This window comes from Lagopus leucura, unplaced genomic scaffold, assembly GCF_019238085.1.
Source record: "Lagopus leucura isolate 7727_CA_CO unplaced genomic scaffold, USGS_WTPT01 Super-Scaffold_100001, whole genome shotgun sequence".
NCBI lineage: Eukaryota > Metazoa > Chordata > Aves > Galliformes > Phasianidae > Lagopus > Lagopus leucura.
Window position 1 is genome coordinate 15062118 of NW_024962262.1, and position 144179 is coordinate 15206296.

The 144179-nt window shown below is 41.5% G+C and overlaps 3 protein-coding genes across 15 annotated transcripts; 1 reads left to right on the plus strand and 2 right to left on the minus strand.

The window, feature by feature from the left end:
* Positions 1 to 600: 600 nt before the first annotated feature.
* Positions 601 to 64480, minus strand: NAA16 (N-alpha-acetyltransferase 16, NatA auxiliary subunit). Of its 5 annotated transcripts, XM_042868551.1 has the most exons (20): positions 64252 to 64480; positions 52465 to 52549; positions 49656 to 49760; positions 45184 to 45341; positions 43759 to 43893; positions 36898 to 37051; positions 35716 to 35835; positions 33260 to 33355; positions 29830 to 29936; positions 12668 to 12740; positions 12251 to 12420; positions 11684 to 11836; positions 9658 to 9786; positions 8907 to 9120; positions 6737 to 6930; positions 5934 to 6042; positions 5295 to 5393; positions 3760 to 3903; positions 2586 to 2683; positions 601 to 2360 (listed from the first exon to the last, which is right to left on the minus strand). In XM_042868551.1, the coding sequence occupies exons 1-20, from the start codon at positions 64303 to 64305 to the stop codon at positions 2160 to 2162; spliced, it is 2598 nt and encodes an 865-aa protein (XP_042724485.1). In that variant the 5' UTR covers positions 64306 to 64480; the 3' UTR covers positions 601 to 2159. The 5 variants fall into 5 exon arrangements, with proteins under 5 accessions (XP_042724485.1, XP_042724486.1, XP_042724488.1 ...); XM_042868552.1 differs by lacking the exons at positions 49656 to 49760; positions 52465 to 52549; positions 64252 to 64480 and adding an exon at positions 45838 to 45926 and having other exon boundaries at positions 45184 to 45315; XM_042868553.1 differs by lacking the exons at positions 601 to 2360; positions 2586 to 2683; positions 3760 to 3903; ... (1 more) ...; positions 5934 to 6042; positions 8907 to 9120 and having other exon boundaries at positions 6826 to 6930.
* Positions 64184 to 81415, plus strand: MTRF1 (mitochondrial translation release factor 1). Of its 4 annotated transcripts, XM_042868557.1 has the most exons (11): positions 69232 to 69421; positions 70310 to 70353; positions 71498 to 71995; positions 75323 to 75414; positions 76270 to 76351; positions 76594 to 76701; positions 76793 to 76965; positions 78384 to 78501; positions 79581 to 79717; positions 80749 to 80847; positions 81193 to 81415. In XM_042868557.1, exons 3-11 carry the CDS (start codon positions 71560 to 71562, stop codon positions 81313 to 81315), a joined length of 1368 nt encoding a protein of 455 aa, XP_042724491.1. In that variant the 5' UTR covers positions 69232 to 69421; positions 70310 to 70353; positions 71498 to 71559; the 3' UTR covers positions 81316 to 81415. The 4 variants fall into 4 exon arrangements, with proteins under 4 accessions (XP_042724492.1, XP_042724493.1, XP_042724491.1 ...); XM_042868558.1 differs by lacking the exons at positions 69232 to 69421; positions 70310 to 70353 and adding an exon at positions 64184 to 64269; XM_042868556.1 differs by lacking the exon at positions 70310 to 70353.
* Positions 81416 to 86270: 4855 nt separating this feature from the next.
* Positions 86271 to 108476, minus strand: WBP4 (WW domain binding protein 4). Of its 6 annotated transcripts, none has more exons than XM_042867128.1 (10): positions 108392 to 108476; positions 102781 to 102853; positions 101245 to 101307; positions 101028 to 101151; positions 100024 to 100236; positions 99118 to 99173; positions 96364 to 96430; positions 94139 to 94296; positions 92717 to 92946; positions 86271 to 90415 (listed from the first exon to the last, which is right to left on the minus strand). In XM_042867128.1, coding segments are annotated over exons 1-10 (1194 nt in total). In that variant the 5' UTR covers positions 108394 to 108476; the 3' UTR covers positions 86271 to 90207. The 6 variants fall into 6 exon arrangements, with proteins under 6 accessions (XP_042723062.1, XP_042723061.1, XP_042723063.1 ...); XM_042867127.1 differs by having other exon boundaries at positions 92717 to 92949; XM_042867129.1 differs by lacking the exon at positions 101245 to 101307 and having other exon boundaries at positions 92717 to 92949.
* Positions 108477 to 144179: the final 35703 nt, after the last annotated feature.

Genomic DNA, 144179 nt, shown 5'->3' on the forward strand with positions numbered 1-144179 from the left:
TCAGGATTCTCAGAACAGGACCCACAATTCTGGAAGTCCAGAAGTCAAGACTATCAGTTTTCTCATGCAATAAACTGATAAAAGAGAAGCCAAGTATTTTTGAGTTTGATCTGCAAAAAATGCAAGCTTAACAGATGCTGGAGGACTGGAATAGCAGCCTTACCTTCCCATCCATACTGCTGCAGCTTTCTTTTGAAGATCTGAATTACATTTCTAGCACCGTGTCATCATGCTAAGACAGGAAGGACTGCACCAACGTCTCCACTGTATGCAGGCTCATAGATGGTGCCAGGGGTCAGCTGAGCCAAAACAACTCCATCATGGTTAGTTACCATTCCCTGCCTGAAACACAAGCTGCTCAACAGCAAACAGCATGGGGAATACATAACATAAAGATGTCCTGCTGCATTTCTAAGGGTAGCATATTGCCATATATGAATTATACACCAATATGATAAATACAGCCATTACTTTTCAACTATTTCGAGAGTTTGGGTTAAACCAGTGAATATGCAACTGAAAAGAAAACAAATTAACAAATGTGTGATGGGCTGATGTTTGATGTCCATAAATACACAAGAATTCCAAAGCAAAGGCAAGTGTGTACAAAATAATTTATTACAGCATAACATATGTTGGCAATATTTTACAGTGAGTCTTCCATTCAACAGTTTTGAATCTAAATAGATGACACACAAAAGAGAATTTTAATTAGAACAGTTTATTTGTCTTAATAAAATCCCCTCTTCGTGAATTCATATTTGCCTTAGAGGGGCTAGTTAATATTACTGAAATTATTTACACTGCAGTGGAATAAAAACAAAACTGACTGAATGATTCCATTACAGTTTCCAGAAAATGAATTTTCTGTACAAGCCACAGTATAGTTATATTTTGATAGCAGTTCTTTATAGAATGTAAAGCTGTCATATGTAGCCATTTTGTCCAGCATTATGCTTTAAATAGGTATATGAGATTCAAACTTCCATTTTCATGTCGTGTATTTAATAGTTAATGCACCAGAATAAAGAAAAAGATTCATTGTGATTTGTAGTCATCCTCTTCGTGCTCCCTTGAACAGCTTTTAAATATAAAACACACTCCTCACATACTGCTTGCTTTGCAGCACCTACAGCAATAGTGTTTAGGCAGGAGAAGTGCTGATATATTGGCCATAAATTCACAACTAAGACTTTTAATGGAGGTAATACAGTAAACTTAGCAGTGAATTTGTAGGATGTAGAGGGGAACTGCATCCCCCTTTACTGTACCTTATGCATTTACCCAATATTGGAGCAGCTTTTTTAACTTAAGTGTCAGTAAGTGAACAGATGGGGAGAAATCAGAAGCGAGAGAAAGAAGGGGAAGATGGAACAACAACAATAAAAAACCAAAACAGACAACAGTATTAAATTCATTGCATTTTCAGGGAGTTGCTTGAGAATACTCAAACAGAAAACGTTAAACTGATCATAAACTTAAGAAATAATAGTTATGGAACACAAGGCAGATAGAATACAGTTTTCAAAAACCCTTAGTTTTCATACAAACCTAATCTTCATATCCATCAACACCGGTTCCATGAGACACACACCTTACAAAAACATGCAAACCGCCAACGTCCACTGTGCTTCAAAAGAAACCAAACTGAGCAAAGGTTAAAAAATAAAACGTAAAAAAAAATAAAATCCCAAGAATAAGAGTAGAAGATGAAGAGGGTCATTCAAGCAGCACTTCTGCCTTAATCTGCTAAAGATGCTCAAAAGATCATTTCTTAACAGGATATGATCACATTCATATGTATATGCAATGACACTCGTGAAAGCAGTCTAACATCCATCATTTTCCTTTTTGTGAGGGAGGGCTGATGGATTATTAAAAGACTTAAAACTGTACAAGTATAAACATGAAAAATGCTGATTAAAGATCATGTTTACATAAATATTGGCAGTTTTTGTTGGGAGGAAAAAAAAGTAACTAACAGGATACTCCATTTCATTAAGCTAACCAAATATTTCATTTTAGACCTGTTAAAGATATTAAAATGCAACCTGGAAAAGTAACCCTGATCCGTATCCAGCCAGCATGTAATGACAGTCAGAGTTTTGTATGTGTGTGTGGGTATGTAGGCACACACACACGGGCTTGCATATGCTACTTCATATTTCATTAGACAGTAAGTCGTGGTTAATGGCTGTATGATTCACAGATGCAATGCTGCTATCATCTTCGTTTGTGGCAGGCATAAAGGCAGATGTAAAAGGAAACAGTTTATGACAGGCTGCTTGATATTCTTCACATTGAGTGTGGCAACTTCCAAAACTGCCGTCAAGCAGTGCCTCAAAAACCTTGGTTAATGTCTACAGAAAGAAAAGGAACAGTTAATAACTGTTAATGCCTTTACATTTTACTAATCTGAACAAACACAGGTATTGCGTTGGTATTTAGATATAATTAACTTTTTCCAAAGTTCAAAAACCTCACTCCTCTGAACGTTAATTTATCGTGACAAATAAAGCATGTATATTATCATTCAGTTAAGTACACATTATTTTACACACTTCTCTCAATACTGCATTTTTTACCTTCACATTTTTGTCTCTCATGTTTTTATCCAATCTAGTAGCCACAGCAATTGCTTTTTCTTGCCTCGATTTGTCCAGAAAATACATCATTTTTGCACCTTATCAGAAAAAAAAAAAAAAAAAAGAAAGCACAACATTGAGATAATAGCATTAGTAAATGCAATGCTGCATATACAGACACACTCAATCCTGTAGAATTACTGGGACAAAATAAACATATTTCCATAATAACACGCAAAGAGAAAGTAGAACCTGGAAAACATCCAGTAAGATGCCTAACAAGATGAAAAGATTAGAACACCACATCTGAAAGAATCAGGAGCAAACATCTGCTGAGATACCTGTACCTGACTTCCCAACACCTGAACCTGCTCAAAGGGAAAAGGGTGCTAGTATTTCTCTCAAGATGCTGTTCTGAAACAGAGCTCTTCTAAGTTTGGGATGACTTACACCCAAACTCCTCCTCTAAGCCAGGCCATTGGTTCTCTGGAGCTAACTTTCTCCAGTGAACCCTGGCAGAACTTGGATAACTTTTGCAAACTAAATGAGATCAGTACTGGAAACTGAAGAAAAAAAAAAATAATAAGTTTTCTCAAATCCAGCAGCTGTTCATAACTTTTCTACAGAAGTAATATGAATTTGTCATATTTGCATGTTTTCACTGTTGCCTAGTGAGCAGAAAAAGAAGTTTGTCCTTCTATTTTGATTCACGCTATTGCTACTTGACAAAGTTGTGACAATATCCCGAGACATTCCAGTTGAATAGAAAAGAGGAGGAAAAGCACTGCTTTTGCCATGTAAGATTTTTATGATTACATTTGCTAGACGTTCTTCTTTTGCTTTATATTTTCTAATTATTTCAACATTAAAAGCTGAAACAGAAGAGATGACGTTGCTTCCATGCTTAAGCTATCAAATCCACTACAGGTGTTCTGCTATTAGACTTCAGAGAGGTAAGCAGCAGGTTCCTTATGCATCTAATGCACAAAGTGAGTAAGTTGTGTGGGTTTTGTTTTTTTTTTTTATTTCCTTTAAGAGGTACAAGCAGGCAGAGAAAAAAAGTAAACAGGCAAGTTTCTGTCTCTTTCCAACCGATGTATAATGAAGAAACTGACTGGTAACATGAATCACTGAAATCAACATGTTTGCAAAAGCACTGGAAAGTTAAACAAACCTGAAAGTTGGTGCTGAATGGAGGTAGCATTGTGTTTGAGAAACTCCTCATTAAAACTTTCCAAATTTTTATTGACAAAGATTTTCTGCATTTCTTGAGTTAGGACCTTGCTCACAATTTCTGGGAGGTTACTGTGGTCAGATACTGGAAAGGGGCAGGGTAAGAGGGAGAGGTGGGAAAAAAAAACACTTTCAGACAACTGTAGAAAACAATGTGAAACAACAAACATCACTGCAAAACTTTCTTTTCTAATTCACAAATTTGTGCCCAGAAACAAATCTCAGATCAACAGTATTGTAAGTCAGCACTTCAGTATACAGAAAACAAATCTGTCAGAATGATTACATTTTGAAACATGTTTGTTGCAAACACATACATGTTCTGATGAAAACATATGCTACTAGTCAGAGTGACTTTCAATCACCTATCTGTGAATGAAGTCAGCAAGAAATATTCAACCAGTTTGTCTTTACAGTCTTATGTACAGTTTATCATCCTAGAACATTTAAGACTTCACATTAAAGTCTGATAAGCTGATATATATGACAAAAGAAAACACTTGGTTTGTCAGTGCTTCTTCTGGGGAGATCTCATTGTGGCCTTCCAATATTTGAAGGGAGTGTATGAACAGGAGGATGAAAGACTGTTTACAAGGGTGGATAGTGATGGGACGAAGGGGAATGGCTTTAAACAGAGACAGGGGAGGTTTAGGTTGGATATTAGGAGGAAGTTTTTCACCCAGAGGGTGGTGATGCACTGGGATAGACTGCCCAAGGAGGTTGTGGATGCCCCATCCCTGCAGGCATTCAAGGCCAGGCTGGATGTGGCTCTGGGCAGCCTGGTCTGCTGGTTGGCGACCCTGCACATAGCAGGGGGTTCAAACCAGATGATCATTGTGGTCCTTTTCAACCCAGGCCATTCTATGATTCTGTGATTTAAGAAATTTATAAACTCTATAGTGCTTGTTCAGTTTCTATTCTTCATAATTTTTTTTTTACATTATTTATTAATAGGCTTCTAAAAATCAAAGTAGTTGCACGTAAAAAGAAAAACATGCATTTGCACAATTTCATTTTAGCTCTATAAATGCATTACAGATGCATTTATATATGAATTACTCATACAAGCTCTCTGCTACGTGTATTTTCTGCTACCTAACACACAAAGCTCACAGCACATACTTCAGTAAGAATCTCTCTCTCATATTTGATACTTGCTTTGTTAAAACATTTAGGAATTTCAAGGGACTCTGGAACACCTACTTCTCTGTGAAATCTAACCAGTGACTTACTGGGTCCACCTGCTGGATTAATGCAGGAAGAAGTACATAAAATTCATGTATATTTTACCCTGCATAGCACAACCTGTGCTTTCTTAGGTATTGCCTAGAAAAACAAACCATTCATTTTTGTCTTGACTTCAGTTTGTGTTTCAAGAGTATATTTACACATGACAAAAACATGTATTTATGTATTCATTCACATTACCTCCTATATCCTTATACATACATATGTACGTACTTCCTATACACATACCAGCTTTAGAGAATTTAATCAAGCACTCATGAAGCCATGGATTATTACTGTTGATAGCAAAAGCTCTTTTGACAGACTGTAACATTAACAGAAACTTTCCTGTGGGAAGGGAAGAAAAACAAAACCACGTTGAGATTAAAATCATGCAACTTCTTCTAGTTCTCTGTGTTAGCTACTGTTTTATTTAGTAAATCTGGTAAAAACATTAGAAATATCAAGGTCTACAGAGAAATCAGAAAGATTTACTTTTTACACTTAACCTTCTTAAGGATACAGAAATTCCTAAAGATCAAACTGACAAAACTGATAATGCTTCTGTTTGGTTTTGTGTTCCCCTAAAGATTACACTACAGATATATTCCTATAGCATTCATCAGGGTATGCTAACACTTATTTTCCTCTTAGCATTTTGCATTGTATATGCCCCACGATTTCTGGATATCACATATCCCTGCTTCAGTCAGTTAAGGAATTATCTGTTTCGGGATATTTTAGACAACAGTCAACAGGGGAATTGGACCAGATGGCCCTCAGAGGTTCCATCCAACTCTAAGGATTCTGTGATTCTGTAACAGTCAAATAACACAGGTCACAGTGAAGAATTAAAAATCTGTAGAGCAAAAATAAGTGATACTTTACCTTTTCTAAAGTATATTTCAAATGCTAATAAATGGGTGTCTATGTTATCTCCAATAAGATTCTTAAGTGGAATAAGGAATTTAATGGCTTCTTCTAATGGATTTTCTGCCTGTTAACAAACACACAATGAGAGTAAAGAATACAAATAAAGGTCTGACACAATCTACCAATAATAGTTTGTTCTTCAGAGCATTTAAACAATCAGAGGCCAAAGGTGAAGTGTTCAAGCACTATTCAAACAAAATTCAGAAAGCTAAGATTTCAAAGTGTGTACTCATGACTTCATACTGACAAAGGCAACAGCAGTGCTAACTCTGGCACCACTCATGTAGTGCAATAGGTTATGGTCTAAGTTAGCAGTTAAAAAGAAAATATGACCACCTCAGGCAAAAAGTTTAAGCTTCTGAAGTTACTTTGATAAAGGGAAATTCTTCGTGCTTAAGGAAATACTGGCTTTGTTTTCATACTCTGTGGACTGCAATCATTTCTGTTAACTTCTTTATTTTCGCTGTATGAAAACTAACAGGGCTTTGGGCAAGAATCATCTTTTTGTTCAGAATCTTATGGAAGATGGCTTACTTTTGGAAGAATCAAGATTTAAAGCCATAATATAAACATAGAACTTCAATTTATCAGAAAAAAATTATCATTCTTCAGTATAAGTAGCCTATAAATAAAAGGTATCTTTGCACACAGAAATTGATGGACTAATTTAGGAAAACTGTATCAATCTGTATCAATCAATCTGTATTATAGGTTTGTTAAGGTAATAACCCAAAGGTAACAAAGGACACCATGCTAACCCTTTCCAGTTTTTCAGGAACTAGTTCTTCCCTAGGTCCACTAGTTTCCTCTTCCTCTTCATCTCGCTTTTTCTTTTGATTCTTTTGCTGTCTCTCTCTTTCTGCATGCTTTCTTTCCTCTTCAAGTTTTGCTTTCTTCTGTGCTCTTCTTTGCTTGCTAAGCATCTTCTTCAGTTCTTTGGCTGAGAGATTTTCTACAGATTAAGTAACAAACACAGTAATTGTTTCATTAAGATGTGTGTCTCAATCAGCCCTCAGGAATGCCACTATGCTCTTCCATCCATTTCGATGTACTTTTATTTGCCAGGGTATCATATCACTGCAGCATCCAACTTTACTACTGGGTTACAACACAACACTTGATCTTGTTTATTTACCCTATGAAAATTGTTAAAAAAAAGCCTCAGCTACTTGAAAGATTAACTACAGGAAGTTGTTAAATCCACGTGACAGATTTTGTCATAGAAAATGAATAATGACTTTGAAAGGTAATACTGAGCTCACGTGTTGACTCTGGCTCAGCTTCTTTCCAACTTTCTGACTAAAGCATCCTGACTGATTTGCATTTCAACTTAAAACAAGCCTGCTACCTTTCATTAACATGCCTGATCCATATACAGCCTTGATAACAGCCTTCGTTTTCTACATATCATCATTATAGCTAAATGGATGCAAGCAACCAGTGTAGTTTCGAGGTAAAATTTCTGGTATGTGTTAAATACTGCCATTATAGGAGACTTCATGCTGTTTGATGGGTTCAGATTTATAAATGAAGAATACACAAAAAGCATGATTTCCTACAGGCTCATACAGAAGTGAGAAGCCTTCACTCTTCCCCACTCCCACTTCAGCTGGAATTACACTCATTTCCACTTGGCCTTCTGTCATATTTCACAGACAACATGATTTGCACAAATAATGTGGCAAGGAAAGAAGAACAAGCTACTGAGGGACATGCATGTTTTTTGTGGCAATGGCATCACATCTACTGGGCCCATCCTGGGGCCAGCCACCATTAAGATGGTGGAGCAAGGAGAAAAATGTTTTATCCCTTCTTTTCTTCCCCTGTGGATAAGTCTACTAAATTGCAACACGAATATTAACTACATGACTTCACAATCTTCCTCACTTTAATTTTCATTAAATACTGCTATATTATATACAGAATCAAAATTAAAGGCAGAATGGAAAATGATGCAAGTTGAACTGTGCTGTGAGGTGTGACTCTTTCTGTGTGTGCTTCATACATATAAATAAAGAGGGAAAGAACTCATTCACCTCAGTAAAAGGTAAGACTCAATAAAAGGCAACATGAAAGGCTTTTGGGTTTAACTCAACATTGTTTGTTTTTTTTTTTTTTTTAATTTCCATGCCAAATATCCTCCCCTTTGCAAAAAGCTAAGTATTAATTAAATCTCTTCTGTCTACTACTGCAGAGTTGACACTTATAAAGACTTCACAGAAGAACAAGCAACTATTTTCTTAAGATAAAAAAAAAATCCTCATAAATCACTTGTCATTGAATACTCATGCCATATTCAATATTCATGCCATGCACAACTGATTTCCGAAGGGAATCTGCATTCTCTTTACAGACTAGTTTCAAATGAATTCACAAGTGTATTGCTTGTGCTAATACACACTTGTCCATGTATTTTTTGGCCCCAAAATTACATGAAAAATGATACATGTAACGCAATGCTAACTAGTATCACTATAATGTAATACTACCAAATCTATAAAGATTAAATACATGTTAAAATATAATTCTTACAGCAAGTCAGACTGCTTTCCCACCATATCTACCCATTATGTTTCATAATTCACCAGTTATTGGCACTTATCTTTTGTTTAAATGTATAAATGGCTGAATTCAATTTGATTTTCCTCTTATGGTTCTGAAATACTACTCCTCTCTCAAATACTCTAGCTGCAGCTAGGTTCATTCACACACTGGTTTTACAATATGATGTGGGGAGAATAGAGGGGGAAAAAAAAAGCTGTACTATGTTATCTATGATTTCTTTCCAGTTACTGATCAAATAATAAGCAACAGAAATGGAACAAGGCATTTATGTAACAACTCACTGATTCTATAGCACATAACTTATATAGCTTAAAAAGCTTTTACTTTTCATACACATATGAGCCTCCGTTATAGTCTAGATACCTGAATTCACTTCTTGTTCTTTGCTTTCATTGGTAAGAGGATTATCATGAAGCTTCAAGTAGATTTCAATTGCTGATCGAGCAGCTTTGAAGTAGAAGGCATGTTTCCTGAGCACATCTTCTAATCTCAAAAGGTCTACATAGGCACGAAGAGTCATCTTTCTCATGCAGTATGTGTGGAAGTCAAATTGATCATCCGTTATCTCAAAAAAATGCTTCAAGGAGGGGAAAAAAAGGAAACCAAGTCTAAGGCATTTCCCTGGCTTACTCTATTTTTAATATAAATGGAGATAAAATTATAACTGATACTACAGGCATTATTTAACAAGCATAGAACTATTCTTATAATACTGACCATCCAAGAGAATCTGTCAGTAGGAAGAATAAACCCAGGAAAATCTCATTTTGTTTGCAAAAACTATAATGATAATGTTCAAAGGCTTAGGCACTCTTTAAAAGCCAATTGAAATATGATTGCTCTTATTAAAAAACAATTAGCAAAAAGACAGCGTGAAGTTAGTGCAGAAGTAGTAGGTAAGAGACAACATACAATACTGAATCCTTTTCACTATTCCACAATAGTTTTACACATAACAGATAACAGATGCCATCCTTAGCTATTACAATAAATCACCAAGAATTAACCTGCTTTAGAAACTTTTAGAAAACTTGTATGCAAAGAAAATTGTGCTGTTTACAGCTGCAAATATCTTTATTAACAGGAATAAAATAAAGTGTTTTTACCTACTTACCCTTTCTACTTCGTGACACTTTTTCAAGGCTTCACCGTACTTCCCTAGCCTTTGATAAGCTGCAGCACATTCAGTCTGGAACCACATACACTGCATCTCATTTAGGTTTTCCATAGCAGAAGTCCCTTCCTGAAATAGGTGCTATTATCACTTTTTGCCATTAGAGTTTACCATCTTTTTTCAAACATGACTAGAACTTGTTTGTTAGCCCGACAAAACCTATTTGGATTCATACTTCATGCTTTTTCATGGGAAGCATTCTTTATATATTTAATATTCAAGATCGAGAACAAACTGGAAGCACAATCCAAATATCAAGAATTCCAGTCACTGAAATCAAAACATTCTACGACAACACAAAGAAAATCCCATTCAATTCATTATGTTTAAATATTTAGGAACAGATCTATCCTATCTTACTACTGGTATCTACTCACTTCTTGCCCTTGCCTTCACACAATCATATACAGTGACTTCACAGAATGCCAGAATGGCTTGGGTTGAAGGGTCCTGTAAGACCTAGTTTAAATCCTCTTGCTGTGGACAGGGTTGCATCCCATTATATCTAGCTAACCAGGGCTTTATCCAACCTAGTTTTGAATGCATCCAAGGATGGGGAATCCACAACTTCTCTAGGCAACTCGTCCCAGTTCTTCATCCCATTCTCAGTGAAAAATTTCATCCTAATATAACATTTAATCTAAATCTCCCTTTTTTTCTTTTTTTTTCTAAATTTTAGAACTACTCCCCATTGTCCTACTGGTATCAGACCATGTAAGAAGTCAGTCTCCTCCCTGTTCATAAGCTCCCTTTCAATTCTAGGAGGCTGCAACTGAGTCTGTCTTCATAGGAGAGGTGCTCTGATCCTCTCAATCACCTCTGTGGCTCTCCTCTGGAACTGCTCCAACATCTCCATATCTTTCTTGTGCTGGGGACCCCAGGCCTGAATGCAGTACTCCAGGGGGTTCCTCACAAAGGCAGACTGGAGGGAGACAACTCGTCCCATCATCCTGCTGGCCACCCCTCTTTTGATGCAGTTCAGGATACAGTTGGCTTTTTGGGCTGCAAGTGCACAATGTTTGTATCAAGTTTATCACCATAAGAACTCCCAAGTCCTTGAGAGCACCTTTGCAGGGAAGGAATTCTCTCAGTCTGTACACAACTGGGATTACTGCGACTCACGTGCAACACCTTGCTCATGGCCTTGTTGAACCTCATTAGGTTCACGTGGGCCCACTTTTCAAGCTTGGATCTCATCCCTTATATCAAGAGCATCACTCAGCTTAGTGTTGTCAAGCTTGCAGAGAGTGTACTCAATCCCACTGAGCTTTAGCAGTCGAATTTCAAATGGCTCCCAAAAACACCGAGGAAGCTTGGATTCACATTCAGGTTTTTTCACACTTAAGAAGAATTAAAGAGCCTAACTTACATACGTGTTTTAGGAAACCCCACCAAGTAGCTGTCTTTCACAGTCAGTTACACAAATAATATGGAAACCCAGACTTGATGAACCTGAATTTTATATAAATATAAAAAACTATTACCACATTTAAACTGTTTGCCCTGCTTTTTATAAATGGAACTGCCTTATAAAACTGTAGTCTGTAGCACTAGTTTCAATGAAATGTTCAAGTCCAAATTACATCTATGTAATATAATTGAGCCATAATGAATGTAGTAGCTTGCACATTCCTGTGCAGTTAGCTCAAATTATATTATTGGCAAATGGCAGATTTTGCAAACAAGGTATTCACTGGGGGCATTTTCAGAGAGGTACTTCAGAAGTATGTCACTACAGAAGTACTTCTGGACAAGTACCTCTGAATAACCGTTCTCTCAAAATTTACTGGCTCTTGACAGTTATTTATCACTAAGTGCAAGCTATGACACGCATTATTTTAAAAATGGACACTTGAAAAAAGATAACTTCCTGATCTTAGTAAAAAATTAAGACTTACATTAGCAAAGTTAAACAAGAACTGCCAAAACCAAACAAAACCTCCCTTCATTACAACAGGAAACTTACCCTAGTGAATTTAGAACACATCTCTTCTGCATCCTTCACCATATTGGCTCGCAGCATGTATTTAGCACATTTAGAATTGATAAATCTGTCAGCAGTATCCAAAGATTGTGCTTCATCCATCCATTTGGCAGCTTCCTTCAGGTTACCTACATGCTGTTGCAAGAAAGTAGTTATGGAGAAATTAAATAACTAAATTTCAAGATAAACTTTATATTGACCAACTCTTGAAATCTACAATTACTGGCATCTCTCTTTCAGAAGTAACAGAGACAATATTCCTCTGCTTGTCCCCCCTCATTCTCAACCACATTTATAAATATTTTTTAAGAACATCAACGATTTGCTTTAAGCTGCGACTCACTTCCGCAAATCTAAGCAGAGAAGAGGGGTTTTCATTTTCTGACTGACTGCACAGTGCACAAGGAGAAACCTACATGAAAGTCAATACTCACTGTGCTATCCACACACTCACACCAGTTTCATGGGACTTCTTTGCTTTTCTTTTTTTCTTTCTTTTTTTTTTAATTTAAAAGCTGTATACTCAACATGTCCAAATTCACTTTTTACCTTGTAAATTTTTGCTTTTAAGTAGAATAGTTCTATTAATGTTGGAGTGCTTGCAATTGCAGCATTAATGTAATCCAAGGCCAAAGAACACTGGCCAAGTTTGTCAAAGTGCTGTGCCAGGAAATACCGAACCCAGAGCAGCGTCGTTGGGGGCTCTCTCTCTCCATTTTCTGGAACAAAACAGAAAAGGTTTCATTAACCAATTAAGACTGAACACAGCATGTGAAAAACATACAAAAAAAAAACAAATCGTAGCAAATTTATCAAGTATTTCCTATAATGCTTTCATTTAATAAACATTAATTTATTACATCCTTCTCTTGCAAAATAAGTTTCAGCGTTACAACAATTCTTCTTAGCTGCCGTAAACAGTAATTACATCATCATTAAGACAAGAATCAATACATAGAAACTTACCACATGGACCAAAAAGGTCACATGTTCTCAAAGAGGCTTCGTAACCAGTAACAAGTTCTTGGATTGTAGAGACCTGCATATAAAAATAGCAACTTAACTTCAGCTTTACTGTTGTTTATATGTACATTAACACACTGAAAAAACACCTGGGCAAAATTTGAGAAGCTATTCTAAAATAATTTCTCAACTAAAAAAAAAAAATACTGTAGATATCATCACATAACTTAATTTCACTTTCAGAAAGTATCTTTGATCACGTTTTAACTGGGGATATTGCAGAAAGCAGGTGTAATCTTTGGCAGCATATTTACAGGGGTAGTGTATGTGATCAGTATCCTTCACAAGTTACACTTTAAAAATTGTATTTATTAAGAGCCAACTGAAACAAGGTGCTTTGGAAAAGGATGGGCACAATAATGAAGATAAGGGCCAGGCTGTTTTAGTTTTCTAGCAAATGATAGGTACTACTGAAGAACTATTATTTTATTAATAAGAAGGCATTGCTGCTTGGAATACTGAGGGCATCCCTTTATCTGTACCCTCTAAAGATTGATTAAGGCAAACACCTTCTGAAACCATACCTTGTTCACAGTATCATTACTCATTCCAGAGCTAAAGACTCAAAGTTCAGTTTTAGTTTTAGTCTCGCACTACTAAACATTGAAATGTACAAGTGTCAGTATCTATCTTATTTATATTATCTTTTCATGACAAACAACTATTCCAGAAGCAAATCCATGGCTTACAAGTGTCACTTTGGATTTTTAAGCTTTTTATCATTCAGCCTGTTTTGTTGCAACATCTGAGACGTGCCTGCCACACTTAGTGAGCAGATAAAGCCTCTTAATGAAACAAGAACAGTACTAACAAAGGAAGAACTATTACCCATGTTTGTATACCCAAAATGCTGAAGGGAAAATGAGATCTTGAAAAATGAGATCTGGCTGTAAACATAATAGGATAACAGCTACATTAACCAATCAAGTCAAACTTACAGGTTGTAAAAACCAAAATCAAGAGGTAAAAAAGACGAAAAATAAGACGATCCTACATTAAAAATATGTGGTTACAAGAGTAAAATGTGGAGAGAGCAGAATTACAGAAGTAGGATTTGTCAAAGCACCACTTCATGATGCAGTTGGGGAGGAGCAGGAAGGGGAGAGAAATCAACTTTGTTCCAGAAGACCAAAGCAGCACCATAAGCAAGAAATGGTGTTTGAAAGAGCAGAGGTGTCAGGCTCAAGTCACATGCAGCCAATGTAAATGTCTCAAAAAACATAATAAAATGTATAAGCAGATCTAAGTTCTAGAAAACTCCGGGCAAACCTCATGAGAGTTTTCTGGTAACAAAATCTCATAAAATACAATAAAACATTACATTTGGCCAGCCATTAAGTGGAAATCTGTGCCATGCATTATATAATTTTCCTTTAGGCAGAGCAAGAGAGGACTATCACACACAGGAACAACGATATGGGGATGAAAAATGCAATGTTAGGGCTACAGTAGCTTAAATTTTATTTTCTTATTATTTTTTCTTCACATTAAGTTGAATGAAATGACAAATAGAAGTAAAGAGGAACACGTTAAGGAAAGATTTTTAAGAGGCAAACATATAGAACAAAGGTGAGGTGATGTATGCAATGGGAGATGATAAAACAACCCACTACAAATAGCAAATACTTAAATTACTAATGCAAAACATTAGTTTTTCAAATAAAACTAAACCGTTTTCTACGGTTCATTACTAAAAAAGTCAGATTACTAAATTAATTGCATATCCTCTTATTGCAGCAGCCAGGTAAGACAGTTTAATAGACTTCTGTTTCAACAAAAATCTTCAAAAGATTAACTCTATTTCATTCTTCAATGAAGTAACTGTAAGAAAAGGAACTGAATGTAATTACCAGTACAAATAACACAGTTTCAGTTACTGCCACTGTAAGTCAGTACAAACTTATTAGCACTTCTAGTGCACAGATCAGAAGCTGCTTCAGGCAGTTTCAGAAGCAACCCAGACATTTCACATTTGGCACTGGCTTGCATCCCTGTCATTTGAATTCCTTAGAACATGCTTTACTCTACTGTTCTCAAGAGATTTTCTCCTTTTGTATTTCTAGAATTATACATCTTTTTTGCTTCTACAAAAGTTTTGTTACTTGATAAATGTTACTTAGCTGTGAGTTAGCATGCTTATGTAGGAGATTCCTCAAGCACACACTCTCAGGTATATTACAAGAGAGAGAACTGGGAAATGCCTTCTGCATGCTTAGGTCGAAGATTGAATTATTCAGTGATTTTAATGAGGTTAACTTTGTCTTCTCCTTCAAGCAGCTGCACACTCCACTGCAATCAAGTAGCAAGTAGCAGCTTTAAGAAGATGCTGCCTTCCTAGAGACAAGTCCAATCTTGCCTCTGTGTCAAATGCACAAGCATCTGAAATTTCAGTGTTTCAAATAGAATGTGATGGATGCTACAATTCTGAGACCCCACAACAGGGCCAGAAATTTCTACACATGGGAAGGCTCTGGCTAGACCATTCAAATATTGTCATGAAGTGCTAAAGAAGGAAAAATTAACCAACAATTCTTCAGCTTCCAGTCGTTGATCCAGCATGGCTTAAGAATTTGCTCTATTTTTCCACCTCAGCAGTTACAGCAGAAAGGCTTGCTTAAAAAAGCTTCACGAGAATCTCTCCTACTCTTGGACTCACCTGCCTCAAGAAACTCAAATTACGCTGTAAGAAAAAGACGAGTTTCTCTATTCAAATAGAATTCTGTAGCAGTACTTCACATTGAAGAAGAGCCAGAAGTGTGGGCGCTTCTCATTCCTTATCTACAAGAACAAACATGCACCCACTGCCTTCAAGGCACTCAACTCAGATGAATTGCATAAAACCTTAAGTAGCAAGAAAAACAGTAGGAATTTCCAGGAATCAGAATTGTCTTAGCATTACCAAGCATTTTTCAAATAGTTAGCAGCCCGAAAGGTCAAACACTGCATTCTGGCACAAGTATTGTATTTCCAAGCAGAAATTCCTTTCACGTCAGAGGCAGGCGTTACACAGATTAGGGTTTCTGAACACTGGTACAGAGACAATTTAAGTCAACTGTAAGCCCTCACGAGGAAGGGGATAGGCTGCTGCCTATCAAAATGAGGGAGTAACTTAAAGAATAATCTTCCCCAATACTGACAAAGCACTCTGCTTTAGCAAGAAGATTTCCACTGCAGAAGGACCTGCGAAAGAGGGAAAAGGGGAGGTAGAAACGGATAGAGAAACAAATTGTGGAATTGTTCATCATCATCATAGGATGAAGACAGTCTTCTTTGCTTGAAATGAACTAGGACGTTTCCCAAGACAGAACCTCACAATTTGGCTCGTATGTCAAACTGTGACAACTCCTTATGACTTAAGATGTCAACATGAGTGGTTTTCATCACCAGAAAGGTTGTTTTTCACAGCTCATTCTGAAGACCCACAGAGGGAGGACTGCATAATCAACTAACAAGAACCACATTCTTGTATCTTGCATTTTGTTTTAATGTGAAAGATATATATAAGAAAGAAACATGCATCATATTCAAAGACTATGTTATCTGTGAACTTGGAGTTCTGGAAATCTGTCCTGTAAACTTGGAATTGATCGACTTTTCCTCTTACAAAGGTCTCCATAGCAGTTTCTACTTCCTAAAACAAACAAACAAAAAAATGCAAGCAACCCTTGTTGCTTTTGTTGTTGTTGTTTGGGTTTTTTTAGTCAGCAATAGAAACAGATCCTGAACAGCCACAGGACCTTGCCATCTAAAAAGAAAACTTCTCTTCAATCATAGGGCTACTTAAAACCAGCTCCAAGAAATGTGGAAACTCCGTCTTACTAGCAGAAGTATACCCCAAAGCTGAATAAAGTAAACTCCTTGTTGTCACCTCCAAATGAAGCTGAATTTTCAAGGTATTTCCCATTACCAACACTGCATATGGTAGCACTTGAAAAAAAGTGTTGAAAAAAGGCTGTGAGTAAAATATGTCAGAGTATAACTGGGTTTGATGCTACTTTTCCAACACAGCAGAAGAGGTATGCACTCAACTTGCTAAGTATACTGATGCCTATGTGAAAAACCAAAAAAGTTGCATCTTTCAAAGTATGTAAAACCATCTGCAAGTTGTTCAGCTACAGAGTACTCAAAGGTTGAAACCACTGTAGTGCAAAACTTCAAAACAGACCTCACCATCTACAAAAGCTGGGATAACTAAAGACCAAAGGGCAAGCTAGCTTTGCAACAGTAGCACTGGCATTTTCCTTGGGCCAAAGGAAAGTTATGTTGGCATTAACAAATACCTGCAGCCAAATTTATGGGAGTACTTTCATACATACTTTAATCTTCCACAAGACAGAAAGTATCCGCTGTGTAGCCTGAAGCAATACTCTAAATTCTCGTGGGAAATGGAGGAACAATAGAGAGAAACTACATCAAAACTTCCAAGTCTTTCTACAATGAGATAAAGTGTTTATAGCATGCAGAAACAGTATCAGTGTACCTTGAAAAATATTTCAGAAATTAGTACCTATGAAGTTTAGGCAAAAACAGAAAGCAGCTGCTAACAAGGCTTTGGATGACTGCTTTTTGAACAGGCCTTGTGGCTGGTCTGTGGTGTACAAATAAAAGCTGAGCTAAACCACCTCGTTCTTGAGTTGTCGCTTTTATCAGTCCATCTTTGAGATGGTGGTGATTATTTACACATGTAAACAAAAACCAGTCAAAACTATGGAACTGAAAACTGAGGAGTTTAACCACAAAATAATGAAAGGGAATACAGTGAAGCGTGGTTTGTAGCTTTTATTTTGACGCTATGTACCATTCTGAACAGCTTTCTTTAGATACAACTTGCACTAAAAAAAAGCTCTGATACGAAGAAGAACATCTTCTAAAGTGACATTTCTTGAAAATTCATTTCTAAACTCCATTTGCTCACAGCAGCATATTCATGGCCTGAATGAAAATCGTTACTTGATTTGTGATGGACAGAAGAGACATACAGATTGGAAGGAGCATGCATCCTCTCCTGTAAGTTCCTAAAGGTAATTGAAAGGAGAATCCTGGGTTTAAAGCCAGCCAGACTGTACCCAAAAGGTAAATTCCCAACCCAGAGTCTCCCCTCTACAGATACATAGTCATAGATCTGAACATTCAGGCCTCCAAAATATTGAAGAATGAAAATATTTCAAAGCAGCAGATGATACCCAGCACAGATACATCATGTGAGTAATAGTATTTCAGTCCAAGGGATGCTGAACATACCTTACTGGAGAGATATACTGGAGAGTGAATACTGTGATTCTGTGATACTGGAGTGATACACAGAGATTAAAGAAGCTTCAAATAAAGAAGCTACTATTAAACTGAGAAAACAACAAAGAACTCAATTAACAAAACAGAACAGGTCCACAGACAAAAAACCAAAGGTTTTGGTAAAGCTAACAAAGACAAGAAGCATCTTCATCTATAGCCAAGAAGTGGTTGGCATGAACTGAAATGTGCTTTTCATCAGGGCAGCAAAGAACAGAGCATGCCAAATATGAGCCAGCTGGCACACAGGCACTGTACAAAAGGTCTGAGTTCAGGCTCTTATGGTGTATCCATACAGAAAGATGTACATAGGCAGCTACTTGAATAAGAAATTCCATTTCCTGTGGCTTACTACTATAAATTCGTCTAAAGGAATATCCAAGATGAGAGCATGTATAAGTTCACAGAGAAACCAAAAAATGATTTCAGCAAGAGCCACAGCGCTTGATTTTTTTTTAATACCTTCTATAAAAGCAGTAAAGAATCCACATTTACCAGTGCAAAAAGGAAAGGTATGGGGTATGCACATAAATGAGCATCTCCAGTTATATCCAAGGCAGCTACACACTGACTGCACTACTCGCAACCAACTTGCTTTGACTCTCTTGAAAAGTTTCTGTTCCATACCTTGTTACATATAAAATTGACAAGCTCCTTTGAAGCTGAGGAACAGTAACTGGTATAAGATCAGTTTCACATTAAACAAAAACTTGAAGATGACTATACGAGGGTGAGCCATGAATTTAAAGTGCCTCAAATCTAAGAGAATAAAAATTAAAACTAAATGTAAGGATTTGTTTTAAAGCAACACTCTTTGAATACCTTTCTTACACTGTCACGGCATCTGAATAACAGTGCTGCTGTTAAGGTACCTTTTGGAATGGAAAAATGCAGGACTCAGCAGCACTTGAAAATGAACTCATAAATTCCATATTGCTGGGAAAATTCTGTAACAACTGAGTCTTTTTCATTAAAACTTCTATTTGTTAACAAAATCAAACATGAGGTGGGGTGGCCAGCAGGGACGGGGAAATGATTGTGCCCCTCTACTCTGCTCTTGTGAGGCCCCATCTGGAATACTGCGTCCAGGTCTGGAACCCCCAGTACAAGAAAGAGCTATTGGAGAGGGTCCAGAGGAGAGCCACAAAGATGATCAGGGGGCTGGAGCACCTCCCCTACAAAGACAGGCTGAGGGAGCTGGGCTTGTTCAGCCTGGAGAAAAGAAGGCTGTGGGGTGACCTCATTGCAGCCTTTCAGTACTTAAAGGGAGCCTACAAACAGGAAGGGAATCAACTCTTTGGAAGGGTAGATAACAGCAGGGCAAGGGGAAATGGTTTTAAGTTGAGGGAGGGAAGATTTAGGTTGGATGACAGGGGGAAATTCTTTACAGAGAGAGTGGTGAGGTGCTGGAACAGGCTGCCCAGAGAGGTTGTGGATGCCCTGTCCCTGGAGGTGTTCAAGGCCAGGTTGGATGGGGCCCTGGGCAGCCTGGTCTGGTATTAAATGTGGAGGTTGGTGGCCCTGCATGTGGCAAGGGGGGTTGGAGACTCACGATCCTTGAGGTCCCTTCCAACCCTGGCCATTCTGTGATTCTGTGATGACTAGGTTATTTACATTGTTTCAAATTCAACTGCACATCTAGCTATTATTATTTATAGTTTAACTTGCCTCAAAAACCTCGTACTAACTTCAAAGAAAATTATCCAACATGAACAGGTTTAAGAGTACTCATGCTCACTAAAATGGGAGCATCCTATTCTGGCACTACCTGAAACAGTTTATTTCCTCTCCTCTCCATTTATTTTAAAATTTCCCTTATTTAGCATATACTGATACTGCAGAAGTAATGTCTTCCACTATGAACGTACCAGATATTAACCAGATTCTGAGCGAGTCCACATACCAGATTTCGACTCCTATAATTTTAACTCAGCCATCTTACTTTTCTATCTACAGTTAAACTGGCAGTCAGCAGAAACATGGAAGCATTCCTTGGTTGACTGGACCTTCATCTCAGAGTTACTTCATCTTAAAATGTAGAGAGATTCAGAGCAAAACTAACATTTTTCTTACACAAACCACCAATAGTTCAGAGGGCAACTACAAAAATGGTTGCAACTCGTTTAACTCCTTTAGCTCGCTATATCAAGGAGGGAAGGTGCTGTCTTTCTTGTAAGAGGTAAAGAAAAATCTTTAGATTTTTCTAAAGACTGTTGTTTCTGATTTCTGACTGTCCTGTTTCTTCCAGCCACACATTCTCTCATCCAGTATTTCCTCACAGTCTCCATGTTTTAAGCTGCCCTGAAAAAGGGCACATGTGCTCTAATGTCGAGCTTCAGTGGAATCAACGCACCTGCAACACAATCGAAGCAAACCTTGATGTTGACTAATTGAAGACCTTTACTCTTGGGATTTTTATCTCGTGGATATAGAAATCAATGTGTGTGGAGAACTAAGGAGCACTTCTGAATAAAGCTCAAGTACAAAGAGAATGACTGTTGTGGGAAGGGGGGTGTCAGTACTTCAAAATCTCCTGTGAGGAACAGTAAGGAATAAGGCTGTTTGTAGTCATTTGTGATACAGACAGTAGTTTACAGAGTATGAAAGCAGCTACATCTCATGTCTTCTCACACTCTTAAGGTAATTAGCTTCCAGCAGAACAATTCTGTCAAGGGCCACAGCTACAATAGCCACGAATAGTAGCTTAGCATGAAAAACAGAACTCAATCTGTTGTGGGCACTCCTAAACACAAATTTTTGTTTCTTGACTATGCAAGAGACTACAGCTTCATCTCAATACAGCACACACTGTGTCAACTGTGTAAGTTGACAGGCACTCAAATCAGCATATGTAGTTTAAATTATTTAAAAACTAAAAGCCTGACAGATAAAAGTTTAATAAGACTCCATAGTATATAGCAGGCTTTTGAAAATGAAGTCTAGGGTAATAGAAAACTTGAGAATTGACCACTTAGCTTAAACTTTTCTTTTAAAACTTCAGAAACTGAAGCACCAGACAGAGTAAAAAACTGTAAAAGTGCTTACAGTATAAAACAGCCTTGCAACTGAGCAGCAGGTCTGCTACACCAGCAAAAAGAATAAGACATCCATATCAAAATACTTAACATACATGCTGTATCATACTGAAACGTTCTTCTTGTAAACGTTCCTTGGTTCCTTCAAATTTCTCACTCGCATATCAGTTCTTCAAAAGGTTATTGCAAAAAACCTTACAAATACTGAAAACACAACTCAATACTACTCCAAAAATATCAGCCATCCACAAAAATCCCATCTTATTCACATTTATAGACGTGCTTTATTTGTATATTCCAAAGTTCTAGTGGAAAACAGAGTACCCTGGTTAGAGGGGGGAAAAAACCCACAAAGGCACAAGTTTGTTTATGCAGAATGGTGCTGCCCTTTCATTATAGTCTTCTGTCTGCCATGCCTATAACTGACTCTTTTTATTCAGTTATCTACAGTTCCCATCATTTTTAACCATTGACTAAGTAATAGAGACAACAAATTCACTTTGATATGCAAGTTACCTTTATGGTGTACTTATCAATCAGTGATACAGAAATTCAGTATTTTGTGGCAAGATCAAGAAAATCAAATGAATAAATAATTTCCAGAAGCAGCACAAGTATGTTTTAAATGATATTCTTCTGAAGTAAAATGAACTATCTTTTCTAGAAATAAGTACAGTTCCTCAAAGCTTGCTATCAACAACAGCCCTGCTATACAGAAACATCTCCCTCAAAGCACGTGAACTTCATTTATTTTAACCATGCAGTAGGATCTTTCTAATGGGAATAGTTAATTTTCACATCTTTGATCCAACCATCCTAGAGAGATTGACACTGCAGAAATGGTTTGATTGCTTAGAAACATAAAGCTAAACAGTAAAAACAAAGAAAAACAAACATGAGAACAAATTGAAATAAACTGCTGCTTCCACAAACACCTGAGCAGTTCCTTCAACAAAAACAAACAAACAAACAAACAAAACACAATTAAAGGACCTGGGCAGCATGAACAAGTGGGAATAGGAACCACTCTGTTCACAAGTCTGGGTCCTTACATGAATCAAATCCCTCAGCAGCAGTACCTGCTGGAGTCACAAAAACTCTGTGCTTGTTACTCTCTCTATCAGCATACAGAACATGCAGTGATCACAGTATTTTCTAGGATAGAGCTCACATTAATTAAAAAACCAAGATGAAGATGACAAAGTTTGGGAGTTGTGTTACCATCTTCTCAAAGAACAGGTTGGTTTAGGGTAAAAGACAGTTTTCTCTTTAACTACATGTCACTGCATACTGTACTACAAAGTACTGCATAACTTCTGTAAGTAAATGCCATTGCCACTGTAGAAAGCAAAAGTTACTTAGCATAGTGAGTATGAGTTAGAGATAAAAGTCAAAGGCACTGGACACCCAAGTCCACTCATCTCCATAACACAGAATCTAATTTAATTGCTGAAAACCTAGGATATGGTATTTGTCAAGCCTTGCAGAGAACTGCTCCGCTGAGCATCCCAACAGCTGTTGTGTATTAACACAATTAACACACCACACAATGATCCATTGCAATACTGTACCAATCATTCCTGCTGTATACATTACAAACACCAGCAGGTTTGCCCAAGCAAATTGTCTTCATCTGCAGGCAACTCACAGTAAGCATGAGCTATTTGACCTGGGGAACAATTCCTGGGATAGTTATGACTCAGGGCCAAAAAGATGATCAAAGAGCTGGAGTACCACTCCTATGAAGAAAGGTTGAGGCACTTAGGCCCGTTTAGCTTGGAGAAAAGAAAGCTACGAGGAGACCTCACTGTGGTCTTCCAGTACTTGAAAGGCACAAGCAGGAAGAGACCAATTTTTTTTACACACTCTCATAGTGACTGAACAAGGAGGGGATGGCTTTAAACTGAAACAGATGAGATTTTGGTTAGATGTGAGGAAGAAAGGATCAGGTTGCCCAGAGAAGCTATGGAAGTGTACAAAGCCAGGTTGGATGGGACCTTGAGCTGGCTGATCTAGTGGGGGTCAATCCTACCCATGGCAGAGGGGTTGGAGCTAGATATCTTTAATCTAAACCATTATATGATATGATTTTAATGAGATCACTGGAATTTTACTGGCATCTCTCCTCCACTTTTCCTTCAATACAATGAAAGCAAATTCAGCATCGGTGAACAACTCCATCAACAAAGCGGCTAATTGACTGATTTCTAACAAGTGCAGAACATCTTTATACAGCTCCTTACCTAAAAGAACAGGAAGATAATAACTGATAAAACATCAAATGCACAATTATTACACTGTCTGTTAGAATGTGCACTGTGGAAAATCACAGAAATAAAATGGGATGCTATATATGCCATTTTGAGGATTCCAAAATCCAGAATGATGAATGGAGGACTGTACTGAAACAACGAGGAGGTTCCTTTCTATCAATAGCACCCTCAGCCTAACCAGATCACACACTTGAATAAGCAACCTACTCTTCTGTAAAGTGCCTACCCTGCAGCAGTAGTTACAGATGCTTCACTTGCCATGTGGCAAACCATGCATGTTCTCACATTTAACCTAACACTAATGCAAATCTGCAGCTATTCACCTGTATTTGAAGTGAACCCATTTCTAAAAAAGCAGGTTCTGTGGAAAATGCTTATTTAACTCTTCATGAATGATCTGAGAACGGAGAAGCAAGAAACATTAGGAACTGACTGGGAGCTTTGCTGACAAACAGATATAAAACCACTAAGATTCCAAATCACAACATGCCAATTGGTTACCTCAATGCTCCTGCCTACATGCATTCAAGGCACGCCCATCTTTCTTTTACACTTTTGCACTGTTTACTCTAAGATCTTAATGTTGCCAGGCTTGTGTAAAAAGCATTAACCCCAGTACTGAAGTACAGTTCATGGAGTAGCTTGCACTCCAGCAAGTCAAAAGCTACAAGCTGATCTTAAACTTGAAGGTAAGACTCTGTACAGAAGTACTTACACAGAACTATTAAGGCTAGAGAGGACCTCTGCAGACCACCCAGTCCATCTCCTCCCTTTACAGAACAGGGCCAGCTGAAGTCAGTTACTCAGGGCTAGGTCCAGTCACATTCTGACTGTCACCAGGGACAAGGGACTCTCTCACTCTGTTCATTGACAGTTGTCATGAACCGGTGAGCTCAGAGCTACACCCAGCACTCCAGATGCATCTCATGAAGGGACTGAGCAGGATTGGCCTCCCTCAACATCGTGGTGCTTTTCCCCAGGCAGCTCAAGGTGCTGTTGGCCTTCTTTGTCACAGGGGCATGCCACTGGGTTACATTCAGTTTGCTATCTGAACCTCTATGTCCTTTCCTGCAAAGCTGCTTTCCAGGGTGAATAACCACTTCAGTAATTTCTACTGAAACACGTGTATAGGTGAACTACACTATTTTGATTAAACCAAATACTTGTGAAAAGATTAACTGAGTGAAATAATGTAAAGAAACGTGTTGTATCCTTTACTATAAACTATGTAAAGAATTCTGTGTATAGTTTTAGTATTCCTGGAAATATCAGAGTAGCAAAAAACACTCTCTGCCTTTAACATCCTTTGTTTAGACATCGCATCCAGTGATGCATCAGGCAAAAGGATTTGAAACAACAGTTCAAACAAAAAAATTCAATTAAGGATTTGAACAAGGCATTATTCTGCCCAAGGTGTACATAAGATGTAAGCACTATATCCTTAACTATATCCTTTCTTATTGCCTCATCATGATTGCATGCTTTAGAAATGTTTGCACTGACTCCAACGCATTAAAAAATATTTCATTAATCTCCACAGAGATTGTCAACAGATGTTCAGTGAGAAGCCAGAAACTAAATGCAAAAACACCTTTAGACCTGTTACAATCCAGGTAAGAAAAACGCTGTTTCTAAATCTCAGCATGCAAATTAAAGCATCTTCTTGACTTACAATATCTGAAGCATGATCCTAAGATGCACTTAATGTACATACTTAACCTAGTGACTTATTCCTTTCTGTACTGAGTCATGTAGTAAAGATTCCAGTGTCATAACAAACAGGTTTCAAAGCGCCAGAGTTGGATGTCAAAAATCCAAGGCAACAACTTACCATCTCCTGAGATATAAAAAAATAAATAAATCTCAGCCTAACACAGGTTTTGCATATTTCTATACTAGATTTGAGAAACAATGGTGCAATGGCTACGGATACAGGCACGCAATTGACAGCAACATGAACTGCTTCCTATGCTTCCTGGTCAGATGAGTTCTAAGTGGTAATGTGGATGTCTTAGCTGGGCTTAGATGACAAAGCCACCATGCCTTTGTGCAATTTGAAGTCTGTGCTGCTGTGATCCCTGTCTTGATTCAACAACTCTGGCACGCTGTTTGTGTATTCACCTGTAATATTTACTGTCCTTCACAAACCTAGCGAGAACACGCAGAAAAGTGATCACACTAATGCAAAGGATTTGTTTGCAGATGGATTGACCCTGAAGCAGCTCAGTGAGCTGTGTACTGATGTGAAGAGAAAGAAAATTGCATGACCAAAGGGGCAGTTGAGCAAGCAGCTGTAAAATGATGTTCTGTTACTTAGACAAGGTGGGTAACAATTATGAAGGTATACAAGGTATAGTTATTGACTTAAAGAAAACACAGCTTGACTGAATTTCTTCCATCTTCAATAACTTACAGTATTATTACTGTAAATAAGGTGACTAGCAGATAAAAACAAAAACCATCTACTGCACACTGAGACATCAAGATTTTACACTTCTGAAGCATATGAACTTATCTGAGGTGTGCCAAAATTGATGCAAGTTCCTACACTACAACAGTGTCATCACAGCCCACCCCCACCTTGATCCCTTAAAAAGTAAAACAATGATAACAAAATAAACAAACCCAGAAAAAACACTTTTTTCCCCTTCCTTTAAAGAAAAAAAAAAAAAAGCTTTGTAAACAGTTGAATGGATGAAGTCTGGCTTCCTATGTTTTAACCTGCATACTCCAGGCTGTTCCTTAAAATTGTTACAGCCTGAAAAGACAGCAGCATTTAGTACTTGCTTTGAGCAGCCTGCTGAGTGCTAACTCATGACTTACTTTAGGAATTCATACTTACTGCCCTTCTAACAGAATAAGCATCCTTGAATCACACTTCTGGTCTCTCTAGAGCAACTCAAAGAGTACAGCAGACAGTACTAGGAAGGATTTACCTCTGCTATGAAGAAAGATTGGGGGAAGGCTTGTTTAGCTTAGAGAAGAGAAAGCTCCAGGAAGACCTCATTGTGGCCTTCCAACATTTGAAGGGAGCATATAAACAAGAGGGGGAATGACTGTTTACAAGGGTGAATAGCAATAGGACAAGGGAGAAGATTTTTAAATTAAGAAAGAAAGGGGAGGTTTAGGTTAGATACTAGGAGGAAGTTTTGCACTCAGAGGGTGGCATTCAAGGCCAGGCTGGATGTGGCTCTGGGCAGCCTGGTCCAGTGGTTGGCAACTCTGCCCATAGCAGGGGGATTGAAATTAGATAATCTTTGAGGTTCTTTTCAACCGAGGCCATTCTATGATTTTGTCAATCAATTCTCAGAACATGAATGTAGTGTTTGGGGAACTTGTAAATTAAAAATTACTTGCGTATTCTTGGATTTGGTTACTCACTTGTTCAGCACTTACCTTTAAGCCTTCAGTTACTCAAAGAATCTTTGATCAATAAAAACTAAAATACTAAAACACCACTAATTGATCATCAGTCAAACATTATAAATGAACATTTGAACTTTAACTCTGTAAGCAGCCCCCCCAGAAAGTGGGAATTTCTACTGTTTTCTGATATTATTTCCATAACTGCCACAAATACAGCAAATCTGTTTTAGATCTTTATAACAACGTGTCTGTTGGAAACTAAAGCATAATTTCCAACCTTGGTATTTGTGGTCTAAGCAGAGTAAGTACAGAAGAGTTTCTAGAATTTCCTTGAGTAAGCTTCACTCTGATCCTGGTGCATCCTGGAGATCTGCAGCACAGTGTAGCTGGAGTACCTAAATTACTACTAAGTGCTAGCAGAATATAATCTGGTTTGAAATTGAAATATACCAGTAATCTTTATGTAAATCACTTAGTGAAGAACCACCTCCAGTCAATTAAATACCAAACAACATTTTCCTCAACAACTCAGCAAACATTTACTTTTCACACACCACTTTTCCTCTATCCCCTACAAACAGGCAGAGAGAGATAGACATCGGATATCTAGAACCAGCCACTCTCTACATTTTAGATTCCTCACTCAGGTTTAAGAGGTGTTAACGTCACAATGTTCAAAGATACAGAAATCTAATCCTCCTCCCAGCTGAGCAAATCAAGTCACATTTCTTCCTCCCTATTCATCTATATTATTGCAGGCATTTAAATTCCTTTCCCACCTGTGACACTGGCACAATTTTGTCTGATACAACCTGAAGGCTTCTATTAGTCTAAGCATCGCTTATTTTACCCTTTTTCCTGAAACCATGCTATGTGAAAGACGCTGGACATCCCTGGAGTTCATGAAAGAACCTTCTAGGCTTACATAGAAACTCTTCAATAAAATCATCTTATCTATATGGTCTCAGACTGCAATTGCCGATTAGAACTGCTTCTGAAAATCAGAGGACAAAATGTACATCTCCAACACTTTTAGAGAACTTATTTCCTAATTATCTATAAGGCACAACATGATCTTGAGTACAATTCTTTCAGTTTTCAGTGAAAAATATACCAATAACTTAAGTTAGAAACTAGCATTAAGCATCACCTTAGATAAGTTAGATACCAAAGTGCATTTTCCTAAAAAGCACACATTAGCTTTTCACACTTTTCCTTCCCATAACCCCTGAACTTTATAATTGCTAAAACTGTCAAACATGAAATTTTCTGTTTCAAACAGATTTCTGTTGTGTTACGTGAATACTCAACCACGTGAAATGCAAAACAGACTCATTTTGAGGAAGAGAAGCAATAGAAGGAAAAGGAGGATGTTTTTGCATAAGACAGCACTGCACACAAATCTGAAAATATCTGTCAAATGTGAGGCTAAAATTAGTATTTAGAATCAAGCTCCTCAAGTCCTAATAGGCAGTGATCTTATGTGATCAGACCAGTGATCATACTGAAGATAACTAGCAAGAAAGCAACTACTCTGAGTGAATCTGTCCCCAGCCATGCTAGTAAACTTTTTACTCAAAAAACAGGCGTCAAAATATTTTTCCAAGCACGATGAGACTGTATCTTTTACATACATCATTATCAGAGGTAAAACTTTCGCAGTACTTATTTTCTTCTGTCTAGGTACTCAATGTGTTGACATTTTAAAAAATTCAATCCAGTTTCTAAAGTTTACATTGAAAGCATGCATTACCAGTATGCATTGTGGAAAAAGCTTGTACTGCACAGCATGCCAGAATTCCTTAAGAATTGTGTCAGCTTACAGGAAAAAAGTACAGATAATATCGAGCTGTTAGAGCAGGTCCAGAGGAGGCCAGGAAGATGATCAGAGGGCTGGAGCACCTCTCCTACAAGACAGGCTGAGGGAGCTGGACTTGTTCAGCCCGGAGAAGACTGTGAGGAAACCTCATTGCAGCCTTCTAGTATTTAAAAGGGGATTATAAAAAGGAAGAGAAAATACTATCTCAGATAGATAGTGATAGGAGAAGGGGAAATGGTTTTAAGTTGAAGGAGGGAAGATTTAGGTTGGATATTGGGGAAAGTTCTTCACAGAGAAAATGGTGAGGTGCTGGAACAGGCTGCCCAGAGAGGTTGTGGATGCTCTGTCCCTGGAGGTGCTCAAGGCCAGGTTGCATGGGGCCCCGGGCAGCCTGGTCTAGTACCAAATCTGGAGGTCAGTGGCCCTGCATGTAGCAGAGAGGCTGGAACTTGATGATCCTTGGAGTTCCTTCCAAGCCAAGCTGTTCTATAATTCTATGAATAATTCTATGAATATTCTCAAAACAGAAGCATTTTGAAAATGATAGGAGATTCTCGAAGTCAAGAATAGCCAAAGCTGGTTGATAAGCATCATATATTGAAGTTTTTCTTCCAGCTATAAAAGCTGTTCCCAACTGGAATACCAAGTGTTCTTATTGCCTGTAGCAAAAACTGAACATCTGAATCAATTTTTTTAATTTGCTGCACATTTTATTAACCTTAATTTGAAGCACTTACTGCACCTTTTGAAAGCTTGAAAGAAATAACTCAGTCTGAAATAACAGCTCCAGTGTGATACAATTTTTCCAAATCTAGGAGAATTTAAAAGTGTAGAAATTGAACACTAAGATTATCCAGAGACAGAAATGGGAAACAAGCCTTTGTGGTAAATAGTAACAATTATGTATTGATGCAACTCAGAAATATATGTAGAATATTAGCCATCTGCATGATATTTTAAAATCATTACTTCTGGTGACATCATAAACCATAAGCTGAATGAATCCTGACACACTTGCAGAGTACACATATTTACTGGTTACCTTTGAGCTTCAAAAAATAAAAAATGAATAAAGATCAGTGCAACCTGCAACCAGGCTTCAAGTATTTTCAAATCAATTATCAACAGAAGTAAAAATCTTGTCACAGATGAAGTATCACCCAATGATGATTCACATATGACAAAACAGCAACATCAGAGAGAAAAGTGTTCAGCAGAGGTTGTTTGTAAGAAATAGTAAAATCTAAAAACAAACATTTGGATTAACTTTTAGAAATTCAATACGGAAGACTTCATTAAAGCAAAGTAAGTACTAAACTTTACCTTTTCTGGATTGTAATATAAAGATTTCAAAGTGGTAAACAAGGGTGGGCAGCCTTTACTGAAGTTAACCCTCAGGAACTTATCCAATAGTTCTCTAAATTTTTCACCTAGAAACAAAAGTGTATTTGGTTATATGTCAGTGATTGCAAGTGTTATATAAATATTAGCACTACTCCGTGTACAGTTCTGGATAATAGAGCAACTGAAAAACTGTAGTTAAGGGTTTTTATCTTTTAATTAAGAATGAGGTGCAAATATGCTCTGGATTAATTAAAATAAAAAAAAAAAAAACAGAAAGGAAAATGCTTAACTTGCTAGCATTTAGGAGATCGATGACTAGAAGACATGGTAACAGTCTTCAAATCTGTAACAGCTGTTAAAAAGGGAAGGTATTAAAAGTTTTAATACTGCACATAACAAGGGCATTCAAATAAACAATGGAAAAAACATAGTGGTAAGAGTAACCAAGCACTGGAATAAATTACCTTGGAGATCTTGTAAAAGCTTCATCACTAACTTTTTATGATTGAATTACACGAATGTGAGTTAGCAATAGCACAAAAATTATCCTGCACTGAGGAAGAAGGATGGATAAAATGAGTTCTGCACCTCTCTTCCAGTCTTTTTTTTTTTTTTTTAATGAGTAGGACACAACTTCAAATACAATGATTGTTTCTGGAATCAGAAACAGGACATGTATTCAGCAGCACTGTATCCACAACACTTAGTAACTTTAATGAACTTTTCATTACATTTTCAGGTTAATCAAAGTCGTAGTACTTGCAGTTTCATGTTCCTGAGAAATGCTGTTTGTGAAACAAAGCTAGACTTCAAAGAGAAAGCATCCAATGAAAAATAAAAATACAGCTGCTCTTCATGTCTGTATCCCTATGGAAAACAATGATTGTTTCCAATTGTTTCAATTTATTGTTTTTTGCTGCGCTTTGCTTTGAATAGAGATGAGGCTGTTACACTTCACTGATTACTGTTGTGGACTTCTCAGTCTTTAAACATAATGCTAACATATGCTCATAAGACTGTTGAAATAAGCCTCAATTCATTAAGAACACATTAACAAAATTTGATTAACACATGGCTTTAAATATCCAGGAAAAAAAGGCCGTACTGCTCTGCATGTAACATTTCTAATGTACTTCTACCAATTCTAAACTGTCCTCAACTTGTTATTGGCAATGTTACTGACACGAAGCTATAATAGAAGCTCTTTAGTAAAACAAACTGCTAAATAAAGGAGCTTCTACCTGTGGATGAGGCATCCATAACTTGACCATAAGCCCAGGCTTTATGACAGGTGGTTTAATTGAAAAGTTTTCTCACTCTACAAGGAACTGCTCATGGGCAACCAACCAACCAGACAAAACACTTCATTCTTAATTTCTTCTGTTGCAATATTCTTGATGGAATTGTAACTTAGAACCTAACAAAGCGAGGTTCAAGTTTCCATTAAGAATGTGGGTGGGTTTGTTTTTTTTTTTGTATAAAAGATGCACCCTACCTACAACATAAAGTTCAGCATTCACTCTTCAACTGATACACAAAAGAGACTTGACAGACAGACAGAGACAGAACAGTGAATCTATAGCAATTAAACAGATCTAAAACTGGATTGCCAGACTCCATTTCCCCATCTTTGACTGCCCCCAAGCTCCCAGAAGGGGGTTTCCAGAAGAATCAAGGATCTGATTTGCACCAATTACAAGGTTATTGTGATGGGATGCAAGGTAAGCATCTGGTCACTGAACACACAGGGACAGCAACTTCAACCAAATATTTTCCTCTCTTTGAAATTTGAAAGCACATTTCCACAGAAGTTTGTCTCTACATCTTAACATTTTCATTATTAACTTCAGCCAACAACATTTCTTATCTGCTCAATTTACAACACGAGGCATTTGGAACAGAAATGCAGACCTATCAGGTGATTTTCAGCAGGCTCAAAAACAGCCTTATTCAATCTGACCAAAGCAGACCTAAAGGATCGACAGAGAAGTTTTAAATCAGGGAAATTCTTATTTATTATGAAAACCACAGAGTCAAATTCATGAGAGATTTCTCACAAATTTAGTTTAATTGTAAAATTAGATTTAATTGTTAATTATTTGGCTTTTGAAACAGCATGAACAACTGACGTCTATAACAAAACTCATTTCTACTTGAATGAACACCAGCTGTAAAACCACAATGTCCAATGAAAGAGTAACCCAGAACAAAACACACAGTGAAGAAGTCAACACAAAGCACACTACTAATAAAGATATGGAAAATCATTTTGAAAGGTACTAATCATTTGCTGTGTATTGGTGTAAACAACTGGGTAACAAAAGAAAAAATTCTGTCATGTGGCTTTTTAATAAAATCTAGCTAAACTGTCATGACATTTTGCCTTTGTAGCTTCAAGAAATGTAAGATATCTGGGATTAACTGAGGCACAAGGTGTTAATTTCAGGGCTAACCTCTCATGAAGTGTCTTGTGCTTTCATACAAGAATGGTGTATGCACATTTAGACTCCTAAGCAGAGAAGTGTACTAGTAATGTTTGGCAGTATTTAAAGGTACAGTGTATGCAATGCTCAGTAAATGAATGAAACCAAAAGCAAACCTTAGTTTCCTTCCTCCTCTCTTGGAACAATACAGTTTTGTGTTGTTTTTGTTTTTTCTTTCAACTATATTCCTTGCAGAGCTGAGGGTAGTTGGAGCTTTATTTCAATACAACTTGTAAAAGGATAGAATCACTGAAAAGAACTTTGTTATAAAACTAAAAATACAACAACCCATTACAAAACACTGCACATCTGCTTTTTGTTCCTGTTCTTAAATTACCAGCAACAAGTTGATAGATTTTGGATAAAAATGGCTCTAGACAAAAATGCTGCAAAAACACTGTCAGATTCACAAAAGTGACTTGGTGTTTTCTGGTACATTAACAGCATTAAAAAGGTCATGAAATTCATGCTTCTTGATTATAATATGTATCTTTGAGAACTGCTTTCTGTGGTTATAAATCAGAATGTAGGTTAGCCCACATGCCTGTGCATGTGTACAGAGACATGGAGCCCTGCCTCCAAGTGCAGCAAACTCCTTGCCTTTTAATTGATGCTCTTTAAGTTGATGATGGAGAAAAGCAATACGCAATCATTCACAAAAAGCCTGGACACTATTCTGTCCTGTAATTTCATCAATGAAAACAGCATTACATAGTTGGTACCACCATATTAGAGTGTGTGAACTTTTCCTATCAAATCCTAAAACGTAACAAATACTTCTGTCTAATCCAGAAAAAAAAAAAGCATTTGTCTAATTTGTGTACATGCAAAAGTAGCAATTAAATGCACATCTAACAGCCTACCAAAAATTAAGAGGAAAAAAGCAAAAAAAGAAATTATTATGGAACAGATATGCAACGTGTTACCTGAAACAAAGTTTAAAGGTAATCTTCTAGGTGAAACTGCTCTGGGATGCCTTTTACTAACTTCTTCATAAATCTGAAGCCTCTCTTCTAAAGTGCCTATTATCAGTAAATACAATAGATATAAGTAACAGATCAAAATCTATTCTTCTAAAGGTTTAAAACGTTGAGAATTGTTAAGATTCAGTATATATTTTGGACTTTGAACCATTTTAAACATTTCAAGCTCATTTTTTCCCCAACTAATCAAAAACACTGTGAAACAGTGCACTGAAATCACTAAGTCAGAAGTACCAGCATAATCACTGTAGGGGTAAACTGCAAAAAAAACCCCAAACAACCCAATTACCACTCATGTTCAATCAAACATTAATATTTGTTTTCTTTCAGTTGTATACTGTGCAGACCCATTCATACAGTATTTTGTTTTTGATAGCTTCAAAACATGTTTTTCACTATGCATTCAGGAAAATACACTGTGTATGTTATTTGTATACCTCCAATTTAGAAACTATACAAGCATGTCCTCATCATAAAGTCCTTTGGTGGCAGCAAAATTAGAGCACAACACTGCCAGCACAGACACTGGGCACAACAAGTGTCAATACCTTAACATTTAAAATAACTTTATTTTTCTTAAAGATTTTCTTCCCACTCCTCCCCTTTCCCCCATAATATGCTTTGGAGCTCCAATGTGGTTAGAACTTTAAATTAATCTGGTTTTTGAGATGCCATTTTCATACAACTACGATCAATTTTGCTTCAATGTTTTTCAAATTCATCAAGCAACTTCAATAAAAATGAATGTTTTTCACATCAAGACTATGGCACAACAGATGTTTAATGAATATTTCCAGTTTCTTTTCTAAGAAAAACGATTTCTGTGGTCTCTGAGCTCTGATATTGGGGAAGGGGGGGAAAAAAATATATTACCCAGCGGCTCCAAGAGATGCGCAGTTCTAATAGCAACACTGAAGTAATGTTTGAATTGGAACTAAAGCATATAAAAAGCCTAATTGAAGTCACAAGTTGGAGCTCCAGAACTTACCATGGGGGAGGAAATAGTCCTAAGACCACCTAAAAAATAAAGTAGCATTATTAGTTTTATAAATTAGTGAAGTTTTATGCTATAACCAATTTTAATATGTCAAATAATCTACTGTATTGGTTACTCGTTAAAAACCATTAATATCAACATATTCTATCAAGCAGAATAATCAATTTTGGATGATTAATTTTGAAATATTAACAATTACCATCTTCACCTCTAGAGATACACTAGGAAAAACATTCAAAGGGCAATGGTAGTCTCTATATAAATGCAACAAATATAATCATCTTCAATTCCCAATCACAAGCTGCAATTCCAGACATTATTAAACCCAAAACATAAAACTTTCTGGAAGCTGGAAATACAATGCAGATCTCATATTTACAAACAACATGCTTGTGGGCTTATGATTTATGATGTCATCAGAATTATTCCAATAAAACTTCCATTAATTAGTCAACAGTGAAATACAAGGAATGCATTCTAGTGTAAAAGTAGACACTTGGCAAAGTTATTATTGCAAAGTATTTATTATAGTATACATGACTGCAATATTGTGGGATTTTTATTTTTTTTTTTTAAATCCAATTTAGGTAATGTCTTGAAAAGACAGACCAGCAGTAACATGAAATAGCCCTGGGAGCAGAAAAAAAAACAAACAACAAACAAAACCAAAAGGTTTTGTCACATTTATCACTTCTTTTTCCAAAGAACAGTCAGCTTCTAACAAAACTTTCTTATTTTTAAGAGGATATCTGGATTAGAGGTTTACTAATTATTTCCCTATACGTCAAAGTGGTGCCACTCAAGTTTCACAATGATAATTTTACTTCCTGGAGTATAAATAATACTCTGACAATCAGGTTGATAGGAACAAATTGCAATTTGGTTTCCAAGCTCACACTCAGAAAAGGTCCTTCAAATTCTGAAGTAATTCTGAAATTACTTTTCAGAAAGGGTGGTCAGGCACTGGAATGGACTGCCCAGGGAGGTGGTGGAGTCACCGAGCCTGGGGGTGTTCAAGGAACATTTGGATGTTGTGTTGAGGGACATGGTTTAGTGGGAGCTATAGGGAATAGGTGAACGATTGGACTGGGTGATCTTTTAGGTCTTTTCCAACCTTGGTGATTCTATGATTCTATGATTCTATGAAATGAGCACATTAAACCAATGGCAGCTTCAGCTCCAAGAAGAAAAAGACTTGCTGCTGCTGATGTCATGCACACAAGTGTTTATTCACTTCTTAAACGTTCAATGGAAAGCAACTATATCAAATTTAAAATTAGAAAGTAAATGTTCTTCTGCTGAGTAAAGCTTTTTGAACTCTATTTGCAATACATCATGCAGAAGGTTTTGAGTACGTCCTGGGTTGTAGGTATTTTCATTGTACCAGTACATTTTAACTTACTAGGTTGCAGGGACTTTTCCAGGCCTTCATAATAATACCAGTTTTCTGCATTGCGCTCAATTAACTCTTTGTATACTTCACCAGCTTCTTTTAGTCTTCCCAACTTCAATAGCATTTCCCCTAAAAACAAAGCAGTAAAGAGCTATGAATTATGTGAGAAAACACAGCGTGGCAGTGAAATCTACAAAACTAAGTGAAAACAAATCAGGATTTATCATAGATACTGAAAAAAACATTTTACAGAGGCATTTACAGAAATGACAAGTGCTACTTGAAGTCGTCATACCTACAGCTCAACACAATTTGGAGCATTAAGCACTGGTGAAAAACAAGATTTGCATGTCTTTAACTACATATTTAAACTAGTTATTCGGTTTATTGCAAAGAAACAAAGAAACTTCCTTTCAGAACTGCATAATATCATGCTTAGTAATAAAAAAAATATGGAGAAAGTTTGTTTGGGCAGATGGTCATTGCTTGAAGACTAGCTGGCAATCAGTCTGCTTCTGGAGGTGCTGTGTAATTGCCTATGTACTTCCATTTTGTTAGTTCTTTTCCTTCATTTAAGTTAACTTGATCTAACCCATAAGTTTTCTCCACTTCCCTCTCCTGCCTGATGAAGGGGACTGCAAGGCATGGGAATGAGCAAGCAGCCAAAGAATACATGCTATTACACTACATAATTGTGCACATTCAGAACCCAGTACTTCAAACCCAGAGAACAACTATGGGTGGTTTTAATTAAAAAAGTCAACTTCAGTATTCACTGAAGGCAGGGAATACAAAATAAATGCAATGGAAGGCTCACAAAGGAAACATTTTGTTATTTCAGTTCCAAAAAAAAAAAAAAAGAAAATCAGTGTTTGTACTACAAACAATGTTCTTCATTGGAGTACAACTGGATTATAATAGCTTTGATTAACAAAGCCACTTATGCAAACACTAATACCACCACCTTCAAGATCTTTGTTCCACTGTCAACCCAAATTAAGCTACCTGTATCCACTTGGTTTTCCATAGGGAAAACTACCGAGCACAGCACTGTAGATCCTGTTTTAACAGTTTCCCAATATTAATTGCTCAAAATTAAAGATTTCACATTTATTCTTTGAACACATTACCATATCTGAAAGCTGGTAGCAAAAGTTTAGAACAAAACTGGCTGAGACAACAACAACTTACCTTTGATTTCTTCTACTATTAGTTTATCACATATTTGCTTTTCGTATGTCTCTATATGTTCCAGAGACTCCTGAAACAGATCTGCTTCTCTCATCACTTGATTTTGATATAAAATCAGTTCACTATATTCATAATCTATTTTATTTGGAGGAATCTAGGGAAAAAAAGCAATCGATTAGTTACCACATGCCATCTGCCTGTATCTCAACTCTATGCAATGTTACAGAACACACGATTCAGACAACACAATGTATCATGTCTATATACACCCTCCCAGGCATTCAAAAATGTGAAAACCTCTATATTCACAAACAAATTAAGCACATTCAGGATACCCACTGTTGTTATTTCTCTACTTCACTTTTCTCTACCACTGTGGCCAGGTCAATAAAAACAGAACTCGTGCATTCCCTCAGAAGAAGGTCTCAGCAATCTCGCTCCTTTTGAAGGACTCAGGTACAGCACAGTAATTTTGACCTAAGCTCTGCAGCAGGTTCCTTAGATTTCACAATACTGCATTTCAATATAACGCAAATTCTGGAATGAATTATTTCCAAAGAACAAGGAACCACTCAAACATTGGCCTCAGATTGAAAAACTTGCAGTTTTTTCATGTAAGAAACCTGAACTATTCTTTTCTAGCTAAACACTCTGTACTACACTTGAATTCCATTGAAAGTAACAGTTCACAAGCAATGCAGTGTCTTCAAACAACAGCTAATTCTTTTGAGGTCTGCATACATATAGTAAAACTAGTGTGCCACCCACTTCCCACTAATGCATCAGCCACTGAAAAAGGATGACATATTCAAAAGTATTTCCTTCTCCCTTAAATACATTCAGGCAGTCATAAGTCTTCCTAGAGTCGTGATAATTTCATTACAAATGGTCTTTGCTAATATGCACAGAAGTTGTAAATTGCAAGGATTTCAGAGAGCAAACATAGAAGCAATGGACAAGGCCCAGCACACCTTCACAGCAGTTCATTATTATTATGAAATCGAAGAAGAAAAGGCAATCACAGTCTATATGTAGGAGATTTTGTTGCTTTTTGTTCCACTGTAATAAAAATAGATAAACAGCAGCTCAGCTTGAAGAACTGTTATCAATTTTCTTTCCTGTGACACCATATATTCTGTTTATTCCTCAGCAAACAAGACTGCTCAGTCACATTGGTCACCAAGTGCTTTACAATTACTGTTCCCTGAGTAGGACTTTTCTACCAACTTCATTGAAAAAACAAAGAATTTACTAAACAACAATAAACAAAAGACATTTAGCTGGTTGAAATTAGCATTTATATTAAAAGAATATTGTCCTCAACTCTCCCTTCCAGCTCTTTTAAGTACGATCCAGATTTGAAATTTAACATTGCTGCTTAAATATTCCTTGAAAAAGCAGCCCAGAGGAAAATTTATAGTATGGTATATTTTTAAGAAGGAAGGACAGCATAAGTAAATACAGTGTTGTAAAGAAGCACGTATCTGACCATGAACATCAGGTTTGAGGCTGAAAGTAGCAGCATTCTTTTATTTATTTATAACTATTGACATATAGCAAAAGATGACTAATGGAACAAAGGTGATTGGCCTTGCCTTGCACCCACTAGAGTCAGCAGCTAGCAAGAATCCTATTCTTTTCTTATATTTCCTCCATCTGCATTTCCATTTCTGCTTCTACTTTCGCTCATTTTTCACCCCTATTAAACATCAACAAAAACAGCATTACCTGGAGAGCATTATCTGCTTCTCAAAACAGCCTCACACAATAAGCATTCACAGAATCACAGAATCACAGAATCACTCGGGTTGGAAGGGACCCCAAGGATCATGTAGTTCCAACCCCCCTGCCTAGCAGGGCCACCAAACATACACATTCAGATCAGGTTGCCCAGGACCCCGTCCAACCTGGCCTTAAACACGTCCAAGGACGGGGCATGGGCTTTTCTGGTTATCACATGGGCTTTTCTGGTTATCAGTACTGCGACACCACAGAACTGAAGAACTGCAGAGCATCCATTCTTTTTCCTTCACTTCCTTTATAAAAATACTGTCCCTCCAATTCAATACACTTATGTTTGAGTTACTCAGGTAGCACAGTTTTCTGGCACATTATCAATCATCTTTAAATGGCCTCTAAAATAAAGAGAGATGACCCCAAGAACCTTAAAAAAAATACAGGGTAGATTTAGAGTAGATATTAGGAAGAAATTCTTGACTGTGAAGGTGATGAGACACTGGAACAGGTTGCCCAGAGAGACAGAGGATGCTCCCACCTGAAAGCATTCAAGGCCAGGCTGGATGGGGCCTTGAGCAACCTGGTCCAGAGGGAGGTGTCTCTGCCTGTTGCAGGGGGTTGGAGCTGGATGATCTTAAAGGTCCCTTCCAACCCAAACCATTCCAATGTGCTGTGATATCAAAGATGAGAAGTAGATATCAATTAAACTTTCACTGTCCTGGCTTGGCAGGACTAATAGAAAAGAAATTGTGAAACAACAAAGAATCACTGACTTCCTTCCTTCTCAAATATAGGACAAATCCACTGGAAACTTACTGTGCTTTCTGTCTCCCAGAGCAATTACAGATAAGATTTCAAAATTCTCTCTAAAAAGAAACCTTTCTGAAAATCTATCAGGTTAAAGGTTGCTTAAACATGCAATTCATCAGAAGACAAACAGCTTAAGACCTCAGTGCTTAATCTGAGCAATAGACTGTCCCAACTGATTCTATAAAAAGTTCCTCCTCATACACACTCCATTGCTATTGCCAAACAACACAGCTTTATTCCTCCCTCCACCCAGGAAAATTACGAGCCTTGCTGTATATGAGATGCTCAACTTTCTCTGGAGCTCAATTCTGCTCTTTCAAGAGAAAATTCTTCCTCTCCTCAAGAGCAACAATAAAAAAAAAAAATCTGTTTTACAACTGCAGCCACCCTACCACAACTGTCACTGAAAGAATGTGACAAGATGCAGCCAAAACATACCTAAGAACAAACCCCCAGAACTCCAGAGGTTTTCTGTCCATATCTGTAATTGTGGGCCTGATGCAGAAATTAGGAATAAAATAAAAATGAAGAATATAAATTCTGCTCCAGAAAGGAAAAATGGGATATATAACAGTAAAACAAATTGCATAATTGTTTTAAACTTTGGTTCCTAAAGTTCAGATTTCAAAGCAACTCTTAAACCATTCATTTAATTTGTACAGCACAGGCTCTTGTATTTCCTGTAGTGATCTCTGCACTCCACCTCATCACCTGTTTTTGGCTGAAATCTTGTGCATCTGGCTAATTTACAACTTCCAAATGGCAAGCAGCATTGATCTAGATCTTGAAAGACTAAGACAGAAAATTCACCATTCTTAATGTTAACTTAACCACTAGAATAAAACTGTCACTGATAAAAAGTGATTTATCATTCAAATTTGTTCAGCCTCCAGCCACTATTTGTCCTTGGTTTTCTCCTTTCTCAGTAACCTCCCTGATTATCATTCTTCCCCTAAAATCCCCCCAAATCAGTACAGACCAGAATCACCTTTTTTTTTTCCCCTGCTTGCAGGAAACCAATGGGGTCTCCACCTTTCATCAAACAGCATTTTCTCTAGTGCTCTCATCTTTCCATATAGCTTTTTATTTTCTAATATCATCAGAAAGCCATGATCTCCCAGTAATCAGAGCTCAATAGAGCAAACCCCTGTTTCTTCTCAGAAATGAAGGTCTTTCCTGCTTTTCACCCAGAAGCAAGCACTGAGGGACAATTTTACAGTAAACTAAGCCAACCCAACCATAGCCTGGATCAACAGAGGCAGTCCACTCCCCTCCATTATTTCCCTTCCTTTTCCCCTCTCACCTCACAGTTCAGCCAATGACTCCTTCTAAAAAGTGATTACATCTCTGTCTTTTTGCTTCCTGAACCACATGAGCCAACAGTGCTGCACAAAGAAGCAGTGGGAGCACACTGGACATCAGATTGCTGGTTTTGGCAATCAGCTCTGTTATTCCATAATACTGCATCTTAACATATTCACTATCCATCTACAATCAGTAAAATGTCTGTTCCTTCATTTTCTTAGTTTTAGTGCTTGATTTTGGCCGCATTAACTCGCATTTCAATGGACAAAGTCGCCTGAGTAATCCAAGGAAATGGCTATGATCACCAACATTGCTATTATTTATCAATTATTGTGACAGCAGTATTTCACATTTATTCCTTTTTTATTCATTAACAGAACTGGTAAACAGTATCAAACCTAACACAAATAGCCATAACACTCCTCTAAAACATCAGTCTGCCCATGACTCCCATTCACTAGTGACTTAGAAACCCTTCAGTTTCAAACACTGAATACCAGCACCATTTGAAAGTGATACACAACACTCCAAGTCAGTCACAAAAACACATCCGTTAGGCTCAAGTAAATACAAAGCGTGGGGCAAGGGGAGAGATTCATCAATTAAAGCTAACAAGAAACACAATTCCTCAAATTCACAAGTATACTGAGCTAAACCATTTTAAGCACACAACTTAAATATCCAGAGACTGCACCAGCAGCACACTTGGGAACTACAGAAGGGCCAATGTGTAGCAAAACTGAGCTGTGATTTTGCTAAGGCTCTCTTGAGTGCAGAGAACTGAAACTCTTCTCTCTTCTAGCAGCTGGACTGTATGTGGGTTTGCACTTCTCAGAAAGCTTCTACAGCAAAGCACAAAAGCACAAGGCACAAAACTTTTTCTGTTTGCAAGACACATGGAAACTAATGTGGTCAACAGTAATGACGTAGAGGAGAAAACAGAATTCATCACATAACCATATCTATCAATCACAAAACGCTTGACATAACTGATTTTCTACAAACTCACACTGTCCAGCACTTATGGTATATTTCTGTCCTCTAATGCCTAAACATCTGTTGTTGGTCTGGCAAGTATTATGCTAAGCAACAGTAAAAATAGTTCACGTTGCTTGTATTATTGAAGTATGAAGCCTTGTCTTATTCACTGACATTTCCCAAATATTTCCAGTCTTGCAAAAAAAAAAAATGGCAGCAGAATGACACATTTCAAGATTTATTCATTTTTTCTTTTTCTTTTAAGGATTCTGATAAATTCCACAGACTCAACTGATTTAATATTATCTGTGGCAGATGGTATTCAAATCTGGCTTGGTTACTACACTGAAGAGCATATCACCACGACTGCCCTCAGATAAACATATTTACACAGTCTTTAAGAAAAGGCAACAGCATTAGCAGCATCACTTCCACTCTCCCCAGAGAGTCAAAACTAATTTTAAGTGCTCTTTGATATTAAGAAAGCCTCAACTTCTTACAATTTGTCATTTGCAGTTTTTACATCTATTATACATTATTTTTAATTACAAAATTCATTTCAACACTGAGCTCAGATAGGGCTCTGCTGATTCATTAGTGAGCCATAACTTCTTGGCTGTCAAACACCCAAAAAATGACCCAATTTTTATTTAAATAGATTATTTTCAGCTTTTATTCAACACTGGAATGACAGCTCTCCAGTAATATCAAGCTATGTATCCCTGGCATACAAAGCCTTCTACTTGACCATGCTACATGATCAACACACAAACACTGGACTCCCTGCTAGCAACTGCTGATTTTCTTTTCCTAAGTTAGTCCACTTCTGGCAGCACGATAGGATCTCAAACGCATTTATCTCAGACCGGATGTCACATCTTTGTTAACACAAAACAACAATCACAATCTATAGATCAGGTAATATCTTAGCACCCGTGCAAGAAGTTCTCAAAAAACATGGTTTTAATTTCTACGTTACAGATTAATCCACTGTTCTCATTCATGCAACGCTCTGTTAATTCAAACTTTACAATTCCAAGTCACTAATAATAGAAATAAATTGACCCTCCTTTTAAAAAAAAAAGTTTTACTCGGGAATCTTGGCATTGATTTATTCAAACAAGTTTCAGTAACACCAGATCTTCTGGGCTGCACCAGAAGAGGAGCTACGGGAAAGAAAGGTACGGACTCTTTAGCAGGGTCTGCAGTGATAGAACAAGGAGAAATGGCTTCAGGCTCAAAGAGGATAGATTTAGGTTAGATATAAGGAAAAAAATCTTTTACAGTGAGGGTAGTGAGGCACTGGAACAGGTTACCTAGTGATGTGGTTAACGTCCCAGCCCTGAAGACTTTCAAGATAAGGTTGGATCAGGCCCTGGGCAACCTGATCTATTTGTGGTGTCCCTGATCACTGCAGGGGAGCTACACTAGATGCCTTCAAAGGACCCTTCCAACTAAGGATTCTATGATCTTCTCAAACATAAGGCTTTCTAACTCTGTTTTCTTGCAACCCTGATACCAAGGACTGATTGCAAGTGAATAGTATACAGATGTACATAAAACAACAGCAGTTTCTTTTCCTGATATTTGTAGAGATGCAATGAAATCCAGGTTATGGCAGAAGAGACAGAATGTGTGTGCACACATCCAATGTTAAATGGTGCTTTCTGAAGTTTTACCTACTATAATGAGACAAGATCAACAGTGGTTTTCTTTGGCTACAGGCCTCAGAGACATTAAGTTATTTCACATCAATCTACCTGACAGCTTACTGCCAGGGAACAAGTGATCCTGTATAATTTGCTAGCTCTTTGAGATATCTAAATGTTCAAAGCAAAAAGTTCCAGAAATAATAGAAATGTCTTCCTAATTCTTAAATAGTTCATAATTTGGTTTCCCTAATTATGAAAAACTAATTCACAAAGTGCCTTGGGTTAGAAGAGACCTTAAAGATCATCTAGTTCCAGCTGCCAGTTCTTCAGATTCTCTCTTATCTGTAAAGAATTTCCTGAATAGAATAGCAAGTCTTACCTGTTGGGTTTTTCTAAACTCTTCAAGTAGTTTTAAGGCCATATCATAATCTTTAAGTAAGTGGTATGCAATTGCATATCCGATCCAGGAAGCTCGTTGTGTGGGGCGCAGCTGAAGTAACTGGTATCTCGTCTCCTTGAGTAAAAAGAAAGACATTAAAAAAAAAAAAAGGTTAAATTACTACATTATTACCACAAACTATCATATAAATCTACATTTTAAACATAGTAGTCATGGCACAAAAAAAACAACACTATTTTTTGGTACATAAGAAGTGTCATTTTAAGAAGCCTCTCTTAGGGCCGGCCTTATTCCCAAAGCTAGAACACTGAAACCTCAGAGGTGTGTCACTAATAAACACTAGCTCACTGCCATTGAAAAAGCTGTCCCACCCTTCTCATGCCCAGGCACAAAGTCCTGCTACTTATATTAAGCATTGCTTCTCTAATCTCCCTTACCGAGCCACGCCACAGCTTTAAGTCAGCTATCCACTCTTCCTCTATTTGAGAATTCAACATGATCAGTGAAGGAAACCACCTAATGCTAAAACCCACAGCCCAGTCCTCTAACACTTTGGTAGCCAAATGCATTCAGCCACTTTGAAATCACTGACTCAGTTCTTACAGAAATTTAAAGCTGTTATTCATGATAAAATCTGTATTTGAATTCAAGAAAGCAATTAGCACAGGGCAAGTTTCCCACATACTCAATAAAACAGAGTGCATTTTTCTGAAGGGAGAAGGAATCACTACATAATAATGCTCTCAAAACAGAATAAAAGCAGTTTCATGATTCCATACCAGTACCCAAAATATTTTAACATCCTTTTTTTTCCTACTCTCCTTGGAAATATCATGACTGGCACAAGTTTCTACAGACTTTCAGAGTAACCTGGAATTATTTCTGTGTGATTCTGTGATTTGTTTTTTTGCAAAAGCCCTTCTTGTAGGTTAGGGATCATCTCTACCATAATTCCTTTGACTTAGAGATATTTTACTTCCTTGCTCATTTACAACATTTTAAAAAGTTCACTGGAGTGAGAATGTATTTCTCACAAAAAAACACCCTCAGTACTTACAACCAAAACATTGCTTGCAGTACCTTCCAGTAACACAATAAATACATGTTAAGCTTTAGGTCTTATACTTTTTATTTTAGTAAAAAATGGTGGATAGCCTGAATTTTAAAAGGTGATTCACTAGTCAAGTTTTAAAGAGTAAGTGTACTTCTGGGGGTGTGTTCTCAATAGAGAATAACAGAGCTCTACTGCAATTCATTTTCATACACAAACAAGAACTTAAAACACTTCCTACTTTGAAATACCAAAAACAGGTAGTCATTCTGTTACTACTAATAAAAGAATTAAAAAATGGAACATAAGAGAATACAAACAGCAATAAATAGGAGTTTAAATAGAATACTTACTCTATATCCTTCTAAATCCCTCATTTGAATCTGCAACAGTGAGAGATCTCTCAGGATCTGCAGATTATCCTTATCCAACTTGAGTGCATTCCGGTAGCACTTGATGGCTTCATCGTATTTCTTATCAGAACGCTGCAAAAGACCATAGACGTGCCAACCTAATACATGTTAAGGAAGACACGTCCACAATTTACACAGAGTAACTACAGTGCATTGGTGTTACAGAACAAATAACTCTGCAGCTTCCTTGAAGATCAGTACCCTCGTAAATTAAGTTTGATTATTGCAATCAGACTTTACTGTCAGAAGTTAAACGGCTTCCAAATATGTAATACGCATCATAAAATCTTCCATTAAATCACATTCATAACATACCTCCCCACCAAACTTTGCTATACAGACTAAACAATTCAAAGTCTTAAAGGCACCCTAGAGAAGTATTGTTTAAAAGCACACTACTGTAACCAAAATGGGACTTTTCACCCCAAGAATTATCTCTGCCTACAAATACAACTGGTGCACAAGTTTTACCCTTCCATCCCTGCCAATCTGCAACCTTAGTGTCCAGATTTTACAGTAAGGGATAAAAACAGATCTACCCTTTATTAATTGAGAAGAGGATATTTCAACATTTCTGGGCACTGAAGTATTTACCAGATTCACAGGATCTCAGACTTCCATCAGTGTATCATTTCACATTTCAATAGACTTCTCTCCCCAAGCATCTGTTTAAATAACTTTTTCTTAGGGAAAAAAAAAAACAAAAAACAACAAACAACTGAAAAATTGGAAAGGTTTTGAATTAAAAACATGAAACCAAGTGGTACCATAGCAACACATTATCCATCCTGTGTGTTTACAACAGTTTCCTAGAGTTATATTAACAAAGATATTGCTTGATATACTACTTGTTACTTCAGGATATTAGTAGCTCATTGGGGCAGCACTAGTAAGTCTGCACTAGTAACTCAACACATTCAAATCAAAAGTGGCTCTTAAGTTCTCTCACGAGGCTTTCCAATGTGCTTCAGAACCAGCTGAATCCAGTTGGGAAGAGCTATAGGCATCCTTAACCCATTTTCAGTTTAAAAGACATAAAAATAGCTCACAGAGCTAACAGAGAAAAAAAAAAAAACATTTAAGATGTCTCATTATACTGAGGTGAAAATGAAGCAACTGTTCCCCCTAAAGATGCTATTGTTTGGAAACTACTGAGAAAGCACAGCAAGAAAATTCAAAGCACTAACACGGACAAATAAGTAAAAAGGTAAATTCTTCCTTACTTAGAAAGGCCTTAAGTTCTAGACATTAAGAAAGGCAGTTTGTAATTATGAATCGCAAAGGACAAGTCTCCAAAAGTGCTTTAATAATCAACAGTCTGAAGGAAGCAGATAATGCACAAGCAAGAGATCCTGGCTTCTGTCCCTACTGGAACACAAGCCATTGACAAACTCAGTATTCATCCTTGAGCCTGCTAGCAGAGCTGCTGTTGCTGCCATAAGACTAAAAGGAACAAACAATTTTGGATACAGTGAGAGCAGCTGGCCTAATGCTGCAGCTACTGTCTGTTGATGCTCCTTGTCTCTTAGAGACAAGTATTAAGGACATGGATCAGACTTAAATGCAGCCTCAAGCCTGCATATCAGCCTCAAGAACAAACTACTGATAACTTAGATTCTTGCCCAAAGCAAGACCAATCAGTGCAAGAGAATTTGTAGCCTAACAAAGATAAGGCTTCAAGTAAATTATGGGGTACTGCTATTATTCCCAGATCCAAGTGGTGTTCTGTTTCAAATCTCCATTAACCACATTCCTTACCAAACAATCAAGTAAAGAAAGGCAAAAACTCCTTTGGAAATAGGTCTGCACAATTGCAGAAATCAAGCACAAGAAAATACAACAGCCAATACAGGCCAATAAAACACAACACTACTAAGAAATCATAGTAGACAGCTTGGGCCAGCCTTGCGTGTGTTCCCGTAGTGCACTGAAACAATAACACATCACTTCCTGATGCACTAAACACCAAAGTAAGCATATAGCTCTGACCAAACCATGATTGAAATTACATTCAAAATGGGTCAAAGCTCATCTGTAGCTCGACAACAAAATTTCACAGAATCACAGAATGGCCAGGGTTAGAAGGGACCTCAAGGATCATGAATCTCCACCCCCCCCCTCCCCCCCGCCACATGCAGGGCCACCAACCTCCACATTTAATGCTAGGCCAGGCTGCCCAGGGCCCCATCCAACCTGGCCTCCAGGGATGAGGCATCTACAGCCTCTTTGGGCAGCCTGTAATGTTTCCACATTTCTGAACAGTTTACAGTTTTATTTTCCTCCAGAACCTCAAAGTGGGAAACTATGTGAAATGGCAGAGGAATTAAAACTTTCTTCCATTATTCCATAAACAAATCAGAACTCCAAGGTGACCAGTCATACTTTAATCATCATCTGCCATATGTTTTTAAAAAGTACAGAGGACAAAATACATCAAAAACGCTTTCAAACATTACTGCTAGAAAATAAAATACAGATAGATTGCTCCTCCTTGAAACCAGCTTCTCAAAAGACATGATTTTAGTGGCTAGTCCCAGCTTCTCTGTCTAATCAAACTGACAGGCATTAAAATGTCAGGGCTTCATTTCAGAGGGAATGTAAATACTATTTTAGAGATCTTCCCAAGCTCTGCTTAGGTGGTACGGAGCATCAGTTTATTATCAAGCTTCCATCAGAACATCAGGGCTGGTCACAAGCCCTTACAAATTATGCAGAACAGACCTTTATTATTAGAAAGCTAAGCCTCAAACTGAGTTTCTCATGGGACAGAATACAGTCTCTTCTCTTGACTTTGTACACACTGAAGCCTCACCATCAGAGGAAATATATTTGGGCAGTGACACTGTGATTGGCAGCTGCTCTTTAAGCATGGTACTAAAAGACATTTCCCATTTCTTAATAACATCGTAAGTTGACAACTGAAATACTGTGTCAAACTTTCCATATCTGTTGGAAATTAATTTGTTATTGGTAAGCTTTTGCTCAGTAGAAATGTAATTCTACAGGCAAATTGCTCAAGACATGAAGGGAAACTTTGGAGAGCTACATTACAGCTGAGTGCAAGAGGTGGTGGTATGCTTAGTGATAATGCTATGGATACAGCTTTAAAAAAAACAACAAAAGGAAAAGAGGTAAACAAGGGAATGCATACCTAAGTGGATTCAGATGGGTCTACACTACTTGAAGTCAGAATAAGAAAGAATACCTTGTGGTCATCTTGTGGTAAGAGAAATACCTGAAGTCAGTAAAACAGTGAAAAACTCACAAAAACTCCCTTAGGGAGTTGTTTGGTTTTTGTACAAGTACTTTGCCAGGAAGCATCTCTTTGGCTCCAACCCTTGAAATAAAACCCAATTCTTGCAGTGAGCCCTCCCAGCATTTGAAAACAAGGGTTCTACATGGTTTAAAGATAGTCTTGCAGGTAAGAATGGAGGTTGCTGATAAATCCCACACTGGAATTTTTACTGGAAGAACAAAAACACTTCCTTAACTCAACCACATTATTTTGCTCCCCAACTTAATCTGTGAGAAGTCTTCCACAGAAGAAAGTTGCTTTGGTATTTCTTAGATGTTCAACCCTTTAGACTGGGAAGGTACAAGTTGTATTTGCTCGTTCTATGGGTTGTCCCTCTCTACAAACTGAAGACTTCTCTGTGCTTAGAAGTGTTTCTTAGCCTTGTTATGTTTTCCCATAACCTCCAGCTTCCTGGGAGTTTAAAGCAGGAGTAAACAGCAACTGCACTGTGATAACCACACAGCACTTCAAGTATGATACCTAAGGACAATTTTATCTTTTTTATGGTTAAAAAAAAGACAATTGGAAACTCATCCCTGAGTAAGCTTGATATGTATGCAAATGTATACAGCAAAGCTGAAGTAGCCGCCTGCCTGTGGCATGACAAAAGACAGCTACCCCCAAAACTACTGAGTATTTGGCATGTCTCTAAGTTGCAGATTTTTGGAAGATAAGCTGAGAAGAGAATGGCAGTCATCAAGCCAGTAGCCCCAAAATCACTACTCAAAATTCAGACTTCCAAATAACAAAATATATATTTTCACAATACCTCTAGACAAGATTTCTTACACTCTCATTAAGATAAACTCCAGAAATGAGCCACATTTTACACACAATTTCCTGCAGAAAGCAAGCACCCATCCTTGTGTAAGAAACTTAAACATGAAAGGCATTTTGTTTTTCTTAAAGATCCTGTATGATTGTATAAAAGAAATTGAAGTTCTACTTGAAGTACTTGATTGCAAATTAATAATCATCACACACACCTCATTTCCAACTTCCTTTTATATGTAGACCACATTGTGTACTTCAAAAGTAAAGGCTGATGCAGCACCAAAATCATGCACACAAGTGAGAAGAAAGCAAAAGAGATCAGGTTTTGTATTACAAAGGATACAGACGTGACTCTTTACATCATTACGGAGTCCTTTACGAACAAATTCATATGCTTCTTCCTTCTTCCCTAAACAGTTCAAAGTCAATCCTTTCATAGCCAGCGTCTCTGTAAGAAATATCATATACTTATGCTCTTGATTTCCCATATGCCAGTTTCACAATACAGATATCCTTTGAAGTTGCTACACAGTGAAGTTCCCCATTAAATGATAAATTTAGATCAGGATAGCTGCCTAGCACAGCTGAAGACTGTTATATGGAGGCATTTCCTTTCCTGAAACTGAGTTTGAAGTCTTTTGCAGAGCTTAATACAGATGTGACGAATGCAGACAACACAAATTTTATTAGCAAAAAATGCATTTATCTAAGTGAGTTAACAATTAGCTACAGCAGCTTTAAAGTGCTTTTCATTATATATTAAGGTTTCACATAGGCAGAACAACAAATTATTTAGGTTGTGTCACACCATAAGAAACAAAAATCTTTGTCACAGTCTGTTTATTTACTGCAGATTGCCTCAAAATCGTAAGTTAAGAGGACCATTTTTCCTGCTATAGCACTTGGGAGAAGAAAGTCTCTCTAAGTAGGATTTTAATCAGTACTCTGAGAAGCAAAAGATTCCAAATACGTTGATATGACTATCGCTCTTCTTCCTCCGTCCTTCAAGTAACACTAAAAAACAAGCTGTATGTAAGCATGTGCTGTGCCAGAAAGCTGTTGCAGATTCGTGGGTGGTTTCTTTTAGATCATCTTCCCTACTAAATAGGAGACCGCTTATTTTTGCCCACTGCCAGACAACAGTCTCATTTTCATCCAAGTATTCCATTTTCCCTCAAACTACAAAGTGTGTTAATGGAAAGGGCTTGTGATCAAGTTTAGTAATAACACTCACTTTAACTTTATTAGTAGACCTGTCTCCAGGTGTACTTTTAAAGAAGTGAACAATTATTCAAAGACAACTTTTTTTTTTTTTTTAAAATAGATTGCCCTATACCCATACTCTAAGTTAATCACTGAAAGACAGAATGATACCTTTCAGTAATATAAGGAAGGCTGAAAAAGCACATCTCTACTGTGTGAATCACAGAATTATAGAATGGTTTGGGTTGGAAGGGACCTTTAAGATCATCCAGCTCCAACCCCCTGCAACAGGCAGGGACACCTCCCTCTGGACCAGGTTGCTCACAGCCCCATCCAGCCTGGCCTTGAATGCTTACAGGTGGGAGCATCCTCAGTCTCTCTGGGCAACCTGTTCCAGTGTCTCGCCACCCTCACAGTCAAGAATTTCTTCCTAATATCTACTCTAAATCTATTATTTTCCAATTTAAGACCATTTTCCCTCATCCTGTTGATACATGCCCTTGAACAAGCCCTCCCCAGCTTTCCTGTAGGCCCCCTTCAGGTACTGGAAGGCTGCTATGAGATCTACTTGGAGCCTTCTCCTCTCCAGGCTGAACAGCCCCAGCTGTCTCAGCATGTCCTTATAGTGTAGGTGCTCCAGCCCTCCGATCATCTTTGTGGCCCTCTTCTGGATCTGCACCAACAATTCCATGTCATTCTTGTGTTGGGGGCTCCAAAACTGGACACTATACTGCAGGTGGGGTCTCATGAGGACAAGCTACTGCTACCTGCCCGCACCAGGGAGATAGCTGTCCAGTCACAGCAATCCATGTTTATCACCTCACTCAATTCTTTATAATCCCTCATCTCTGAGGCTAAGTGCGACAACAGCACAGCTTCCCATCAGATCATTTCGCTGGCTTAGTTCTGCTTCAGCTGTTCATTTCAGGCTTTGCTCCCAAGCTCCAAAGCCACTCATGGCTTAGAGCCCATGCAGTATGTGGACTGCCAAGGCAGCTAGCTGTTCTGAAGAAGTTTAAGACAGCAAGAGCAGAAAAGATACAGAAACACGTACTAGGAGGTTATAAAAACACAAGTGCTAGCAGAGACAAGTGATTAGGTCTCAGAGGCAGAGACCACTCCCTAATTTTGAGACAAGAAAAAATCTGTTCTTTTATCTCTAGGAAAGTAACGAAGACAACCAAGAAACACCAGGCACAGACGAAAGAATGACTAGTCAAACATTTTGCCAAGATTTGATGAGGTCAAACAGCAAAACAATTTTGACTCAGTACATGCACAGTCTGTGTTAAATTGCTCCAACAGCAGACAAACAAAAAATGCCTGTATCAAAAGTATTCCTTGAACCATGCAACAGAAATCCTGTAATGCAGCAGCACTTGAGTATCTTAGTGAGGATTAAGTTCTGAGAGATGTAAATAGAACCAACACTTTCCTGTCCAATTTCCTGCAGTATTTATAGGAACAGGCCAGCCTTAACACTCTTACACTTCACTCTGTTTGTCTTAAGTAGCAATTTGATCTGCAGTACAAGAAATTCAAAATATCTAGTTGACAAAAAAAGAAAGATTTAACTCCTTGGCAAAATACCTTAGTGTAGTGCTCAAAAGAAGGTAGGGCTTGCAGTTAAATAGAGATGTAAGAAAAAAAAACCAACAGAACGTACTCACATTCTAACCTGGAAATCTAGAAAGGCAAATTAAGTGGAAGCTTCACTCAAGTGTGCTTCACTGAATCATTTGATCCTCATGCCACAGAATGTTCCTGACTATAAGCTAGTGTGGAAATTTGGTATGAATGTGCTACATTTGAAAAAAAATCAAGAGTATTATTCACTTGCAAGGACAGAACAAAACTCAGTGACAGGCTGTTTTCTCTCTCTACAGTACAGAATAGAATGACTAAAACTCAGGACAAGAAAAACAAAAACTTGTGAGTTGAGCAGTTACCTCCATGTTCAGCAAATTTGGGGTTAGAAAGGATCATCTTGCAGAACTTGAGTCCATTTTTGTACTGCTTTTGTTCATAGCATTTCTGGAAGAAAAAAAAAAAAAAAAGATGTGAATTACACACTGAAAGGCATTTAAATAATATCTTAACATACTACTACAAATGCAGTAGTAAGTTCAGTGAGGTAATGAGGTCACAAACAAGCTCTAGTTGAATATGACTATCCACAACACAATACCTTTTTTCCAGGATTCAGAACAATATCTGCCTTCATTTACATGCAGCCAGTGCTCTGCCTCATGGTCTCCACTGAAACTGAACTGCTGGTACCAAGTTAGCTATTCCTTTTCAACAGAAACAGGAAAGGCAAAGAGGAGTGCTTGCACTTTGATGAAGAAATTCTTAAAATGGAGAGCCAAGTTACAGATCTTGACTCCACAGAACTTTTGAGAAGAGTCACACACAAAGAATCCAAACACTTCTTTCAATATCTTATTTCCCCAGCTTAGCAACCTCTCTGAGTGAGATCTCAGAAAGAAACCTTTGGTTGTCACTAATCTAGACTTTGGGGAAGAAGAGAAAAAACCATGCAGCGGGACAGACCTGCTGTCACCTCTGAAGAGAGGCATACAGAGAACTTACCTGGGGATTAAAATATTTAACCAGTAGTTGGAACAGCACAACTAAAGGCTACTTTTACCTTTGCTGTAGGGTACTTTGTAACCTACAATTACATAAACTGACAAATAATTCCACAGTGGAAATGAGAAAAAATACACTTCAGTTCCTCTTATTCTAAGCAAGGACACTGCCTCACAATAATGAGTCAATGAGATTTTAGTCATTTAGATCACTACAGCTGATCACTGTGTAAGCCGGTTAAAAGCATGCTTATATCAGTAAGCATGAAAGTGAATTAAGGTCAGCTAAGTTATACTCATGATTTCTTAAGTTGGAAGAAAAAAAAACCTCAACAGGCTGAACTTGGCACCATTCTGTTAATAAGGTGTATTGTCCTGCTCCAATTTAGACAGGAGAAGTTACGTAAGATCAGTTACATACTTTAGATCTTTAATTGTCTGTAAAGGACCTCTCCCATTCCACCAGCCTTCCAGCACAGAGAGAAAGAAAAAAGATATACGTAAAGTAAATGCACTGTGCAGTAACTCCTTTGGAGTCAGAATCCACCATACTACTTCTCAAGGTACAGGCAATAAAAAAAAGCATGCCTAAGCTCACTTTGGTAATGAGCTGAGATGCTAAACACAAGTCCTCCCCAAGTCTGCGTGAAGGGACTTCACTGCAATCAGTTTTTAGACTTAGCTGTCTGAAATTCAAGACAGTTGTAGTTTACCATAATTAAGTGGAAACTAAATCATGCAATAACTTAGACAGGCAGAAACCTTCAGAGGTCACCTAAATCACCTCTCAAGGCAAAGGTGGGCTCACTTGGCATTTGATGAGGTTTTTCTGCCTGGCTGACTTCTGGCAGGATGGCCATGGAGTTCCCATCAGAGGCAAATGATGATACGATGGCGATTAGCATTTAAATAACGGCAAAATCACTCTGAGATCTTTTAAGCTAAGAAACCAGTTTCCAAATCACTATTTGAAATAACCCAGGCTGCAGCAAACTTTCAAGTCCCCTCACGGGACTTTCTTTCCTTTTTTCTCAACATAAAATGTTTAGTCTCTTTTACAAAGACTCGTAAGAAAATATCAGCAATGCTTTAAGTGTGCTTTCTGAAGTTATTCAGGTATACCTAAAAAACATAATAGAACACCGAACATTCATCCGTGATACTACAACAACTCTTATTGAATAAAATGTCAAATAGACAGTAATGCTTAAATACCAAACAGGAGCTATTTGAGCCAAGAGTGCCCTTACAACAGATTAACTACTTGAAATACATATCTATTATTCTCATTCTAACGTTTGCATTTTTTTCCTCCTACAGAGCTCAGGCATAGAACAAGACCTGAAGCCAGATAATCAGTGCCAAATTTCACATTTCTAGAAGACAAACAAGATCATGTTTTCCAAAGACTAATGGATGGATGGAAGTCAATGCTTTCTACTAGCAGGGAAGCACAAGCTCATCATTCCCATAGGCTTACAGATCACAGAATAAATTAAGTTGGAAAAGACCTTAAAGATCACCCAGTTCCAAATCCCTGCCATGGACAGTGCTGCTACTCAGGTGCTCAGGCTGCCCAGGGCCCCATCCAACCTGGCCTTGAATGCCCCCCAGGATGGGGCACCCACAACTTCGCTGGTCAATGCAGTCAAGCCTCTCACCACCCTGTAACAATTTTTTTCCTAACAACTAAACTAAACTTAAACCTCTCCTCTTTTAAAGTCATTATCTCTTGCCCTGTCACTATGACACCCTGTAAAAAGTCAGTCCTCTCCTGCCTGTAAGCTTTCTTCCAGTACTCGAAGGCCACATGGAGGTACCTCTGGAGCCTTCTCTTCTCCAAGCTAAACGAGCCCAACTGCCTCAAACTTGCTTCATAAGAGAGGTGCTCCAGCAGTTTGATCATCTTGTCGGAGTGGTCCCTCCTCAGGACCTCCACAACCTTCTTATACTGGAGGCCCCAGGCCTGGATGCAGTACTCCACACGGGGCCTCACAAGAGCAGAGCAGAGGGGGACAATCTCCTTCTCCCTGCTGGCCACCCCTCTTTTGATGCAGCCAACCTTCCAGGCTGCAAGCACATACTGCTGGCTCATGTCCAGCCTTTCATCCATCAGGACTCCTAAATCCTTCTATGCAGGGCTGCTTTCAAGTTCTCCTCCTAGTTTGTACACGTATCTGCGATTGCTTTGACCCAGGTGCAACACTTCACTCTTGGCTTTGTTAAACATCACTAGATTCTTGCATGCCCACTTTGCAGGCCTGTCTAGGTCCCTCTGGATGGTGTAATTCCCTTCTAGTGTGTCAACTGCACCACTCAGTGCCAACAACTCCCAGATAAATATAACTTATTTACAAACACATACGTAAAATATAAGAGAAAAGAGACCTTATTCAGCAATCCAAGTTATTTAAAGCTTTTCAACGTACACAGATATCCCAAAAGCCTAGCAGATTTAGTTACATTGACAAGCCTGAGGCTTTGAAGTATCCAACCTTTCTTTGTGAATGAACTGCTTTTAGACTTCCACTTCTCAGAACTGTGAATGAGCACACCATGCTCCACCTGGAACTTGTTTACAGGACACAGTATCAGATGGCATCAAACTCCAGTCTTATCTCATTTCCTACTACAGATGGGAATTTCATAGATGAGAAACCTGATGTCTCCACGCACATTCGAGTTCGGTACTTCCCAGGACCAATATAACTGCAGCATGTTCATTAGGATGCCTCCCATTGAATTAAGCCTTTTGATACATCAAAAGCTCAAGCTAATATGCTGGCTCTAAAATAAAAAAAAAAAAGAAAGAAAAAAAGAAAAACAGCCTGATGTACTGTGCTTCATGTGAGGCCTCCATCACCCGTTCATGGCAATGATTTCCTGCTAAAAACTAAAGCCAAATCACAAATGTTTACACGCCTGGAAACCTCAAAGGGAGATTCTGGCAAGGCCAAAGTGATACCCAGAACTTCTGCTACCAGATGTTCCTTTAAGGACGTTACCTCCTCTGGCAGCTCTCTCATCCTGGTTTATTCCCTTTGTCAGCACTAACTCAGATATAACCAACTTGCAGAATTTGCTATGCAGCCAGACCAGACATCACTGTGTGCTTCCAGCTAAAAAACAAGTGCCACTATCTAGAGGCTGAACTGCACAGCATCCAGGAAATAACTGGACATTTAAAGATTAAAAGAAACCAGTAACAAGTATACAACACGTAGGGCTAAAGAAGACTAATATTATACTAAAGTGCTTTATTATATTATTATACTAAAGTGCTTTGCTTCTTTTACTCAAGGAATCAGCATTTACAAATTATGTTTTAATTATTGTATTATACCATCTTTTTTTAAAGACAAAACCTTCCTACTCTATCAACAGCCAAAATCCCTTATACTGTTCATTATTAACAGAATCACAGATCTGAACAGCTCACTAAAGCTACTTACAAAGCAGCAACTTCGTGCAGAACTAATCAATTGCATATATATTATATATATAGATATATATTGCATATATATATATATATATATATATATATATATGTTGCATATATAGATAGATAGATACGGGTAAATCAAACTCTTTGCAACACACTACGCCACACCAGACAACACATTCGCCACTTCTAGTCAAAATGGTCTTGTACTGATGGAACAGCTACATTTTGAACATACTGAAGATGAAGTTAAACACCCAAATCAGCAATTGTACAGCTGAAGAACACCTCATTGTGTTCCTCAGGCATTAGCACTTCTGAGAACTGTCTAAACAAGAAGCTGCAGTTGCCATAACCAATTCCTTGCCCTTCCTTACTCCCCATCCCGAGTGCCCATGAACATATTGAAGTGATACCATACTACTTCATACACCATTTTCAAGTGAAGGCCAAATAAACCAGAAGACAGCATTCAAAGAATCAGGACAACTGTCACATCAACCCAAACAGCTTGTGTTAAGAATAGCAACAAGATTCTTAGCTAAAAGTAGTTCAACCCAAATGAAACAGGCTGACCAGGCTTACGATGAGCATTTGACATTTTATTTAATAACAATCGTGCAATTCAAAACTTGATTCTGCTGTTTCTTGACAATATCTAAAGGTAAAGACGCCATGTATCAAAGCCTATAGAAAGAATGCTAAAAGTAGTGCTGGAAGCATGTCCAAGCCATAGTGGTGGTTAAGTCCAATGGTAATTAATCAGCGATAGAGATTTTGAGCGGTGTCTTTTCCTGGGAGCTGACGGGTATTTAGTTGCTGTTCAAATTATTAATAGACATTTCTGACCAGAACCAAGAACAATCAATACAAGGACATCAGTACTCTTCTAGACTGACTCAACAGTTGGACCTCTTACGGTCCATTCTGTTTCACTGCACTTCTACAGAACGTCATCTTATGCTTCTAACAGGGAAACTAGTGCTCCTCAATGCAGCTGATGAGCTCAGTCAACTAAATACCTCACTTAGATTTGGGGCAGAACTTAAAATACGCTGTTCCTATGATGACAAATAATTACTAGAATATTCATCAGTTCGATAGCAAGGTCTAACACCATCTTCTTTGAGTAATAAACAGTTAAATTATGAAAGAGTTCACTACTTGTATTGCAAGTGCTCCTTGCATCATGAAAATGTGGACATTTGGTAAGATTGATATAGCAAAAAAGATCATCACAACACTCTCCAGTTTGAGGGATGTTTTAGGGATCTCTGCATAAGATTTTTCCATACAGCAGTCCTCTCCACATCGATTTTTAAGTTCTTTACAAAGAGAGTGGAGAGGTGCTGGAACAGGCTGCCCAGAGAGACTATGGGTGCCCCATCCCTAAAGGTGTTCAAGGCCAGGTTGGATGGGGCCCTGGGCAGCCTGGTCTAGTGTTAAATGTGGAGGTTGGTGGCCCTGCATGTGGCAGGGGGGCTGGAAATTCATGATCCTTGAGGTCCCTTCCAACCCTGGCCATTCTGTGTTGATTCTATGATTTCAGTTCACTGTTTTGAGAGACCAAAAGAAACAAACTGGGGAAAGGGAGATAGTGCAGAAGAGGCTTCAGCTCACAGAGGCCAAGAAAAAGATTCATTACTACTTGTCCATTCTCACAGCGTTCCACACTCCTAGTCCCAGGACAACCTTTTTGTAGTATCAGCTCGTTCTTCAGTCCTTTCCTCCAAGCCCTACCAGCAAACTGCATACAGAATCATAGAATGGTTTGGGCTAGAAGGGACATTTAAGATCATCCAGCTCCAACCCATGCTATAAGCAAGAACACCTCCCTCCAGACCAGGTTGCTCACAGCCCCACCCATCCTGGCCTTGAATGCTTACAGGCATCTACAGCCTCTCTGGGCAACCTGTTCCAGCTTCTCACCATCCTCACAGTCAAGAATTTCTTCCTAATACCGAGTCTAAATCTACCCTCTTCCAGTTTAAAACCATTTCCAGTTGTCCTGTTGCTACACACCCTTATAAAAAGTCCCTCTCCAGCTTTCCTGTATGCCCCCCATCAGGTATTAGAGGGTTGCTATAAGGTCTCCTCGGAGCCTTCTCTTCTCCAGGCTGAAGAGCCCCAGCTCTCTCTCAGCCTGCCATCAGAGGGCAGATGGTCCAGCCCTCTGATCATCTTCATGGCCCTTGTCTGGACCATGCAGGATCAATTCTGCTTTCCACACAAAAGAGCAGTTTACCTCAGGAATTGAAAGGAAGATGAAGACAACCTACCCCCAGCCCTCCTCGCCTCAGCTTGGTCAGGCCACACTGGTTCATTCCTGCCCATAGCCATGGGCTTGGCAACACAGAAGCTGAGTCAGGCCACAGATGGCAGCGTGCAATAGAACAAGTGGCCAGCATCAGGCAGAGTGGAAATATTTGGTCATCAAGGAACTAATGTCATAGTTGTATTTTAAGCTTTCACTATCATGATTCTTCATAAACAACAGAATTTTTTTCCCCCTCCTTTACCCAGCTTTTTCCACTTGAAGTTGCCACAGAACATCATACTTTCACCTGCATTCTGTGCAACAACCATTGTGATCATTATTATTCGTATTCTATGCTGTTGGCAGAACAAAGTTGATATTGCATTTACTATCAGGATGAATACATGTAATAAGAGAACAATGTTTCAGTGTTTTCTAAGAATCATCTTTCAACAGCCCTACAAACCACTCCCGTTCAATGTGAAACTACTTAAAAATAATTGTCTTAACTTATAATGAGGTCTCACTCAGTGAGATACACCAACATTCAACACAATTGGAGTTGTTGGGATATCCCTGGCTTCAAACAACGGAGAAGAAACAAGAGAACATTTGGTAAAGAGCTCTTAAAAGTGCTGTGTGGAAGCTACGGCTGTTCAGATGGGTTGTTAGAGCTACTCTGCATTTTATGAACATGCGTATGCCTCTCCAAAACAAGCCATAATAGCACACTAAAAATTAGACAAGTCACAGCCCTATCACATATTTTATGATAGTTTTTAATCTGCATTTTATGTAGGATTGGAGAGAGCAATCTGCCGCTTCTGGGACAGAACTGCAGCGTGACCAGCAAGAACTGAGGCTGAGCAGGTGCTGCACAAGCCTGTGGGACTGCATCTGTGAGCAATAAAGCAAATGAAACCACCAACATCAGCGGTGCTTTAAAAAAAATAAAGCTCTCGGGCTTTAATGAAAGTTATGTTTTTAATCAGAAATCCTAAAAGAAGCTTAAGGCAAATAGCAATATAAGCCTAAAACCTTAAACCCATCTCAACATTCTCTGTAAGATTTCACAGTGATTCAGACAAAAAAATAGCATGAATCATAACAGATCACATGCCAGAGCAATCAGACCCACCTGGCCCATGTCACTGAAGACAAGATACAAGTGGTACATCCCTCCAGAGTGTCCTCAGCCTCCACTTACTTGTGGCTCACCCATTCCTGGAGCCAAAGGGTAAACCTTTACGCAAGAATTTACAAGGACTTGCACCCCATGAACCCATGCATGACTGTAACTTCCAGCAGGTGTTGCACTTTGTTGTACACTGCACTGGAAATGTGGACTTGAGTGGTGCCACAGCAGCTCCTATGATTTGCTGGCTTTCAACTGCTGCACAAGGAAATTGGTTTTAACAGAACCCCTTCAGATCCCTAAAAACCTCCTCTCTTCAGAGTAATCCAGCTCACAGCCAATAACACAGTAGAGTTCCTTAGCGTAATACATTCATTCACACAATCAATTTTACCCACTATGAGCCAACTGAATCCAGAATTCCTCCTACAGGCCTTCTTATTTCTGCCTTGAATAGCTTACAACAACTGAACTCACCTTGCTACTCTTTTTTTCTATTCAATGAAACTGTAAGCAATTAAGAAAAAGTTCCAGCACAAAACACAAGAAAAAGTTACTCAGAACATTTATTTATCCATACAGGAACACTAAGAAATCCTGTGTGAATAAACAACCAGCATCACTCCAAGTAAGCCCAGCTTATGAGCCTTTCAGGATGGCATTCAATTCCTTTTGAAAATTAAACCAGGAATTTGTTTTTGGGATACAGACTTCTCCAGACCCAACTTGCTCAAGTCGCTAAAAAGTGAGAAGCATGGCCTTACCTTACAAAAGCTTTACTGACTCTTATCAGTAGTCTATGATATACCCTTGGCAGTTCTATCATCTCAGAAGCCTGCAGTTTGACCAGGAACCCTTGTCACCTCTTGTGAAAGTTAATATCAAGGAAACAGCCTGCATTTTTCCTATGCTGCCCTCCACAACAGCACAAGCAACAGTTGCATAGCAATTCAGTCCAATGAGCTACACCAGGAGCCTGGGCTGGTGGTTGGTGATCCTGCACATGGCAGAGGGGGTTGAAACTAGATGATCATCGCAGTCCTTTTCAACCCAGGCCTTTTATGATTCTATGAACTTTGCTGGCAGCTCTGTTCTCCTCTCTTTGAGCGAGAGGATCTTTAAGAGACACTTTCATCATCCCCTGCTCCAGTGGTGGATTACAATGGCTATCTTATGTTATTCATCCGGTTTAGGAGGCATTAATTAGCATACTATCATAGCTTCCTAATTACCAAGTTTAATGGTTCGTGGTAAATCCCCATCATTACTAGGAAATGAACCAGTTGCATGCCCATAATCCATTATTATCTCACATACTATAGTTCTAGCATTTAATGAATAATAATTAATCTAACTCCTAACAAATACGTGCATATTTATCTTGTATCATACTTATCTTAGGAGAAGTATCCTAAGACAGCCATAAAATCCAGAGAGCAAAAGATAATACAGAGTTGAGCAATTCCTCAGGCAAAGGCACTTCAGATAGAATCTGAGTTTTCTTCCCCCCAAAAAGAGGCATGCCTGCATGAATTAAGCAGTAACAAGGCACTGCTACAGTGATACACCTGCTTTTGTGTTCCCTTGCTCCAGATCGAACAAGTAGGTGGCTGAACAGTTCTTAGAAAGAGTAATGCCTTGTCAGAAGGGGGACTAGTATGTAGGCCCTTCTAAGGGAAACATTAACAAGGTAGCACTTCAATTAAATTTTGCTTGTTGCAATTAAAGGAACAATCCTTATTTCATGCAACATTATGGTCAATTCACACATTCAAATGCATGGCAGTATCCACAGATACTGCCTGCTGTTTCTCTCATACCTCATGCTTCATACTAGCTGATAACAAGGCAGACACCAATAGCTAGTACACGACACTTCCCAGTTCTTAGAAACAGGACCAGTTCAGCAAGTAAGCCCTGAAGATACGAGAACTATCCCACAGCCTTCCTCTAAAACACCTATAAGGACCATGGCCACACCCAGGTAGAGCTGATTTGATCCCATAAAGCCAAAACTCAAACCTCATTTTAAGAGGCACAGTTTATCATCTGGGCTCTCAATCTGAGAGGATCAAACTTGCTTAAACTAAAACACACTTTGAAGGTAAATGACACTTCGTTTTAAATATGTGAAATAAAAACCACCTACGTTTACCGTAAGCAAGCTTCAAATGCACATTACTGAACTCCAATGTTAACAGAAAGCATTTTTAAGTTACCACACTTGCATGTTTATTTTAGATTGCATCTGCCCCACTTAAAGTGTCACAGGAGCTGAAGACTGATTTTATGCTGCAAGAGACACACCAGAGTTCCTGCGTTAATTCTTCCTTATGGATGCCTCCCTCCCTTCCCATAAAAGGGAGAGCCAGGAAGCCTTTGAACACTTCCTCCACGCCTTCTGCCTTCTTCGAGACTGAGAAGCACAGCACAGAGGAGCCTCCAGTCGCCCAGCCCTTCCCTCCCAGGCAATGTCTCACCTCTAAGTGGAGGAAGAGCACTGTCCAAGAGTGAAAGCAAGACTTAAGTGACCAAACAGCCCTGGAAGTCAGGACAGAAATGAGTTATGGCACTACATCTTACAGCAGTTATGGAGAAACTAGGTCTGCTACCTACATGCTAACATTTTACCTATGTTGCAATTGCTGTTGGTTATGCAATCACATCACACCTAGTTTTGAGCGAGCTTGTTCAAGCACTGCTAAGCATGCAGCATAGACTCCTAAACTAATTATCAAGTTCTCCAGATAAGTTTCTCATTTCACAACTGTTAATTCTCTGTCAAACGTTTATAAAGTCACTTAATACACAAGTAGTTACCTTTTCCTCTGTTCCAAGTGGTTAAATCAATCTCTGTATGCTTGTGCGACCTTATTATACAGCCTTCCATATAAATTATTTCATTCATTTTCATTTCTAGAATGCCCACGGCAGCACCAGCAATTTCAAGATTTCTAGCAGTGCTGAAAGCTCCCTCCATTATAGAAGAGCAATCTGTAGCATTACTATACTGAAATACTCTTCAGTGCCAACAAAAGGGTCAGCTTAGACTATCAAGGTTTTACTCTTCCAGGAAAAGAAATCCTTGAAAAAGTTAAAGCTACCTATAAAGAACAGTGAGAAACTGAACTTCAAGAAGTATTAATATGTAAACCGACAAACTAACATCATAAAGCTCAGTGGTTTCCTTGCCTAAGAACTTGTTTAGTTCATTATTTAGTAGACTGAGAGTTTTTCTGAAGTCCAATTTTTATGAAATTCAGAAGTGATCGCTACTGTGAGCTTGTTTGCTACTAGTAAGAATAATCACTTAACTGTTCTAATATTAGTGACTTATTTTTAGCAGAGAGGAGTACTAGAATGACTTACTAAGATGCATACCATAGGCATGCAGTAAGCAACAAATCACCCTTAAGCACCATTAAGTCTTAAAAAAAAAAACAAAACAAAAACACCTACGAACTACCTAAAACAAGCAAAAGACAACATTCAGAAACTCTTGCTGAAACGCACCAGTTGCAGAGCACGGAGGCTTACACACTGTTTGCTCTGAGATCAGCTTCCTGAGGCTGAACCACACAAAATCACTGCATTTAACCCAACAAGCTCGGTTAAAACCAAAGAAATTCGCACTGCCAGCTGTGCTCTGCCTGCAGAAGGCCGAACGGCACCGGGAGCCTTAACTTCTCTGAGGCCGCAGCTCCCCTACTGTCACACCGAAGAGCTCCTGAAGAACGGATTTTACCCAGGGAGAGGAGCGATCCTCCAGAAGCTTTAACAGCGTAGAAAACGAAGCCGTTCGAACGGAAGTTAAACGACTTGTTTCTTTAAAATCACCACGAAGTCTCAAAGGGACGCGGATAGCAATTCAGACAGAGCTCTGCAGCTCGGCACGTGGAAACCTACGGCATTTCGGAGCCAGGATGCTTTTCCTCGTCGTCTGCCGGCGGCACCGACCCGGGGCTGACAGCTCTCCGCCTCCGCAGCCCCCCGCTCCAGGGCCGCTGCCGCCCGCTTGCGGCGGGAGGAGAGGGGAGAGACGGAGCGGCGGCCCGAGAGCGGCCCGGAGTTACCGCCGCGGGCGGAGAGCCGCGAAGCCGGGGAGCGGCGGCGACGACTGCGCGTCCCTCCCCGCCTTTCGCCCGCCCTCCCCTCCCGGCCGCCGCACGGCCTGTTCGGCGGCCGCAGACAAAGGGAGGAAGCGGGGACGAGCCGGGACAAGGAGGCGGCGGCGGCCCCGACAGCCGCATCCTTCCCCACTGAGCAGGAGCCGGCGGCGCGCGGCGGGAGGAGGACGGGCCGGGGGCTCACCAGGATCCGCTTGAAAAGGTTGCTCTCCTTGGGCGGCAGCGGCACGGACGGCATGATGCGGGCGGGCGGCCGCGGGGCAACGCGGCTCGAGGTTGCGAGGAGCGGCTGTCGCTGCAAGAAAGGGAAAGGAGGCGGGGGAAAGGAAAAGGCGATCCCCAACTCGGCTCACGGGCGAGCGGCGGCGACTCTTCAACTCATTGGCCTGCACCGCCCGCCCCGCTGGCTCCCCTCGGGCACAGCGCGCGAGCGCGGCTCCTCTGCGCAGCTGCCGGGGAGGCCTCGCCGCCCGACTGACGCTGCAAAATGGCGGCCGGGGTCCCCCGCCGCGCATGCGCACCGCAGCCTGGCGCGGGGTGTGGGGGGGCGGGTGGCGCCGGGCTGTTTGCTTCCCGCCCGCTCCCTGTTGTGTGGAGGGGTTGGTTGGGTCGGGGTTTGCTTTTTTCGTTTTGAGGGCAGCGCTTGGTTGTTTTTTGCTAGCTTCGGCCGCACGCTGAGGCGAGGGGTCCTCGAAAGCGCCCCGAGTGGGGGAGGAGGAGGAGGATGGGGAGGATGGGGAGGATGGGGAGGAAGGGGACTGCCGCCCTCAGAAGGTGTAAAAATAACTCCGGCTCGCTGAAGCCCTGAGTCATGGCTATTTCAAAGCCTTCGAAACTGGATGCTTTTTTTTTTTTTTCCTTTCAGCGCTCGGCCTCGCCCGGCCGTGCTGAGATAAGGCAGAAAATCTCTTTGTCTCCTCGCAGCCTCCCCCTCTCCTCCGGCCCTCATTGCCCGCTGTTGGTGCCCGCTGTCAAGCTGGGCTCTGGGTGAGCCGCCAGCCCGGCCTTTGGGATGTCATCTATGGCATCAGCTCTTTGTTAGTTGCTTACACAAAGCTTCCCAGCATTACCGTGCGTGCTTAGAGCAGTGTTTTGTCGTGGCTTGGCTCCTCCGACAAGGGAGGCTTAAGGTCTTTTGAAAAATGATTTTTTTCCCTGTCATTTGCAGAAATAGCTTTTAAATTGATCTTTGCAAAGCTAAAGAACAAGCCAGCAGCACTGAAACCACACAGCATGGGGTGCTTCCTTGGGAGGGAAACTGGTTAAGCTGTCAGAGTTGCAATCAATTAAAAAGATCGTGCTGGGGAAGGAATGGTGGGGCGGAAATTAAGCAGCTTCAATTAGAGTCCCTGTTAACCACTTTTTAAATACATTAGTTGTGTTTTAAAATAATATTATTCCTATAATAACATGGTTATCACCTACTTACTTTTATAAGGGCGTATAGCAACAGGAGATGAGGGGAAATGGTTTTAAATTGACCGAGGGCAGATTTAGATTAGATATTAGGAAGAAATTCTTTGCTGTGAGGGTGGTGAGACACTGGAACAGGTTGCCCAGAGAGGCTGTGGATGCCCCCTCCCTGGAAGTGTTCAAGCCCAGGCTGGATGGGGCTTTGAGCAACCTGGTCTGGAGGGAGGTGTCCCTGCCTACAGCAGGGAGTTGGAACCAGATGATCTTAAAAGTTCCTTCCAAATCATTCTGAGATTTCTACTGCTCAAGTGATGAGCTTAGTGGATGCGCATAGCAAAGCAAGCATGTGGAGATAACAATTAGGAAGGCTGTACACTTAACAGGCTGTATTTGGTTACACAAAGCAAGCAGTGATGTGGCTGAGGCAACAAATCCCAAGCAGTGTGTCCTTTGACTTCTCAGAAGCCTTGCTAAACTCCATGGACATTGGTCCTTCCTTTCGTGTTGGAGGGACAGAAAGTGGGCATGGTTTTGGAATAGTAAACTGTAAGGCTAAGCCTAATTCAGGGTCTCAGAGTCTGAATTTTTTTTCTGAGCAGGTGTACTGTTGACAAGGACAGCTCTGCTGCATCATTTTCAAGGTCTGCACCACAGCGCTGAATTAGCACTGATTGTAACTAGTTGGAGCCATGGCTTCATGAACTCAGATTTTCTGTCCTTGCAGTAGGCTTTATGCCTTTGGTTGGTTTCTGTGGTAAACACCTCCAAGATGGTCAGGTGAATACTGTGCTCAGTGAACTTTTGGTCTGAGACAGTAAGGCTGTTCTTTATAGCAAAGTGTCAGTTCCCTGCTAGTCCAAATACTGGAACAAACGCCATCTGAAAACAGGCAAAACTGCAAATGAGAGGCAGGCATTTGATCTGCATTTCAACATGTGTCTGTATTACAAATCCGTGTTGAAAGCACCAAGAAAAGGAGAGCAAGCTGGCAGTAAAGAAACAATTTTAGACTAGCTGAGAGAGACTAAAGATAGAAATGAGCGTTGGGGGGGGCAGAGGGCTGGTTGAAAGTGAAGTTTGGAAGTACAGTCAGGAAAACTTCTTGTCATTTAATCCCACTGCGCTTGGCCAGACAAAGCGCTTTCTACAGGCTTTGTTAATAAACAGGGCTGTATTCAAGGCATGTGTGATTCTGTCACCAGTTTTCCCTACAAACAGAAAGAATTCAGAAGTCTGTCAACAGATTATTTAGGTCAAAAGTGGGAAGAGACATCCAAGCACAACTCTTATGAGGAGTGATTGAGGGAACTAAGATTGTTTGGTCTGGAGGAGGCTCAGGAGAGACCTTATTGCTCTCTATAAATACCTGAAGGGAGGTTGTGGTGGGGGGGGGGGGGGGATCAGCCTGTTCTGTGTAACTAGCAATAGGGCTAGAGGGAATGGCCTCAAGTCGTGCCAGGGGAGATTCATATTGGATATTAAGGGAAATTTCTTCTCTGAAAGAATGGTTAGGTACTCGAATGGGCTGCCCGGGGAGGTGGTTGAGTCATCGTCCCTGACATCTAATCTAAATCTCCCCTCTTTTAGTACAGCCCCCCACAACCCCCCTTGTCCTTTTACTATCCGACCATGTGACTGTGTGAAAAGTTGGTCTCCCTCCTGCTTATAAGCTCCCCTCAAGTACTGGAAGGCCTCAATGAGGTCTCCCCAGAGCCTTCTCTTCTCCAAGCTAAACAAGCCTGGCTCCCTCAGCCTGTTTTCAAAGGAGAGGTGCTCCAGCCCTCTGATCATCTTCATGGCCCTCCTCTGGACTTACTCCAACAGTTCCTCATCCTTCTTCTGCTGGGGGCCCCAGGCCTGAATGCAGTACTCCAGATGGGGCCTCACAAGGGCAGAGTAGATGTGGACAATCCCCCCCACCCCCTCGTCCTGCTGTCCATCCTTTTGAAATCAAGTTGGCAGCTTAAAGTTGCCAGATTTGAATTTAAAAGCACATCCCAAGTGCCATGTCCCGTTCCCTGGAGCCTGGGAACCTGCTGCTGTCACTTCCCCACTCTGCCTGCTGGCCGAGGGCAGCAGCACCCTGCCCTGAGCACCACCTGCAAGCCACAGGCCTCACCAGCTCTGTAGGCCAAGGTGAACCATAAGGGAGGTGGAAGCACAGGCAGAAATGGAATTTCCCATCTTTTATACTCAATTCCCTTATTCCGTTTCAAACATCATCCTGGAAACGGAAGGAAAGAGTGTTTCTATTCGCTGGTATTATGAGATATGAGGAATATGTCCCCTGAGTCCAGCCCGTGTCCAGTCTGCTGGCTGCTGGGGAGTGCTGAGAATCTGTTAGCCTGTACTGTCATGCACAGAGTTAAGATGAAGAACTGCCAGCAAGGATAGTGAAAACTGAATCACGATTGCTTTTAATCAGAGGGTTTAATGTAATAGCTGTTTCTGGCTGCAGTAGAAGCTGATGTGATTTTTCTTGGCCTACCCTCTTTTTTTTCATTCTGTTTTGTAATTTTGAGTGCATGGCCTGCCTTTAGTTTTCATGTTCTTATTAGCTTTTTGGTTGATTGCCCATAGATCACCTTTTCAAGATTTTTAAGTGTCAGATTGAAGGCTCCTGGAAGACTGCAGGGAGCTGTTTGCTGTGGCCTCTTTGTAAATTGGATGGGCTCTGGGATGGCTCCTGGTTTCTGAGGCTGTTTTGTAGTCTCTTCCCTTTGCCTCCTGTCCTCCTGAGGGGCTGAGCAGAGCCAGGAGCAGCCCTGAGAGTGAAACAAGAGGCTGGTTATCCTTTGTATGCTGGTGAGGTTTGGTACAAATCTTCCTATCGTCTCATTTTCAGCCTTTTAGGTGTATTTACCTCACCAAAACTTGTTGATGTTACATGTGCCAAATACAGTGTTTTATACATATATATATTTAATCCTGTTGAATGACAGCAGCTAAGAAGAAAGAAACCTAAAACCCAGTGTTCTCTAAGGCATTTACAGTGGAGTTGGATTTGCTAAAACATAAAAAAGATAGGGAAAGTTCCTGTAAAAGAAGCAAACTTTGGAAGAGAGAAGGACTTCTTAGTGCAAGCTGTGCACCTAGGGAGAACATAAGAGTTTCAGGGAGTTTTTCATCTGAGGTTTGAATACATTTTCCTCCTATGACATGCATAGGAGTAAATTGGCCTTTAGGGTGATTATAGGTATAAAAGGCATTGTTACGTAAAGTCTTTTTAGAACGTGAATATAATGAGGGGTATAGATAATATCAAACAGATTATACAACTGCCTGTTAGCTGAATGATGAGAACGGTTGTGTTGAGTAGCATTTTGTGAGTGGTGTTTGCCTTGTGTAGTGTAGTCCTAATTCATATGGAGTATAATTACAGCCAGCCCTGACATGAAGTGGAACTTTGATTTGAGTAAAGTTTACGTAAAACAACAATCTCTGCATAACCAGATTTGAAACTCGGGGTATTTTCAGCCCATGTTTTGGGAACATACACAGGAAAGTCCACTTATGTCACAGCACAGAACTTGGAAACAGGACTATTCCCACTTGTTGGTGCGCTTGTCATTTTAGACAAAGCGTGTGCAGCTATGCAGCTGTGCAGAAAATATTGAGAATGTGGATCGAGATTCACTTGTGAGATCTTTTAAAAATTATTTCGGAGACAGCATTTCACAATTTACTTGTAAAGCTGTTAAAGCCGTGCTTGCAAATCTGCGATCGCTGCTCCCAGGGTGATTGCATCCGCGGGCTGGAGGAGAGCAATGCGCTGGAAGGACAGACGGAGGGACGGCCGAAGACAGGCAGCTGCTGCAGCACGCCGGGAGTTGTGTCTGTGAGCAGGCATGCTGGGAGTGCGAGTCTTTCCACTTTACTTCCTGTCTGCAATGGCCTCGTGATGTAAGGCAGGACCTGTCTGGCGCTTCCATTTGGGGAGGGTGAGTCTGTAGGCTCTGTGTGCGACACGGAGCCCGCTCTCTGCCCACTCTGGGTTGCAGGGGCTGAGCCCAGCCAAGCCAAGGCGATTACCGGCGGCTGCCTGCCGGCCGGCCTCTGGCTCACAGGGCTGCCCTCCTGCTCTCCCAGTGAGCCCTGCGCTGGGGAGGGCTGCACGGGGTTCTGTGCCTGGCTTTTGCAGGAGGGCTGCTTGGTGTAGCTGAGGTGGGATGCAGAGGGCTGTGAAAAGGGGGCTGAGGGCCCATGAAGCCTTGAAGGCACCTCTCTGAGGCTGCATCACTGAAACCCCTCCCTTATGCATATGTATTCTTATGCATCTCAGCGGAATCGGTTTCACTGTGTTAATAGTATCCTTGATCATTACAAGTGATTTTTAAAAGCTTTTAAATGAGTTACAGCGTTGATAGTTGTCCCTTAACTAGAAATGAGCTGATCTATTTATTTTCGTAATGAGACAATTGCAGCTGTCGTTGTTACAGACAGGTTTTGATTTGTGATGTGTTTATGTTGCCCACTGGGTAATTTTGTCATGTTCAGAAAGTCGCTAAGAACTAGTTTGAGAAGCAGTTAATAGGCAGTCTGCTGTACGTGGCTGTGTAAAAGCTTTATGTGGGCTTATTTCTGCACAAATGCAGGGTGACAGCATCTCTCTAAGGAGGAAACAACTTTGTTTTGTCAAAATAATAATAAAACCAATCTATTTCAAAATCTCTGACTCTCTCAAGGATTGGTGTCATGCAGTTGCTTAGTTCTCTAGGCATGTGAAAGTGAGTATTTTACTTGGGAAAGCTCAGGCAAAACTCTGCAATGAATTAGTTCTTATTTTCACACGTTGTTAGCTCTAACTACAGCAGTATTTCTCTTAACAGTGGTTACCACTTGACTGGACGATGAGTGGCCATTCTGACTTGCAGTAAGTAGAGGCAACACCACGTCATCAGCAAAATTAAATGTTTTGAAGTTAAGTCCAACATGTGCCCCGAGGAATTAAGTCCAGGAGTGCAGATGCTGAGTCTGACTTGTGTATTCTGACTTATTCTTGGTGAAGGAAGTGGTGTCCCTCTACTACTCAGTCACTGGAACAATCCATAAGGATTACTGTTGGCTTTCTGTAAATCAAATTGTCCTTAAAAGTGCAGCTGTGAGTTTGGTAGTGCCTGCCACCTCTGAGGAATGTGCAGAAGCAGAATAGAGGCCCTTCCCTCTCTTTCTAGCTTTTCCAGTTTGTATAGGCAGTGAAATAGATGGCTGGGCAAGCAAGATGCAATACCTTTTTTTGTATACATTGCTGTTACAGGACTGTCCTTTGTTACAGGACCCATGGATGAAAGTAAGTAGGATGAGCAAAGCAGCAGTGACACTAAGGGTAGCCTGTGTCCTGCAAAACCGTGCATCAAGTACCATGCAAAAATAAAGGGACTGGATTTCAGAGTACCATCTTTGTACTCTCCCTTCTGATAGAAAATATGTCTGTCCCTTACCTGCAAGTGTATCGTGGGAAGGAAATAAAGCACTGTTCCCATATCTGACGTAGGACTTACATGGATAAGTAATTTCATGCAAGTATGTTGTAGTCCCAGTGACAAACCTTTTGCAAAATCACCCTGATGTTGTTGATGTCCACCTGCCAAAGTTGTATTCTCTTATGGTAGTGGGTCTGATATTGCATATACTGCACATTTTGTACCTTCTTCATATAGAATTTGATGTCTGCACTGTAGATGTGTTTTCTCACAGCAGCATTTTTGTTTTGCCAGTAAGGCAGGAAATGGTTCAGTTTCTCCAGTGAGAAGTATGACAAATGAAGCTGTTGTCTCTAAAGCAGCATCTAGAGTAGATCTTCTACAGCATAAACACTGAGAAGGTGAGGGAAAAGATTTTTCCAAGCCTTTGCTGGTACAGTGTTGCTGATAAGAGTTTCTAGTTTAAACTAAGACTGAAAGGAATAGTTCTGTCCGTAACGGTTCAATCTGTGTTGGTGTAGTCAAGAAAAGAATTTGGGCTTGATACAGGTTGGATTTTTATTATTATTATTTTAACCAAATGCTTTTCTATAGATGGTGAAAGTGCTCCATGTCTGATACTGCTAATTTCAGGCAGTGGAAGAATAAGAAACAATATGAAACCTCCACAAAGTGTCTGTTTTTTCAAGAACCTGCTTTCTGGTTTCTACTGTTATGGTCAGCTTCACAATTCCCCTCTTCCTTCTGTTGCAAAGAAGATGAGTTGTGTGATGAGGCTGCACAGCCGTGGATTTTGGAGGCCAGACTCTTTGCTGGACACAGCTGGATTCACTCTGTTATTTCACAGTCAGCTTAGGAAGAAGCATCAGGACTCTCGAGCATTGTGGAAGCATGAGGCTGTGCAGAAGTATCTGGAAACTCTGAGCAAGGAATACCAGCAGGTTAATAGTCTGCTAAATGCTGATTCAAAGAATGAATTTGAGCAAAGGACCCTGAGGAGAAGACATGCTGATCTGTCCCCAGTTGCAACTGCATTTCAAGAAATCAAAGAGGCTGAAGGCGAGCTCCGGGAATTAGAAACCATGTGTAGAGGTAAGGAGTGCACATCTGCTTAGTCATTTTGAAAGAGTGGCTTTGCTTGTGATAAACCTCATTGCTCAGCCTTCATGGAGAGCTTTTAAATGAATTAAGCCAGCTCTGGAACGCTCTCTGGTATTGTCTGTTCCTGGGAGCTTGAGTCCCTTTAAGGCTTTCTAGATCCAGACGTTTCCTTTTATTTTTATGCTATCTCTCTTAATACAGGTCTTAATGCAGCCAACTTGGGAAAGTAGGGGCTGTTTGGACTCTGATGGCTATGCATCTTGCAGAAATAGTTTGGAAATGTTTGCTTTAGGTTCTCTTTTGGTAGAGCCAAGAGCAGTACGAACTGCAGGATAAGCATCAGCCTGTTGAATAGACACTGACTACAGCCATGCCACTTAAAATGGGATTCCAACTAGCCAGTTTGATGCTTAGTAAGCAAGCTATGTGAACTGCCATAATTAGGTCCTGAATTAGCAGCTTCCAATGTAAATGGCAACATTTAATAGGTCTTGGAGGATATTTGAGAAGTCCTACTGGGAAAGCTGATGGTTATCCAAAAAGCTGCTGCTTTTCAATACTATGTTGCAGTAAAAGTTAGGGTTAAAAAAAAAAAAAAAAAGGAAAAAGGAAAAAAAAGAGCTTGACCCTCTTTTTGATACTATTCAGGAAGAAGAAAGTAGGTGGGCAGTAAAAGGACTTGTGGTGCAACATTTTGAAAAGATACACTAACACACTGTGAGAAGAGTGAGGCACTGTGTACTGCAGGAAGGAAGAATGTGGGGCATTCTGCTGCACCAAAACAGACATTAAGATAAGATAGAGTGACCTGGAAAAAATGGGACTTGCACTAACACAGTTAAGGAAGGGAAAAGCAAAGAAGGAGAAATGGATATGTAGCAGTTTAAGAGGAGGAGGATTGAAGTTCCTGGTAATTCTGGGAAAAGGAACCATGGAATGTTGACACATCAGTAAAAACCATGTTGAAATAAAGCTTGTAGAAACATAGCTGGTAACATTTCCTGCCTGCTTAAGAAAGATAGAAAATACCTGTGTTCCTCAGCTATGGAAATAAATGGGTATGTTTGTGCTTTAGAAACAGTGGCTATAGAAAACACTTTACAGAATCACAGAATCACAGAATGGCCAGGGTTGGAAGGGACCTCAAGGATGACGAATCTCCAACCCCCCTGCCACATGCAGGGCCACCAACCTCCCCATTTAACACTAGACCAGGCTGCCCAGGGCCCCATCCAACCTGGCCCTGAACACCTCCAGGGACGGGGCATCCACAACCCTCTGGTTTCAGTACCTCAGGCAGGGGGTTTGGAGATTCATGATCCTTGAGGTCTCTTCCAGTCCTGGCCATTACATGATTCTGTAATTCTATGAGAATTGATAAAGGTCAGGGAGGAGGTAGGAATGGGACAGCAGTCATTTGTACCTCAAGCTTCTTGCCACCAGCCCATTCTTCCATCTCTGTTGACAATACCTCATCTGATACTTTCTATTCAACCAATCCATAAGGATACTTTTCAGACCACCTAGAAGCCTCCTGTTCAGTACCATCTTTTGGTGGAGCTGTGACATACAGGTAGGGTTACCTATGTAGTTCCTGCATTAAGTACAGAGGATGCTAGGCTCAAGTGTGGATCTGCCATATCTTATTTAAAGAAAAACAAAACCAACCAACAAACCAAAATGGAATGTAAGTTATAAAGGAGAATATGAAGGAGCTGCCACTATCCTTGTCCAGTATACAAGGCTGGTTCAACATCTCAGCCCGCTCCGTTCTTGGGACTTGCTGCTGAGGAGAAAAAAATGAAGGGGTGCTCCCTATTCTGGCATTTTGGTTTTGATTCCAGCCATCTTTTAACAGTCTGTTTAGTGCACGATCTCGTGCATTGGCATCTTCCATTACTCTAAACTGGAGCCTCTGTAGTAGAAAAGATTTGGAGCTTCTGTTAGCTCTGTTTGAGAATGTTTTGCAGCTCTAAAATGTAGGAGACCACAACTGAATCACAGAACTGCAGGACTGATTAGGTTGAAGGAGACTTTTGAAGGTGATTTTGACTGATGTTCTACTCAAAGCAGGACTGCTTAGAGCAGCCCGACTGCAATCTTGTCCAGTTGAATAGATCCAAGAACAGAGATCCTACAGCTTCCCTGGGCCCATTTCATTGTCTGACAACCCTTAGAGTCAAAATAATTTTCCTAATACCTAATCAGAATTTCCCATGCTCCAGCTTCTATCTTGTTTTATGACAATATACTTTGAAAAGACTTTGTCTTGAACTTTTCAGTATCTTTCTGTGAGTCAGTTGTACACAGCAATAAAAACTCCCCTCAGTCTGCTCTTCTTAAGGCTGAACAAACGCAGTTTCATAGAATCATAGCTTGGGCCTGGGTCGAAAAGGACCTCAAATATCATCTAGTTTCAATTCCCCTCCCACGGGCAGGGTCACCAACTACTAGACCAGGCTGTCCAGAGCCACATCCAGCCTGGCCTTCAATGCATCCAGGGACGGTTTTCTTGACCTCTCCTAATATTTTCTTTGTTTCCATCCTGGACTATCTCTGTGGCTCTTAGCTAGACTCATTCCAGTATCTCCATGCCTTATCTGTACTGGGGAGCTCAAAACTGGACAAAATACTCACCTAGGCTGAGCAGATGGGAAGGGAATCTCTTCAAGCAAAGAGTTAAAGTGAGGTCTTCCACATCCTGATGGCTGAAGCCATAATTCTCATATCTCATTGATTGCTTGATTAGCAGGAGGCAGAAGGTTAGAACCCGTGTAATTGTCATCATACTTACATTTTTAATGCTCGTCCTAATGAGCTGGCTGCAAAGTACTGCACAGATAGCAGTTTCTGTGCTAGTCTAGAAATGGAAAGTCTTGTTGCATGTGAAATAGTGGTAAAGAAAACTGAGGCACTCTTTTCTCCCAGCGTGTTTTTGACATATTTTGTTAAATCTCTTGGTGGGTTTGCCTCTGCACTGTCAGTCTCTGTCACATAACTGTCAGTATACTATAATTGGCAGCAAGTAACTGTCAGGTGGGACTGGCATTTGTGTGATGCTGACTTGGAGTCGTAGCCAGGAGACTGGGAAGTAATATATCTCAGCTCCTTCCAGCACCTCTGGAAAATGCAGTCATTTAGTTAGCAATACACATCCTGGCTTCAACTGCTCTTCTTTGATATTTCTTGCTGGCACAGTGGAACTGCATGCACTGCAAGCTTTTAAATTCTGTAAAGTGTGTCTTTTGACAGCTGTATTACGATCTGCTGTAAGCTAAGTAAGACTGGCTAACATTTATTCCTATTGTTGGAATTCAGAGCTGGGCAGCAGAGAAGAGAAGCAACTGCTAGAGCTTGCCTTAGAAGAGAAGGAAACCCTCGATAAAAAAATCAACACGCTGTGCAGAAAGGTGAGCCTGAGGTAAAAATACACAGCTTCATAAATAAATGTCAGGAAAATGTTCCTTTGTGATCTTGCCAATAGACTGACACTTGCATTTAATGAAACAGAAGGCCAGCTTCTCTATTTTCCCTGAGAAGACATGGCAACATTAATTACTGGTAAGCTTCTTACTGACAAATGCATCTTAGAAGCTAATTATTTTAGGCATTTCTGCTTGCTTGCTTGTCCATCTGGAGATGCTGAAGGGGATGTGAAGCTGTCTGTGCTGATGAGACCTTGCGTGACATCCAAGTAACTCTTGTGGCAGCAGAGCGTGCATTCTTGAAAAGGTTTCTGATTGGAACCTTCAGTATTTCATTTTCTCTTCAGCTGGCAGCTCCCCATGAGCAGGAACATAAATTATAAGCAGAGAAGCTGAAAAAGTTTGGTAGAAAGCTCTGTGTTTGGGCTCATTTCTATGTTGAGATTGAGAAAATGGGAAATAGAACCTTCTGAAACGTAAGGTTCGTGTTTGTGTGAAGAGTGGCTGGGCAATAGCTGGTAACTTTGTGCTCCAAGGTAGTTGGGGCTGCAGTGGGTGACCAGGCACCTGACGCTGTGGGATCGAATTTTCAGCTAGCTTTCCTGTGGATGCACCAACGTATCCCATTTCCACACCAACTGCACTGAGCTGCAACAGCCTTTGGACTTGGACAGTTTTTAGTCCTACTTATTCATTTGCCAATAGAAATCCGTGGCTGTGCGTGCTCAAGCCGTGGCATTTGTGAAGGCTGGCTATAAACTTCATTAAAAGGAGATAGAGTCATGAAAGAGATAGTGACATTTCTTTTTTTTTTTCTCTCCCCTTCTTTTCTCTTTTCAGCTTTTCCAGCTTGTAGTGCCAAAGGAGAAGTATGATAAAAGTCACGTTATATTAGAAGTGACAGCTGGCAGAACAACTGGAGGTCAGCAAACTCTCCACTAAAGATTACTCCGAACCTTCATCCAACTTTTTAAGTCTCTTACGGGTTATTCTTAATGCATTTTTACACTTCAGTGGCATAAAGCCATACTTCCTTAATCTGTATTATTTATTATCAGCATTAATCTGTTTTATGAGCGCGAATACAGTTGCAGTGAAATCTTCAAACCCGTGGCTGCCGTTTTGCAAACTGCTATTTATGTTGTAGCGCCTTTATATTTATAGGTGACATCTGCCAACAGTTCACTAAAGAAATGTTTGAGATGTACCAGAACTATGCGGGCTATAAATGCTGGACCTTTGACATTCTGAACTACGTGCCAGCTGAGATAGGTACAGTAGTTCTCCAGACGTTCCATCCAGACAACGACATTGAAGGCCGTGTTTGTGGGCTGTGATTTCCACGCGTTATTTGTCTCTATAGGTGGGTTGCATCACGCGGCTGCTCATATTTCAGGAGATGATGTCTACAGGCATCTGAAATATGAAGGAGGGACTCACAGAGTCCAGCGAATCCCTGAGACCGGGCTGTCATCGAGAATGCAGCGTATTCATACGGGGACAATGTCAGTTATTGTGCTCCCTCAGCCAGAGGAGGTAACTATCTGTTCATCTCAGCAACAAGGAAGTGTGTTGCTGGCACTGGAGTGGGTGTTATTTAAAACCACGGTACTGTTAGGGGATTTTATTGAAACCCAAGTGCTTTGAGCAAGTCTCAGCGAGTAAAACCACAGGCTCTGTGGTTCTGGAAGGCAGCAGGACTTGGCTGTGTACCTTACATTTTTAAATGGGTCGTCAGAAGCGACTTCACAAATGTTTGCTACTGCCTGAAAAAGCGAGCGCATCGGTGGTCATTTCAGTGAGTGTTCCAGCCCCAGTGCCTGCAAAACTGGAGCGAGCCAGCTTTGAATTAAGTCACGTATTAAGATGGGGGATATATCCAAGAAAATATTCAGTGTTGCCTAGGAAAGTGACTCAGCAAGCCCCTTTACTACGTTTTTGTTCATTTAAATTGTTGGTGTTCAATCAAGGACTGTATGCTTTGCATTTGAATGAGCGTGTTGGGTGGTCTTCCTGAGATTTTTCTGATACCACCAGATCTCTCTAAAACTAGCAAGTTATGCAAAGAATAACCAAAACCAGATCTTGTAGACTTTTCCTGCAAATTCTCCTGCTTCCTTGTAGTGCTTTCCTTGCAACACTGGTCAGATCTGAATGTTGCTTTCACATCCACTGAGCTCAAACTTGGTCCACATCATCATGGACTCCTATCCTTAGCTGGATCTGGATACACCTAATGTTTCCCCAGGTAGATGTTTTTAATCAGTGTTGCAAAAATCCCTCAGGCTTAACTCACGGAACTCATTCTTTTAGCTTCCCATGCAGACATACCTTGTTTTCTGAGGGATCTGGAGCAAGAGCAGGTCCAGATGAGGGCCACAAAGATGATCAGAGGGCTGGAGCACCTCCACTATAAGGATATGCTGAGACAGCTGGGGCTGTTCAGCCTGGAGAGGAGAAGGCTCCAAGTAGATCTCATAGTGGCCTTCCAGTACCTGAAGGGGGCCTACAGGAAAGCTGGGAAGGGATTTGTTAGAAGGGCATGTATCAACAGGATGAGGGAAAATGGTTTTAAACTGGAAAAGAGTAGATTTAGACTAAAGAGTAGGAAGACATTCTTGGCTGTGATGGTGGTGAGATACTGGAACAGGTTGCCCAGAGAGGCTGTGGATTCCCCTCTCTGTAAGCATTCAAGGCCAGGCTGGATGGGGCTGTGAGCAACCTGGTCCAGAGGGAGGTGTCCCTGCCTGTTGCAGGGGGTTGGAGCTGGATGATCTTAAAGGTCCCTTCCAACCCAAACCATTCTATGTTTCTATGATAATGATTGTAGCTGATACTCAAGCACAGTTGAAAATTAGTGGGTTTTTAATAAGTGATTTCTTTTACTCTATCACTGAAAAGGCAGTCAAAATAATTTAGAAAGAGCAGAAAACAGTAGTTTTCTTTGATTTTAGGTTGATGTTAAAGTGGATCCCAAAGATCTGCGTATAGACACATTCCGGGCCAAAGGAGCAGGAGGGCAACACGTCAACAAAACTGACAGTGCTGTGAGGGTTGTACATCTTCCCACAGGTAAGTCTGGCTGCGGTTGGTAATTCTAAGCACTCTGCATTCTGGAATTGTGACTCTGTAAGTCTGCAGGGTTGTGCCATCTACCAAGAGGTCTGTAGCCCCTTTTTGTTCTGTCGTTTTCTAACAAAGCGGCGTGTGGGAAGAGGAACTTGAGGAGTGGCACGATGACCAACATGCTGCTGTTATGCTTAATGAACACAATGTCTTTGAAGGATGAAAGAATAAATGGAGGATCTCGGGGATGGGATGGAAAATGTAAATAATTTGTGCTGACTGATTCAGGAGTAATGGCCATTGTCAGCTAAGGGTGAACTTTGCCTAGCTGCAGCAGGCAGAAAGAGGAGCTTGAAGATTTCCATTCAGTACTAGATAATGCTATCCAAAGTTAAGTAGGAAAGAAAATGTGCTGATGGGAAGTTAACATAGGTACTGAACCATTCTGTCTTTCTTAGGACTTGCTTGTACTGAAGTTCAGTGGGCCTGTATCTGTCCAACCTGAAAAAAAGCCTTTGGGCTTTTCATTTTGGAAATCAGGCAGGAAGTAAAAAAACAAAAAATCAGACCTTTTAATCTTATTTCATTATTTATAATTCAGCTTAAGGCTCTCTAGTATGGCCCTGGTGCTCTCCTCCTTTAAAATAAGGAACTTTCCAGTTTCCAAGAGCTCGTGTAGATGAAGACATTCAAAACCCCACATTACATTTTTTTAAGCATGCTCTTGTAGATTCAGCAACTTCACTTTTGCAATGACAGCTACCTGGAGTAAACCTGTCCTCTGGAGGCAGTGTCCAGAGAATGATAATTCCAATGAGAACTGTTTGCTTTATGGAATCTCACAGTATCCCTAGCTTTTCTGTAGCACCAAACAAAGCTTCTGGTGCAGCTGTGAGGAGTTTAAAAACATGCTAATGGCTTGAGACATTGTGTTAAAATGACTTTCTATCCTGCAGCTGAAAGGCCCTAAAAATGAGCACTCCTAGAAGGTGTCATTTGCCTAATGCGATTGAATTAATTTAGCTTGTTTGTTCTGTGTTTGAATGGGCTTTTTGCTCTGCTCTATCTGATATTCTACTGTGAAGGGGTGGTGGTTGAGTGCCAGCAGGAGAGATCGCAGCAGATGAACAAGGAAATAGCTCTGAGGACGCTGAGAGCTAAGCTGTACCAGCAGATCATTGAGAAACAACTGAGTCAAGAGCAGAGCGCCAGGAAACTGCAGGTGAGACAGGATGACTGATGAACTTGGAAAGGGTGCTTTGTTGTAGGGGTGTTTCTCCGAGTGTCTGTGTCTGATAAATTGTGCTTAGAAGGAGAATCCTGTGTTTGGTGTTTGACAAGCTGGTGTAGCTTCTGGGAGAAACAAGTACACAAAGGAGCCTGCCATTTCACAGCTCTGTTTGCTGTGGGTTAAGTAACCTCTGAAAGAAGAAACTTCAAATCCGAGTTGCCTCAAGTTGTGCTGCAGGCTGTACTTTCCTCTTAAGTGTGCCAACATTCTTTTCCCATTCTTTGAGTATTTTGCTGTTTGCAGTGCAAACTTCAATAGTGACCAACAAGAATAAAAATACTTGGCAAGACCAGAATTCTTCAGCGTTCCACCGCTTCCAGCTTAGCCATTTAATTGCTCACTTCAGGCTGTGTGTCAGTGTGTTGTTCCTGCAGATTATTAACTCTGTCTCTGTAATCGGTGAGCCATTTATCTGCTGTTAATCATTTTTGCTCGAGAGTTCTCAAGGCTGCATTAAAGGACTTGAGATTTACATTTATGTTAATGCTGTAGAAAATCAGGCTACAGTGAATTAGCTTTTATAATGATTCAGAATATATAAAATCCCTTCTTTTGAAACACAAATGTGAGTGCAGGTGGAATTTAAAAGAAAAAAGCAGCTTGTACAAGTAGACACTCATTTCTCTAAGCAGTTTTCAGCGTGTAGTTCTCCTTTTTAATACAATGCTTAACCGTGCAACCAAGCTACACTTGGAGTTGAGCATGAAGTCTTTTCGAACTGATTGCACTGCTTTACTTCACCACCAGAGGACTCCTCTGTGTCCGCTCGATTTACTCTCCGCTCTTTTCTGACGGCCTGATGTTAGCAAACCCCTTTGCCACCCTCTGTGAAGCAGACATCGGTTGTGCTGCTACTGTTACGAATGGCTCCCACTCACTGCCTTTTGTGGGAATGCCTTCTGCCTTCCATGGCTTTTGAGACTGACGTAATTCTTTTCTATTCCTGTGGTGCTCTGCTACAGTTGGGAACAAGAGCCCAGTCAGAGAGAATTCGTACTTACAACTTCACCCAGGACAGAGTCACTGACCACAGGATCTCGTATGATGCACGCAATATCAAGGTAATGGTTGCTTAGGAGGGTTTTAAGACTTGGATACTTAACTGTGCCACGTAAAGCAAACTACAAGCTTGTGAAAATAATTTAAAATATATGGGGAAATCACATGGCTATTCACATCCTAATAGAACACGACTAATTCAAGAAGCCTACACTTCTCTGCCTTTCTTCAGGACATAACGAGCTGACCTAGGGCTCTGTGTATTTCTCTCCAGCTATATGAATGAATGATGCTCAATATGTAGTCCTCCTTAGTGAGCTCTGTGAGAACTCCTGGAGTAGTCCCCACTGCAGAATGGTACTGAAGTATCCTCTGTAATGCTTTGGTCTGCTGTTATTTTCCCATAGGAAATTCTGAGTGGGAAAGAGGAACTGGATAAGCTAATAAACAGGCTGCTGGAGTTTGCGGAGATGGAGGCTCTCACAGAGTATCTAGAAAACCTGCAGTCCATGGGAGGAGAAGGATGCTGAAGATCTTGTGTGGAGCTAAAGCAGAACTGGGTTTGTAACTAAATAAAATGGATATAAAATGGATAACAGATTGATTAAAATCTATGCCTCTGTTTTTCAATATGTGCTATTGCTCTTTTCATGCCTTGGCGCAAATGAATTTTATGGGTTGAATTTACTACATCTCCCCTAGCAGAAAAGAAGAGTCACTGATTACTGTGTGCACATACCTTCTGTCTTGGCAGCAGGGCTTTTTGAAGCCAGTTCTTCTCTCGTCCATATTGCAGCTGGACAGATGTAGAATCGTGGTGATGGAGAAGAAGAAATACCACATACTGCACATTTTGCTCTGGAGGTAGGAGATGTCCATCCCAGGCTGGATGTGGCACTGGGCAGCCTGGTCTGGTGGTTGGTGACCCTGCACATAGCAGGCGGGTTGAAACTAGATGATCACTGTGGTCCTTTTCAACCCAGGCCATTCTGTGATTCTGTGGTGCTGTGATTTCTGTGATCCAGGTGAAAGAACCTAAGCTCCCCTTACATAGCTTAGAATCTGACTTTGTCAGTAGCACTTATTTGTATCATTTTTATCCACCAATGGAGGTGGATAAACTCATGCAATGAGCCTGCAGGGGGCTGCAAACTCTGTGTACGTGCCTTGCACCTTTTTTTGGCCTCAGTCCACTCCTCACTTCCAAGGAAGTATGAGTAGGCTCTGTCCCACAGGAAAATTCCTCTCCAGAGATGATCCTCCTGTCTGCAGCCAAGGCAGTAGCTTTGCTGTAGAACTTCTTAAATGGAGTCCTTTCAAAAATCACTCCATGTTAGGGTGCTTAATTTTGTTCCAGGACACGTACAAAGTCAAAGCTACTTTGACAAGGGGCAGCTGTGCCCATCAGTGCTCTTGCAGGCATTCTTGGGTCAGCTGAAGGTGGGTGTGGAGCACGTGCTGTGCTGGGTGCAAAAGTGCTTGCTATAGAATCAAATGAAGGTGACAACACTTTGGAAGGAGTTCGACGATGACACCAGGCAGCTTTCTGCTTGTTGACAGAACGTGAGTTCACACCATCGATGTGCTTTAGTAAATAAGGTGCACCTAGAATTCAGCTTCTGCATTGATGTCTTTGGGAATGTGTGCCTGGCTCTGAGGGCAAACCAGGCATCTGTAGAGAGCTCAGCTTTAGCAGGGCCTGCGTTCATGTTTTCCCCTCAGCACGCATCGTGCAATGTGCTCAACACGCACTGGTGCGTAGGCAGGCAGCAGGCAGAAGCAGACATGCTCACTTCTTACACAGCACCCAAAATTACACAAGTGTGGCACTGAACCAGGCTGGCTGCTGGATCAGTGCATCCCTTTCTTTATCCTGCTCTTCCCAAAGTGTGCTTTTCAATGGCTCTGCACTCTGTTTTGGATGTGAAGAGTCCATTCATTGTTACAACTTAAATTACACTTAAGCCAACTGCAATATCTGCACGTCCGCTTTGTAATCAAGAATGATACAAGAACTGAGAAAATATCAATTATTTCAAGAAAAAAACCAATATTTCAATACTGAATCTTCTGGATTTTATAGTATACATAGCATATATAGTAACAGTTTTAAATTTAGATAAAATCAGAATTAATTTTTCAATTTGTGTGTTTTTGCACAGCCTTAACAAGCTTTGTTTGCAAATTCTTGACATGCTCTCAATGCTTTGAATTACAAAATCTTTGGTTTTTTTCTTTTGTAGCTCTATAAATTGAGAGTGAGCTCATTATCGTATGACTTCAGAGTTGTTGGCGCGTTGACTGCCTGCAGGTACATGCACACCTCAGCTCTCAGTTCTGCAGTATTGTCAAACCAGTGATAACTCATGCAATGAACCTGCTGGGGGCTGCAAACTCTGTGTACGTGCCTTGCACCTTTTTTTGGCCTCGGTCCACTCCTCACTTCCAAGGAAGTGTGAGTAGGCTCCGTCCCACAGGAAAATTCCTCTCCAGAGATGATCCTCCTGTCTGCAGCCAAGGCAGTAGCTTTGCTGCAGTTTTATTCTTTTTCAAGGTAAGATTCTTCAGACAAGGAGTTAAGTTTTATGCCTTTTTTATCTTGGATGCTAGCATAGTATAAATAAATTACTTCTTGGGAGACAGATAAACTCCATTCATACAAATAAGCCTGTTTCACTGGAACAGGCTGCCCAGGGAGGTGGTGGAGTCTCCTCTGGAGATGTTCAAGACCTGCCTGGATGCCTACCTGTGCGACCTGCTGTAGGGAACCTGCTTTGGCAGGGGGGTTGGACACGATGATCTCTGGAGGTCCCTTCCAACCCCTACAATTCTGTGATTCTGTGAAATAAGCTGGAGAACTGTTTTCTTTTACTTCTCGAGGTAAAAGAATTTGGCTTTTCTAATATAGGTTCCACTTGGACACCTATAAAACTTCCTTACCTTTAATGCAGTGGTTGTCAAAACGTCAAGGAGAAAGAAGTTTTCAAATGAAAAAGATTGTATTTGCTGCCTACCCGACCCCACGAATTCTATGTCTCTCAGCTGTTGTTTCCAAGACCTAGCTACAGTTGTGTGCAGGTACCTGAGACCTCTAGCACTGGCTACACAAATAACATCATCTTCTTGCTCTGGCCACAAAACCCAGCTTGTTTCACACGACAGAAGATGGATCAGAACTCACATACAGAGTGCGTCTGCTGCCAGGGCCGGGATACCCAATGGGTCAACCAGAAATGTTTCTTGTGATGTGAGGTCGTCCTCGTGGGCTGTGGCTTGGTACAACCTCCACTTCATCACTCAGATCCTGGTACCTGTGCTACCTATCAAGGGTTTTCCTCTCAGTGTTAGAATAACGATGATTCCTTCTGTAGCCAAGAGTTGTCTCTAATTCAGCTGAAAGGCAGGGCTAGTGGAACGTGATGCTGTCTACATAGGCACAGGTGTACTTACAGTGCTCTGCTGAGTTATGCATACGTGTTATCTGTATTATTTTGAATAAACAAAACCATAATGAAATACTCATAGAATCACAAAATGGCTTGGATTCAAAGGAACCTCAAAGCCCAGCCAGCTTCAACCCTGTGGCCAGTGCCACCCATCAGATCCTGCTGCCCAGAGCCCCATCCAACCAACCTGGCTTTGAATGCCTCCAGGGATGGAGAAAAAGAAAAGTGTAAGGTGTTGTGATGGAGGAAAGACGGATTCTTATCTTCTATACGTAAATAGACCAGCACTGCTACCTTGTTCTGATGACTTTCAGTGAATCATCAGCAGAATGCAGAAGGGAAGGTAGCAGAGATCCTGGCCCTGCAGACGGGTGTATTCCCATGAAGCAGTGAGCTGCTCACTATCATTGAGCCCCATTCCCAGATGCCCCATCCCTGCAGGCATTCAAGGCCAGGCTGGATGTGGCTCTGGGCAGCCTGGTCTGCTGGTTGGCGACCCTGCACATAGCAGGGGATTGGAACTAGATGATCACTGTGGGTCTTTTCAACCCAGACCATTCTGTGATTCTATGATTTACTTAAAAGGAGAGACGTTGCTAGCTATAAAACTGAATATTTCATATTCTGGTTGCCCCAAGTCACCCAATTTCATGCTAGCTGCTTAGTGTTGCTGCATAGTTATTTTTAACTTTATGTAAAAAAATAACAATAAGCTGCCAAATGATCATATTGACAGGAAGATTTTTTATCAGGAAAGGCATTATTGAATAATCTGCACACATTGCCACCTCTCTGAAGTGCACATCTTTAACTCTCTGTTGCTTCTCATTCTTGAGACCAACAGCTGCAAAGGCTCCTGAGTAACCGTGTGTTACCATCAAGAATTTTATATACTTAGATACAGTCTGAATGAGTAAATCCATTGCCAGCAACTGCACAGTGCACTGCTGGGAAGCACTGCAGTGCTGACCACAAACTAAAAAGTATTTCTTTTAATGAGCACCTCCCTATTTACATCTCCAGTTTATATTCCCATTTTGAACAGAACATGCACCCATAAATCATACAGTCATAGAATCACCAAAGTTGGAAGAGACCTCCAAACCCGTTGAGTCCAACCATCTACCTACCACCAATGTTTCCCCACTAAGCTACGTCCCTTAGTACAACATCTAGGGGCAGGGACTCCACCACCTCCCTATTCCAGGGACCTTTCTTTCAGGCAATAAATTTTTCCTAACGTCCAACATGAATCTCCCCTGGTGCAACTTGAGGCCATCCCTCCAGTCCTAGTGCTAATTATGTGGGAGGAGATGCTGACCCCCACCTTGCTACAACCTGTTTTCAGGGAGCTGTAGAGAGTGATAAGGTCTCCCCTGAGCTCCTCTTCTCTAGACTGAACAATCCCAGTTCCCTCAGCTGCTCCTCATAAGCCCTGTGCTCCAGACCCTTCTCAGCTTTGTTGCCCTTCTCTGGACACACTCCAGAGCCTCAGTGTCTTTCTTGCAGTGATGGGCCCAAAACTGAGCACAGCACTTGAGGTGCGGCCTCATCAGAACTGAGGACAGAGGGATGATCACTTCTCTGCTCCTGCTGGCAACATTATTTCTGATACGAGCCAGGATGCCATTGGCCTTCTTGGCCACCTGGGCACACTGCTGGCTCACATTCAGCCAAGCACTGACCAACACCCTCAGGTTCATTTCTTCCAGTCTTCCAGCCACTGCCCCAAGCCTGTAGCGTTGCCTGGGGTTGTTGTGGCCAAAGTGCAGGACTTGGCACTTGGTCTTGTTGAACTTCATCCCATTGGCCCCAGCCCAGCATCCCAGCCTGTCGAGATCCCTCTGTAGAGCCTTCCTGCCCCCAGGCAGATCAACAGTTCCTCCCAGCCTGGTGTCATCTGCAAGCTTACTGAGGGTGCACCCAATGCCTTCGTCCAGGTCATCAATGAGATACAGGACAGGCCCCAGTACTGCAAATGACCAGTAAATGTTAGATTATCTAAAACACCTTGAATATGTGAGCAACAGCAATACAGATCATTTCAGTAAAAGCTTTATTTGGTATTTCTGTATAAACTCCACTTCAAAGGCTTGCAGTATTTTGTCATTCCAACAGAGAATTCTTACAGAGAACAACTGCTCAGCTTTACAGATAACACAAAAGAAAATGAGGGCTTTGAACGACTCCATGTTTCACACCTCTCCTTCTGTAAAACAAGTGATGGAAACCCCAAACAAAATCCCAAAGCTTGGTTGGTTGGTCACAGCAGTGACTCTCGTGGTTCATAGGACAAACAGCAGGTAGAAGGTGAGACAATCTGACAGGTGGTTCCAACAGAGACGGCACAGAGGTACCTGACAGGCCATGAGCAAAGGGCTGCAGCAGCAACGGAAGGGATACAGACAGCTTGGAACCTAAAAGCTCAAGGATGGAAGGTATGCAAGCCCTGTATGAGGAATGGAATGAATTCTGTCTCAGGAAAACAAATTCTTGAGAAAATCCAAGAGCTGGGGACAGGAGGAGGCGTTCACTGGCACTGCGGCACAGCGATGACACAGAGATTTGCATATATCGGAATAGTGGAGGAAGACAGTTTGAGGAAGACAGCAATAATTTAGAAAAGTACTGAAAAGGGGTGGCACAACTTAGAAAAAAACAAACAAATCAAGGATGCCAAGCAGCATAAAATCGTTTTTTACTCCTTTTCTGAGATGCCAAAATACGCATCTGAATAACATTATTTTCAGGGGGAAAAAGGAGCGAGCCATTTATAAATGCACAGGCAGTGAATTTAAACTCAGACCCACACTGTGACCAGCTCTCCCTGTTCACAACCTGAGCATTGCATTCAAGTGGTACCGTGGCAAAGATTTGGTCTACGAGGGTCAAACAACAACAACAAACATTTACCACATTGGGGAAATCTGGGTTTCCATCTACACCTTCCTGTGTGGAGGGTTAAAATGTGGCTTCCAGGCCACAGGTTAATTCCAGAGCAGGTGGTCTCTGCACAGCTCCTGTCATGCTGATTTCCATGCCAAACACAACCACTTTTTTTTAGCAGATGCAACGTGCTTCCTTCTAAAAGCACTGTCAGCTCCAGGCAAGCCCTGCTGTAACACACACACAGCAGAAACAGGCTGCGAAGCTCCACTTCCACTCCACTTCCAGTACAAGAGATGATGCAAGAAAGAGAAAATACAGCGCAGTGCAGTGACTTGCCCACGTTCAGACACCAGACTGCAGTGAATCCCCTTTATCTCTTTCTCTCTGCCTACCTTCCCCCAATGCAGAGCCAAGGTGCAGCCCTAGCTGAAGAGGTGTGCAGTAAAAGCAGGCAGGCAGACCTACAGTGCTGAGTGATTGGAAAGGAATTAGTCAGAAAACAAAACGCTCTTCTTCTGAAACAGCAAAAGCAACATTCCTTTGTCAGAAGGCAGTCCAGCCCAGGGGAGGATTAGCAGATGAGGAGTGTAACTAAGATAATACCTATAGGATTCCTATGGCAAATTCCAAAGGCAGAGGATTTTGCAGAGAGATAGCACGGAAGGGAGAGATATCTCTGCAGTACAGATGATTTGGAGCACCAGTGTCTGCAGTGATTCTTACTCAAGACAGTGTTTTTGTATACAAGTGAAAGCATTTGGTTTAGAGACGTGGTGAGGTTGTCAACAGCACAGTGCAAAGCTAAGCAGGGACGCTAAGCACCACCTCTGTATCAGCAGGTTGTCAGTACATTTGGGGGCCAACCACAGCCTCTCTTCAAACTGAATTTCAGAGGCAGCAGGGAGGGAAATGCTGCATTTGTGAGATGCCAGCATCAGAAGTCACATCAGCAAAGGCTGGGATACGCGTCTGACCCTGACGAACGACAACCAAAGAAGACATGGAATCCTTTTTCCTAATGCAAACTCTTGCTTTGGCTTATTGATGAAACGCAGCTCTTTATGAAGACCTTTGGTTTGCATTACTGCTAACAGCGGCTCAAGGAGGCCAAGTTTTGAACGCTTGTATTTTCAGATGTTTTTCAACATCTGCTTAAGGAGCTGAACTACAGGTACCACAAATCACTGCCTATGACCGCTTCAACACAACAAAACATTGCTGAGAACAGATGATAATATTTTGGGAGCCTCACTAAAGAAAGGAAAGGAGTCTTCTTCGGAGGACTGACGCCTACAGAAGAGCACTGATAAGAAAATCATTGAATATATGTCAGGCTTGCAGTAACACAAGTACTGCAGGGCAAAGGAAAGAACACAGAATGAGTACAGCAGGAAAAAAAAACTCATAAGAAAAAAAAGTGTTCTCAAAGGCAAAGCCTGATCAGCTGCTACCTCAGCAGCTGGCAGCAGCAGAGGAGCAAGAAAGAGCTGCTTGTAGTGGTCAGTCACAGGGCACCTGCAGCACACAGCACGATGCGATCATGTGGAAGGCAGATGTGGTTGGGGGATGTATCAGGAATCACTCACAATACTCTACAGAAGTACTGGTGGCATCACGTGTGGCCTTGACCTGCCAGCAGTGTGTAGCCGAGACAGGAGAAAAGGAGATTTCTGTTCCAGCCTTTCGTGTGGAGAAGTACATGTTCTTGCATCTACGACAGTGAGAGCAGCCAGCAGTCATCCTGCACCTCTGAGCGAAAATGCAGAGCTGGACATGAGAGAAAATAGTTGGATTTCTCTAAATAAGCATCAGAAAAAATACAACCTTGACAAAGAAGCCGGAGAAACCCAGAGGATTAAATTCAATACTTAATTCTCTTACACACACACACACACAAAACATCACAAAGAAGAAAAAAATTAAGGATCTCAGCTTCCTTTGCAATATGTGATAGATCAGCTGATCTGACAGATGGAATCATTTTCTCAAAGAAATCAAGTTCAGCAGTTTCCAACTGTATTTTGCTGTAGCTGGACTGTGCCAACTGCCTTAACTCTGCTTTCTGACTGAGGTTCCCCTGAGCAAAGAGCTGTGAGCTTTACAAATGGAGATCCGTATCTGAATGGTTGCATGATTGGAACCTTTGTGGTCACTGTTTGGTACCCAGAGAAGCAGGATGTAGTGGTGTCTTCTCACGCAGCCAACGAATCTTGATGATGCTAGTGAAGACTTATGAAATCAAACTCAAGTCTCCTTAAGGTAATCAACTGCTACAAACCTGAGCAGCCAGCTGGGACGTTTCAGCCATCAGCCCCACGTGTGGATCTTTTGTTTTCCTCTCTTATGGCACTCAGAATAATGAAGCTTTGATACGCTTAGCTCCTCTCATCGTAGCTAACACTGTCTGTAACTGCTCAGCTCATTGCTCTTGCAAAAGAGGAAAACCATCAGCCTCAAAAAGGTTGCTGTACGCTGCAGCAGGGATAAATCTTTTGAATATTTTTTCGTGACAATATCCAGCAATTTTTTAATAGAGAGACAAAAAGGAAACGAGGCTAAAAAGACAGAAAATTTGATGTGTAAAAAGAAAATTCAAGAAGAGACAACAAAGCAAAATACACCAGGATGAAAGCATAGAAAAATTTACTGCAACGGAGGTGGTTCCAGATAAATAATGCTGAGGGATGATTTTACTCTCTAGACCACGCCATTGAGCCAGTTCCTGTGTAAAAATAAAAGGTCTGCATTATTTTCCCCAGATTAAGCACTACTACATTGTCCTGTACTTAGAAAAGGAGTAAAAAAACCCAACACAATGTATCTAAAACAGCCCACGTGGAGCAAACTGAGAGGAGATGGCGTGGTTAAAATAAAAAAATACGTCTATTTACAATATTACATAATCAATATAACACAAACTTCCATTCCAAAAGCAGTCACATCAAAATAAAAAAATATTACAACTCACGTCTGTTTCAATACCTATAAATCCTTAATTTCTACCCAACATTTTCTTTATAAAAGCCTGTTTAAAATATTAAACTTCTGATTCTCTCCAGCTTCAGCAGTATCTAAAAGGTTGAAGTGTTACTGATCGTCCAGTCTTTGCCTTAAGTTTCTGGATTTTCCATTTTCAAATTTCCTCTTCTTAAACGTCGGCACCCCTTCTGTCAGGTCTCCAAGGGAGGTCACTGTCTTCTCCTTAAATATCACTGTGGCATCTTCTGCAACATCCAGCACCGGAGGCGGCACGCTGTCGCTCTCTGTACTGGGAAGCTCCAGGTCCACTTTTTCACTGTGAGGAGAGAGGGAAACACAAGAGGGTTAATCTACGTGGAGAAGAAACATGGTGTGCTACAGACAGTAACATCTATATTTAATGATCAAAGCAGCTTTGAGCCAGAGGCAAAGCCTTCTAGCCAAGATGATCATCATTACGGGGATCAAGAAAAATGTTCTTTCTTTCTTCTGCGTGAGCTGGCACACAAAAAAAGACCTGTTTTGCAGTGCTTATAGCATGCCCCAAGTGCTCACCACGCAAATGCTCCTGTGAAAGACAGCAGGCTTGCATGTGTGTAAAGTGAGCAGCGCTGAAAGACAGTGGCCAGTGAGTAACTAACAGCAGTTCAATGCCAAAATGCTAAAGCTGGGATTCAGAGGACAGGATCACAGCTGGAAATCAAAGACGTCGTCCCACCCAAGACGACTTTTAAAACCACCCATCAGTTTTAGAGGGTCAATGGCAAAAGCTGAGCTGTGCAGGGATAACCTGAGGCACGAACATAGAATGGGGAGCAGCTGAATGATTGGCAAACAATGGCTCAGCTCGCAGGTCTACCACAGTGACAGCAGCACAGCACTGCTGCAGAGAGGCACTCTTACAGGACACAAATCTTTCAGCACTGCTGTGTGTTTGTCTGGTGTCAGCTCCTATACTGCCCAGTTTTGGGTTCTGTGTTTCAAAGATCAGCTCAAGCACACGAACCAGAGCCATGGGAATGACTTCAAGTCATTAAAGTGTGACTGCTGCAGTATCAAACAGTGACAAAACTGCATCTGCTGAATAATTTAGAGCTAAAATGCTGCAGAATGGGGTGAGTATGAAGGGAAAGATTGGTGTCCTTCTCCCAGAACTGACCATAAAAGACAGCACGCTTAAAAAGAAACTGAGCAACCTCAGCCACCATGCAATACAACAACAGAGCAAAAAACCACAAACAAGCAAAAATCCCTGGTCAGATGCATGTCATGAAAACATCTGCTGTGAATCAGCTGGGCATGAGAGACACCATCCAGATTTAATACATTGGCTTTAGCAGATTACGTGTTTTGTCCTTCATCTCCTGACTTAAATTATTACAGAAAGTGTTTGAGAGTATCAAGCACTTATCCATAATGACAGCAGAAAAGAGTTTCAGTGGATTTTGCCTTTCTTGCTTGCTTGCTTGCTTGCTTAACTTTACTGGGAAATTAAGGAGCAAGAAAGATAACAGCTCAAACAGAAATCTTCTAATAGACATTTTCTAAAATCTTCTTTTGCTCAGGGATGTGATTTAGCAGAGAGCTGTTAGTTAGGGTAGTATGGTTAGGTCATGGTTGGACTTGATGATCTTTGAAGTCTTTTCCAACCTGGGTGATTCTATGATTCTGTGATTCTAATACAGTGCTGGGTGAAAGTAAAACAAAAAACCTGCTCTTATGAAGGGTTGTGTCCTTCAAGTGAACAATTAGAGCCAGCAGAGCACCTGGAATTAAGAAATAATTCACTGCCTGTATAAGCAACTCAGCCAACATCATGGCAATCATGTCAGCAAGTAGTGGTTCCACAGGGAAGGAACTCAAAGCAATACTAACGAAGGATGATCAAGATCAGGTTGTTGCTGGTCCTAGAAGATCAAGACAGCTCTTGAACTGCAGGCAGATTTAGCCTGACCAACTCATTGCTCACCAGAAAGAAACAGAATCTAGCATAGAAGCCTCTAGAAGCTCCTGATAAAACTGCCTATGTGGTTCCAAGGCTGGAAGCAGCTGGAAAAAAAAACAGTCACAAGAGCTGAACCAGACTGTTGGAAGGAAACGATGATAAGAAACATAAGCTCAGTGTAACTGCATTTAAATTGTTGCTACTTATCCTCTGAGAAAAATGATGGATGACAATTATCCTCTACATCACTTCACTTTACTTTGCACTTGTGGAGGACTTCTACACTGAAAACGAAATGCCACTGCTGTCCTCTATGGAGATCTATTACTTAAAGAAATCACCAAGCATTGGATTGACACTGGAATGGCTGCCCAGAGAGGTGGTGGAGTCGCCGTCCCTGGCAGTGTTCAAGAGGTGTCTGATGAGGAGCTGTGAGACGTGGCTTAGTACTAAGTGGTAGTAATGGTAATGGAAGGATGGTGGTATTAGAAGATCCTGTAGGTCCTTTCCAACCTTGTGATTCTATGTTTCTAAGAAAATAATTGTACCTGGGTTACGTTCCCAATTGCTGCTGTGCTCATTCTGCCAGAAGTCAGAAGCAAAAGCTTCAGCTCTTGAAAAGATTCCGGAAACAAAACCTTATGAAAATTACTATGGTAAAAAGATACTTACTCAGGTTCTTCTTCTTCTTCATTTTTAATTGCTTTCCATTTTCCATAGGAGTCAGTCTTAGACTCATCACTGGAGGCTTGTTTGGAAGCCAACGCAATCTTCTCTTTATCGACGGCTTCTTCCTGCCATTTAACTTCCTGCCATTTAACTTCCCGCCACTTCCCGTAAGAGCTTAACTTTTTAGCTTTGGGAGATTTCTCTTTCTCTGATTCTTCATCATTTTCTCCTTTCTTCTAAAGAGGAAAAAACCCACCGTAAGCAAAAGAGCCTCAATAAAAACATAACGTAGCTTTATTTTATCTCTTATTTATTATCCGCCATTCATCATTTTCAACCAAGAGTAATTTTAAACAACGATTTCACACAATGGCCAGGGTTGGAAGGGACCTCAAGGATCATGAAGCTCCAACCCCCTGCCACATGCAGGGCCACCAACCTCCCCATTTCATACTAGACCAGGCTGCCCAGGGCCCCATCCAACCTGTCCTTGAACACCTCCAGGGACGGGGCATCCACAACCTCTTTGGGCAGCCTGTTCCAGCACCTCTCCACTCTCTCTGTAATGAACTTGATTTCTTTGCATTTTTCTGCTTGAGTTTTCATCCCATACATTGTTGAAAAAAACCTTAGATACCACAAAAAAGCTGCAAAATCCTGTCTGTCGTGGCTGAAATTAACAAGGAGTAGGCAACACCAACTTACTTTAAAACAAAATCTGGTGTGTTAAAATCAAGTGGCAAGAAAATCGCACGAAACTTTCAGCGTGTGCACATACACACTTCATAGCTAACGCGTGGTACTGCTTTATAGTGATGCATGGTGATATGTAAACATGTATTTTGGAATTAACACCTATTAATACATTTTATAATTAAATCATCTTCATTTGTTTTGAACTACCAGTTTCAGAAAACCATCTGACCCAACCAGAGCCATAATCACGTTCTTTATCTGCAGTTTTCAATCTGAAGAGAAAAATATGACTGATTAAAAATATATACCTGTCAAAATAATGTTTTTTCTGAATTAAAACAGATATTACAACCAGCTTTCTTTTCCCTCAAAGCCTCTTTATAGTCATCTCTACCAATGGAGGTTGGAAGTCAGCCCGACACTGAAATCCACATCATTTCTTGGATTGTTTCAGAGAGATGACAGCTTTCTCTCTCTGAGCACATCACACTTCTTGTAGAATTCTCCTTGAGATTGGCTGGAGGATACCAACTTCATGCTCTGCATTCCGGAACGGTGCCACAAAGATTCCAAACAATTGAATAAATGCTCATTTCATTATTCAAAAAAGTGTGAGCTTCTGTTTTCAGCCACGATGTTTAACTTCATCACAGTGAGTATAGCATATAAAGTCATCTTATGCTGGAAAATGAATATTACACATCAAACAAATCTAAAGAGAGAATTTACCTTTAAGTTTGTTCCTGGACTTTGTCCTTCACTTTCACTGTCTTCCTGTTCGGAGTCTGATTCAGAAGCTCTGGAATCTGCTTCTTCAGAATGCTTGCCACGCTGACTGTTCTCATTTGAAGATGAAACAAAACCATCAGGTTTCTCCCATGTGGACACTGTCCAAGATATTTGAATAATCACATTATGTACGTATCTAATTCTGTCTATTTTTGCTTTGATGGCATCAGCTTTCAGAAGCAACGTTACCTTATGCAAGATATACAGCAAATAATTTGGCACAAGGCTTCTGCCTTTCTTCAGTTCATTGCTCCCAGCAAAGATACTGTCCTAACAGCTGACTTCACTGACAATAAAGATCACTGCAATCAGTGCTTAAGAAAAATAGCACATGTAGCAAATCGTGGCCTGCAAGACTCTGGCCCTAAGAGAGGACAGACCACCTTGAGAGGTGCCTATTTGATTTGGGTTACCCACTGATGACAAAGAAAAGACGAGGGATGGAAAGCTAACTGTGAGTCTCCTAGCTTTCGGGATGGACAAATCCTTCCCCTCTGCATCTTGTCTCAGTAAGATTATGCCTTTAATAAAACTGCTGTCAAGCAAGCAAATGAAAACGTGATTCTGAAAAGACACAAAAGAATCTGTAGAACATGACCTCATTTTAGCATTCCTTGGTCAGAGGAATTCCAGCAAATAATCAAATAAAAGTGGACTCAGTGGTCATAAAGCTGTTTTTAGTAACAAGAAGGTAAAAGTAATAATAATTTGCTATATATAATTTTATATAAGCTCCCAAATGCAACAGAACTGCTAGTTTTCCAATTATTTTATCTGTTTCCAAAGAAATCACCAGCTGAAAACAGCACTTAACAGGCATGTTCCTGGGCATATCCTGAGAAGGAAAGGTGTAAGAAACTGATGATGAGTAGCTTTTGACTAACAAAAAAGTCTCCTAAGGGTATTTCTGTCATCTTGTTTTACACCAATAACTGAGAAAGTTCACTTTCTTAGATGTCCCTTAAAGCCAATGGATCAAGGTGCAGCCTCCTGAAGTATATCACAGGAGCTCAGCCTAGAGATGCTGGGCTGCTGAGTTACGTGCCTGAGATGAGACATTACAGATATTCTCCTTGGTTAAAAATCTGTCTTTCTTTAGAGGACAGGATTAGTGCTGACAGAACTGACAAGCAGTTTTCAAGTCAAAATTTTACCTAATACAATGACATTCTTCAGAAATGTGATGTGTGCCTGAAGAGCTTACATCCAAGAGCATAAAAGTACACCTGAACTCAGAAGGCAATGTTTAGAAATAACCAGCAACTCACCCTCCTTTCAGAAAAGCAAACCACAAACCATTTGAAAAAAGAGGTTGGCGTGCTGAAAAACTGTGGGTTTTTTTCCCTATTTTTGGCATCATTAGGAATTCTGCTTCATACCCAACATCAGAAGGAAAACTCATAGGTGGCCTCTTGCCCTCCAGAGAGGCACTACTGACCTTATATGATTCAAACAGATTTAGAAAGTAGGTGCTTGTTCTGTGGGTTACCACAAAGTTCCCTATGCAGGGAAAAATGTGGAGAAATGGAGGCTCTGATTCTGGTCTCTCATATCAGTCCTTTGTCAATGACAGGAAAGGATCATAGAATCACAGAATGGCCTGGGTTGAAAAGGACCACAATGATCATCTAGTTTCAACCCCCTGCTGTGTGCAGGGTCACCAACCAGCAGACCAGGCTGCCCAGAGCCACATCCATCCAGGCCTTGAATGCCTCCAGGGATGGGGCATCCACAGCCTCCTTGGGCAACCTGTTCCAGTGCATCACCACCCTCTGTGTGAAAAACTTCCTCCTAAGGAAAGAGAAGGATCACGAGCTTCTAATTCTGTCCTACATACCTGTCAAAATAAAATCTTATCCCTTCTAGTTTTCCAAGCTAAAACTTCAATACATGTGTGTAGAAATGAGGTAGCCATATCTTAAAGCTGTAAGTTGAAGGTAAAAAAAAAAACAACAGTGAACTACAAAGCATGAATGCACAGAATGTGACAGGACAAGGTACAAAGCCAACACAAAGTTAAGCAGCAAGTATATTTCGACTGAGTAACAGCTTTAAAAATGTGAAACATAATGATGGCCTTAAAACAGCTATTTGCAAAGTAAAACATTGCCCTGAAAACTCTCACTTCTGAAACAGAGATTAACTGGAAACCCAGCTCGCCTTACCTCCCGTCTGTGTGTTGTAATAATAGGTATGACCATCTTCACTGACACCTTCTACCCACACTGCTCCCTGAGAAAAAGATAAAGGAGTCAATCAAAAAAGCAAAAGAAAAAAAAAAGACTTATAAGGATCGACAAAGCATTGCTTAGAAAACTTCACTCCTTTTTTTTTGTAGAAGAACACACCTTCACAAAAATAACTGAATAATTAAACTTTGCAGGAATGCACCCCAACGGATCTGTGTGATTTGGAAAAGCAGCAATTTCAACAAAGCACTGCTTTTTCCCACTGATTACTAAATGCACGTGAAATGTGACAAAAGTTGCTGCTGGTATGACTTTGTGGCCAAGTAATGAAAATAAAGATGCTTTGCAGAACAGAGGAACACACATTTCGTGTGGCTTAACATCTTCCATAAGAACTTGATTTCACGAATGGCAGTAAGACATACAACTTTCATTGCTCCTTGTTTCCTTTTGACTGGGTAGGATTTTTGACTTTGTTTCCTTTTACTGGGTAGGATTTCTACGCAGCTTCATCATACATTGTTTTTGTTATTTAGATTCTGAGCATCTTAGAGCTTGTCTCTTTGAGGTTTTCAGCACGTATTTGACATTGGGCACACTAAGCATCCTACTGCATACATGCTGTCAAGCATGACACCACTCTAACTGGTAGCCCTTGACGCACCTAAATACTGCTCAGTTCTCAGCACCTCTTGTGAAGCCTGAGGGGGGAGCTAACCTGCTGTAAAAGAAGGAAGAATTTGTGAATCTCACTTGCACAGCATACTGCAAGCATGCCCTTCAATTTGTGGGAAATGTGAGCCCTTGCTAGAGATCTGGAACGTTCCCAATTTCTTTAGCTCAGACTAAATAAAGGAGCAATTAAATGCTTGCTTTTAGCAGTAGCTGAGCCAACTAAAGATACCACAGAGTCACAGGTCGGGGTGAGGGAGGAATGGCAAAACACAGCCATGTGGCTTAGGAGAGATATCGGAGGGTGAGGGTGTGTGTATTCATGATAGAGCTGAAACGAGCTAACTTCAAATCGTTGCCAAGAAGCTCCTTCTCTCCTCCATCTGGGCTTTCTGAAGTAGCATTTCTCTGTCTGCCCAGAAGGCTGACTCACAGAAACAAGCCTGTGAAGCACTAACTGGAACTCTGATGTCCTCACTCCCCGAATGAGTTCACTGTCAGGACAAATACACAGCAGGGACCGCACAAGATCACTCACAGGACCTCTCTCAGTGGAAGGCTACAGTAAGGCTGGATTAAAAACATGGCAAAGCCATGACTTGACAGAAAAGATAAAGCACTGCTTCGCAAGTTGCGCAAAACTGTGGGGGAAAGGAATCAGAAAGCCGGAGCAGCATGAGTTGGGAACAGGAAGCGTGCAGCCTCCTGGGAATAAACACTGGCTGAAAAAAGTCTGCATTTCTGAAGTAAATTCTCTTTTAACAAGAGATGGAATAAAGACAAGGGAATTCATGGACATAAATTGATGCAGTTGCCTAAAAATATAAACAACTATAAATATTTTCTTCTTTGTAAGTACTCCAGTGCCCAGCAAAGGCTACTTTCTGAGATACAACACATGGTGACAGACAGTTAAGCACTCTGACAAGGCCAGTTTTTTTTTGCTCTCCAACAGAATATCCAATATTATTAGCAAACAATACTGACTTTAAATCACACTGTACCTGTGACACCTATATTAGAAACGTGGAAAACTTCACACAGCTCCGTAGGAGTGTTGTAAAAATAGTGTTTTTAATGTTGGGAAGCACTAGGCTCCTGCAGTGATAAACCACAGAATCACAGAATGGCCTGGGTTGAAAAGGACCACAGTGATCATCCAGTTTCAACCCCCTGCTATGTGCAGGGTCACCAACCAGCAGACCAGGCTGCCCAGAGCCACATCCAGCCTGGCCTTGAATGCCTCCAGGGAAGGGGCATCCACAGCCTCCTTGGGCAACCTGTTCCAGTGCCTCACCACCCTCTGGGTGAAAAACTCCCTTCCAATATCAGGAGAGAGTCCACTGATAATCAACTTTCTGGTTTTGGACTATTTAGCAAGTCTGCTTGTCCTTTAAATAAGGAAGACAGTAGAATGATAATAAGTTGCTTCTACATAGGTTCCGTGGCTCTAAGAAACTTACAAAAAAAGACCAATTGTCACATAACTGTATCCTAAAGCAAGCACAAAAAAAGGAATTCATATTTCTTTAACTACTAAACACCACAATCTCAATGTTTTCTAAGCCGTGCTTTGGGATCATTAAGAACCAAAACACAAGAAGACAAATGTGCTCCTTCATACACATAAAGAGCAGCAATTTCTCACTGAGCAGTAGTCAAAAAGTGTTAAGATTTTTACATCACTGCAGTGCAAAAGAAACTCATGAGCTGCAGTTCAGACCTGAAGTCTCTTCAATGCTTCTATTCTATCCTACTGTAAAAAGAGAGGTACAAGAAGCTGAAGAGAATCCATTCAGTTTACAGAAAGCTTTCAGTTTTATGGGCTAAGGAATTAAAGCAGCATATTCTGTAAAAACCACTATCACTTCTCTTCCCCTGATAATCAGCCAAATTATATGTTTGCAGAAGAAAGTTTCATCACATATGTCAGAAATGATCCTATGCATTCAAACGATGTTACATTTTGCCACGTTTATGAAGTGAGCAATTGTTCAGCTCATTTCTGGTAAGTGCTTGCAGAGACAAAGGAAAACATGAATAACAGCGTTCCATTACCGTGTGTGAATTTTTAGAGCTGTCTTGGAATCCTTTTGGTTTCTCCCACTGTGATTCTTAAAAAAACAAAAACACATTTCATCCATCATTCAGTCCTGCTCACGATCCATGATGTTCAGAAAGGAAACAGATCTAAGAGTGATACGACACTGGTATGTGCACACACACAAAGTGCAGAATAGATTTTTACATTATCCTTTATCAAACTACAGTATGGACAATAAAGCAAAGCATCTTAATTACAGTTGGATTAATCAGACCCTGTGAAACACTGGTTGATACACAGATATGGGGAATTTGGTTAAACAAACAAACAAAGCTAGTATAGGCCACAAGCAATGTTTTACCTTTTGGAAGTTACCTTGTAGAAAGAAAGACTGAGGTAAACATCAAAGTCATTTCTAAATTGATAGGAAACAGTTTGTGGTGTTCTCATCAGTCACACACAGTACACAAAAGGGATTGCTTTTATACTCTAAAGTAGACCACAACACATTGCTCCTCAACTGATGTTGTCAGTTAGGCAAAGAAATAACCAGGCAACAATACATAACTGCCCTTATTTATTTGGGCAAAACTGATGCTGAGGTAATTGCCCAATCAATTTCCTGGTAAGATATTTAGAAAAAGAATAATTATGTTTTGCATACTTTAGTCTTTGAGAGTCTAAAAATTTCCAGAAACAGTGAGACTATGCATTATCTCATTACTATCTTATTAACAAAATGCAAACACAGTCTGATGCTCTGATGCCTAAGTCTTGAATATAAAATATCAAAACTGCATCTAATCATTCAGATTTTAATAATCAGCTTAGTACTGAGATGGCAGAAGGGTAAATGCAGGTGGTCCTCACTCATTTGTATGCAACAAGTTTATCTGCTTTTGCTCCTCGCTGTTTTTTACCTCCTGTTTTTGTATTGTAGTAGTAAGTGTAGCCTTCAGGAGAAAGTCCTTGCACCCATTCCTTTGGTTCAGTTTTTGGTGACTCTGAGTTGCCCTCACGTGTCTTTTTTTTCTTCTCCTTCTTTTCCTTTTTCTCTTTCTTTTCTTTCTTCCCTTTGCCTTCCGCTGCGTTACTCTGTGTTTTATTCTGTGTGGAACTGGTACCTACATCATCTTAAAGGAGATGATACTTAGTTTTAAAAGAAAGAGCCGTAATCTGAGTTTAAACATTTGACACTTACTAACAGCAAGTACAAATAGGAAACTTTGTGCTACCCATCAGTATTACACTCATTGTAGCTAAACTGAAAAGACTACATTCAAAGAACTTTCATTTTAGCAACACTACACTGTTACAAGGCCCAAGAATCCAAAGACAAGTAGCAACACGAAGAGAAGGGCCACAAGGACCAAAGAGCTCTGACTGAAGCAAAATAAACTGCAGGAGCTCTAAACAGACAGCCTCTACAGAAGCTTTACAGTACAACTTTTGAAAAGTGATCACGTTCTCACATGGGCTGAACAAAGGTACTCACTGAACTGCAAGATGAGACAGTGATTCTAATCCTTACCTGGGACCACTGGGAGTCCAAGCTTTCCTATTTGATACCAACCTGCCTCCAACTGGCACAAGTGAAACACGAAATCAACTAAGGGAAGCTGCACCTCTCACTCAGAGTACCAACTACAGTATCTACATTCTCTGCTGTTGCTCTGTCTAAGTGTTCTACCCCAAATCAGATTGTTCCACGCACCCAAGGACACCTTAGCTAAAAACATTCTGTAGAGCAACTTCTACTACTGGCAATTTGCAGGCTTTTTCTTTTTCTTTTTTCTTTTTAATAAGCAAACACAGTTCTGGAGGCCTACTCTCACATTGCTAAATCCTAATTTAAGAAAAAAAGCGTTTCTATTCAATATTCTTTCAATTCTGTCTTTAATCCTTTGGCAACTATATGAGCTACCTGGCTTAATTCCAAGCCTTTTCAAATCCTCTTGATACGCTTTCATTGCAGCCTCCTCCATTGCTGCAAATTCCTTTGACATGTTTTCTTCTTCTTTTGCTTTTTCCATGCTTTTCTTCCTAATCTAAAAGAAAACACAATAAGGATAAATTTCAACACAGCTGGTAATGAAAGTGATGAAATACATGTATCTGTGAAAAGAAGGTGTTTGAATTACCTCGCTAATTCTTTTGGCCACATTTTCCTTATGATTCTTTCCTCTCTCATGAAAGTCTATGCTCTTAAGAAAGCAAGAAAAAAAACCCAAGGAAAACAGGAAAAATTAGTAAATACATTTATAAAAGTTGCTTACATTGCAGATAGACTAAACTTTGTCAAACATGTTTAAATGCAACGTGCTTTGAAAACATTTACAGCAAAGTCTATAGCTAGAAAGCATTTGCTCATAATCAGTTCAGGAACATTTTGAAACATTTAACATAGAAGTTTTGAGAAGCCAGTGAAGGTCCAAAATGATATTTATGATCCAATTATAAACTTCCATATCCAATATTTATGAGATTTATAACTTAAAGTAATACTATTCAGCACAGGTATTAGAGACAATCTGGATTCCCTCCCTGTGCTGTCCTTCTGAGTAGCATCCCGTGGTTTTTTCTACTCACTTTGCTGGCTTTCCTGCAAACCTTCCAAAACTATGTGGCTATTTAGTGTTACAAATATTAGCTCTGGTCCTTAATGACAATATTCCCAATTGCACAAATATCCCATGGCCTCCTGGTCCAAAAATTTGAGAGCTGGCAGAAAAGCTAAGAAGGGAGAGCTGAGTAACTAAGGACAGCAGGAGAGTCTGCAAGCCACAAAGCTGCCAGGAAAAAAAGCCATCAGAAACTGGAAGGAGTTGAGAAGCTCTGCAGGTGTGACAGCTGAGGCTCTCACGTGGTTTGAACACTGAGGTGTAGAAAAGTCAGGTGCCTAAATCTGACCTAGTAACCTCAGGAGTTCTCTGCACAAACAGATGTGCAGAGGATGCACATCCAGATGATGATTAATCTCATTTAAAGACAGGTCTGTAGGTTACCCAACCTGACCCCCATTCATGCATGACTCTTGGCTGAAAGTATGATGGAAACCTAAACCAATCAGCTCAGATCTGTGCTTCTGAATTACAGGCGTGTAACTGTAAACCAGATGAAGTTCAGCACCAGAAGTACCTTTGGCATTGAATCAGGAGTGCAAAACTCATTTTTGAAGTGAGAAACCAATGGGTCTCATAGCCTGCAGAAGGTGTCTGCAAGTCAGCAACACCTTTCTGTAACCCAGTAACATTTCTGTGGGCTGTGTGAAATGAGAGAAACTTCCTTGAAGTGCTCTGAGCACTGGATGTACCAGGCCTGACATATAAAACAGCACGCATGCCAGGCTTTGCCTCCTACTTGCACACTGAAGAATGGGCATGGACAAAGCTTCAAGTCAGACTGGATGTTAAGTTACAAAACCTGAAGAAAAAGAAGGGTCAGATATGCCAGTTCTTGTCCTGCACTGCCAAGTCAAATAGCACAGTACACCATCTTGTGTTCATGTATCTGCCTCTCACGTATCATGATTTAATGATCACAAGTATCAGAAAGGCAGTTCTAGACAACCCTTTTCATGCATCAATAAATCAGTTAAAAAAAAGTGATTTTAATAGCCTGTAGTAGAAATCCCTGGTATTTCAGAATCAGTGGTATAGCACAGCAGGTGATCATACAGGTCTGTTGTCTGCTATCCAGCACTTGCAATAATCGCAGAACTTTTTTGGCTGAGACTTCCAGTAATCGGCCCTGGGGAGGAGGAGAAAAAGAAATAAATGACATGCAATCTGAAACAATAACCAAAGGCACGGGTCATCATGCGTGTAACCTCAGAAGCTCAACTTAGGCATTGTCTCTGGGTTTGGATTAACGTCTGTTCTGGATACAGCCAGCAGTGAGCTCAGTAAAATAAATGCTGGACGATGTGGAGGAATCCAAGAACAGATCCTGAGCTGTGCTGTCCCAGACAAAACAGCACAGTGCTTTGGGTGTTTCAGTACAACAGTGTGAGTATTTCTGAAGGTGTAATTTGGATAAGAAGTTGCCCAAGTGTGAGAAAACACGCAGAAAACTCTTCAGAGCCACTACGTAAAAGTATTTAACAGCAAAACAAACAACACCAATGATTAGGCAAAGGCTGCTTCTTCATTATTTAAAATTATAAGCATGATGGATGCACTCTACAAATACTTATCAGCCTTTAAGCAATGGTGCGTTTGCAAGATGCAGCTTTTCAAGCAATTTTCTGAAAAGCTTGAAAGCAGCTGGGCTTCCTCCAGTATAAACAGAAATCTGCTCATCCCCGCATGGTAAACCTTAAACCTGGGAGATTACTCAGTTGCACATTTAATTAGAAGGCTTTTGAGATTCATGTTCCAAAACACACTGAGGCTGAAGCCTGGGAAGTCTAACACTGGTTGATATCCAGCTGGGTGGGGAAGAGCTCAGAGCTCAGAAATATACCTCGTGTCCCTTTTCCTCATTTGACCTGTAGCTCCTGAACTGCCCTCAAACCCTTTGACATCATCTAAGATGAATTTCCAGCTAAAAGCCACATCAACCTTCCTAAGGCTTATGTCCAATTCTAGCAGAAAGCCTCAGTACACACTTCAGAGGTGCAAGAACATCTGTGGATTTCCATCTTTAAACTAATGGGACTCGTGTTTTGTCTTCAGAAGAACCCAGTGTGAGTAATACTAAGACTGTGCAGCTGCACTCACTGAAAGTCAAGATGTGAGAGTTTGCCAAGATGCATTTTCATAGCTCATTTTTCCACTGCTTTCTTTCCTGAACACCGTTAGTCATCACACCTGTCACAAAACACTGCGGCTGCACATACAGTAATCACACTGGAAAATCTGAGGGCACACCTGGGGCTTAAACACAAAAATGGAGGCCTTGGCAATGCCAGGTTTTTGTCTTCCATCTCCGGTTGTTTTTGCTAAAGATTGGAGCTAGCTCACTAATGGTAAATACAAGACTGTGCAGTAGACCTGATATCCTGGGAACCTAAAATCCTGCTAACAGAGTGAACTGTGTAACTTACAGTTCTGCTTCTACAATTTAGGAGCACTATGAGTTTTACAATGCTGAGATTTGCAACTTCAGTTTGTACCACTCAAAAAAAGAGCAAGCACATCTGATGTTATTCAGTGATGGATGCGAGGCACCAACAGCACTGCACTGAGGAAACCAGAGGTGGGGATTCAAGAGCTGCAACTGCACTTCAGTGGGAACCTGCAGTGCTTCACAGGCTCTGGTCACAAGCCTGAAAGTTAATAAAGCATGATGAGAATGTTTAAGTATGCAATTACTTTTCTTTAATCGAATGCAGACATGTGAATAGATGCAGTTAAAGTGGTACAAAAGTCTTCTAGACTTGAGCTCTGTGTGGCGTGGCCTCACCTCCGGTACTGCGTGAACCACAGCAGCAAAGGACATAAAACTATTTGAGAATGTCCAAAGATGGGGAAGGGTCTGGAGGGGATGATGCATAAGAAGCAGCTGGAGTCTCTGGGTTTGCACAGCCCAGAGCAGAGGAGCTGAGGGGAGGCCTGATGGCGGCTGCAGCTCCTCACAGGGAGTGGAAGGGCAGCACTGAGCTCTGCTCTGTGTGACAGCAACTGGACCTGAGGGAACGGCATGGAGCTGCATCAGGGGAGGGCAGCTGGGGGCTGGGGACAGGGTCTGCACCAGAGGACGGTGGGCATGGAGCAGCCCTGCCCAGGGCTGTGGGCACGGCTCCAAGTTGCCAGAGTTCAAGCTGTTTTTTGGACAGTGCTCTTAGACATGGGGTCTGATTTTTGGGTGGTCCTGTGTGGAGCCAGGAGTTGAACCAATGATCCACGTCTCACGGGTTCCTTCCATCTTGGGATATTCTATGTTTCTAAGGTTGATTCTAGTCTTCAGCTTTAGAACAGGTACAGCTTGCTGAGAGCCGGAGAGGTACCGGACTCACCGTCACAATTGCAGCCACCTCTCTTCATTTCACTCAAGTGAAAGGACTGTTGAGAATGCATTCAGTTGAATGCATGAAAAGTCATGTTTTCAGGGCTGAGATGTTAGCAGACAAAGGGGAATGCAAACACTTAGGTTATGTTGATCTCAGGACACGAGCAAGTATAACTGGGAATCTCACTTCCCAGAGAGGTTTGACAGGTGCTGCTGGGACCCCAGGTACCAGGTGCTGTGTTTGGGAGAACCCATGGGAACAGGCTCTGCTGACAACATACAGGCAGCAACCTGAGGAGGAACTCCAGCAGTGTTGGAGCGCAAAGCCCTGAGCTCTCAAGTCAAAGCTCCACATCAATACATGAGTCTTCTCCCAGCAATGTTTTCACAAAAACAGCAATTGGTTTTCTTTAGGAAGCTTTAAGAAACCTTAACAAATAAGTTAGGTTCAGTTCAGAAATTTTGCCAAACTTTGTTTTGAGGCTGTGCTGGAGGTTTTGGTTCCTACAACAAGCAAGAGAGTGGGGAGACATAAGAAATATTTCAGGTGGTTCTGAACACAAGAAAATTTGGCAATGCAAACAAAATCTGGCAGTATTTGCTATGAATGGCTTTGCTGTAGAACACCAGGCTTGAAATCTGGTGGGGTGCAAGGAGTTCTTATCAGGGCTGTATCTGCCCAAATTCTAAGCCTTTGGGAGGAAAAACACCACACACACACTCACTCAGCAGTCATCTTTGGTTTTCATGTCTACAAATACTGAAGATTTTGTACACTGATAATATATTCCAGCTTTGTATAGGCTGAGCACAGAACACCCTATGAATGCATCATCTTAAATACAGGAGTGTGAAGGGAGCAAGATGCAGATCCCAGCTCTTGACGATGCAAAGAAATAAATTCAAACTGGCTATAACAGCTGTAAGCAATCATTCGACAGAACACGGTATTCAGAAATACCAATACATTCTGCTGAGGAACACTTCTAAATATTGGGGAATACTTCTAAGGCAAAGTAATAGTTGTGTAATGGAACAAAGTAGAAGACAAAGAAAAATGACTACAGATTTCACAGCAGGCATTCCACGCAGGAAGCCATCCCAGAAAAGCTAGGTCCAATTCAAATACCCCAGCCAATCTTTCTGTATATTGGCTAGCTCTAAAAATGCAACATTAAAATGATCACAGAACCACACCGAAACAGCAAAGTGCCTTCTTATAATGTGAATTAAGGCCCAGTGCAGTAGCCCTCACAACCTGTACTCTCAAGAACTCTCACAGCAATTCCATTCATTCCTGGGGCAATAATCCTACTCCCTAAAGCTCTTCTTTGATACATCTCCTTGACTTCTATCAAAAATATACGCTTTTAAAAAGCTATTTAAAAATAAGGATTTCAGAAAATGCCATCCCTGACGCATTTTTCTTGGTGGCCTTCTGCTATGCCACAGAATACACTCATATACATGGTAATGGGTGGGAATTTAATCTGCATGACACAGGCTGGTTCTGTGAAGGCTACAGCCCTTCTGGCCTTCAAGTCAACTGCCTTCTGGCAACCCCTCAGTAAATTCCAATTTACAACCTAACCTCATTTTACTACTCTAATCACCCTCACTAAACACACAGGTCATGTGCCTGCAAGGCAACCTAAGCAGAATCTGTACGAGCTGCTCGACTCAACTCTGTACTGGTGCTGAAGCTCATTTGCATGTATCTGCTTTGCCAGGTTGTTTCCTATGCTTACTTGAAAGGCAACACCATGAAGAGCTGTAACAGTATACAAGGATGCACAGGAGTATCAGAGCAGCGAGACCTCTGCATGCTCAGAGCATCCATGGAAATCACCTTGTCTAACAGCAGTTGTCTGAAAAGTGAGGTAATGAGGTACCTAAGTTGGGGATAGCCATAGATGGTCATAGAGTGGCCTGGGTTGAAAAGGACCACAGTGATCATCTAGTTTCAACCCCCTGCTATGTGCAGGGTCACCAACCAGCAGACCAGGCTGCCCAGACTCACATCCAGCCTGGCCTTGAATGCCTCCAGGGATGGGGCATCCACAGCCTCCTTGTGCAACCTGTTCCCCTCCTGTTTATATGCTGCCTTCAAGTACTGGAAGGTTGCAATGAGGTCTCCCCAAAGTCTTCTCTTCTCCAAACTAAACAAGCCCAGTTCCCTCAACCTTTCCTCATAAGTTCTCCTATCCAATGGAAAGAGATCAGCACCATCCAAAAGGCCATCACTGCCATTCCAAAACTGGCACCTGAGATGGAAACTGAATGGCACGGGTGTGTGTTTCTTCCTTGTCATAGAATCATTAAATTGGAAAAGACCATCAAGATTAATATAGTCCAACCATCAGCCCATCCCACCGTGCCTACTGACCACATCCCTCAGCGCCACATCCACACGGTTCTTGAACACCTGCAGGGATGGTGACTCCACCACCTCCCTGTGCAGCCTGTGCCAGTGCCTCACCACTTTTTCTGAGAAGAAATGCTTCCTAGTATCCATCCTGAATGTACAGAAAGCCTAAAGCAAACAACCTAAGCGAACCTTCAGAAGGTAAATACGTGAGGTCAGAGATATCTGCTGAGAGCAGAAGTCTGCTGCTGTGGATGAACACAGACAAGGGCTGCGTCAGGGAGAATATGATAAGAGGAAAAAAAAAAATCAACATAAACTGGGTCAAGAAGCTGCTGAGGTATAATTTTAGCAACAACTAAAATTAAGAGCACTGCAATGAGTCTGCAAGACAGGCTTACACAGCCTACCCACCAACAGATTTCAACTCCATGAGTTGAAACTCTGCTTCAGACAGTTTTCAAGCAGGAAAGTCAGGCTAATGTGACAAATAGCAGAGGGGAGCAAATGTAATCCATATGATATTCTTGCTTGGACTTGACTCGATTAAGACTAGAGCCATTTTGCTCCCAGAAGCAGGCGGGCATTAATCACAGAACAGTTTGGGTTGGAAGGGACCTTAAAGCCCGCGCAGTTCCAGCTCGGTCTGCCCGCGTCCCATCCAGCCTCGAGCGCTCGCAGGGATGGGCCAAACGCAGGTTTCCCACACAGTTCTTTCAAAGACTCGAAAAACAACGGCGACAGCAGCAAAGCGAAGACACAGACGCTTTCTCGGTGCGCCCCTCGCAGAAGCAGAGGCACCAGGGGAGGCCGTACCCCCCCGCCAGCAGCAAGACGCCGACCTGCCCGGCCTGTCTAGCCGAGATAAGGCTCGGGACCGGCCCGCCGCCACCCGCCCGTGTTCCCTTCCGCTCCGGCCCTGCCTTCAGAGCCCCCAGCCCAGCCGCCGGCCCGCTACCCCCAGCACTCACATATCCGCCACCTCAAAACACCGCCGTCCTCAGCTCGCCGCCGCTGGAGCGGGGCGGGGCGAGACGTGAGCGGGGCGTGGGGAGAGCGCGGCGACGGCGGCCGGCGGGGCTCAGTCCGCGTTCTCCTCCCCCGCCCCGTTCCCACCTCCTCCCTCCGCCCGCTCCTCCTTCCCCGCCCCGGGAGCGGCGAGCGCTCAGCGGGGAGCCGCGCGCCGAGGGAGCCGCTGCCGGTAAGTGCCGCCGCGCTCCGAGCACGAGGGGAGACGAGAGCCGCCGGGGACGCGGGTTCGAACCGCGCCGCCGCCGGCAATTCACCGGAGACGGGAGGTGCGAAGGGAGAACGGGGCTGGGGAAGCGGCGGGGAGCCCGCTGGCTGCTCCTGCCAACTTTCCGCGGAGTTGAGGGGTGAGGGCGGGCGAGGACGCGCGCACGGAGAGCGGGCGGGCTGCGTATCGCCCTCCCTTCCCGCCGCCGCCCCGCCGGTGTCGGGCAGCGCCGGCTCCGTGCTGCCGCCGGGGCGGAGGCGCGCGCGGGACGGTTGGAGGCCGCGGCGCGTGCGTGTCCGTGAGGGAAAGGGAGGCGGCCGGGGCCGCTCCGTGACGGGCAGCGGTCGCTCAACGACGCTCCGGAGAGAGGGAGCGGGGTTCGAGTCCCTCTCGTGTCGTCTCGCTGCCTACTTGTTGGGCGCCGAGTTCCCTCTTGGTTGTTGGACTTCAATAAAAGTCGTGCTGGTGTTGTGTTCTGACCGCGTAACTTGTTTCCCAAAGCTACCACAAGCTGGGGAAAAAAAAAATAAATGTATATATACATGTCTTAATTCACGGGCTGCAGCTGGCAGCCCCTTTGCTAACATCACACCGAGGGTGGGGAGAAGCCTGTGGGGTGAGTCACGGACTGAAGAGGCCCTGTGCCTGGTTGCTGCGAGAGCGGGGGGGGGGGGGAGCGGTGATTCTCCATGTGGGAATAGGAGAAAAAGCGCCTGCATTGGTGGCAAGAAGAGATAACCCGGAGGTACTGAGCCCCCGGCCCGGGCTGCTGAGCTGTGTGACAAGGAGGGGGAAGCAGCCTGGCTGGTTCCCCAAGGGGAGGGCCTGCGGTCGGGCTGTCATAGCGCCCTGCGGGAGTTATGCGTTTGTCAGCATTTCCATTCTGAGTGTAGTTTTCATGTAGTTTACAGCTCGGTTATACAAATATGCGCTGGGTTGAAGCTTGGTCAACGTCCTCTTCTCCAGAAACGTCTCTGAGGCAAACTTTGAAATGGTTCTGAGCGAACGTCCATGGCTTTGTGTGTTCGCTGGACTTCACAACTTCACTTCTCAACGCACACAGACTTACAGCTGTTAGTCCCCAGCCTTTATTGCTGTTTTCCTGCTAAGTTCCTTAAATGAGAGAAAGATTTAAAGGCTTGCCCTCTGTGGCTGCTGTCTATATGTTATTACTGTGCTCTGGGTCTTTTTTGTTTTGTTTTGGTTTTTTTTTGACTGTCTATTTGGTTGCCACTTCTGAGCTGGAGCACAAACTGCGGTATTGAAGATGTTTTCGTTTGTATACCTCTGCATGTATATACCTCGATTGTGTGAAACGTGCCTGCCACCCAGTGGATGCAGCTGATCTGTGTATGCTCTGTGCTCTATACATCACCACCACTCTCCCCTTGAACGTTTGCCAGCTGAGGTGTTGGAACCACGAGGTGCGAGGCTGCGCTGAGTCTGTGTGCCAGGAGGTGACCATCAGCCATGAGGTACCAGCCCTGCTCCTCCTGCCCTGTTCAGTGGAACCAGGGGTAATGGAGGCAATGGGTAGGGCCTCACAGCTGGGCAGAAGTGAGGAGATGTGATATGAACCAGGCCTTGCAAAGAGGGAGGGGCATTTTCATGCCTAAGATAGTTGGAGAACTGAATTCTGCAGCCCCTGTCTTCCTGTAGGATTTCCATGTTTTTGTGTTTTCACACACAGTTGTTTTTCTGGTGCTTAACCTGAGTCTGGAGTCGGACTTGCAGTTGGGCTGAACTCGCTCATCTGGAACAGAAGTCAATAGCTGTTTGTTCTCGACATGCAGAAGATCCTTTGCAGGCCTAAGCGTGTTAGAAATACAAGTCTTGTTCATCAGAATCACTCACAGCTTTTTACTTTAATTTTTTCATGTCTTAGTTTCCCATCTTCAAGAGATCATGCATAAGTGTCCTTTACCTTATGGTTTAACACAGTGATGAGAACAGTGGAGGAAAAACAAACAAACAAACAAAAAAACAACCTGAGAGGAAAGTAAATCATCCTCTGGTCGGATAGAACAGTAGTGCTCTAAAGAACGAGGGCAGAAAGAAAATGTGTGTGCTAATTGTAACAGAGAAAAAAATATGACCAGGTCAGTCACAATTGGAGACTGACCTCCATGCATATGAGCATTAGGAGATGGCTTTAATTACCATAGGCCACTTAGTACTAATAAATCCTAAATTCTGCCATGTTAGTCATGTTTTTTCATGCTGCTTTTTTGAGTGTCGTTTCGTAGGTTTTCTTTCAGTTGGGAAAAGGTAAGATAAGCAGACAGGCATCCTGAGGCAATGTGTGTGTGTGTTGCTGTCCCTTCTCAGCTGATGCAACACATGGGACGGTTGTCTGAGGTCTCCACTGGGCACCAGCTATCCGGACAGATCTTGGCTGCAAGTAGGCTGGTAGGAGATGGTCTGTTGTACTCTCTCAGTTTGGCCCACAGTTGTTTACAGGCAGGGAGGGAATGGCTCAGAAACCCTGGTCTGTGTTCTGAAGTCTGCCATAGAGATCTTGGATTTCTCTGGTCTGGCTGTGTCCTTCTATGCCATTCCTCATCTTGGTGCTGTTTCATTCTCTCACTGTCTCCTTGCATCTGCTTTCATTCTCTTCTCCTTTGCTTCTGTACTTCCCATCTCCCTTTTTCTTGCACGAAGCATCTTTCCTCAATGAAACATCTTCCTTGGTCTGCCCACATGGTGCTCTGCAGCCGTGTGTTGCTGTGAAGACCTGTGGGATGGGGCAGTGAGAGGGCAGGAGAAGCAGGATGTCAGCTCTGTCCTAAGTGCTTGGTGCCACATTGGCCTCAGCTGGCTGCTACACAAAAAACCTGGAGCCCGTTATCTGCTTTAGAGAAGATTTTCCAAGCTGCAGTCCTGTTCTGGACAGGAAGCAGGAGAGAAGTTGTCTCTTGTAGTGGGGATGACCTATGCAGTGTGATCGATGTGAGAAGTTGTGAAGAATGTGGCCTAGTGAATATCCACTGAACATGTGCCATATGCAATTAATCTTAATTAGTTGGACCAAATCGAGGTGGATTTTTCATTGGAACAGCAAAAGGTGCATGTGCTACCCTAACCCTAACAGCTCCAACTCTTGTGTCGGATTTCACATCTGTTGTCCAAAGCTGAAAGGCCATTATAACCTTCCAACAAGTTTGCCAGTGTTTTCTGTTAGCACTGAAAGATAGAATTTTCCCTGGTCTTGTCTGAAAACAGCTGAGCTATTTTGGCTGAGATATTCTAGTCTCAGTCCACCTCTTTCTTCACCCCTCCCTCAGAAGCAATCTCTACGCACATGGAATAAAATTTAGCCCAAGGCAGACGTTCAGCTCGGAAAATTTCAACCCAAATAAAGTCTGGCCAAGCTACAAGTGGCTGAACACAGCATCTCACACTGGGAGTGTTCAGCATCAAACCTCATCGATACTAGTGTGTGTTTATGTACATTGAAACACACTGCTGAAATACAATATCAGTAGCTTCCCCAGCTGACTAATTGGCTCCCAATTGGTCCTGAAGTGTTTTTTAATCGGGAACAAACCTAGAATTTTTACAGTTAATTTTATCAATGCTTTTACTGAATAACATCATTAATTATTGTTTTCCTGGATGAAAAATTGCAAGCTTTAAAATGGAGCCTCTGAAATAAATAAGTTGTGGCTTACTCATTCTGAATCTTAACATTGTTAGAGACCAATTTACAGCAGAACCAGAGCAAATTGCATCCCAGACTTCTGAATTGTAAAAAAAAAACAACACCCACATCTCCCAAATTCCTGAGCTATTCATCAACGTTGTTTTGTAGTGGACTTACCCTATATATATACCCATATACCCCTGATATATCTATTAACTCTGCAGTGAAGTGTGAGTTTAAAACAATTGTGCCATGGAGTCACTGTGGATTAAATACTACAAACATTGGCAAAGCTTCTTCATAAATCTTCCTTAGAGAGGGACTTAGGCGTGTCTTTCTTTATGAGTGCAGCTGTTCCTTGTGGGCTCCCCCAGGGGCTGGATCTTGGTGAAATGCTGTTTAATATCATTATATTTACTGTTTTGCAATGATATCTCATCATTACTAGTTATTATGTGCAGGTTTTTGTGTGTGCATGTATGGAACAAGTTGCTAGTGCCATATACTTCAAATCACAAGGGGGAATGGTTTTAAACTGAGACAGGGGAGGTTCAGGTTAGATATTAGGGGGAGGTTTTTCACACAGAGGGTGGTGATGCACTGGAACAGGTTGCCCAAGGAGGCTGTGGATGCCCCATCCTGGGATGCATTCAAGGCCAGGCTGGATGTGGCTCTGGGCAGCCTGGTCTGGTGGTTGGTGACCCTGCACATAGCAGGGGGTTGAAACCAGATGATCATTGAGGTCCTTTTCAACACAGGCCAACCTATGATTCTATGATCGCATTTTTAAATGGTTCTCATCCAGCTGAATCCATTTTTCATGTAGCTGGATACAAAGGCAATAGGAATGTAGTTACACCAGCAGGATAGAAGGCTGTCTTCAAACTGGCAATTTGGAGGAGTGTTTAAGGGTTTGTTTGGAGAATCATCTCAACAGGAGTTTTCGTTGTAATGCTGTGAGCAAAGTGTGATCTTTGGCTATAAAGCAATACAAATAGTGCATAGAATTAGGAACATACATGGCATTAGTAAGGTGACTGGAATGCTGAGTCTGTGTCCGGTGTTGCTGTTCACATGAGGAAGGATGTGAAATATTAGTAAGAGTGTGGCGACAAAAAGTGATCCAGGGTTTAGAAAAGAAGCTTCATAACGTGGTTCATCAGATCAGAGGAAACTGGGGGGTGAAATGATGCCTGCATATGTCTTATGTATGTGAAAGGAAAATACATGATGTTTGCTTGACCCTACTGAGACATCCGATGTCTGGGAGCTGAGGTTAGATATGTCGTACTATGAAACAATTAGTGATGAGGGCAATTAAACATTGAACGCTGGAGTGTTGAGAATGAGGTAGTATTTCCTTCTCCAAGATGTGCTTCCAGCTGGTTTTGTGGAGAGCTTCTTTGGTGTGTGCAGCCTGTGCTTTGTTCACCTGCGTTCTTCACTGTCCCTTTCCTCCCCAGCATTAACATCTGGCTGCAGCTGGAGATAGGGGTACCTCCTTCCTCTCTCACCGCTTTCTGTCAGCACAGAGAATCCTTTGTATTCACAGGTCGGTGTGCCTCTTTTATTTGCTCAGGAGTCAGTACTGATAGCTATATTTAGGGATGGGGAAAATCCCTCTGCCATGGAACAGGCACTTTTTACAACTACCTTAATGGCCACCCTCCCCTGCTGCACCTCGCTGCCCTTGGCCAAGCCTCTCCTGCTGCTAGATCTGCAGCTGCAAGCAGATGGACACAATGGAGATGAGGATGTGGATGCATGTGTGTGCATGGCTTGGCAGTGCTTAGGACCAGCAGTTGCTAAAACAACAGCAGTTATGGCAGTGCAATCAGTTTGTAACCTGAAATGCACGACAAACGGCTCGAGTCAAGTGAAGTGTTAGCCACCGAGTTTCTTTTCTGATGGCTTCACAACAAAAAAATAATAATAAAAAAATCATTCTGTGATAAAACTGAAAGCTGAATTTGGCCTGGGAATTGCACTTGAGCCTAGATAGTTATGAGATGATGTTTTATGATCCCGTCATTCTTTTTAATGAACAGACACTTTTTTTTTTTTTTCCCTCTGGCATCTATCTGAACCAGATTAAATGTACTTTAAGTATGAAAGTATTTCTTTCCTTAGAAATATTGTTGTGTCTGCTATGGGGTGAATGGTACATAAAAGCACGCCGGGTTCTGATATTCAGTGTTTCACACAGTGGTCTTAATTTGGGCTTTTTCATTCATGCTTTTAAGTGTTCTCTGAATGCTGTATGTAACGAATAGAACTTTCTGTACAGAATGTCATTACTGGACAGTTTCCTATTGACAAGAACTGAAACTTGAGAAGCCTAAGTTCTTGTAAATCAGTATCTCTACTGAAAGACACGCATGCAAGTATTTCTACTTACTTGGAAATACTTAAGTACTAAGGTAGTGATCTCAGATGTGATTTCTAAAAGCACCATCCTTGGCTGCTGTATCGAGATGCGTTTTTGTGAAAAGAATTCAAATAAATTCATCTGTGCTTTGGCCCCTGTGCTTATTGCTAACGTTCATTAAGGTAATGATGATGCTCTATTGGCCTCCAGTTGGCACAGAGTCTCACTCCCTAAGAAAGTAACAACCAGGTGGGAAGAGTCCAGTGTTTAGGAGTTCTACTTCAGTCACTTGATAGATTTCTTTATGAAATAAAAAAGAAAAGCAAAGAATCAAAAGTAAATTTTGAATCCCACTTCAGTGGGCCGGCAGTTTGTTATAAATTGTGTCATTATGGCAATAATAATGAATCTCATCACATGATGTCTGTTCTCAATTGCAGTCATGGACTGTAGCTTGCTGTCTCTTGATGTCTTATCGTGTCCTGTAATGTTTAGTGAGTTTTATTCCCTTGCTAGTTGTAAAATAAAACAGTATTTTAGTCAGAGGCTGAATAGTTAAGTGACTTATGTCTGTCTGAAGGACATATCAAAACTGAACGTAAAGCATTTAAATAGATGAGCTGCCTAACTGGCTAGTTGGTACCTAATAGAGCCTTGGTAACCAAATTAAAAAATGAGTGTAGTAGTAGTAGAACTGAGTTCTTTGCAAGGTTTTTTCCCTTTGCCAGCCCTCAACGTGACCATAATCAGGGTAGTGAAGGGTTGGGTGTTTCTATTGAACATATTATTCTGTGTCACATATGTGAAGACTTCCTTCTCAGCCTGTCGTCTGGCACAGCTGTGGCAGTGAAGATGTAATTCTGCCTGCTCCCTTGAATTAATTTCCTTTTCTTCTTTATGCACATCTACAGCACTTTTCGTTCCTCTTGTTTCACTGCTTCAGATTCACTGCCTACTCTGGGCAGCGTGACATCCCTGTCTCTTTTCTCCATTAATATAATAGTGATGTTAAGCAGTTGGTGTCTCATATACCTGGTCATACTGGCATTGATGAAATTTAATGAGGTGTTTCAATCTGCTTGACCTTGTTGTGTAACTTGTTTATGCCTAATGCATTCAAATAGGAAAACTGAACGTACTGAGTCCTGGTAGAAGGTTGTTCACATGGTAGCTGCTGCTGCAGCTTCTCTTTTGACATCTGTTGCTGCCTGAAGAGCAGCTGCCACTCTATCATTTTAAGGAGTTCATGCATTAAGCTTGTATCAGGTGCTTGTGGGGCGTGCTTGGGATCTTCATAGATGGACGTGAGGTTGGTTTACTGCCTTGAGAATTGGAACTGCTGGTGGGAAAGTGGTAGGATTCCACACCTTGCTGCAGACCTTCTGAGGCTGTTAAAACAGGGTTGAATAGCATCCTGGCATCTGTTTTTCTTGCTTTCTTTTTGTTTTATTTTTCAATTTTTGTTAAAAGATGCTGCGTAAATGGGGAAATTCAATGGGAAGTGACCAGGTCTCTCAATGTTGATGGAGAGAATGGCAACAGATACATCAGTTTTGCAGGAAACTGAAAGAGCCCACTGCCACCAGTCTGAATTATCAAAGAGCTGAGAAAAGGTCGTGCTGCCCTGTGGCATAGGATTTGCTGTTCTTAAAATATATGGCAGAGGAAGTGGTTACTGTCTGTAAAAGGACACAAAAGTAGTCACAAAATGGATGGAGACAGTGCTCAGCATTTTTATACCAGTGCAGGAGCACTGATGTAACGTAGTGTGATAATAATGTGTGATATAAGGAGCAGGGTTTCTGTTTCTTTCCTAAAAAGAACATAGCCCAGCGAGGTTTAAAGCTCCTAATTTTTTAGGGGGAATCAACTAATATAGACATTAAACATACGCAAACTGAGTAACTAAATACAGACAGCTGAATGCATTCAAGCATCTGTAGATTATCTTTCTCCTTCAAGACTAAGGAAGATTGTTCCTTATCATTTGCACTGAGTGAAATGGCAGTGAGAGGCAGAGCTCCAGCATCTTCTCAACCTGGATTCTGAGCCTGTGCCTTCTCTCCTGTTTTGCTTTGTGGCTCCCATGTTCCAGAAGCACGTCCAGAGCCTGGATACTTCCAGCTGTGACTTCTTCAAACAGACACTGTGTCAGAAAAATACCCTTGTTGCAAATCGGCCTTCAGCCTGTTCTTTTGCTTGCTCTTCTCCTCCAGTGAGCTGTGCAGCTTAGGTGGCAAAGCTGAGGCGGGTTCTGGTAAATCCACTGAAAAGCTGGTGACGGGTTGGGGGAGGAAATTAGTGGTGTGTTAGTGTAAGTAGTGGAGATCAGATGTGTTCACTAGCCTACTCACCCATAGGCCTTCCTCCAGTTTTAAACTCACAGATTTGTGCCATTTTTATTATTATTATTGTTTTTTACTTCCATGTTTCCTTCAAAAAAATAGGGGTCTCCAGCACCTGCTTACCTACATGCAACTGTCTTTCTCTGGAGGCCTTAAGCATCCATCCAAAACCTTTAGGAGATGGTTTTGTAGTCATGGAAATTAAATGTGTGAACAGATTTAGTCTTTAGGGTTTATAAAAATTGGACTAAGGCTTTATCAAATTTAGTTTTCAAATGTTAATGTTACAGGGTAACAGGTACTTCCCTACTGTTACAGGTGTGGTGCTTGAATAAGTGAATGGATGAGCTGGCTTCTCACCATAAATGTACTGTAGTCAAGATAGCGAGAGCCAGAAATCTAGTATTCTTTTCTTGGCAAATGGCCATTTGTGAGATTGATCCAGCAGACAGATCTATTGATGTTAAACGTTTTTCATTTCCTTGTGATCAGATTTACTTTTATTGTTACCATAGTTTTTTCAGAGAGGATGTGTTTGCATCATTATGTACCGCATCCTAGGTGAGTAATTGCAAATGTGCTGCCAAAAGCCTTGAAAGGTTTTTTGGGCATTCTAAAACCAAAACCAGAGAATTGCCACAACGTGTTTTCAGGGAGTCGTTTGCTTGAGAGGTCAACCTATTTCTTTCTGTGAGAAAGCATTAACTTTTGTACGTGTTGTGTTTTGTCCCTTGCAAGTGGAAGTTTGTAGTCTATTGCTTTTGTCGGGAGTGTGTGACTAAGAGCTGGAAGGTCAAATCATAGAGTGGGCTCTTATTGTTAGCCCCTTCATTTTCAGGTTTGGTAGCATGTATGTTAAATTTGGTGTACATTACAAATATATATATATACACAGCCATGTACTGTATGTACATATACACTACATATACAGGTACAACCTGTGCAGTAATTTTGGGAAAATACTTTCGGGCACCTGAAAACCCACGGTGACAACTGACAGGGCAGCATTTTCACACCGTGCTATTTTGAATATAAGGGTAAGGGGAATGGCCTCGGATTAGTGAATGTCATTGCCTTATTTAAGGCTTGTCTGGTTAATAAGCCAGTGTTGTATGATGTTGGACAAGGTGGAAGGCTGATATGTGAAACATTGAGAGCCTGGTTATAATTTTCTTTAGTTAGGTGGAACTAACAAGGAGAAAGCAATGCATTAACGCACATTATTCCCTGCTCACCCTGGCTGCGTACACTCGCTTGTCTCTTGGTGCTGGTGGCATTGCTGTTGGATGCGCAGAGGCTGGTGCATATTTCCTGTTTGCAGCCTGGGCTGCTAGCTGACATTAAATGGTACAAGTGAGTTTTCCAATGTGTTATATAAATTGTTTCCTAACTCCTGTTCCTCCAGATGTGACTTCTGCCAAAATGTGCACATATGACATACACATGTAGCTTTAAAAACACTCACTGGGTAATGACTCTTGCTTGAATGGGATGGCTGGAAATCATATTTTCAGAAAGCAGAGTCAAACCCTGGGATCAAACTCAGGTTATTTGGGATCTGCTAGGATAGCATCAGTCTGCTGCAAGCAATTCAAGATTAGTAATAAAGGAATTAAAGGATGCTTGTTTGGGGCAGTTGGTTTTCTCACAGAATAGAGACTAGCAGAGAGAAAACTTGTGCAAAGCAGCAGATGCTCAGCAGGCCTGAGGACGTGCAATTAACTAAAAAAACAACAACCAAAAGTCATTTTCTTTTCCCTTTATCTTTCCTCAATGAGTTCATTGACAGCTGCCTTAAGAAAAGCTATTTGTTTAGTCTGATGCTACTCTTCACTAGAGGTAGAAATATAGATTTCTGTGACACAGCCACAAGTAGTGTGTTTTTGTCTGATAGGCAAAGCTGGAAAACATTTCTAATGTGTCTTGCTAACAAGAGGGAACATCAAAGGTGAGAGTTTAAGAAATAAAGTTGGCTGCAAAGAAGGAGTGGGTAAAACTCTTGACGTCTGAGTGCTCTGCCAGCTAATATAGGTCTCTCCTGTCATTCCAGTATGCCTGGTGGGATGGTTTTACTGCTTTAAAGTTGATGAATCCTCAGTAAATGAATGGATTCTAAGGTTAAACGTTATGTACTGAGAAGCTAAATTCATAGTGCTGAGCTAAAGTAATAACCACTAATGTATAGTAGTGATTGTACAGTGCTCTGGGTGGAGCACTGGGGATACTTAGTGTTTTATAAGTCTTGGGGAGATGCTGGGTTACTCAAGGAAACTTCTGAGCTCCCACCGTTAAGTAAATGACCTCTGTTAGTGGAAAGCAGGAGACAAATCACATACATGAAATCATGCCTGGTGTAAGATCCTCTCATTCTCTTGGGCTCTGTTTTTTTGATGTTGCTTTCGTGGCTGAAACCACAGACTGAAGACAGAGGATTCCTGTGAGGCTTTTGGAAAAGTTTTCGTGGTAGCAGCAATTTTCTCTGAAATGGAGCCCGTATGCATGTATGCAACACTATCTTCCAGGAGATGTCTGCACCCCGTACTTCATCTTTATGGGCAAATAACAATAACAGAGGTGAAGGTTTGGTGTGACCTGTGATTTCCTTTAGGACTGCTCACCGGGACAAAGATCAGCATCGATGCAAGGCTTCTGTTTGTGCGAGCAGCTCAAAATGTAGCTGAGAGATCACAGTGTTGGCCTTCCAGCTGTCAGTTCCCCTTATCTGGAGCACCAAGCTCCCTGGCATCTTCTCTTTTGCTTTCCTGTAATCTTTCTCTCTCTCTCTCTATATATATATATATATGTATTTACCTCTTCTCTCTTCTCCATGATTTATGTATTTGTCGATTGACTAATGTAGCATCTATTTGGATAGGTAAGCCTCATACTGAAAGTACTGATTATTTCCTGAACAAGTAAGTAATCAGCTCATGTTTCTAACTGAATGCTCTTTAATAGCCAGTTCTCTATCTGAATGGTTTGCAATGGAAAATGTATTTATTTCAGTGAGCTTACTTTTTTGCACAGCTCATGCTTTTTTCTCCAGCCTCTTCAAGATAGCAGTCTTTTTCCACTGATTACAGCAGCTGGAAGAGTAGTAATAAACACACTTTTCCTTTGTGTTCACATCCTCAGTGTTGCCACAATATTCTGTATTATCCTCATAGCTATCTGAACGTATTTGTGAAGCTTGACCTTTTCTAAAAGGTAGTGCTTATGTATATTTGCCTTAAATCATAGAAACATAGGATGGTTTGGGTTGGAAGGGACCTTTGAGATCATCAAGTTCCAACCCCCTGCTATAGGCAGGGACACCTCCCACCAGACCAGGTTGCTCACAGCCCCATCCAGCCTGGCCTTGAATGCTTCCAGGGAGGGGGCATCCACAGCCTCTCTGGGCAACCTGTTCCAGTGCATCACCACCATCACGATAAAGAACTTCTTCCCACTCTGTAGCCTAAATCTACTCTCTACCAGTTTAAAATCATTTCCAGTCGTCCTGTTGCTACGTGTCCTTATAAAATGTCTTCCCCTAGCTTTCCTGTAGGCCACCTTCAGGTACTGGCAGTCTGCTATAAGGTTCCCTTTTAATTCTATAAATGAAGCTTGCTTCTGCACAGGGTGTCAGCAACGGTGCCTTGCCTACAGTTGCAGAACAAAGGACAACAGCAGTTGGAAGAGGTGCTAACAGTTCTTCATTAGACTAGAGCTGTGGAAAATGTACCAACCGCTCCTGTGTGTGCATATGCTGGATGCTATTTGTTACTGTCTGAAACACAAATGTGGATAAATAGTTCCATGGTACTTATTTGAGATATCAACAATAATTTCCTGTAGCACGGCTGGCTTTCTGGGGCTATGCAGCCTCCACAGCCTAACTCCCTTGCCTTCAAAAAAAAAAAAAATGAAAAAGGCAGCTGCAAAAGCACAGCGTTGGGTTCAGAACTGCCTGGCTAAGGGCGGTGCCTGGCCGCTCTCCCTTATGAGCGAGTTGGATGGGGAACATTACGAACCCTCCCCCTGTCCTCTCTGTCTGTATAAAGGCCAAACAATAATAGTAGTACTAACATTGTCATGCTCTAACCTCTGTGCCTGTATGCTTGTCTCTGGCTACACCAAATACTTTGTCTGTGAATAACAACATTCCTTGCATAGAAACTTTTTTCGACTCTAGACCTCATTCTTGATTTGATTTTTATGCTGATAAATATAGACATGAAAAAAATCCAGTGTTCAACACTGGGTTGCTTTTTTTTTTCCTAGTATGTGTTTATTATTCATGACTGTGTTGCAACATCCGAAAATGTAATAAGTGACTCACAGTATGAAAAAAGGAAAAATAGAGTTATGGCTTTTTAATGGGGATTCCTCAGTGAACTACAGAGTGTTCCAGTTAAGAGGCCGCTGTTTGATGGTACCAAACTCATCCAGTCCTTGTTTTTGTGTTCCTTCTGTGTGCATTTGTAATGCAGTTTGGTGTATGTTCACCTTCCTTCACTTGTCTGATTATTTTTTGTCTTATGTTAAGAGTGAGAAGATTCCAACATTGAAATCAGCAAGAAACAAAAGATGATGATTAGAAATGGTTATTTGGTTGTGAGGTTTGGTTGGTTTTTGTTCTTTTTTTTGTTGTTGTTCTTTTCTTCTTTTAGTTTTAGTTTTGTCTGAAAAAGAAAAGAACAAAGGCTGAGCTTACTTTAGCTGGCATAGTTGCATCTCTGACAGTTGTAGGTCATGTTTGTATTCGTACAGATTATTGTTGCAAGGACTCCTGAGCAAATGTAACTGTTGTGTTAAAGCAAGAGCTCAGGGGGAGTATAATCATAAGGGATGGTAAGCTCACCTTGTGGGATGCCTACTGATCCATTCAAGAATCAGTATTGACTTCTTTTGGAAAGATTGATTCGTATTCTTGGCAACTTGAACGTTTTCTTTCACTTGCATGGTTTTGAATGGTATCAGTTTCATTTCAGCTTGGTATCCCCTCACCTCTGTGTCTTGCACAATAGCAGAGAACTTACATTTGCTTACAAGCAAGCTGAGTACAAACCCATAGGTAGATGACCTCATACTTGTCTTTCAAACTGGCTGCATACACAAGTGATAGTTGCCTTTGGAAAACCACAGATTTAGTATGATCTTACTGCAGTCAGGATTGTGTGGCTTTGTATAATAATAAAGGACATTTTTAAGGGTTTTCCAGAGCTGTTACACATACCTCCTGAGAATTCAGCATAAAAGCACAGTACTTCTGTGCCCCTGTGGTCCTCTTGGGATTGTCAGTGATTGTTACCATGCAAAAATGAGGTCATTCTGGCTTTGCTTATTGCAAATATTAAGTAATGAGGAGTTGTAGAGAGGTGTTCTGTGTACAAAATGGCATTACTGTCACAATCTGTAATTACATTTGAGTGTTGTATGGAAATGCAGTGCCTTCCACCTTGTTTCTACTTGAGACTGAAACTGGTTCGTCTGTTTTTTTTCAAGGAGTGCTCTTCAGAATAAAGATAATAATAAAAGACTCAGAATTACCCATTTATTTTCATAAAATAATTTCTCTGTCCGCTTATTTCTTTATTTCTCAGTCTTTCCATTAGATGGCTTATTTACTGTATGGCTCACAATGAGACAGGGGCTAGAGATGGTGCTTAAAGATAAAAGGGATACTTTTAGCATCCCAGGATGAAGGACTGGGAAGTAGTGAACTAGAAGTGAGCTGTATTTAAAAATGTAGCACTCTTATTTGTCTGACTGGGATTAGTGAGAACAGTAGATGAGGCACAGTGATTTCTCCTGTCTGCCATTGAAGAAAGCCAAGTAATGTCACTTGCAATTTAAAAACATTTCAGATTGTGGTTTGATTTTTTTCTGTTTCAACATTTTTGACGGATCTGAATTCTGCTGAGAGAAGTAGTGGGGGCTTTAAATTTGTTCTGACATTCTGATTTGCTTTGTTCTGACGTTCTGATTTGCTTGTGTGATTGCTTCTCCGTGGATTTTGAAGTGTAACTGACACCTGTGTATGTGTGATGGTAAGTGTCTATCTGCACTTTGCAAAACAAGTGTACAGACAGCATGAGGAGGAGTGATGGGAGAGAGTTGGATCGGGTCAGAGAGCCATAGGTTAAGTGCCACAGTTCTTTCTCTCTGCCTGCATCGTCCTCTGGATAAAATGCCTCCACTTTATTTATTTTATTTTATTTTTTCAATGTGATTCTTAAGGTGAAAAATAACCTTTTGGGTGCTTCACTACCACCCACAGAAGGGAGGTCCTCTGTCTTTTGCTGGCTCTGCTCATCATAGCCTTTTCTGAGCTGTTTCAGCTTGCCAACCACAGAGAGCTGCTGCTGCTCCCCACCCACCCGTCAGCTTCCTGCCACATTAATGGGTTAAATTGGGTTGGTGGAAGGTTTAATGGGTACTGATTGGAGCAGAACCAGAGCAGGGAGAGGATGGGGAGAGAAAAGTGTGGCTTTGGGCCGGTGGAGAGAGGCTGTAGCATGTAACTTCTGATTGAGATTGGATCAGACATTATCTTCTGTCAGAGCTGTATTTACTGCCTGGATTTTTGCAATTCTTTCCCTCCTAAGTGTTTATCAGTTGAAAGGAGGGCACAACCACATTTTGAGCCATTCTCAGAAATACTGATAAGTAATGCTTCTCAGCAGAGGCAAACCCATAACAAAAGGAGGAAGGAAGGGACTTAAGAGAGCAAAGAAAAATGACTATACAAGAAGATTTTCCTAAAGGCTTGTCATCTCTGGGATGTGACCTTGGAATACCTTAGAGGTAATCCAAGAAGACTTTGTGCAAGGCTGTGCAAGGTCGGGGGTTTCTGGCTGTGTGGGGTGCTGCTGAGCTGCTGGCAGAGGTACTTTGCCAAATCTGTGTTCATTGGGAGACACTGGAGGCAAACTTAGAAGAGCAAAATGGGTGAGGTTAAAGCTCTCTGGTGCTTGGTTGTGAATCTGTTGCAGTCCAAGTGCTTCTCTCACCCCTTCCGCCACTTAGGCGTAATTCTGGAGACTTGGAGTTTCCTGACCAGAGTTGCAAAAGGCTCTCTTGTGTATTTTGAAAGATGACGACATTTATTATCTGAAGGATTCGGATCAAACTTAGGATGACCACAATGCCTTCCCTCCCAGCCTGTGAGAGAAATAATGGCCTGTTCATGTGTGTTTTGTTTACTCTCACTTTTCCTTTCCTACAACGCAGCCAAAGTTTAGAAGATCACTACAGTGAATAAGTATTTTCCTTCAAATTTATTGTGTCCTGCATTCAACGTGCACTGGAACCATACCTTTAAATTGCAAATTAAGAACTGATGGCTGTGTGTGCTGCACACTGAGTATCCAAAACTCTGAGTTCTGAATTTCTCCTTTGAGATTATTTTATTTTAATGAAACCTTTGAAAAATGCAAGAGGTTTGTAGGCAGTGATGAGAACTGCGTATCTGAGGTCCTGTAGCAGAGGCTTCTTCTGTGGATAGGAACAAATTACATCACAAGCAATGCAGTTTCTCCGTGTGTAAATATTTAGGTCATTATGCATTTGGCAGTAAAAGCATTGGGGGTTTCTATGTTGTGTGTGGCACCTACCCCAGAGTGAAGTGCCTATCTACAAGTTCCAGCTAAGGACAGAGATGCTGTAGTGTTAAAACACTGCAGGATTAACAGTACAGGTTCTTGGTGCTGTATACAAGGAGAAAGGAGAGTGCAGGAGATAGGGTGTGAGCTTCGCATTTGGGTGAAGGCTGGTTCAAACACACACACATAGTTGATCTTGGGCATATGGCTCAGGTTTTCATGCCAGGTGTGTAAATGGGATTATTGGCGCTTCCTTCCTCCAGGGGCACTTGAGATTAAATCTGTTGCAAAGCTTGAGATACTCAGGTCCTACAAAACTGAACAAAGGGAAGTTTGTTAAATCCTGTTCTTATCCAGCATTGAGCAGGAGTTTTCCCTTCAGCCTCAAGAAGCCCTGGGCCAGTGCTGAGGGTGGGGAAGAGGTCTGTCCCCTCAGTTGCTGGTGCAGAGTTGCAGCATCTCAAGGCAGGATCGTGTGTCACTGCTGTATGTGAAACAGCAGCAAAATAGAAATCCTTAAATCTCAAGTCTCAGTCCCTTTTTTCATCTAAGTAATATTTTCACCTCACCCGGTCTCCATCTGAAAATGAAGGCTGGGAACAGGAACAAACCTCTCGTTAGGCTCCTTCTTATGAGACTAAGTTGTCTTTCATTTCAGGTGGGTCAGCAGACCTCCAGAGCACTGCCTTGGGCCTGCCCCGGCCCAAGAGGTTTTACAGCACCATCTCCCTCGTGCAGACCTGTAGCTTTCAAAGCTGGATGAGGAGGGGAGCAATCACCCACCTGGGATATGAGGAGAGTAGAGGCTTTCCTGGAGGCCCAGCTGGCAAAAGATGTCCAGGCCCGCTCAGCCATGCTGCTTCCCTTCAGTGTGCATGGCTGTGGGAGCTAGGGCCAACGAAAGCTTGAAAATTTGATTGCACGTTATTTATTTATTTGTGCAGCATTAACTTTTTCTGCTGGTCGCTTCCACTGCCCGCTTCGCTGTGTGGCTGCACAAATATTTGCACTGGGAAACAGCGGGGGGAGTCGCTTGGTGCGAGGAATATGCAGCCAGGACAGAGTGGAGAGTGAAGGCTGTTTGAATTGGCTTCAGCCATGCTGTTGGTCAGTGTCTAGCTATGTCTTCTGGGCAAATGGTGATCTGAATTTCATAGAGATACTCATCCCAGCAATGGGCAAAGTTGCTTCTCTAAGCCAGGATTCTGCTTAGGAAAAAAAACTGACCAGTTCCGAGGTTGAACGCTCACCTGCATTATCTCTCACAAAATATTTTTACATTTTATGTATGCTTAAGAAAATACAGTCCTTCCAGATTCAGCCTAGAAATGGCAAAATGTTTGCATAGCTTGTGGCCGTACTTCGCTATGGAATGATTTTTCTATTTGACTGATTGCTTGGCTAAGACTGTTGTGTTGTTTTTTCCTGTAAAGTGTAACTATTAGTCTGTCTTTAATAATTAAAATGGTGCTTTCCCTGTGTCCATGTTACAGTTTCCTTGAAACTGCTGTGCTACAGGGTTAGATTTCTCCCCAAAGTGCTCCAAAGGGTTTTGCAATGCAAGAAACAAATGTTTTCAGATGCAAGATTGTATTAGAATGAAGTTGCTGGAGAGGTGCAAAAGTACATCTGTCATAAGAGGTGGAAAATACACAGTGTTAAAATAACGAGGCGTTTCTTCCACATGGTCTCTTCTTTCAACTGAGAAATACAAACGGGGATATATTTTGATAAAGAGCTGTAGTGAAGCTATCTAAGTAGTGACTTAACTGAGAACTGCTCAGCAAATAATGAAGAACTGATGCTGCTCCCTTGCTGTTATTTTTCTCAGGCCTTCCTCTACAGTAGGCTACAAAATAGCATGATAAAATACATCTGATAAAGATGTACTGCGTTCTGCCTCCCAACCTTGCCTCTTGCTCTTTGGTTACACTCCTGTGTGCAGGATTTAGGTCCTTGTTCCATGCCACCACTATGGCCAGCATGGTTTCCAGAGCAGAACGTTGGACTCTGTCCTTCTGGAAATGAGCTTCAGTAGAAAATGGCATGCATGCATCCTTCCCACCGAGACACAATGGAAGGAAGTCTGTGCCCATCTTCCATGTGTAGTGCTTTTGGGACTGAATTTCTGCCAGGCCTTTTAATGTTGTCCATCAGTCCAAGTCGTGTGGATGGGGTTCCTCTGTGGGTTGGGTGGCTGGGAGCACGGGTGTGTTTGTCGGGTGCGTAATTGGCACTGTGTTTGAATTCAGAATGTGAGGAGCATATTGGGAGTTTAGTGGGGGATTCTTGGAAGCCTTGTGTGACATGCATGCCACTCCTTTCCCTGACTAAGGGGTTAAGTTTCCCTTGGCAACTTGGGCCCTCTGGTTTGCTTTTTTTGGAGTTAACCAGTTTAGCATGAGCAATACAGCAGGTAGGAAATAGCAGATGTTCTGCAGGAGTGTATTTATTAGCCATAAATGTGGCTGGCACTGACACAGCCGGGCCCTCACCCTCTACGGAGGGACGTGCAGGGCACAGAAGGGAGCCAGGGAAGGATACTCCAGGCGGGTCCTCTGCTGCTGGGGATGGAAGAGAAGGGCCTTTTGCAGTGGTTTCCTGGAGGAAGTGGGGTGCAAAGGCTGCACCTGCACCATACCAACAGCAGGGGAAAAAAAAAATAAAATAAATAAAAAGCCCCCCAGAAGGGAAAGAGGAGAATAAAAAGGCTCAGGTGGCAGCCGAGGCTCGCAGCGGGGCCGTGCCAGCACCACCTGCAGCCCGAGCCGGCCCGAGCGCAGCCGCCGCCCGGGGCGTGCCGAGCTGAGCTCCGCCGCGCCGCCCGGCCCCGCGGTGAGTCACCGGCCGGAGCCCGGGCACCACTTCCCCCTCGTCAGGAGCCATTTTAACTGCATGAAGCTGCGGGGCGGCCGGGGGCGCGGCGCCGCAGGCCCCGCTGCGAGGCGGCCCGGGAGCGGCGTGCGGGGCGGTACGTGCTGTCCTGGGGCGGCGGGAGGGCGGGCGGAGGGACCGAGCAGCTCCTCCGAGGGTGTGGGGCGAGGCAGGACCTATGCCGAGATGTTGCAGGGAGAACTGAGCCGCGAGTTAACGCGCCGCTCGGCACACGAGAGCTGTGAGCGCAGTGCGCGTCGCTTGGGGCGAAGCTCTGCGGCCGCTTGTTGACGGCAGCGCACTTTAAAAAGCGCTCGCAGTTCGGCTGCGCTTCGGGCACGCTGTCGATTTTGAGACGTGTCAGTATCTGCGGCACGCTGCTGCTGCTCCTACTGCCTGTGTGGCAGCTCAGCCGCCTATACAGCGCACAGTATGTTCCATCTATTGTGCGGATAGCTTTCAGAACTCCGCACGGCCCGGCACAGCTGGAGCCAGGCGCTGCTCCCACTGAGCACCTTTGCTGTGCCAACCCTAAGATGGCAGGGCCGGGCTGCCGAGGGCTCACCTCACACCTCGCCCCGCTGCTCTGCTTGCTGCCAAAACGGCCGAATTTGGCTGCAGCTGCCTCGGGCTGGTTTTAAAATAGAGGAAGTTGAAATGTTCAGTACATAAAAACGGGCCGGTGCTCTCCTTTCCTGAGAAAAGAGATGATGAAAGTGGGGGTTGTGGATATGACAGAGGGACAGAGCAATTGTAAAAACGGGGTTAGCGGTGGTTGGAGCAGAAAAATCCTTGAGATGGTGCTCTGTCAAATTACTTTTCAGCTTTGGACGCAGGAAAAGTGCCTCGATGCCCTTAACTGTACTTCTGAACTGGAGCACAATACCTTGAAAAACAAACGAGTGTTTCCACCTTGTTTGTAGTTGGATAGAAACGTGCACTAATAGCTTTAGAAATTTGGGCCGGGTAAGTAGCTTTGGACCCTGTGCTCAGGGCTTTCAGTTCAGCTGAACGTCTTCTGCTTGGAAATGAGTGACAGGGAACTCCAGCTATTACACAGAGGGGAGTACTTTGCAGTTTCATTTGCTGTTTGAAGCCGATACGTGACAGTATAATGGAGTCTTGCTTAATGCTGTGATCGGTTACAGGGAAGGGAGGGAACGAAGGAGGGAGGCAACCATTAAGTACATGGTCATGTTTTGGGTGAGGCTGCTTTTGCTGCTTTCCACAATTCGCTCGTATCTTCCTTCTGCACCTTATGGTACGGTGTGTTTTCCTGTCTTTGATTTTACGTTTTTCCCTTTTTTCTATCTTAAATCAACATATTTTTTTTGTATGGGCTGTGGGAATTTGCTTGGCGCGTTGTTTCACTCTGACAAATCCGCAGAGGAATTGATAAAGCGACAGAGGAACCACTTGGAAAGAAACCGTTTTGAGGAGGTGGTAGAAGTTTCTTTCTGAAGGGCTCTTTAACGGATTTGCATCTTCCGTTTTTGTCGTGTGTTTTATTTTCGGCTCTTAGGGCTGAGCTAACAATTGCCTGTCGCGCTGGCAGCCAACAGCACAAGCCTCGCTTTCTTCACCTCTTTCCTTCACTTCTTGTTTGTGCACCAGATCCTATCAAGACATCCAGCCTTAAAATTTCAAGCTGTCCCGTCCTTAGCTCCCAAGCCTCCACACCTTCTCTTGGGCAGAAGGGTAAGTGCTGCTGCTTTCCCTTGAGCAGGGCTCCGTGAAGGGGCAGTTCCTCTTTGAAGGCAAAGCTGCCATGTCTGTGCTGCTTGGCTGCTGAGCGAGGATGGCGCAAGGACCACGGAGGCTTCTGGGGAACAGTGATAGGAAAGGTGATCTGAAATCCCTCTGAGCCTGATGGATACTGTCTTGAACAGGTCTTGTAGGAGGCAGATATGTGGGTTAGAAGTGAAAGAGAGATGGCATTTTTAAATTTTTTTTAATTTTTTTTGTGGCTGAAGCCTCAATCTTAGGGAATCCCCTATTTTTTTTCCCTCTCCCTAAGGCAGGGATCTTTCTCTTTGGATAGCGTTTGGGTTTGTTGAGAGATGAGCCTTGGAAGCAGTATCGTTAGATGCCAGTTAATTTGGACTCTAGCTCCAGACCCAGGCTTTTGCAGAAATGCTGTTTTCTAACGTATTCTTTTTTTCATCTGTTGACTGATAGAATTGCTAAGTCCGTGATCTTGGCACTCAAGCAAGGAAAAAAAAAAAAAAAAATTGTGTGTACAGATTTTAAGAATGTTGTTGGCCTGGTAGAGCCTGATGTTTCAGTGTTTTTTTTACTCTTTGGACAATTGTGTGCTTAGAAAAACACAGGAGGTGTATATTCTCTTATTTCTTTTCAGCAGAGCTGCATTTGAGGGTGGGGAGACTCCAGGCTCTCTGTGCTGTGAGCTGCTAGATTTGGCTTTATATCAGTGAAGAAGCTTATATCTCTGAACCAACTTTTACTCCTTGAAAGCATTGGTAAAATTTTCTCAGATTTCACTGGCAGATTGTGTTGTTTGCACTGACAGTTTGCTAACTTTTACGTTTTGTTGAGTGGTGAAGAGCAGCAAAGACTTTTCCTCCTGGAGTGATTCAGTCGAGGAGTGGCAGGAGGTGGTGTTGATGTTTCCAGCCGTGGTTGTGCTCCTCTGTGCAGCTGAAGCTTTGCTACCATGCACCAATGATTTATCGTGCTTATCCTTCTAATGCCACTGATGTGCTTTAGAGATTATTTGCTTTCTCAAATTGTATTTAAGTGTTCCTTCCCAGATAAAGTGTTTGACAGACTACGCGTGCTGAAATTAGAAGTCTTTGCTTATCATAAATCTGCAGCAGCAATATGAAGTGCTGTAGACTCTTTCCCTCTCTTGATATGAAGTGCTGATCTCTGAAGAGGTAAAAAAAAAAAAAGATTTATTCTTTAGTATGGATCTGTCTGCAGAGCTTCCAGCTGTGTCAGTCTTTGTGCTGAAGGGATCCCATTAGATAGGGAGCCAAGTTTATGCATTCTTACCTTGATGTGTTTTAGGCCTTGACTACCTAATGGCTGTCTTTAGTGAGGAATTGTGTGGCTAGAGCTCAGGTCATTTATCTGTCCTTAAAGAGATCAGTCATCATGGGTCACATGTGACTTTGTTCTCAGTTAGGGTTTGAATGTGAAAACGATACCCATGTTGTTACCCTCCAGAGAACTTTCAACTCTCAAACCTGTATGTAAAAGTTATTTTTACATATTGTGGAAAAATGTTTTGCAGTTAAGATAATTTGCTAGGAATAGGAATACCAAATATATAGGTTGGACACTGTGGGAAAGTGTTGTTTGTAGAAGCAGGCAGTGACACTCAATCCATCTATAATTAGACATTTTAGGCTATTTCTAGAATCCTCTATATTTAGCTAATCATCAACATTTCTGTGTGAATATACCAGATTTTTTTTTAAATTTTTTTTTTGAGGGATGTTTTGCACTTCCTGAGTGGTTACTGTTAGTGCCCAACTGTCTCATGGCTTCATTTGAGAGCTCCTAATTTGGGTTTACTTTATCCTCTCACAAGGTGGGGGTTCAAAGTGGGCTCAGCATAAATGTCCTCCCACACTCGTTCAGAATTGGAAGAAGGGGGTCAGCTTGATTCAGATTGTTGTTTGCTGTTGAAAGAAGGAGAAAGTGTTCATATATATCATGGCTGCGTGCACCGTTTCATCATCCTGCATGTTTTTCTAGATGTACTTTTGTTTTACGTGGGACATTTTGACACTTAATGAAACCAGCAGGTCAGGAGAAGGCCACTGTGCTTTTGTGAGCTTTGTATCAGGTCACTTGTGCTGTTTTCCATTTTCAAGCTATCTCAGTTATTTGTTCAGTTTTCTATTACAGTTAGGGAAAGAAATGGCAAAATGTGATTGTGAAACTACGGTAACAACTTGTGATTCCTGGGGCTGACCACTGTCAGGCAATTAATGTTTAACTTGCTCTTCCAACCAGACTCAATTTCAAGTTAAAAGCAAGTTGATAAGGATACTTTAAGTTTTCTTCTCTTTGTGTGTGCCACGCAGAATAGTTCAGGAGCTAGAGAGTGATTTCCCAAGGATGTAATGGCATGAATTGTTTGTGGACGTTGTCTTTCCAACCAGAAGAGGCCCCTCTTTGGAACAGCCTTCCTGAAAGCACGAGGAGTTGCTTGCTGCCTGCTGAAGGCAAGATCTGGCCCTAGTTCTCGGAGGTGGCTGTTGCATTATCCACTCCCACTCTCTTGTTGTGTTTGCTGTGCTGTGCTGTTATTTTTTCCCCTCTCCAGCACCTCTGTAAACTATTTGCTCTCCTTGGCTCTTCAAAAATTGTAACAGTGCTGCAAATGAAGCGTGGGAGCTGAATAAGATTAGCTATCAAGAAAATAATGTACAAGTTTACATGCTCTGGTGGGGAGACTGCAGCAAGGCTACACAAATGGAAAGAATTCACTTCGCTGGGTGTGTGTGCCTCTGAATGAGCTTGTAGAGAACCGTGAGCCCAGCAAGGTGCTCCAGGTGCCTTCCCTGATATGCTATAAAAGAGTGAAATCCTATGGTGGTGTTTTTTATTTATTTATTTTTTTTGTTTCTTTGTTCTAATACTTTAATTTCAAAAAGAGAAAAGAAGGAACTGCAGAGAGGAAGTGTCTGTTGGGGGACTTTTCTTCTCTGCAAAGGTGGTTTCAGACATACAAAAGTGAAACTTTCTGTGTTGAGAAGCGGTCTTGAGTTTGCTTGACTGCAAGGTAACCTGTGTAGCATTTGTAAAAGCATTGGATCTCTTCTACTGGAAAAAGTGTATTTCTTCCAGTATCAGCTAAAAGCAGCATTAAAATAAGTTGCTTCAGAAGCAACTAAGAGAACTATAATTTTAATTTATCTGAAGGGGCAACAATGTTGGAAGCCAATGATTTGGACTGATTAGAAATGGATCTTGGGGGTGTCTTCTGAGAGGAGAACTGAGAAGGAAAGAACTATTGGTTGAAAACATTCCTAAATGTGTACTTCTGGTAACTATGTGTTTTTTCCATGTAATAGGATATGCGACCATTTGTTTTTATGAGAAGCAAATTATCTTTTAATACGATCCTTCGAATGAGCTCTATTAAATGTTTCAGCGGTAACGGAGTAGAAATAATTCAGGACAGTAACAAATGTCAGAAAGCTTTTGCCAAACTGCAAAATAAGAACCCCGTATCACAAATGTTTTGATTAGAAATAACAGGGCTATATAGAGAAAAGATGTCATAGTTTTGAAGCCATGCAGCTAGAAAGGATGTGTTCTGTGTTGTAATGTATATAATGTTTAAAGCTTCTCTTACGTGTGCCTTATCTTCCAGGGAGCTGAAGAAGCGTTTTGTTAGCTGTCAGGATTTGTAAACATCTGAAAAGAGCTGTGACATGATTATGTTGATCAACTGGGATTTGAAATATGTACCTTTGAGGAGGACAGTAGCAGTTACTAGCAGCACCGAGTAAGCTGAGTGAAATAAACACTGCCTTGTGAGGGGAGGCCGTGGGTCCATGTGAGATGCACAGGTGTGAACAGGAGGGAAAGAAAAAAAATAAGAAAAAAAAAATCAGTTGGAAGTTTTGTTGGTTCATTTTTTTTTTGTTGCTTTATGTAAGAAGCTCTAGATGACAAGAAATCAGGAAAAAAGTTGACTGTGTTGTGAAAGCAGCTTGTGATTTGAAGGTTGGCAGAAGCCATGGTTGAAGAACGTGTTGTTGCACCGTCTGTCAGGACCAAGCTTGGTGCTTGTAGACAGGGTGCGGAGCTGCTGCTAGTGCTCAATGCTGTCTCTGGTGTCTGCACTGCTGGTGTGCAAGCTGAATGTGCTGGGACCTCACTGCAGCTGCTTGTTTTTACTCAGAACTGAAGGTTGCCTGCCTAACCACCCCCTTCGCAGCGCGGCCCATTAAATAAGCCACAAGGCAGTGGTTTGAGTGGATGTGCCCTGAGGCCCAGAAGGGAGCTGTGGAACCAAGCAAGTTTTATTCAGGTAGCGAACTGGCCTGGAGGTGATGGGTTGTAAAGCCTTACACCTCTCATTTAGCAAAGTGGCATCTACCCAGGCCCTTACTTGCCCTTGGGTTCTTGACTCAACGATAACCCGTACTCATTGAGCTCAAGTTGTGATTTTTAACTCTAGACATGTCTGCACACAAGCTAAACATATGTATATCAGTTTCATTTAGTTGTTTTAAATTTACTATTAGCTAAACTGCTGGAGGTGAGCGTGATCATGTCTGCATGTTTCTGTGGAGAGCATAATCATGTCTAGATGTTTTTGTGGTGGAGGCTTTGGGGGTACCCATTCAGCTGCATCCATGCTGCTTGGGTGTACCACCTTCATTTTTCCTCTCTGATACCATAGTTTTCACCTTACGTTTTATTGCCTTCCCCTCCCATCCACAGTCTGAACTGTTTGTGTGTGCAATCCCTTATCTGGTTCAGCTGAAGCCAACCACGTTAGCAAATGAGGTGTTCAGGCCATGGGAAGGTGCCTGGCTCTTTGGCTGGGACTGATTTATGAGCGGTGGAGCTGGGGAGTTTGTGGGAACAGAAATCATAAGCTGGGGCTGAAAGGTTAGGGGAAGGACAAAGTAGCACAGTTGTCCTTGGGACAAGTCAATTGTCTACAGCCAAAGCTTCGATGAAGAAATAATTTAGACAGCTAACTGTAGTAGTATATTTTAAACTATTAAAAAGCAGTTTTACAAATGAATTGTTTGAACCCTACAACGAGATCCTTATGGTTGTGAGGCAGTTGTTAAACGATAAATTAGGCTTTGGCCAGGATTACCTACTGAGGTAAGTCTTGATAATATAAACTAGAAGGAAAAGGTGTTTGTGCATGAGTTAGTTAGGGAGTATATGCAAACAAAAGTCTGCAGTGTTTTTTGTGGTGGGTGAAGCTTGGGCTTATTTGTCTGTTTTCTTCGGCCAGAAAGGGAAGGAAACACAGGGATGAGAACTGTACTGCAGCTTTCTGAAAGAATGTTGTTAACGTCTCACTTTGTCAAAAAGTATTCTGGTAATTCCTGTCTGCTGAATTAGATTATTGAAACGAGATGATGACCTTTGCTCTGAGCCTGAACAATATGTGAGGAAAGCAGGTGTTGGGAAAGATTAAAGCTTTTACCTTTACCAGAACGTGCAGATAGAGGTCTGAATCTGTTAGGATGCTGTGTTATTGCTAGGACTGTGAAAACTAGGAAGAATTTGAAAAGTTGATAATGGTCAGTTGCTAAGAGCAATGCTGAGATAAATTATTAACTCATTGTACTGTACTGCCTCGTAGTGCAAACAGTTAGAGCTGGTTACCATGCTCTGCATGGTAAGTCAACACTGTAAAAAATTCTTCGGTTATCAGGAAAATGTCTTCTTTAGGGTGTTTATTAAAGGGACGCCATGGGTTTAACAATCCTCTGTTGAAGGGGGAGGTAGAAATACATGCATCAGTTCATTCCTTGTTGGCTGGAGAAGCCTGGCCAGCGGATGTCAGTTTGCTCAGTTTCACTTTTGCTCCTCTTCCTACGTGGTATTTTCGGATGTAATTCCTTCTGCCTCCCTACAAAAGCTTGGTGGGAGCAAGGCCAGCAGGTTCCTGGTTTTGGAGGCACAAAACAAGTCAATTTATAGCTGTTCTGAAGGATAAGCAGTTCTGTGGAGACCACTCCTCCCTTGTTAGCTGTAACCAAGTTAGATGAGAACATGTCGAAGCAGACTGTTTGGAGCATGCTGGTGCCTCGCTGCCACTGCCACACAGCAGCTTCTTGAAGCAATTCATTTTCAGTATTGTAAGAATTGAGAAATCCTGATTTCTGCTTACCTTTCTTAGCTTTTTTAAATGTAAATAGCTAAACATTTTCCTTCCTATTTTTGGGTAAAATGTACAGAGCTTGAAAACTTAAGATGGTCTTTAGGTGCCTCAGAACGAAGATTAATTTATAAAAGAACACTCTCACAATTACCCTAGCCCTGTGTGTGTATAACGTTAATTTTTGGCTAATTTAATACTGCATACACAATCTACTACAGATAACTATGCTTGTGAATATAACTTCTTTTTGTTATGCTTAAGGCTAGTACAACTGTAATACCATAAAGATAATGGCAAATGAAAGTAATGCGTATGAGAATCTTGAAATGTTTGCTGTAATAAAATCTGTTCATTAGCAGAATGCAGATGAACTTTCAGGGTTTAAAAAGAATACCCAATTTGAGAATAAACCATTTCTGGATCAGTGTCAGCATCTGCCACCCCAGTTTTCATAGGAAAACGTTGAATCGTGCCAGGACATGTTGCAAGATATGACCAACGTGACTTACGAACTAAGAAGCAAATCTATAAAATGCTGTTGGCTACATAGCATTGTTGGAATCTGAGATGGAAAATAATTCTTTTTCAGTCCTCTTCTAAGTCCCTTTGCCAATCCAGCAAAATTTAGCAAGGCTCAGATCATGCTGCAAGGCTTTTTAGTTCAGAAATGCTTTTGAGCAACTATTGCTTTTTATCTTCTCTAATTTGTTGACTGTTGAGGGTTACTAGAATGTTTGTCAAGGGTGAGACTTGTGTCATAAATGGACTTCAGAAATGCTGCAGAAGCAAGCATCTGCTACGAGTTCTTCCAGAGGCTTCATTTTAGTGTCTGATGAGTTCTGTTTAGAACTTTCTTCAGACTTTCAGAGGCATGGATGGATCAGGGTTCTGACGTGGAGGGGTGTAGTCTTGCCTTTTGGAGCATTGGCCAGCTGTTCTTGGAAATAACTCAGGTGGTCACAGAGCTCAGATGGCAACGTGTGAAATCTGGGATGAAGACTGCTCTGTCAGAGGTACCTAGAGTTACAGATCAGTCTTCTAGTTAGAAATAGGGAGAGCATGGAGCCTGATCTTCGTCAAGAAATAGCAAAGTACTGCCTTTGAGACTGCTCTTCTACTACAGGTACCATTTGAATGGGATTTTATTCCCAAACTGTTCTGGGATAAGAGTCGAGAGTACCTGTGGGGGTGGAGAGCCTTGCTTACACAGAGGGTGAAATACCAGGACTCCATGAAATCCAATTATTAATTTTTAATGTATTTATTTATTTATTTTGCCGCTTCCGAATTTATACAGAAAGCATTTCCTGCACTGTAGTAGGAGGTGATAGTTAGATCTGCTAGATACCTACCAGCTGTTTTATGCCTCGGCTTAATACACAAGTGATATTTTCTACTGCTTTAGTGGACAACCCTACAGATACAGCACAAAATTGGTTTTGGTCAGCTTTATACTGCGATAACAAAAAGGGTGGCTACTCATGGAGGAAGAATGTGAGGCGTGAGAAGATTCCTTGCCATGCCTGGAAGTAAAATTTTTTCTCTTGGCAATGGAGATGATGTCTGGCTGCACTATGGGGCTATCTGGGACTTACCAGAGGGCTATATAGCGAGGCAGAGTGTAGCGTATTGCTTCTCATATATATGCACTGCTAAAACTAGACAGCTGTAGAAAAACTGCACTGGAGTTTTGCTTTTCGCTGTGATTTTGCTGTGTCTAGCAGTTGATTCTGTGCTTTCTTAAGCCGCGTTAACTGCTGCACTTGTGTTGTTGCTACTACATGCCTCAGCATTTGAACTTTGTGGTGGAGTAGGCAGCGTTGTTGGAGCTGTTAGTGGTAGAAGAGTCCCATGGATCACGCAGCTTGTCTCCTTCTGTAGGACAGGGCGGTCCCCCCAAGCAGAGGTGCCAGTGCCGTGTGGCAGAGCGGTTTCTGCCATCGGCTGTGGTTTGTTTCTGAAGACTTCTGCTTGTTTGCTTGTTCATTTCAAGAGTCAAGTTTCTTGGTGGCTTTAAAACTTGAGGAAGACCAAGCACCTCCCAAGAACCAAGAACATCCCGAGCTGGTCATATGCTTTCCTGGGCCGTGGAGGGCGAGGACCGCCATTTTACACCGTGCTTCAGCAGCCTTCTGGAGCCATGTTTCTGTAGGCGTGACCTGATTCCCTTCCGTCCTCCAGCTGACCGGCGTTTTGTGTGTGGGCACAACTTATTTCACTGTTTTTGGAACAGTGTGAGGCTTCAGGCCTGGTGGGGCCGGGCTGTGGGGCAGATGGAGCCACGCGGGCAGGAAGCGCCATCGCTCGGCCCCACTATCGCTGTCTGTGCTTCCTGTCAGTTAAACCGCCAGCGGTGGAGCAGATGCACCATGAGATGACTCCGGTTGCTGACACGAACAGCCATTGTGCAACACAACTGCCTCCTCAAAATAACACTCCCGGCTGTGTGCTTGTGATATTATTATCCAGTCAGACCCTTCCTTAGATACCTGAGCGTAAAGATCAGAGCTTAATTAGTTGAAGAGAAAGCAGCGCTTGAACTCTCGTAGCATAACCTGTAAAACAGTAACCAGGGAAGTGTCTGGGTCCAGTATGTCCGTTTCTGCTCCTACTGATACAGGAGTTCCTAAATGCATATGAGAAACAGAAGGTCAGGGCATGAAGTCGTGCACTTCCAGGAGTGTCCTTCTGAGCAGATAATCGCCATGGTTCTCAGCCTCGCCAGGTGTTACTGTAAGATACAATAATCTTGGCAGTGATCTTCTGTCCTTTCTAATTCACTTGAGGGTCCGTTTCTGAGAAACTCCTGGCTTTCAGTTAAACCAGTCATTACATATGTACTCTGAAATGTATTAAAAAACAAACAAACAAACACAGAAAAAGCACATTAAAATTTCTGTTTTAAAAGATGCAATGTCTTTTTTTTTTTTTTTTTTTTTTTTTTTTAATATCTACATCTCATGATTTCAAGATAGCTGTGTTACAGCACACTTACTTTACTGAAGATAGAAAGCCAGCAGTATCTTCCTCTGCATCAGGTTTTAGAGAACTGATCCTCTCCACACATCAAAACTAAATTGGAACTGAAACTGGGCAGATTTCAGCCATTTTGAGAGGTTTGGTGCTCTTTTCTTCCTCATATGACAGCGTAACAGCCAGAGTTTCTTTCTATTGTTTCTTTTTTCTTTTTCTCTTTTTAACTCTTTGTGTGCTGGTCAGCCAGCAGTGAGTGGAGAGAGGCTTCTTCACCATGCGATAGTGTTGCTGTTTGCCTGCTCTTGACAACAGAGGTTTTTACTCTGAGGGCTGTATCTTCTGGATGGAGAGGATTGCAGGGGCAGTGAGATCAGGTGAGCAAGGACTTTTTTTGGTGTTCCTGGCTTCTTTTTTTTCCCCTTACTTTTCTCAGATTATCAGTCAGTGGGCTCCAGTCAGAGGTGTCTTGATGCTAAGGGCTCCTGGCTCCTTGAGTTCCTGCAGGACGAGCAGCTGAGACCACAAGCTAAAATCTGAATTTTGCCTCTGTGAAGGGCCAACTCCTGCATTTCTGACCCCATCGTGCTGGGAGCCTTTCTCAGCAGTAGGTTACTTGTGCTGATCTGTTTCTTTCAATTTTAAGCACTGTTTATCCTGTTTGAGAGGTGAGGTGGCAATGGGGCACACAGCCCTAGAGAGGGGACACATAGGAAAACCTAAAACCTTGCTTGAAGCTTATAGTACCTTGACAAAAGTGTGTGTATATTTTTTCCCACCCACCTCCAATTGTGAAATTAGTGTGCTGTATCTGTGATCACAGCAAACCACGCTTGGTTGGAAACTGAGACTTTACTATCAGAGACATCAGTTGGCAGTCACCATTAGATCAAATATTAGGTGTCAGAAAAAGAAAAGAGGCTAGAGGACAGTGATGGGATGGATTGGAAACATTACCTGGTTTATGGTACCAGTTAACCTTCCACTTTAACCTCTGTTCCTCCCCCCCCCCCCTCTTTTTTTTTTTTCTCTCCCCTGCTGACTCAGTACAAGTTGAACACTAATGGGAGAGGAAAGGGTAGGGTGGGGGTGGTAGATAAAATGTTATTTTTTTCTCTGGTTTCTGTGATAATTTGAAGTTTTCGTGCTGTGGCTGAGTTCTACTGAGAAGCTGCATGCATGGTGAGGCTAAAGGAATGACCTTAAGCCTGTGTTTCTGGCCCATAGGCAGTGGAAAAAACTGGACTCAACGGGGGAGGCAGCCTGCATTCTGTCCCATAGGCTACAAGGAGAATTTAGAGCAACCAAGGGCCTTTCTTGTGGAGATATTTGAGTTTTTTGGAAACCATCTGAATTTAGAGGATTTGAATGCAGGGAAAAGTCCTTCATACGCACACATCTGTGTGCTGGCACAAATAATGGTGTGAAATATGGTGCCTTTGCTTTTGAAGCCCATATAACAAGAGTGGGTGTTGGCAGTCCTGCATACTGCATAGCAAAATCTTTTTGAACTTGGCTGTCATAATATCCGTTTTACTCATTCTCTGGAGCTGAGGTGAGGTGAAATAGGGCTCCAGGAACCCTTCAGAAGCTGGAGGCTGCTGTCAGGTTGCACAGCTTTTGGTTGGAGGATGAAAGTGAGTTGGGTACGTGGCCTGTCACGGACTGACCATTGGTTCTGTGCTTCCCCCGGGTGGTTTGGTTCCCCCAGCACTGCAGCCTGCCTTCCCTCTGCAGCTGGGGCAGTGCAGCATCCCGTGGCAGGGGCTGTGGCTGGGCTGTGCGGGGTTGCATGCAGCAGCCTCTCCCAGTTGAGTTCTGCAAAGGACACAGGAACTTGAGTGATGAAATGAGGAAGAGGTGAAGCTTGAATTTCTCCCCACCTGCTCTGCGGGGTCTCTAAAACTTTCCAAAATACCCAATTTTTGTAGGTCTTCTCGTGTCACGCTCATAAATTTCTGCATCTAGTTCATTAGCAGTGAATTCCTGCATCTCCACAGAGCAGGTGTTTGTTCATACAGGAGGGACTTGGGCTTCACAGCCAACTTTTCCCCAGACATTACGAAATGAGAAATACTGGCCTGTCCAGACACTGCCTTCCCTGGAGGGACCTTTGCAGACTTCACTCCTTTTCCACATAGCTTTTAAGAGAAATCTTTTTGCTTTTTTATATTCCTGTTGGTCTTTGACTCGTGTTTTGTCACTGTTTGAAACCCCGCAGTGGGAATTGTTAGTCTAGCAACGAGTCATGAGATAATTTATCTTCTTTAATAGCCAAGTTCACTGCTTTTAAATTCCCCAGACAAAAAGTCTCCCTTCCTAATCCCACCCTATCCAAGAACTTAAAAAACGTAACATTTAAGCTACGCTGGTCTATAAAGGGAAAAATCCTTAAATGGCATGAGAATTTTAGTTTGTCTTATACTACATAGTTGCAAGTTAATATATATATATATTTTAATTAGCCTGTGCACACATTTTCTCACTCACTCACAGAATGATGTGAGTGGTTACGTGGCATATTAAAGCATACTAAAAAATGGGTAATTTGAGGATTTTTCAGCAGACATTTCAATGAATCAGATCTGCCATGTGCTGCATCCCTTGTAGGCTTTTAGTGGAGCAGAAATGCCTGTACTCTTCATCCTGTTGATGCTCCTTCTCCCTCTGCTCCAGTTTAGGCAGCCTGGTTGACCCAGCCCTGCAGCAGTTTGGGGAAAGCAGCAGTACTGAGTGGGTAGGTTGTCTCCAAGAACAGTGCGAGTGTTCAGTGAGTGTGTGACAGAGCAAATGCCTGAAAGTACCTGGTTACCTTGTGAAATACTGGCTGAAATGAGACCAATGTACAGAAGTGATCCAAGGGATGGAAATCCTCCCCTACGAGGACAGACTGAGTGCTGGGACCGTTGAGCTCGGAGAAGAGAAGGTTCTGGGAAGAGCTGCGAGCAGCCTTTCGGTATCTAAGGGGAGGCTATAAGGAAGAAGGGTACAGACGCTTTTGCAGGGTCTGCTGTGATAGGGAAAATGGTTTCAAACTAAAAGAGGGGAGATTTAGGTTGTATATAAAGGAATATTTCTTTTACGATCGGAGTAGTGAAGCACTGGAACCGGGTGCCAGAGAAGTAGTGGGTGCCCCATCCTTGGAGGCATTCAAGATCAGGCTGGATGTGACTCTGAGCACCTGATTGAGCTGTAGATGTTCCCTGTTCATTGCAGGGGAGTTGGACTGGATGACCTTTAAGAGTCCCTTCCAACTCAGATGGTTCTATGATTCTGTGATTAAGAGGGAGATCGGAGCAACATAATGTTTGTTTCTTAAAAATGACGTTTCTAACAAAGTACATCAAGAGAGTTAATGTTGAAGATGTCAGTAGTGGAAAGAAGAGATTGTGGCAAAGATTGTAGGTGATAAAAGCCAGAATTGCTTTCCTCTCTGCAGGAAAGAGAAGAAAGTCTAAGGAAGTTTGTGAGAGGCAAAATAATTCTGGCAATTTGCTGGGTACAATGGTGACATGCATATTCATTGTATCTAAACTGGATGGGGTTGTTGGGCTAACCTGCACACAGAGCCCTTTGTGCCTGCTATGCTCTCCACACCCATAAGTAGCTGGCTGTCTGGTCGCAGGCTGGCTTGTGTACCAAACAAGTCACAGTAAGAGCCTGGGGTTTTTGTTTTGTTTTTGAACACAAAACCTCTGGCTATGTAATACTTATCCTCTCTAACGAGGCTGTGTCCCTCCCTCTTTTTTTCTCCATACCTGTGTGTGCACTGATACTTTTTCATGGTTACTTCCAATTCCAAGTTCGGTTTTAAACTAACATTTCTGAGAGCATTCCTTGAGTTAAGAGCAAACTGCTTGGCGGGTGACTTTGCTCCCTTCCCTGCATATTGTGGGAGAGTCTACTAATTGTGTTTACTTGAGCATATCTGGAGTATTTTCTTACTTCTTACCTCCTTCCGGGGGGAGCTGTGGCCAGGAACGCAAGCACTGGTTAGCCATGCAGAGAGCACGTACAAATTCAGGGCCGTGACTCATTGTGCAAAGGAAAAACCTACGGTTTCAGCCTTGTAATCAAAGCCTATCTGAGCCCTTCAGCTTAGGAGTTTAAAAGCTCAGCTCTCTCATTTTACCGTTTTCACTTATTTTAAATAGTTTTTAATAACTCTGATATGAGTTGCAGCTATGGTGATCCATATGACAGACAAAAACTCAGCCTGAAGTGCTTGCCTTACTGAGGTAATAGTGAGCCTGATGCCTTGATTTAGACAACCATTCTGGAAACACATACATTTTTTGGTGTCCCACTTCAAAGAATGGGGCAGTCATGGTGTGAATTCTTCCTGATGAATGCTATCTAAGCAAGGGATGCAGTTGAGCAAAAGCTGAAGTAGAATGCACTCATGCTCAAAGAAAACCAAAGTTACATTAAAAAAGACAAATGGTGTGGGGCGTGTGAGGGGGAAAAGCTTTTCAAAACCAGGCTTGTTAGTCCTGGAGTTCATTGTGAGGATAGGATATTCCTGAAGTCTGGCTGAAATCTCTTACCCCTGTTTACAGCTGTCTCTTATCAATTTACCTGACTGCGGGTGCAATTAGGTACTTTGCACCTCTTCTTTCACTCATGTTTCTACAGGCTTACCGAATCAAGTATTTCTACTTGTGAAGTGTTAGGAGGTGTTGCCGGTAACTCCTGGGTGGATTCGTTTGTTTGTTTTTGAACTCATATGAAAGCTCAGTGCAAACATCAGCTTTGTGATTTCTGACAAAGTGGGACACTTGGCTTGTGAGAGATTTGCTGACTGAGGTGACTTTCTTGTCCCAGCCTCATAAGTATCTCCATCGCTGTGCTAGAGCTGGGTTCATGGTCAGTGCTGCGTTCTCTGAGCCCTTAAAAACAAGACTGTCGTGGTTACTACCTGTGTTATTTCACTCATCAACAGCTTTCAGAAAGATCTGATGTGAAGAACCAACCTTGATGGCTGTGACGGGGTGGGTGATAGCAGGGACTTGTGGGGGTGCACGATGAGCATGTTTCTCCTGACCGCCTCTTACTCTGTGCAAACACCTTCACCTCTTAGTTCCCATGGTATAATCATTGTGAATACATCGCAGAGTACTTGATGTGTTTTGAAAAAAAGTGAGGATCTTTGTGACGAATAGATAAAGAAGCTTCATACAGTTTGCAAAAAATGTGCTTCAGCTGATAAGTCCTTAAATCGGATGCTTCTATATTTGACCCGTGTGCCAACCACAAGGCTAGCTTAAAAATAAATATAAGTGGTCTTCTAAACCTGGAGCCATAAGCTCCTGAGGACAGAAGTGCTTGTTGAACACCTTGGTAAGAAGGGAGCTGGTATAAGTGTTGGCAGTGCTGCTTTGTGATGTGTGGTGCGCTGTTTACCAGCATGAACTCTGTTTTGTTTTGCTCTCAATTGGGTCTGGGATTCTTGTCGGTAAGGTTAAGAAGCTGCTTAAGTAAATAAAGACTTTCGTTAAAGGAACAAGCAAATAATGCTCTTGCTTGAGCATGTCATTCATTGTTGTTTAGGGCTGTGGAGGCGTTGCGGAAACGTGTAGATGATGGAATCATTACGGTTGGTAAAGACCACAGTCCAACCATCAGCCCATCACTCTTTCTGAGAAGAAATTGTTCCTAATATCCAACCTGAACCTTCCCTGGCACAGCTTGAGGTCATTACCTCTCATCCTATCAGTGTAACCTGAGAGAAAAACATTACAACCAGATTTATGAAACATCTAATCTACGACTATCGCTCACAGCTACGACAGTGGCTCAAATTTCGTGCTTGTAAAGAAAACTGCTTAAACTGATAGAGTCCCCAAGATTTGCAAGGAGGATAAGAAAACTGATGGGTTTATGCTCTGACATGGTG

What these genes read in the sequence shown, in the direction of transcription:
- WBP4 (XM_042867127.1), bottom strand. An exon ending in TGGCCAAAAGAATTAGCGAG is followed by an intron (nt 101,152 to 101,244) that starts GTAATTCAAACA and finishes GTTTTCTTTTAG; the next exon opens with ATTAGGAAGAAAAGCATGGA. An exon ending in GCTCTAAAAATTCACACACG is followed by an intron (nt 96,431 to 99,117) that starts GTAATGGAACGC and finishes TCTTTTTCTCAG; the next exon opens with GGAGCAGTGTGGGTAGAAGG.
- NAA16 (XM_042868551.1), bottom strand. Translation starts at nt 64,305, where the DNA reads ATGCCGTCCGTGCCGCTGCCGCCCAAGGAGAGCAACCTTTTCAAGCGG. An exon ending in GGGATTTAGAAGGATATAGA is followed by an intron (nt 43,894 to 45,183) that starts GTAAGTATTCTA and finishes TTTTTACTCAAG; the next exon opens with GAGACGAGATACCAGTTACT. An exon ending in AATAGTAGAAGAAATCAAAG is followed by an intron (nt 35,836 to 36,897) that starts GTAAGTTGTTGT and finishes CTTTGTTTTTAG; the next exon opens with GGGAAATGCTATTGAAGTTG.
- MTRF1 (XM_042868558.1), top strand. Translation starts at nt 71,560, where the DNA reads ATGAAACCTCCACAAAGTGTCTGTTTTTTCAAGAACCTGCTTTCTGGT. An exon ending in TGCTCCCTCAGCCAGAGGAG is followed by an intron (nt 76,966 to 78,383) that starts GTAACTATCTGT and finishes CTTTGATTTTAG; the next exon opens with GTTGATGTTAAAGTGGATCC. An exon ending in ATGATGCACGCAATATCAAG is followed by an intron (nt 80,848 to 81,192) that starts GTAATGGTTGCT and finishes ATTTTCCCATAG; the next exon opens with GAAATTCTGAGTGGGAAAGA.